This window comes from Rhinoderma darwinii, chromosome 6 (assembly GCF_050947455.1).
Source record: "Rhinoderma darwinii isolate aRhiDar2 chromosome 6, aRhiDar2.hap1, whole genome shotgun sequence".
Lineage (NCBI taxonomy): Eukaryota > Metazoa > Chordata > Amphibia > Anura > Rhinodermatidae > Rhinoderma > Rhinoderma darwinii.
Genome location: NC_134692.1, coordinates 119,092,143 through 119,236,321, shown reverse-complemented (window position 1 = coordinate 119,236,321; position 144,179 = coordinate 119,092,143). Strand labels below are relative to the sequence as shown.

The 144,179-nt window shown below is 43.1% G+C and overlaps 2 protein-coding genes and 1 long non-coding RNA gene across 4 annotated transcripts; 2 read left to right on the top strand and 1 right to left on the bottom strand.

Moving 5' to 3' along the window:
• Positions 1 to 3,575: 3,575 nt before the first annotated feature.
• Positions 3,576 to 5,152, top strand: ITPRIPL2 (ITPRIP like 2). Its single transcript, XM_075831354.1, has one exon. It carries the CDS (start codon positions 3,668 to 3,670, stop codon positions 5,150 to 5,152), a length of 1,485 nt encoding a protein of 494 aa, XP_075687469.1. The 5' UTR covers positions 3,576 to 3,667.
• A 42,650-nt stretch (positions 5,153 to 47,802) lies between these two features.
• Positions 47,803 to 126,271, top strand: SYT17 (synaptotagmin 17). 2 transcript variants are annotated; one of them, XM_075830176.1, is made up of 8 exons: positions 47,803 to 48,164; positions 66,688 to 66,705; positions 70,513 to 70,661; positions 72,527 to 72,675; positions 73,319 to 73,938; positions 103,974 to 104,094; positions 106,782 to 106,937; positions 123,702 to 126,271. In XM_075830176.1, the coding sequence occupies exons 1-8, from the start codon at positions 48,150 to 48,152 to the stop codon at positions 123,896 to 123,898; spliced, it is 1,425 nt and encodes a 474-aa protein (XP_075686291.1). In that variant the 5' UTR covers positions 47,803 to 48,149; the 3' UTR covers positions 123,899 to 126,271. The 2 variants fall into 2 exon arrangements, with proteins under 2 accessions (XP_075686291.1, XP_075686292.1); XM_075830177.1 differs by lacking the exon at positions 66,688 to 66,705.
• Positions 100,941 to 108,740, bottom strand: LOC142655702 (uncharacterized). The gene is made up of 4 exons (XR_012849532.1): positions 108,626 to 108,740; positions 104,016 to 104,110; positions 103,162 to 103,336; positions 100,941 to 101,107 (listed from the first exon to the last, which is right to left on the bottom strand). It is a non-coding gene; the product is annotated as an uncharacterized LOC142655702 (long non-coding RNA).
• Positions 126,272 to 144,179: the final 17,908 nt, after the last annotated feature.

Below are 144,179 nucleotides of genomic sequence, written 5' to 3'. Positions count from 1 at the left end.
GGCACATACTGCCAATAAAATATACTAATACCAATACCATGATTTTTTTTTCTCCTTTTGGGTGCTCAGATGCCCCCTTAAAACAAAACCCCATCTCCTACATTGGGTTGGCCAGCAAGAAGTTGATGGTGTGGGAACCAGAGATAAGTTGTTATATAGGGGGAGCTACAATGTACGTGCTTGGTACAGAGAGAACACAAAAAGTTACAGCGTGCCTCAAGTGGGCGCTCCACAGTCCCTCAGAGCCACATATAGTGTAGTAGGAAAAACATTGGCCGCACACTTCAGTGAACACAAGCAAATTTGCTGACGCTTTTTCCTACAATCTGTTTGTTCTTGGGATGGGGATGGTGGACAACTGAAGGTACATACGCACATGTTCCTCGAAACGTATTCAGCAACCACGATAATACAATAGGGTGAATATAATGCTAGGTCTATTTCAGACGGTTGGAATATGGCCGCATATCAGGTTCTGTGTTGCAGCTGCAACACCCGACTCCCGTGGTTCTATTGAACAGAACCTAAGTCACCATAAGCCCTATAGTGGTCCAAGTTCGGTTCAGTAGAACCATAGAGGGTATGGGTGTTGCTCCCGTAATATGCACGCTATGTTACAGCCATCTGAATTGGGCCTAATAGCTAGAGCCTGTCCCTGACGTCCTAATACTGCATGCTGTAAAGTGTAACATAAATAAATACATCAGTTAATACAAAAATAATATTTCTAAAAAGAATGCAAAATAAAATAAATACTCAGACATCCGAATATTAGGCTGTGTTCACACAGAGCTTTTTGCAGAAGGAAAATTCTGCTTCAAAATTCAGTTTGGGATTTTGAGGCAGATTTTGACCTTCCAGCACGGCGTTTGCCGCGATTTTTGCCGCGTTTTCTGCTTGCACCCTATTGAGTGCTACGGGCAAAAAACTCAGCGAAATACACTTTCTCTGCCTCCCATTGAAATCAATGGGAGGCATTTTCGGACGGTTTATGACGAGTTTTGCGGAGCGGAGCGGAGTTTTGTGTGAACAAGGCATTAGTATACAGATTCTGACAAAGAAAATAATGTAATTTGAGATAATTTTAAATAAAATGCAATTAAATTGGTAATTTATTGTTTAACCACCTTTGTTCACATGGGCACTGGTCCCTGTTCGCTTGATTTGCTTTTTGTAGGCAATAATGTCGTCTGCTGCGCTATTCTAGCTGCAAAAAGAACTCCAGAAATCTGTTGAAAACTTGGCAGTGCCCCTCGGGAATGGAAGCCATGATGCCAATGTGAACTAATATTGACAAGTAAATAAAAATCTGTCATGAAGAAAATATAAAGAAATTATTGCAGATGAAATTGAGGCAATTTAGGACAGATTTTTATAGGCCATGGCCGACCAGATTAGGAGGCACTTTCCTAGCGATCGGTAGGGATCACAGTGGTCGACCCATCCTAGTGATATGCTCTTTTGTAGATGTACAAATCTTTTTACTTACATAATGGTAAGTAAAAGTTACCAAAGCACCAACTTGTACCAATCTAATGATTATATTAGGGAATATAAATTCCATAACTAACAATTCCCAAATACAATATTATCTGAATGGCTTGCTGTATAACTAGGAGATATTAGAAGACATCAATGCATCTTAGTCTGCTGTGATGTAAATTGTGACATGGGCAACCAGTGCAGTACAGGGGCCCAGAAGGAAAGGCGCCCACTGCGACCTTATCCCCTCGGAGACGCAGGCAATTTTAAAATTTTAATTTTTTCCTCTCCGCGTTCCGAAAGCCATTACTTATTTATTTTTCCGTCGACGTAGCCAAATGAGGGCTTGTTTTTTGCGGAACATATTATCGTTTTTCATGCCATTATTTAATGTACCATATAATGTACTGGGACACTGGAAAAAATTATTTGTTGGGTGAAATGGGCAAACAAACAGCAATTCTGCCATTGTTTTTTAGATTTCGTTTTTACGGCGTTCATCATGTGGTAAAAACGACATCTTAACTTTATTCTACGTGTCGATACGATTACGGAGACACCACATTTATTATATTGTTTTTACGTTTTACAACTTTTACAAAGAAAAAAAAATTGTTTTGTGTGGCCACATTCTGAGAGCCATAACTTTTTTATTTTTGTATTAATTGAGCGGTATAAGGGCTTATTTTTTTGCGAGGCGAGCTGTACTTTTTAATGGTATCATTTTGGGGTAAATGCAACATTTTTATCACTTTTTAATCAATTTTTTGGGAGAGCTAAGGTGATAAAAAAACAACAATTCAGGTGTTTTTATTTATTTATTTTTTTATGCTGTTCACCCTGTGGGTTAAATAATGTTATATTAGAATAGTTCAGACTTTTACGGACACGAAGAAACCAGTTATGTTAATTGTTCTTTTTTTTAACATGACTTTAAGGAAAAATATTAAAAAATGTAAATGTTTTTGTTGTTCATTAAAAAAAACTTTATTTAAGTCCCCCTATTAAGCCCTGCCTCTGGGCTTAATAGGAGTGCTCAGATGGCAGACCTGGGGGGCCTTCATTATGACAACTATCACTAACTGGCGATCGCAGATGGGCTGTCGGAGGGGGTCACCCACTTATTCGAACAGCTTATATGCAATGGTACATCATGTACGCGATATGTCACCAAGGGGTTAAAAGCAGCTTCCTACTGTCTATTACACTGCATATTAGCAACTGAGCTAATTAATTTCAAAACGCACAACCACTGGTGGATAATAAGAGAGACATAAGGGTGGGGGGTGCTCTATGATGAGCTATTAGTGAGCAAAAGGGCCCATAGATTATTCTTGCCCGGGGGCCCCTCTGCCGTCTGTGTCCGCCCTTTGTCTACTTGAGTTGTGAATGGCCCCTGGATCTGCCAGCAGTAATTCCAAGCAGCTAGAATATCTCCTGCCTGTAAAGGGAGCATTGCTATTACAATATGAAGTTGTTAGTTGAGCAATTCCCCAAACGTAACATTACAGAACCTTCAAACAGGAAGAGAAAACTGAAATGTTTGCTGAAGTTCTAAGCAAAGAGTTAACTTTCTAGCGAACACCGAAGGTCTCCAGGGCTTAAAATAGAGCAAAGATTGCTTCACAAGAAAAATCTATTTACAATACAAATATAAAAGAGGAGATTTATCTGGATCTGCGAAGAAAGTTCCAAAGGAAAAATCCAAGGACTAAGTATCTGCGTTATTCTACAAGCTGAAACTACAGTAACAGATGTCCTGTCCCTTTAAGAAGACTTGACACTCACCGTACAACCCACACTAGACCATAGCAGAGCAGGAAGTGCTAAACTATGCTAAGTTCATAAAGAGTTAATGTCTTCTCCAGGGAAACAGTTGTATGAGTGCAGCGTGGCACTGCTAGTAGGTTACTCCATAGGGATCTCTCTGAGTGCTCCAGCTGCACCCCTCTGGTACCAGCTCACACACTGGCATTTCCTCTGAGCTCATAGAAAATATGACAGGGCAGCCTCCCACTATTCCCTCCTCGGAAGAGGAAGTTTCTTTCAGAATAACGGTCAAAGCTCCATAAGCCGGGAAAAGACTGCAGGAATCTGGAATTTGTAGAAGATCTGGTACCCTCCTGCCACCCTTGCCCTCCAGCCTGAGCAGATGATGGGATGACACCACCTCCTTCACAGCAGGATGACAGTGTATTCACTAAATCTTAAAGTTTTCTGGCTGCTGGTGATTATCTTGTTCACAGGCATCTGGTGCATGTTCCTTGCTTTTCGGAGAAGTAGTCATGAGGAGGATGGGGGTTGCCAGGACAGCTCACTCAGCAGCTTGCAACTTCTCTTCAAGTTGGGCTTGGTGATCCTGGTGTGCTACGTCGTCTTCAGATGCTGCAACTACCCCCAACATAGGGATCACAACCCCAATTTCCATCATCAGCAACAACAGCTGCTCCGGAAGAATCTGCTGGAATCCTTCTATGAACAGCACATCAAGCTTTCTCCACATGTTCTCGGCCACAGCAAAGCACATGTCAGCCAGATAGTGGGTGAGCTCATCAAAGTGGGCAAAGCCAAGCAGCATGACACCGGTCTGATCTTCAGAGGCGACTTTCTACAGATAGGAAGTGCATATGAGCAACATAAAATCAACAGCCCAGACTGCTTTGATATCCTGGTGCCACTTAAAATGCCGCAGAGTCTGAAACTGGAGCCCGTTCTTGCAGAGGTTGGTAAAGAGTTCATGCCCATGCTTCATGGATCTATAATTTGTGGGGTGGCGGCACCGAAAAAGTCTGAGTGGGTTAAAACATATAAGCACTTTAGTGATTGCTTTTGCATGGAAGTAGACCTCAGGCATCAGCTATCTGCTGCCCTGGTCCTCAAGTGGTTCCATTGGAAGATCCAAAGGTGTCTCAACGTGATCCGGTACCAGTTTGAGGAGAGATGCCATATTACGCTTTCTGTATGGGATGATAAACTCATTCTGAAAATTTGTCCTAGATCGGATTATGTCTGCTGCCACATTTCCATGTCTGTGAGACTTATTCCTGTTTTTCATGTAGGGGACTCGGTGTATCTTACCGCCCAACCTTGGGGCAGCACAACCGGCCTGGAAAATTTGAATCTAGATCCCTTTTGGGGGATTAACTTTTCAAAATATGAGCAGAAGTACTTGGCCTGGTTCAAGGATCAGGCCCCTTCCAACTCATGTCACTTGAAGTGCCTACAGATTATGAAGAGCTTGAGGGACCTGAGTGCCAAGACCCTACAGCCTTCCTTTATGGGTCAGTGGAGAGCAATCTTCTGTTCCTACAACTTGAAAACAGCGCTTTTCCACCTATTGCTTCAGATTCCTTTTGAAAAGTGGGATGACTCATTACTCATGGAAAGGATAGCTGATTTTTTCATGTTCTGGAAGGAAGGATTGCAAAAGGAGTCCCTAATGCATTTCTTCCTAGGTAACAGCACTCTTCCTAACTTCATCACTCTGCCAAAAATGTTCAAAGAAGCGCGGTCCGTAAATCTGCTGGAGGGTTATGGGCCTGAATTGTTGGACCAAGCCTGTTTACAGCTACTTAACTTGTGGGTTCAAATGCCTCGTATTCTGCGGATGAGTTCCCCTCCGAGAAACTTTATCAGGGAATCGTTAAGGTGCAAACACACAACTCTCTGAGTGACAAAGGCTTTATTGCACCCTTATGGCATTGATAATAATAGCAGGGTAAAACATTCATTTGGAAATTTTTATGCAATGCTGAAAATATATTCGTTATGCAGAGACTTTTTAGCCATTTAGCTAAATCCTTCTGCATACTTGTGCTATTAGGTCACTATGCTTCATGCCAAAGAGGCTAATGCCATTATTTGCACACTTTTCTAGTTCTTTGTATATTGTTTTTTTTTTTTTTTTTACATCTGTGTAGTTTTTGTTGCATTAACTTTTCAGTATTATCGCAGCAAATGACCAAACCGCAGAGGACTTTCAGGGTACTTTGGTTATTTGCCTTGAATATTTCATTCATGAGTTGCAGCTACGCTTTATGATGTGCGTATGTAAGTACTTACAGTTGATTAGTCATATTGAAGTTGTAGCAGCAGGAATACAATACCCTTTGTTCTTTATTACCTTGGGTTCCCCCAAATGCTGATCTGATTTTTGGGGACTTTGTGGCTACATAGTGGGATTCTTTACCCTGTAATTCAAGTGACACATAGGTTGAATGGTGATAAAATCTATTGGTGACTGAATTTTTGACCTTGCAGACCATTTGAATGGCATTTAGTAAGTTTGCTAGGATTAAATTGACCTAGAGCAATATTAGCAAAAGTAAAGCGCACACGATTTTTATGACCATATCAAATAGCTGTCACATTTGCTTAAAGGGACTGTCCTCTTTGATCAATGCCATTTTGTTAGAAAGGTCCCTTGAACATAAATTGATCACAGTGTGCCCCATTGTTGTGCCCCTAGTGATCCGCTGTAATTTTCAGGGGAAATCTAGCAGCAAGTGTTTATTTTCCCTGCAGCATTACCGCAGGGGAAATGAAGAATTACGTAGTTCCCATTCAAATGAATGGGCTGTTCTTGTAGTGCATGCACGGGCCGGGTCCTCCAGAGCGAGAGATTCTCTTTGTAGTTGTTCTCGGCTCTGGTTAGTTGATGGAGAGGTAAAATGGGAGACCCCCCTTATTAACTCAGAATTCCCTAATAGGGTATTTTAAAGTGGGTTTTCTATATGAGGCAACCCCTTTAAAGACCAGCGCACAGCATGTTATCTATTTTTGGGGTTTGTCAATATACTATAGTGTTTGTATTGGTGGCCTTACAACATAATACACATATTGAAGGTTCGGTAAGTGTCTTCAGAATATTTCTGATGTGGTCAGTGGTAAATTGTAGTTCCAAAACACAATATTGATTGATGGTCTGGGACACTCCATGGTGCATTTTGATCTATTTGCAACTTCATGTTCAGGGCAATACACAACTATGGTTGATTGTCCCATCTCATGGACTGTAGTACTGTGGGCTACAACTGGCTATGTCTGATATGTAGTCTCCACCTTGGAGCTACTTTTTTAAAATATTCTAAGATCATTTCATAAGTAACTATGCCCTGATATAATCTTGATATCGGAATCATTTGCTTAGTGCAGGCTGCATATTAATATTGGAGAGGCTACACAGCATTTGTTATTACAGTTTCAACAAACAAAACTTATTCTTTGCATAATGAAAACATACAATTTTTTTATTAATATACTTTCTATATCAACTTCTACCGGTTTCAAGATCTCTGCTTGCTGTTATTCAATAGGAAATGTCGTTTTTTTTACTGTCAGGGGATACAAATCTGTATCGATACGTGACGAGACACATCTCTGATAACTGTACGGTAGCTATAATCATTCCTCTGCGTCCATTACATGACCAGGACAGACTTTTCTCCAATGGAAATAAACAATAAAGGTTCCTATTGAATGACAGCAAGCAGAGATATTGAAAACAGTGAGGATTTGATACAGAGACGACATTGGAAAATTGTATAACTTTTCATTAAAAAAAGCATAACCTTTTATTTGCTGAAACTGGAATATCCCTTTAAATATTTTGGTGGGTTCTCCGGTCACCAAATAATCACCTAAATAGAGGGTCATTCTGAAAGTTACACAAGGGATTTAGTATTTATGTCATTCCAGTATATATTCTTTAAAGTATCATTAAATGGTGCTTCAGTTTAAGTTCTTCATTAGGTTCAGGGCCTATGGACATGGTCATGGCTGTATTACTGATCTGTGCTGTATACAGAGCAGCTGTATCGTGCGCTAAGACCTGAATCCGTCAGGTCCGGGGGACTGACGGGTTCAGTGTCAGCGGGTCCTGCGTGTCTCTGAGACGCAGGATCCAAATGTAATCTATCATATCTAATTGATGAACTTTAGATGTAATGAGAAAGGCCACGTTCAGACGTGGCGGAAACGCTGTTGCATTACGGTGTGGACGGTCCGCAGTAGAATTCTGCAGCAGCAGTTTTTTTTCATTTCTTTCTATACATTTTTAGGAAAGTTAATTCAGACGTTGCAGAAAAAATAACTGTGCGGAAATTAGGGTATGTTCACACGGCCTATTTACGGACGTAATTCGGGCGTTTTTGCCCCGAATTACGTCCGAAAATAGCGCCTCAATAGCGCTGACAAACATCTGCCCATTGAAAGCAATGGGCAGACGTTTGTTCACACGAGGCGTAATTTACGCGCCGCTGTCAAATGACGGCGCGTAAATAGACGCCCGCGTCAAAGAAGTGACCTGTCACTTCTTTGGCCGTAATTGGAGCCGTTATTCATTGACTCCAATGAATAGCAGCGCTAATTACGCCCGTAATTGACGCGGCGTTCAAGCGCCTGCACATGCCGGTACGGCTGAAATTACGGGGATGTTTTCAGGCTGAAACATCCCCGTAATTTCAGCCGTTACGGACGCCCTCGTGTGAACATACCCTTAGGCTGCGGTGCAGAATTTCCCCTCCATTGCGGAGAAGAAGTGGAATTTTACTGCGGATTTCAGCCTTTGCAATGCAAAAATTGAAATCTGTGGCAAGTCCGCTGTGATATCTGCAACGTATGAATTACCTGTCAAATATGCAAATGTTGCTGCAGATTTATTGTGTAATTGCCCTGAATCCGCACCAACATTTGCAGTGGAAAAATTCTGCCACGTGTGAACGTGACCTAACAGGTGGATCCTGTGTATCAGAGACACTCAGGACCCGCTGACCTGACGGGTACAGGATTCAGTGAACGTTACCGCTACTCTGTATACAGGATAGCTGTATCTTAAAAAGTAACAATAATTTTTAATAAAAATAAATTTTATAGTTGCACCAAACACACTGAAACTTTTATTGAAAAGAAAAAAAATCACTTTCAATTGTTCACATAGTCTTTAAAGGGTATTCTGACGAAACAAAAAATTCACAGTGCACTTTCTGCACCACAAAACTATACAGTGAGACCGTTTTGGACCATGAAAGAGGCTTGACGGGTTGTTTTTCCGTATTTATATTGCTATATTTATTTTATTATATACATGTAAAGATATATATTGCATGGAATTGTTTTTTTAATGCTTGAACATCATTTTATTACCTGTTAATGATTTTTGCCACATCTCGAGGCTTTTAGAAATGTGTACGCTCCAAGCTCTACAACTGCGCTATGCAGAATGATGTATTGCTGGAAGCAGCGGGATGTGGTGGTTATTTTATTGCACTTTTATACTGCAATACTACAAACTTGTTTCCTCTCACATATGAGGGACTATGCTCCGTGGGGATCTGTCGCCAATAAAAGTTACAGTACGACAAGAGGATTCTTATTGGTTGCCATAGGCATTACCACTCTACTTTTCCCACACATGTTTTTATAAATGACTCCATTGTTTCTAGAGCATAATCACTCCTGTGTGGGAATGTTGGCGTCCCATCTTGGATTCTAGAAATAATAACACTACTTTCTATTCAAAAACCTCTGCCAAATCAACCGCCCATCCAACACCCCTGTTACTGACGTTCATCCTGCTCTGCCACGGGTACTGACCAGCTGCTGACATGCCACCAATAAGTAGAGGGCGATTTCCAGCTAATATAACATTGGGACTTTTTTTTTGTTGCAAGCTGCAGGAGATCCAGACCAATGGATAGCAGATTAATATATAAATAAGGTATACCTATCATTTATATTTATGTTTTTTAATTTAAAAGTATCACCTGCTTTCCTTCACAGAATTAATAAAATTCTGTCTGCCTGCATTCACCACTAGGTGGAGCTTAGCAGCATACTGAAGATGGATTCATTATTGAGTTTAATGGCACATTTATAAATTCATATGCAGTGAGCTCCCCCTAGTGGTAGCTGCATGTAGACAGAACTTACTCAACCCTATGGCTTTGTGAAGGAAAGAAGGGAATTTGGGGCTTTACAACAGAAAAAAGTAGTACAAAGGATGTTGGGAGTGGAGCTGTATATAAATGTGTTCTTTTCTCTCACGCTTGTCTTTACGGCAGTGCGCGCTGATCTGCTTAGTCCATGTATGCAGGTCATCTATGGACATGCATGTGTAAGTATAGACTTTAATACAGCCGAGTATTTAGTAACCCTGGAGTACTGTCATGTTTTCGGACTTGGTTTTGTCAATGGTAATTTGGTACATTGAAGGATAGTAACAGTATAAACATGCAAGTAGATTTTATTTGAGCGAAGGTACGGTACGCATTTTGTGTTATAAAAGTATGCAAAGTTTTTTTTTTTGTGTAAAAAGATCGAAAATCTGAGAATTTGCTTTACCAGCATTTCAACAATGGCCGAATTTCATATTACTGAGACGTTTTCAATCACATAAGACAATGGAGGCTGAAATGGAGACGTATGGGGGAAAACTACAGCTCTGTAATAGGAAATTGAATAAATGCCAATGAAACAAAATTCCACAGATTTACTCAAATATAAGATTATAAATAAAAAATAATTCCATAATTGCAATAAGATTTAAACAAAATAGAAATGAAGTTACTTGATGATAATAGCACTTTCAATTTTCTTTTACCATTGACACCAGTTTTCCGGCCTAAATACATTTTAAAATACAGCCTTCAGGACAATCGCCATATTCTAGAAGCCCCTGCGACACGATCTGATTTATACCAATTTGTCTAAAAAAAATTATCGAATTTTTCACAAATTTCTGACACTTTCCTAACTAGAAGTGTTGAAAACATGCCGGGTCCTATACAACAGATAAAAGTGTGTGCGCCCTGTCGATAAATGTGTCGCACATTGCACTATGGGAAAGACCGCCGCACCATTCCTATAGATAAGTCTCCCCCAATGTGTGTTATAAAAATGGGGCAAGTGTCGTGTGCCATCTTAGTGAAAACGTTACCCAAATTTGGGCGGAGGAGGTCATTTTGTGGTCTTAACTATTATTACTTCCTGTTATTGAGACCGGCCTGTTTACATTACAGCTTGTAAAAATAGCTCCCTCTATAGGTTATAAACTGCAGGTACACTATATAATGTGTGTGCCAATTTATTTATTCTGTCAGTAGAAGTAGAATATAGATGGTAAAATGTAGTTAATCATAAAGCTCAGGCCTGGGCTACATGTCCTATCAGAGATTTATGGCATATTCCTTGTATATTCCATAGGTGTCTTTGGTCAGAATACTCCACTAACAAGGCTGTGGCTATAGTTGCGGTGTAATTTTGGCAACATTTCATCCTGACATACAACTGATGTCACTTCGTGGTTAAGGAGTATGGAATGGAGTCAATCCTACAAATTCATTATCTGGTTGAACATCCGAATACTATGAGGCACAACATTGTTGGGGGTCATGTGTGGTATCTAAGGGCCAGTTCACACAGAGTTTTTTGGCGCTGATTTTGACGTGGAAACCGCATTGGAATCAGCGACAAAAAAACGTCCAAAACGGCCTCCCATTGATTCTTTTATGCCGCGGTTCCGCCACTGACCTGCCATTGAAATCAATTGAAGGCAGTTAATGCATTTTTTTGTGGCATTTTTTGCCCACGGCACTCAATGGCCCCAGGTGAAAATGTGGCAGGAAAGTGAAGGCAGGTCAAAATCTGGAATTTTGAGGCAGATTTTTTCTGCCTGCAAATTCCTCCATGTGAACAGGGACTAAGGGCATGACCACACATGGCGGAATTCCTCCGCAACTGTCCGCATCAATGCCGCACCTAATCCGGGTTGCGGATTACGGCTGCGGATCTGCACAAAATGTGCAGAAAATTGATGCGGACTGGCCGCTGCGGACTGCAGGAAAAGTGCTTCCCTTCTCCCTATCAGTGCAGGATAGAGAGAAGGGACAGCACTTTCCCTAGTGAAAGTAAAAGAAATTCATACTTACCGCCCGTTGTCTTGATGACGCGTCCCTCCTTCGGCATCCAGCCCGACCTCCCTGGATGACGCGCCAGTCCATGTGACCGCTGCAGCCTGTGCTTGGCCTGTGATTGGCTGCAGCCGTCACTTACACTGAATCGTCATCCTGGGAGGCCGGACTGGAGACAGACCCAGGGAGTTCTCGGTAAGTATGAACTTATATATTTTTTTACAGATACATGTATATTGAGATCGGTAGTCACTGTCCCGGGTGCAGAAACAGTTACTGCCGATCGCTTAACTCTTTCAGCACCCTGGACAGTGACTATTTACTGACGTCTCCTAGCAACGCTCCCGTCATTACGGGAGCCCCATTGACTTCCTCAGTCTGGCTGTAGACCTAGAAATACATAGGTCCAGCCAGAATGAAGAAATGTCAAGTTAAAAAAGCAAGACGCATCCGCAGCACACATGACATGTGCATGACAGCTGCGGACTTCATTGCGGAACTTTGAATCTCCATTGAAGTCAATGGAGAAATTCCGCCATGAGTCCGCCACTGCTCCGCAACAGACAGAGCATGCTGCGGACACCAAATTCCGCTCCGCAGCCTCTGCTCCGCAGCGGAATTGTACGCATCGTGTAAACGAACACTGCTAAATTAAAGTGAAAGTCAATGGAGAAACGGCTCCGCTGCGGATTAACGCTGCGGAGTGTCCGCAGCGGAATTTAAGTGAAATTCCGCTATGTGTGAACCCGCCCTAATACTGCTGGGGCTGTGCAGCTAGCGGCAGGTGCACCTACTCATTGGGGGCCCCATATTTGTTTTTTACATCCGTGTGTAAACCAAGTGTTACCATAGTCCGTTTTTGCATAATTTTTAATTAGACTTGACGATTATGTCAATCAGTTGCTGGTAGGAATAGAAGTTCTTTGCTTTCATATGCACCTCTTGGTCTTCAGAATCACAGGCGATTTCAGCCCCATTATAATAAATGAATGCAATTTGATAATACGGCACTTGTAAAAACTTGTACTAATTCATGACTTGTATTACATATCAAGGACCAAAATACTACATATTAAGAATGAGATGTAACTTTTTTTTATACTATAGATTTTCTTCAATGCAAAGGACTGTGCTGTACATACATGAAATCTGATTTTTCTGGCCTGTTGTAATGACTCCCCTCTTCCCAGGACCTGATACGTCTGCCCCTGCTGTTGTCTAATGTCTATTTCTATGGTATTTATGTTTTAAAATACCTCATTATTATAATACATATCATATCTTGAATGTCTAATATATTTTGTATAAAATAAAAATATAATATTTTCCTGACCGATTTCTTTCTATGTATGTTGCTAGATATTTTTCACATGATGTTTTATGCAAGGTTTATAAATTTATCACACGTTGAAATTAAAAGACTGATTCTCATTTTTTTCCATGTTGTAAGGACTTGTTTGGTGTTTCATTACAATTAGATTGAATATAACTTAAGGCGGATGTCTTTGATCAGATATGCTGCTACGTCTGAGGGAAGATGATACATATGTGCCGGTTCAGCCATAACATTAAAACCACCAGCCTAATATTGTGTAGGTCCCCCTCGTGCCACAAAAACAACTCTGACCCATCTACTCCACGAGACCTGTGGTATCTGGCGTTAGAAGCAAATCCTTTAAATCCTTTAAATCCTTTAAGTCCTATAAGTTGTGAGGTGAGGCCTCCAGGGATCTGACTTCTTTTTCCAGCACATCTCACACATGCTCGATAGGATGGAGATCTGGGGAATTTGGAGGCCAAGTCAACACCTTGAACTCTTTGTCATGTTCCTCAAACCATTCATGAACAATTTTTGAATTGGGGCAGGGGCATTATCCTGCTGAAAGAGGGCACTGCCATTAGGGAATACAGTTGCCATGAAAGGGTCTACTTGGTCTGCAACAATGTTTAGGTAAGTGGTACATTGAAAGTAACATCCACATGAATACCAGGACTCAAGTGTTCCCAGCAGAACATTGTCCAGAGCATTACTCTGCCTCCGCTGACTTGCCTTCTTCCCATAGTGCATCCTGGTGACATCTCTTCCCCGGGTAAGTAACACACAACCGGCCGTACCCATAATGTAAAAGAAAACGGGATTCATCAGACTAAGACACCTTCTACCATTGCTCCATGGTCCAGTACTGATGCTCATGTGCCCATAGTAGGCGCTTTTGGTGGTGGCCAGGGGTCAGCATGGGCACTCCAACCTAAATGCAACCAGCAGCGATTTACTGCATAATCTGACAACTATCTATTGTACTACATTAACTTTTTTCAGCAATTTGTGCAACAGTAGCTTTTCTGTGGGTTTGGAGCAGACAGACTAGTCTTCGCTCCCCACGCGCATCAATGATCATTGGGTGGCCATGACTCTGTCCCCGCTTCAACGGTTGTCCTTCCTTGGACTACTTATGGTTGGTACTAATCATTGCATACCTAAACAAAGTACCCCACTTCATGGAAACCGTATTCCCGAACGGGAGTGCCCTCTTTCAGGAGGATTATTCAGGAATGGTTTGAGGAACATGCAATAGAGTTCAAGGTGTTGATGGCCTCCATATTTGCCAGATCTGATACAGATCGAGCATCCGTGGGATGTGTTTGAAAAACAAGTCCAATCCTTGGATCCCCCACCTCTCAAGATACAGGACTTAAATGATCTCCTGCTCATGTCTTTGTGCAACAGGACACTTACAGAGGTCTTGTTGAGTCTGCGACTCGACGGGTCAGAGCTGTTTCGGCGGCAGTAGGGGGACCGACACAATGTTAGGCAAGTGGTTTTAATGTTATGGTATAAATGTTATGGTAAAAATTCCCATATATCACATTACTGCCTAAGCATTGAAGTGGTAACAGGGTCCAGTCAGAACAGGGGTCAAGAGATCCAGCAAAGGAGCTGGAGCTGACAGAGAAGAAGATTCTTCCCCAAAAAAGTGATCAAATCCGCCAGCAAAGGTAGTAGCCACGAACAAAAGTTACTTATTGGAAGATCCAGGTAATTCTGGGTTCTGCTGACAGACTAATGGATGAACCTATATGAAAAATACAGAATAGCAGTTACGTTTTCCATTTTGAATGAACTTTGCCCAGTTTTTCTCATATGGAACCAAAATTAATGATGATTCATTTCCTTCTTTTTTGTATAGTGGTTTACAAACAAAGGAAGTGATCCTGTTATGAGTAAGCCACATGGAAGACAAGGCCAGAAATGCGCAATACATCGTATAGAAAAGTCTTATATAATGTCAGAAACCTTCCACCGTCACTGACTAGGACACATGATGTGGAACCTTTACATATCAGCATTCTCATATCTGAAGGTCGTGCGCTTTAGTTACTAAGGACGGTGTTAAGTGTAGTCTGTAATCTCAGCTTTTTTCTCAATATTTGTGAGTACTTGCTAGTTTTAGAAGTTCTAACCAAATAAAAACAAAGCTATAATTTTTAAAGATATTGCTCAGATGAGACGATCGTACACCATGTTGTGCCTGATAAGGGGGTTTTACATTGGGCGATTATCGGGCAGACAAGCGTTCATAGAATGCTCGTTCCCGATAATTACCCTGTGTAAACCGGGCAGCGATCAGAAGATGAACGAGAAGCTTGATCATCTGCTGATCGTATTGTTTTAAAAAAGTAAAATATTATCATTGTCGGCAGCATATCTCCCTGTGTAAACTGGGAGACGCGCTGCCGACATAATAACGTATGGGGACGAGCAATCAGAGTAACAACCGTTCGTCCCTATCCATAGCTCAGTGTGACAGGCGCAATTGAGCGCTGATCAACAGCCATTGATCGGCGCTCACTGCACCGGCCGATTATTGGCTGGTGTAATAGGGCCTTTAGTGCCACACTAGCAACCTGTGGCATATGCCTGTGAGCGTAATTATAGCCATAGCAGCTGCTATAAGGCCGTGAGGCTGGGGGGGCCGACTCAGGTGCAAAAACATTATACGCTATTGCAGGAAATAACATGTTGGCGGCTTTCTGCTATCTAGGCACAACCACATGCTTCCCAACCACCCCGTATCCAAACCGGTCCAGTCCCGGTTTCCAGGTGATGCCCCGTTGTCCCTGTAGGCCGCCCCGAAGATGCAGATATGGTTGAAACCAATGGTGGAGCAGGGAGATTTCAGTTCTCTGTTTCCCCATTGACCCTGTGACGCCTGCCGTAAGCGGCTTGGCGCAAACATGTGCGATTCAGTGACATTATTACGCCAGTCTGCTCCGAGCCATTCACAGCACAGACCGGAGGAAACCTGCAGAGGAATATTCTCCTTTCATTGTGGGAACAGGGCTAGGTGCAGTGGCTTGGTGCCCCCAATCCCCGGGCGACTGCCACATAATGGCGTAGCTATAGGGGTCGCAGTGGTCGGGCCCCCTGCGCTACGACCGTAAACGGTTACTGTAGTAACTGGGCCCAATGTAATAATATACACGGGCTCCTGTTATTATAGTGATAACAGTATACTTACCCTCTCATTCCCAAGGACAGCGGAGGTCCTGACATCATCACGTCATGACGCTGTGCGCCGCGTTACTGTCTGCTGGGACCCTGTATCTAAGCCTATTTTGTGGTAGGCTTAAATACAGGGTCTAACAGACAGTATCACACATAGGCCCTGTATCTAAGCCTACCATGTGATAAATACAATAAATACAGGGTCTTACAGACAGGCTCACACATCTAAGCCTATCACATGGTAGACATAGATACATGGCCCACGTGTCATTCTGTCTGATGGGCTCTGTATCTAAGCCTACCACATATTAGGCTTAGGTACAGGGCCCCAGCAGTCAGTAATCTTATTCTGTATAAGATTACTATCTACTGGGGCCCTGTATCTAAGCCTAACATGTGGTAGGCTTAGATACAGGGTCCAACAGACAGTATCACACATGGGCCCTGTATCTAAGCCTACAACGAGTGTTACTACTGCTTTTTTTTTGTCTCTGTGCTTTTTTACAGGTTCGGTTGTTGGACTACGTTGGATTCTAGGACTACTTTGATGACCGCTTTTTTTATTTTCAATAAAACGGTTAACGAGTGTTGTGTGTTTTTTTTTTATTTCAATAAAATATTTTTTCTATGTCTTTGTATTTTTTTTAAACTTTATTGCTACTGCCTTATTAATGGCCGCCGGCTGATTGATAGCGTCCATTACTAAGGCGGGGCTTCGTAATGAAAAGGCTAAGGGTATGTTCACACGGCAGCCTCCAATACACCTGAAATTATGGAGCTGTTTTCAGGCGAAAACAGCTCCTGAATTTCAGACATAATTGCTCGTACTCGCGTTTTTCGCGGCGTCAATTATGGACGGAATTGGAGCTGTTTTTCAATGGAGTCAATGAAAAACGGCTCCAATTACGTCTCAAGAAGTGACATGCACTTTTTTGACGCGGGCGTCTTTTTACGCGCCATCTTTTGACAGCGGCGGGTAAAAAAAAAAGCCCGTGTGCAGAGAACATCGTAGCCCCATTGATTTCAATGGGCTGATGTTTGCCGGCGGTTTGGAGCCGTATTTTCGGACGTAATTGGAGGGGTAAAGCGCCCGAATTACGTCCGGAAATAGGGCGTGTGAGCATACACTAACCCCTATTATTAGGGTATGTTCACACGGCGGGGGTCCGTAACGGCTGAAATTACGGGGATGTTTCAGCCTGAAAACATCCCCGTAATTTCAGCCGTACCGGCATGTGCAGGCGCTTGAACGCCGCGTCAATTACGGCCGTAATTAGCGCTGCTATTCATTGGAGTCAATGAATAGCGGCTCCAATTACGGCCAAAGAAGTGACAGGTCACTTCTTTGACGCGGGCGTCTATTTGCGCGCCGTCATTTGACAGCGGCGCGTAAATTTACGCCTCGTGTGAACAGACAAACGTCTGCCCATTGCTTTCAATGGGCAGATGTTTGTCAGCGCTATTGAGGCGCTATTTTCAGACGTAATTCGGGGCAAAAACGCCCGAATTACGTCCGTAAATAGGCCGTGTGAACATACCCTTACCCTGGTAGTCATAGCCACCAGTGGTGCTGGGAAGAGCCGGGTAAAATCCAGTACCCGACCGTCTATAGCGAGGCACTGGGTGGCTGCAGGCTGGTATCATTAGGCTAGGAAAGCCCAAAAACAGTGGGCCTTCCCACCCTGGTAATGCTAGCCTGCTGCTGCTGTGTTGTAACTGGCTGCTTATGAAAAATGGGGGGCACCCCACGTCATTTAAAAAAATAATAAATAGCAAAACGATGTGGGGTGCCCCCCATTTTTTATAACCAGTCGTATACAACGTAGCAGGCTAGCATTACCAGGTTGGGAAGGGCCATGGTTTTTGGCTTTCCCAGCCTAATGATACCAGCCTGCGGCTGCCCCAGTCCCCGGTCATCACAGCGGATGGTCGGGTACCGGATCGTACCCAGCTCTTCCTGACACACCTGGTTGCGGTGGGTACCAAGGTAATAATGAGGGTTAGTGGTATCCTTTTTAATGGCTAATACTAAGCCCGCCTTAGTAATGGATGCTGTCGTTTAGCTAGCGGCCACTACTAAGGCGGTAGTAATAAAGTTAAAAAAAATACAAGGACATAGAAAAAGTATTTTATTGAAATAAAAAAATACCACACAACCCTTATTAACCATTTTATTAAGAATAAAAAAAAGCTGTCATCGAAGTAGTCCTCGAATCCGACGTAGTCCAACAACCGAACCTGTAAAAGAACACAAACACACAAAAAAAATTTGTAACACATAATAAAGCAATTCTTAGGCTGGATTCACACGAGCACACAGTAGCGGATCCCCATATGGGCGTTTCGGGCGGTCGCCCGGGGCCCAAGACTTGCAGGGGGCCCATAGCTTCCCACACTGCACACAAGTGAACCAAAACTCTCCAGGGCTGCTGCTGCGGCGGGGGGAATGTGCAGGGGGAGTCAATTGCGGCCAGGGAACAGGGGCACAGCACATCAGCTGTAGAGAGCAGACTGTCAGAGATTGTGATGGGCAGGTGCTGGAGTCTCCCTGACAGTCTGCTCCTCTGTGCTGCTGTGCACTGTCCCTCCTGTCTAAACCTCCAGCAGCTGCCTGATAACGGCAAAACTGAAACTAGAGGGTGAAGGACCTGTGGTGACATCACAGTCACATGATTAAGGTCCTGGAGGCTGCCAGAGACAAGCACCGCAGAGGAAGAGGCTGGTAAGTAAGTGTGAGTGTGTGTGTGTGTGTGTGTGTGTGTGTGTGTGTGTGTGTGTGTGTGTGTGTGCGTGTGTGTGTGTGTTAATGTAAGTCTATATAGTGTGTGCTGTGTATATAGTGTCTATAATGTAAGTCTATGTAGTGTGTGCTGTGTATATAGTGTCTATAATGTAAGTCTATGTAGTGTGTGCTGTGTATATAGTGTCTATAATGTAAGTCTATGTAGTGTGTGCTGTGTATATAGTGTCTATAATGTAAGTCTATGTAGTGTGTGCTGTGTATATAGTGTCTATAATGTAAGTCTATGTAGTGTGTGTGTGTGTGTGTGTGTGTGTGTGTGTGTGTCATAATGTAAGTCTATATAGTGTGTGTGGTTTGAATATATAGTGTTTGGTGTTAGTGTGAATTGTATATAGGGTGTTTAATGTAACATTTTTTGTGTGCAAAATAATTTCCCACCCATAGAGCCCTCTGCAGTAAGTCAGATGCTCAGAACCCCCCCCCCCCCCCTGCAGTATAATCTCCCCCATGGAGCCCTCAGTAGTTATTATACTTCAGGGGGGGGGGTCAGAGCGTTTGATTGACTGTTCAGGGTTCTATAGGGGAATAACTCCTGCCCCCCCCAAGAGCCATAAGGGCGGATTTACACGAACGTGTAATACGTCCGTGCAACGCGCGTGCTTTTCACGCGCGTCGCACGGACCTATGCAAGTATATGGGGCAGTGCAGACTGTCAGTGATTTTTGCGCAGCGTGAGTCCGCTGTGTAAAACTGACGACATGTCCTATATTTCTGCGTTTTTTGCGCATCACGCACCCATTGAAGTTAATGGGTGCGTGAAAATCACGCATGCCACACGGAGGCACCTCCGTGGGATGTGCGTGATTTGCTCAACAGCAGTATAACTATGATTGCAAACAGAAAAGCACCACGTGCTACAAACATACAAACAGAGTGTCATAATGATGGCGGCTGCGCGAAAGGCACGCAGCCGCGCATCATATGGTGATGACACACGGAGCTGTTAAGTGCCTTTTGCGCGCGCAAAACGCCACATTTTTTGCGTGCGCAAAGCGCACACGCTCATGTAAATCCGCCCTAAGTGTCAGACACTTAGACCCTCCCATAGGGCACTCAGCAGTCAGTCAAATGCACTGGGGAGGGGTGTCTGACTGCTTAAAGGGTAACTAACGAAAAAATTTTAAAAAATTACATGTCATAGTGACATGTCGAATGTTCTAATCGGTGGGGGTCCGGGCACTGAGACCCCACCAATCGCTGAAACAAAGTGGCAGAAGTGCTCAGGTGAGTGAGGAGCCACTTTGTTTCTGATCGTCTTTCCTCTGATAGCCGAGCATGCGGTGTACGGGCACAACAGAAAGTCTATGAGTCCGTACACCGCGCCGAGGAAAGACAATCAGAAATGAAGTGGAACAGCGCTCACCCGGGCACTCCCGCTGCTTTGTTTTAGTGATCGGTGGTGGTCTCAATGCTGGGACCCCCATCAATCAAAACTTCTGACATATCACTCTCACTATGACCCGCCAAATGTTTTTTAAAAGTTTAGTTACCTCTTGGGGACTGAATTTATTGGTTTGAGTTAATGTATGGGCCTGGGTCTTAATTTGCTTAGGGGTCTGGGGTATAAGACAATTTATGGTGTTTATTTCGGAATTTTTATGTTGCTATAGATGCTGAAAATGGCTACAGAATCAAGGGGAAAAGATGTATCATCAGGAAACTCTGCAGTCATCAGGAGAAGTCACCATAACGGTCTGTGTCAGATGGAGAAGAAAAGAGAACGACCCATCAGTGAAGACATCACCTGTGAGTCATTGCATTTATAGATCTGTCACCTCTCCTGACATGTCTGTTATCGGAAATCCTTGTATCCCACATAAAGTCTTTGTGTACCCAGGACTGATAGACAAATGCGTGTTACCATTCCCCTTGTCAGGAGGAAGTGTCCCTACACAGTGTGATACTGTCAGCGATGGTTGGAGACTGTCAGTATGTAGGGACACAGCCCTTTGACAAGGGGAATCGTAGCACTCATTTGTCAATGCTCACACAGAAAGGTGGTGTTTAATATAGACATGACGTGGCAGGGCGGTGGTGGAGAAGGGGGCCCAAGCTTGTGGAACAGCCCAGGGCCCATGGTTTACTTAATCCGCCACTGCGAGCACATTACGTCCGTAATGGACGGAACGTATTTTGGCCGCAAGTCCCGCACAGAACACACTGCAGGGAGCCGGGCTCCTAGCATCATACTTATGTACGATGCTAGGAGTCCCTGCCATGCTGCCGGACAACTGTCCCATACTGTAATCATGTTTTCAGTGCGGTACGGTAGTTCCATGGAGAGGCAGGGACTCCTAGCATTGTACATAACTATGACGCTAGGAGCCCGGCTCCCTGCACTGTGTTCTGTCCGGGACTTGCGGCCGAAATACGTTCCGTCCATTACGGACGTAACATGCTCGTGTGAATCCAGCCTTATACTTACCTTTACTGGGTCCAGCGCTGGAACCGCAATGTCAGTGAGCTGTGCCCTATATCTAATCCGATCATGTGTGATACTGTCTGATAACACACTGTATCTAATCCTATAACGTGTGATACTGTCTGCTGAGCTACTGTATCTAATCCAATCATGTGTGATACTGTCTGCTGGGCCTTATATCTATTCCTATCATGTGTGATACTGTCTGCTGAGCCAATGTATCTAATCCGATCATGTGTGATACTGTCTGCCGAGCCACTGTATCTAATCCTATCATGTGTGATACAGTCTGCTAAGCCACTGTATCTAATCCAATCATGTGTGATGAAGTCTGCTGAGACAATGCATCCAATTCTATATAGTGGTGTTGCTGTAGGGGCCTCTTATAGAAATGATATCTCCGATATGTATGTAAAAATATTTTTTCTTCCAGGGGGAGGGTAAACGTATTTCTCGGGGCTTGTGCCCCTGATCTTTTAAGACCATTGCAATGCCCCTGGCTAGGTGAGTATTCTTTTTTTTTTTTAAGAGTCACTATGGGGTCATCATACCATGTGTGTGTGGGGGGGGGGCACTATAGGCCATTATACTGAGTGGGGATTACTGTAGGGGCATTATACTGATTGGGAGGCACTATGTAGGCATTATACTGTGTGGCGGCCACTATGGGGGCATTATACTCTATCGTTTGTACTCATTTCCATATGAGGCATTTTTCAGCTAAATTCCGGGAAATTACAAATGATTGGTAGGAGAAAAGGATTACCCCCGACCACCACTGCCCTGTACTATTAAATGATGTACTTTTTAAGCATTGTTTTGTTTTCTTTTTACAACAGATTCTCCTTAGTGAGTAGTTGAAGTGCAAGTGTTGTACAACAAAAAAAATATATAAGACACAACCAATGGGTAAATCTTACCATTTATTTTATTCAATCAGGGCACTGCTGTAATTAGTGACTGCAGCTTATTGGCTCAAGCTGTTTTGTCCCCCATGCTTTTCATTGCTGCTCACCTTTAGATTGTTTGTTATCACAAGCTCACCAAAAAGTCAGTGCATGACGGCTGATTTAGATAAACAAGATAATACTGATGATTAATGAAAAGAAGATTATCAGGTAATTGTAAATGATCAAATGAGCCTAAAGTAGAGGGGATCCTGGAGATTTGCGTTGCTGTTTTAAATCAAGCTGCAAAGCAGGAAACATACTCGTAAGGTGGAAGGGCCATTGCCAACAGTTATTGGACTTTGCCCTTTTGTTTTTTAATGCACCTTTTATTACCTCTTTGACATTGTCTGCATTTATGATTTTGGCCTGGTAACTTGCACCTCGACTTTATGTTCACACAGAGTTTTTTGCAGGCAGAAAAATGTGCCTCAAAATTCCTTCAGGAATTTCGTAGCAAATTTTAACCTGCCTGCACTCTCTTTGCCACGTTTTTTTGCTACGTTTTTAGGCCATTGAGCACCACGGGGCAAAAAAACACGGCAAAAACCGTTTCTCTATTTCTTTGATGTCAATGGGAGGTCAGAGACGGAAATGCCTGAAGAATGAGAATGTCGCTGTTTTTCCCCATTGCAATCAATGGGAGGCGGTTTCCGCATCAAAAACCGTGCCAAAAAACTCAGTGTGAACTAGGCCTAAGGCTTTTGCTTACAGGCCCCATGCAGGAGCTAGATATATTTAGTGGTGAGGACATGATCTCATCCAGTCCTTTATATATTTCTTTAGATATAATTTTTTTTTTAAATGTATGTTTTCAATATTTCCCTTTTAGAAAAAATTTGAGATAATGTAAGTTATGAATTCCCATTCACTATCCCTGCACATCTGGTGTCTGTTGCTGTGAAATACTAAACCAGAAACTGCATTAATCCCCTCAGAGATACCAGACCCATTATTAATAGAATTTCACCTCTCGATGGTTCTCTGCCGTGTTAAGTACAGGATGCAGAACTTCCTCGGTCAGTTTCCCCACACAATAATGTTTACTATCTCCCATGGAGAAGAGAAACCTAATGTATTTAAAGCCCTTTTTAAATTTGCAGTGATGAAAATGTTTGCTGTATAGCTACTAATTGTTAAAGGGGTTGTCTCATCTCAAAAAACCCTTTTCCATATACCCTATTAGGCTCAGGACCCCCTCTATGAGTCTGCAACCCCCCCCCCCCCTCTCTATGAGCCAGAGCAGAGACGGTTTATTAAATGGCTGAATGTAGTACTATATTTCTCCTGTAGCGGCCGCTAAAGACATCTTCCCCCAGCAAAATCACCTGGGGATTTTGGGAATTGAATCAAGCTCCCGACGCATACGCGAATGTACATCCATACAGTATGTCCACAATGCACCCGGCATATGCCAAAAGTGTGTCCTATGGCCTACACTGGGCCGGTATTCATTGGCATAACTTTTTTACTGTATAGGAAAGCATCGTTTGCTACGCTTTGCAATAAATAGGCATACAGTTAAAAAATGTTTGCAGCGCAGTATAATTTTTTTTTACAATAGGAGTCAATGGGCTTCTATAGAGTGGCATACATTGCAGTCTTCCATCAGATGTATACGTAGCAAAAATGAAATGTAAACAGCCTAACCTGTGCAGATGCACTGGGGCCCTGCATGCAAGAGGGACCACTGGACATGTAAGTGGCTGCGCTCCTTTCTATCCTTGTCTCACAATTACTGGTGGATTTTCTGGAGAGCCATGAATGAAGTCGTCTATGGCTAGCACCCCGTTGTCATCAAATTAGCAGCTGGAAATCCAGGAGGCCACATACTGTTCCTGCACAGGGGCTCCTCTGTTGTAGGTGACCGCCCTTGGGTGAGGTACTGTGATATCACAAGACAGTTTGTACTCTCAACATCCCATGTGGGTTTTAGGCCAGATTCCCACGAACGTGTGGAAACTCGGACGTGAAAAACTTGAAGTTTTTTTCATGTCCGAGGTGCCCCCGTGCGGGTTTAGCTTTCACGGATTCCCAACGACTTGAGTCCATGGAGGAATCCATGAAAATGGAACAAAATAGGAGATGTTCTATTTTTCCACGGAGCCTTCACATGGTCCGTTGAAACAACGACCGTGTGAACGGCCCCATTAAAATACATGCGTCCGTAGTGTACGCGCTCTTTACACTATTTTCTTTATACATATGTTATATTTAAAGAATTAGGCTGGATTCACACGAGCATGTTCAGAACGTATTTCGGCCACAAGTCCCGGACCGAACACACTGCAGGGAGCCGGGCTCCTAGCATCATAGATATGTACGACGCTAGGAGTCCCTGCCTCTCCGTGGAACTACTGTCCCGTACTGAAAACATGATTACAGTACGGGACAGTTGTCCGGCAGCGAGGCAGGGACTCCTAGCATCGTACATAACTATGATGCTAGGAGCCCGCCTCCCTGTAGTGTGTTCAGTCCGGGACTTGCGGCCGAAATACGTTCCGTCCTTTACGGACCGAACATGCTCGTGTGAATCCAGCCTTACTACATGATCTCTGACTACATATTTTCTGACTACTGCCGCTCTAGTCCTACATCCTCCAGTCAGAAGACAGAAAATATTGAAATGAAAGGAGCTAAAAATTTATGTTCTTTTATCTCTATTATGGGCCTTTTTATTTGTTTTTGTGCAAAAGACCTGGCCCTTCTTCAGTCAAGGCCCTTTTACGTGGACAACGATTGGGTAAACGAGCATTCATACAAACAATGATCAGGGCAGTGATCAGCCGATGAACGGGCAAAAGCTCGTTCATCAGCTGATCGCATCTTTTATGCTGCCAAAAAAATGGTCCCTAGTCGGCAGCCCATCTTCCTGTGTAAACAGGGAGATGTAATGCCAAAATGATGCAAATGCATGGGGACGAGCGATCATAGTAATGATGGTTTGTCCGAATAGTAAACGATCACTGCTCCCTTTTAAGGGAGCAAACAAACACCTATCGACAATCTGTATTGTGAATTCGGGCTCGTTTTGAAGGTGGTAAACACAGGCGATAATTGCCCGTGTGAAAACACTATTACTCAAAGTTGCCTTCCCAGAACCTGACAGAAACAACAGAATATCCATCTAGGGGGATAACCACTTTTATAATAATTTTTTTTTTAAAGTAATATAAAAACCTTTACAGAGTACTTGCCATTTTAATGAAAACACAAAAGAATTTCTGTCAAAATGAATAGTAGAATTACATTTTGAAACTGCCCAAAAATCACAAATACTTTTGCATCAAATTTACACAAGGTTGCACGCTAAATCTGGCCATGCATGTAAGATAGCTGAACGCGTGAAAGCGACAGCCACTGTGCTCGGCTTACTCAACCTGCTCTGTTCTTTAACCGTCACCAGCCGTTCCTGACCACTTCATTCACCAACATCTAGTCATATTCCCCATATTGCCACTGTAATGAAGCAGTAGTGTGAAAGTCACGGTGACCTGCCTACCGCAGGGATTTTAGCTACTAGCACAATTCTACTGAGAAAAAATGTCAGGATTAAATATATTTATTCAGGCCTGACTTTATATCTAAAGTCACATCAGTATCTAGATACTATACAGGCACTGGACCATGAGCATAAGGCTAGATTCACACGAATGTGTCAGTTTTGCGCGCGTAAAAAATGCAGCGTTTTTCTTGCGTTGCAGTTCCGTGGGGCATCCGTGTACGGCGTGCGTCTGTCATCCGTATGTTATGCGGTTTTTACGTCATCAAAATAACCTGAAGGTGTTGTTTTCCCCTCATCATTTCTTTAGCAACTAGTGCGTGAAAAACACGGACAACACACAGATGTCGTCCGTGTGCTGTCTGTTTTTTCACGCACCCATTGACTTCAATGGGCTGCGTGGCACGCAAAAACGCAACAAATTAGGACATGCAGTGAGTTTCACGCAACAGACACATACTGCGTGAAAAAAAACCGCGTCAGAATAGCCCCATTGAATGTCATAAGTCCGTGTGGTGTCCATAAAAAAAAACGGACAGCACACGGACGTGAAATACGCTTGTCTGAAACAGGCCTAAGGCTAGATTCACATGAACGTCACGCGCATAAATCTGTTCGTGTGCATTGCGTTATTGCATCCGTGTGCTATCCGTGGTTTTCACGCACCCATTGACTTCATTGGGCGCGTGGGTGCGTGAAAACGCACCAATATAGGACATGCAGTAAATGTGTCATGCAACTAACACATGCTGCGTGAAACCTCATGCCTGTGTGAACAGCCCCATTGAAACCAATGAGTCAGTGTGCTGTGAGGGATTTCCACGCACAGCACACGGACGAGTCTTACGCTCGTCTAAATAAGGCCTAACTACCAGGATCCCCGGCATAGCAGCTACTATGGTGCCCAGCTGCTGAGAGGGCCCATCTCCGCTGTCGAAGGAGTCTCAGAAGTAAGTTAAGTGCAGTATATATCGTGTAGCAGTACTGTATATAGTGGAATACAGAGAACCGCAAATACAAAGAAGTGAAGAAAAGACCCAAGGGGCCCCACTGCCACCTACCACTGACCATGATAATCCAAGGTTCCCTATTGGGCACCATGATAACGATTCACCCTTTCACTTCTTGTATCTGCTTTATCTTGTCTTTTGTTCACTTCCATAATCTTTGGTGAAACATTTCATTTCCCAACATTTCCTGCGCTGAGCTCGCTGCAGACGTTGCCTAGGCTTGCATAATAACAGTGCGCCACTGCGAGAGGCCATCACTTCATTAGGCAGCGCCATCCTACAGTATTATTAATCCAGCGTGACAGCAAGTCTGCATGGAACTCTTGGCATCTTTTGTTACGTGAGCCTGTTATTTGCCCTGTGTGATGGGATAGAATAAGCAGCATCTCATTGTAAGTGTATCTTGTCACTAGGCTCAGCTTGTGCAACTTCATTATTGCTTCTGCAGACTTCAGGAAACACGTTTCATCATTTCGCAGAGCCGTGTGCTACAATTAACTCATTGTTGTCTTTTGATGTCCCCATAGATAACCAATTCTTCCAAATTGGCAATGATATTTTATCTATTTTGAGATAAGTAGAAAGTAGGATTTTCTCATAACAATTTGCTCTAAAAAAACTAAAACCCCCGAATAAAACAACACCAGCTTGCCATATACTTTTGAAAACATGCTTCGTTCTCCCACCACCGCTACCTAATCCTGCACCAATCCTCTGCAAAACAATGACGTGTTATCAATAGGGAGAATGCATCCACGGAGCGCGGCGGCCAATCACAGGCTTCTGGAGTCATGTGCCCTCCATAATGACATCACTGGTTGCTGTGTTCTTGTGATATGTTGTCCCTATTATCATGTCGGGAAAAAAAATCCAACATAAAAAATGCATGTAAGGCCAGGATCACATTCACGCAGTTTTGATGCAGTTTTCACCAAACACAGAAGTGTAGACAAAAGAAAAAAGGAGATACATGAGTTTTTTCTTTATTCCTCTCAGGTCCGTTCAGGTCCTTAGGCTATGTTCAAACGGGGTATTTTGCAGGAGGAATATCTGCCTCAAAATTCAGTTTGGAAGTTTGAGGCAGATATTCCTCTCCCTGCACGCCGATTTTCGCGCCGTTTTTCGCGCCGTTTTTCGCCCGCAGCCATTGAGTCCCGCGGGCATAAAACAGCGCGAAATACGCTTTCTCTGCCTCCCATTGAAGTCAATGGGAGGTCAGAGGCGGAAGCGCCCGAAGATAGGGCATGTCGCTTCTTTTTCCTGCGAGGCAGTTTTACTGCTCGCGGGAAAAAGACGCCGACGCCTCCCATTGAAATCAATGGGAGGCGTTCTCGGGCCGTTTTTGCCGAGTTTCGCAACGCGGTTTTCGCGTAAAAAAACTTGGCAAAATACCCCGTGTGAACATAGCCTTAGAGTCACGGTCAAGCCAGGACTTGCAGTCGTAATAACATGCACACATAATTTCTCCACCTCGTTCACATAGTGCAGTTTGGTAACTGAAAAGGACAGCTTGAATCTGATTGGTTGCTATTGTCAACTTTTCCTCAGCACTGAATTTCCCTACAATTTTGTTTTATGTTTTTTAAAAAAATGCGCCATAAACCTAAAACGCAACTATCAAAAGCAGTCGTCCACTTAGTAAAAATCACAATTGAAAAAACAAAACTAATAAATATGGTCACTAAAATGCCATGTGTGAACCTGACCTTATTTTTTCTTTCTGTTTAGGATCTTTGTGGTTTAAGCCTGAAAAAGAAAAACCCATCGAAAACTGCACTGAATTGTATTGTGCGAACAAGGCTTTACATGTTTTTACAGGCGATTTTCTATGGAAACCTTTCCAGCAACTATATCTTTTTATTTTAGATGAGCCCCCACAACCACACCACTATAGTCCGTGCTGCCCTATATGCAGTGGCGGATTATCATATGGGCGATTCGGGCGGCCGCCCGGGGCCCGAGGCTCCCAGGGGGCCCATGGCAGCCCGAACCGCACATCATCTTGCAAAGTTACTTATTCAGCGCGCTAGCGCTGCTAACTAACGAAGATGAGGGGAGGAGCAGGGAATTGGCCGGGAAAGGGGTAGGACACGCCTCCCTGACAAGTGCGGGCCGCCGCCATTGAGTAACAGAACAGCGAGGGACGGCTGTTCTGTTACTCCGAATCTGCAAGACGGTCGGTCACCGGCGCTGAGGTCAGTACAGCAGGCTTATCCTCCTTCCCAACTGGTTCCCGACCGCTGGCTGTATTTTTACGGCCAGCGGTCAGGGACGGGTCCTTAAAACCCGAGCCATAGACTTTCTACGGCTCGGGTTTTAACTTGCTGCCCGCGCGATCGGGTCTCCGGCTGTCAGTGACTGCCGGGGACCCTGAGGAAAAGACAGAAGCAGCTTTCGCTGCTTCTGTCTTCTCCGATGTCTTCTTACACAGCGTTCAATGAACGCTGTGTATAGGAATAGAGACAGCAGCAGCGGCGCTGTCTCTATTCCTCCCGGTGATCATGTGACTGTTCACATGATCGCCGGGTGCCGTTAGTGGCAGGCTGCTGCTGGGTCTAACTAGACCCAGCACAGCCCTATTAGTGACAATCGTCACTATGAGAGGGCTGATTTCCCCTGTAACTGGGGCTGCTGTGCAGCTCCAGTTACAGTGGAAAAACATGGTGTAAAAGAAAGAAAAAATATATATAAAGTTCCCCAAAGGTCTTTTTTGACCTTTGAGGAACAGACCACAGTAATAAAAAAATAGGAAAGTAAAGTGCAAAAAAAATGAAATAATAAATACACATAAAATACCCACCCCAATAAAAACCGTCCCCCGCCAATCATTGTTGTAACGCTAGCGCTGACCCAATTACCCTAATATAGACATGTAATATATTAACATTTACGGTAAACAATGACGATTACAAATAAAAGGTCTATTTTAGGGTAAAACTATGTTATTACCAAAAAAAATAGCTGAAACGTAAAAAAGCTTATTTTTTTACTATTATTTTCAAACTTTATGAATAAAAATTCTAAAATAGCAAAAAAGGTGTGTATAAAAACGATAAAAAAATAAACCTGCATTGTCTACGGAAAAAACGTCGCAAAAATCACGTCGTTTTTATTTCTTTTTTATAAAAATGTGTGTTTGGTGCAACTTTGTAATTACGTTTTATTAAAAAATATTTTCACTTTTTGAGATACAGCTGCTTTGTATCCTGTATCCGTCAGGTCAGCAGGACTGACGGGATCAGTGAAACGGGCCCTGCGCTAAATTATAATCTTCGATGTGATAGATTTGAGGTGGATCCTGCGTGTCACTGATCCTGTCAGTCCTGCTGACCTGACGGATACAGGATACAAAGCAGCTGTATCTCAAAAAGTGAAAATATTTTTTAATAAAACGTAATTACAAAGTTGCACCAAACACACATTTTTATAAAAAATAAATAAAAACGACGTGATTTTTGCGACGTTTTTTCCGTAGACAATGCAGGGTTCGTTTTTTATCGTTTTTATACACACCTTTTTTGCTATTTTACAATTTTTATTCATAAAGTTTATCTATATGGGGCTGTGTGTAACGCTCTCTACGAGGGGGATGTGTGATATATAGAGTGGGCTGTGTATGGCGATATCTATGGGGGTGTGTAATATCTACAGGGGCTGTGTGTGGCACTATGTACAGGGGGCTGTGTGTATGTGGTGTTTTACAGTGTGTGGTATTATTATATTCAGGCACGCAGTGTTTGGTGCTATTATATTTAGGGGCACAGTATGTGGCACCATGATAACTTTATTTTCGTTTATAGGTGTGGAAATGTTGGAAAAGTGAGGAGACGTCTGAGTGGCAAATTCTGCAGAAATGAGTCATGGCCAGGAGAAGTCGTCATGAGCGCTGGACCGGATGGAGAAGAAAAGAGGAAAAAAACTACTAGAATCTGAGACGTCGTCACCTGTGAGTCACTAGATTTATAGAGAATCTGTCACCTCTCCTGACATGTTTATTATAGGAATCCTTGTATTTCACAAAAAGTCTTTCTGCAGTCCAGGACTGATAGACAATTCCCCTTGTCAGGAGGTTGTGTCCCTGCACAGTGTGATCCTGTCAGTATGTAGGGACACCGCGCTGTGACAAGGGGAATCGTAACACTGTTAATGCTTGCCCAAAAAAGTAGTGTAAAAAATAGTTACGGCGCGGCAGGGCGGCGGTGAGGAAGGGGGGCCCAAGTTTGGGTAACAGCCCAGGGCCCATGGTCTACTTAATCCGCCACTGCCTATATGTTAATGTAGTATATTAAGTCCCATACAGGGTGCATAATATGTAACCATGGGGCCCTATATGAAAAATTGGAATTGGGCCCCATTCCACTAAGATCACATTCAGCAGCGAGTTTAGTACATGAAAAGTTTGTGGTTTGTCTCACCACATGTCTTCCCCTAATGCACAGACATAATGTACAAAGTGATTTCCCTATACAGGGCTAATGCTCACAGTGATATCATACTACAGAATATCACAAGGATAATGCATATAGTGATGTCACAGCATAGAGAAAATTCACACAATAATGTGATGATAAAGGCATAATTAATTCAATGACGTTACAGAACAGGAAACGTGCACATTTATGTCACAGTACAGGAATCATTTACACAGTGATGTCGCAGCGTAGAGATAATTCATTCATTGTTGTCATAGTACAGAGATAATGCACACGATGATAACATGCACACGATGATAATATGGGTGTTACGACCAGTAGGTTTGTGGACCCACTGGGCTATTCCACCGGTTTGGCTTAGGGCCACCTCTAAAGACGTAATCTCAGTAGCCTCCCCTGTCTTCACAATTTAACTCTATACACGGATCTGGTTTTCACTGCATGAAGGCTACCAGGTCGCTACCTCTTGAGCTGGTCCCGGCAGAGTAGCTGCTGGCCAAACAGATAAGAAACAGGCACTGGCGTAGCTATAGGGGTCGCAGCGGTCGCAATTGCGACTGGGCCCCGAAGCCAGGGGGGCCCACAGCCCCCCGCACCACATCAATAAAAAGTTACTATAGTAACTCGGGCCGCGGGCCCCTGTTACTATAGTAACAGACTGTACTTACCTTCCTGGTTCCGGATCGCAGCAGAGGTCCTGACGTCAAGTGCTATGCGCAGCGCATGACGTCACAGCGCTATGTGCCGCGCACAACATCGAGAGGACAGAACTTCCGCCGCGGCTGAAGAGGAAGGTAAGATTACTAGCCCTGACTGGCGGGGTCCGACTCCCGAGACCCGCCAATCAGCTGTTTTGAAGGGGCCGCAGCACTCGTACGAGAGCTGCATCCCCTTCATTCCGGTCACACTGTGAATCGGTGTCGGCGATTCACAGTGTGAGCGAGTAGTGAAATGAAGGGGAAGTAGCTCTCGTACGAGTGCTGCGGCCCATTCAAAACAGCTCATTGGCGGGTCCCGGGAGTCGGACCCCGACACATTAGCTATTGATGGCCTATCCTTAGGATAGGCCATCAATGTTTAGGGACTGCACAACCCCTTTAAGCCTACGATGTAGCAGGCTTAGAGTGCCCATGAGACAGGATCACAGATTGTGTGATGCTGTCTGCTGGGCCCCGTATCTAAGCCAATCACATGGTAGGCTTAGATACATGGCCCATGTGTGATCCTGTATGATGGGCCCTGTATATAAGCCTACCACACGGTAGGTTTAGATACAGGGCCCCAGCAGACAGTAATCTTATACTGTATAAGATTACTGTCTGCTGGACCCTGTATCTAAGCCTACCTTGTGGTAGGCTTAGATACAGGGTCCCACAGACAGTATCACACATGGGCCCTGTATTTAAGCCTAACACATGTGTTACTAATAGTTTTTTTTGTGTGTTTTCTTACAGGGTCGGACTACGTCGATGACGTTTTTTTTTTGTTTTTTTTTATCAATAAAATGGTTAATGAGGGCTGTGTGTTTTTTTTTATTTCAATAAAATATTTTTTCTATGTCTTTGTGTTTTTTTTTAAACTATATTACTACCGCCTTAGTAATGGCCGCCGGCTGATTGACAGCATCCATTGCTAAGGCGGGGCTTAGTGTTAGCCGCTGCAGAGGCTAACACTAACCCCCTTTATTACCCCGGTACCCACCGCCACCAGGGGTGCTGGGAAGAGCCGGGTACCATCCAGTTCTTGACCATCTGTAGTGATGGTCGGCCACTGGGGTGGCCGCAGGCTGGTATTATCAGGAGGGGAAAGGCCAAAAACAGTGGCCTTTCCCACCCTGGTGATGCTAGGCTGCTGCTGCTTTATTGTATCTGGCTGGTTATGAAAAATGAGGGGGACCCCACGTCATTTAAAAAAATAAAAAATAATTGGAAAGAACGATGTCGGGTCCCCCCAATTTTCATAACCAGCCAGATGCAGCACAGCAGCAGGCAGCATTACCAGTGTGGTAGGTGCCACTGTTTTGGCCTTCCCCAGCCTAATACTACCAGCCTGCGGCCACCCCGGTGCCTGCCCGTCACTGCAGATGGTCGGGTACTGGTTCGTACCCGGCTCTTCCCAGCACCCCTGGTGGCAGTGGGTACGGGGGTAATAATGGGGGTTAGTGTTGGCCTCTGCACCTGCTAACATTAAGCCCCACCTTAGTAATGGAGGTTGTCAATCAGCCAGCGGCCACTACTAAGGCGGTGATAATAAAGTTTAAACAGAAGCACATAGAATTTTTTTTTTTATTGAAACAGAAAAACACAACCCTCGTTAACCATTTTATTGAGAATAAAAAAACTATGTCATTGAAGTCCTCGTATCCGAAGTCCAACAACCGAACCTGTAAAAATACACAAACACATAAAAATAATCCGTAACACATAAAGAAGCAAAATTATTATTCTTACCTTTCCTGGGTCCAGCGCTGGAGCCGCAATGTCAGCGAGCTGAGTCCTGTATCTAATCCGATCATGTGTGATACTGTCTGCTGGGCCCTATATCTAATACAATCATGTGTGATACTGTCTGCTGAGCCACTGTATCTAATCCTATCATGTGTGATACTGCCTTCTGAGCCACTGTATCTAATCCTATCATGTGTGATACTGTCTGCTGGGCCACTGTATCTAATCCTATCATGTGTGATACTGTCTGCTGAGCCACTGTATCTAATCCTATCATGTGTGATACTGTCAGCTGAGTCCTGTATCTAATCTGATCATGTGTGATACTGTCTGCTGGGCCCTATATCTAATCCAATCATGTGTGATACTGTCTTCTGAGCCACTGTATCTAATCCTATCATGTGTGATACTGTCTGCTGAGCCACTGTATCTAATCCTATCATGTGTGATACTGTCTGCTGAGTACTGTATCTAATCCAATCATGTGTGATACTGTCTGCTGGGCCCTATATCTAATCCAATCATGTGTGATACTGTCTGCTGATCCACTGTATCTAATCCTATCATGTGTGATACTGTCTGCTGAGCCAATGTATCTAATCCTATCATGTGTGATACTGTCTGCTGGGCCTTATATCTAATCCTATCATGTGTGATGCTGTCTGCTGAGCCAATGTATCTAATCCTATCCATAGTTTATAGGGTCGTAGTGCTATAAATATGCTGTCTCCTATACACACATACATTTTTTTTGGCGGACACATATGTATTGGGGCTATTTCTCCTGACATTTTAAGTCCTTAGTGACGCCCCCGGCTGCTAGTGCTGCATTGTTGCGTCATTTAGGAGACCCAGCGATGCAGCTGAAAGCTGCGGACCGTCGGCCATGAGAAGTTTGCGGGGGGGGGGGGGGGCCCAATAAGAACTTTTGCATCGGGGCCCATGAACCTTTAGCTACGCCCCTGACTGGCAGATAGTACCTTGAAGGATAGAAGCTGGCAGCCGATTATTGGTCACAGGTGGATAGTGGTTAGCTGAACACAGGCAGATAGCAGGTTGCTGGACACGGACAGGTAGTGGGTAGCTGTACACAGGCAGGTAGTGGGTAGCTGTACACAGGCAGATAGCTGGACACAGACGACAGGTAGCTGGACACAGACGAGTAGCTGGACACAGGCGAGAAGCCAGGGGCGTAACTAGGAAAGACTTGGCCCCATAGCAAACTTTTGACTGGGGCCCCCCCTCCCCTGGGTGTCACACAACCCCCCCTTGTAGATAGTGCCTTTTCTACAGCCCCCCCTTTAGATAACGCCACACAACCCCCTCTGTAGATAGCGCCATACAGTCCCCACTGTAGATAACGCCATACAGTCCCCCCTGTAGATAACGCCATACAGCCCCCTCTGTAGATATCTACAAAGGGGGCTGTATGGCGTTATCTACAGGGGGGCTGTATGGTGCTATCTACAGAGGGGGCTGTATGGTGTTATCTACAGGGGGGGCTGTATGGCGTTATCTACAGGGGGGCTGTATGGTGTTATCTACAGGGGGGCTGTACGGTGTTATCTACAGGGGGGCTGTATGGCGCTATCTACAGAGGGGGCTGTATGGCGTTATCTACAGGGGGGCTGTATGGCATTATCTACAGGGGGGCTGTATGGCGTTATCTACAGGGGGGCTGTATGACGCTATCTACAGAGGGGGCTGTATGGTGTTATCTACAGGGGGGCTGTATGGTGTTATCTAAAGGGGGCTGTATGGCGTTATCTACAGGGGGGCTGTATGGTGTTATCTACAGGGGGGCTGTATGGCCTTATCTACAGGGGGGGCTGTATGGCATTCCCTACAGGGGGGCTGTATGGCGTTATCTACAGGGGGGTCTGTATGGCGTTATCTACAGGGGGTCTGTATGGCGTTATCTACAGGGGGTCTGTATGGCGTTCCCTAAAGGGGGGGTCTGTAGGGAACACCATACAGCCCCCCCTGCAGGGAACGCCATACAGCCCCCCCTGTAGGGAACGCTATACAGCCCCCCCTGTAGGGAACGCCATACAGCCCCCCCTGTAGGGAATGCCATACAGGCCCCCCTGTAGGGAACGCCATACAGCTCCCCCTGTAGGTAATGCTATACAGCCCCCCCCCCCCTGTAGGGAATGCCATACAGTGTCCCCAACCCCCCCAAAAAATGCGACCTACAGTGTGAAAAGACAAAAGACATGTATTCTCTATCCACAGGATAGGGGATACATGTGTGATCGCCGGCAGCGATAGGGAGAATGGGGGACCGAAAGTCCCCCGAAGTTCTCCATGACTAACCTCTGACTTCCGGCGTCTGCGCAGCTCAATAAAAAGGAAAGGAGCGCTGGTCACGCATGCGCACAAGCGCGACCGGCGCTCCATTCATTTCTACGGAGCTGCCGACACAGACCCCGGAAGTCCGAGGTTTGTGATGCAGAACTTCAGGGGACTTTCAGTCCCCCGTTCTCCTTATCGCTGCCAGCGATCACTCATGTATCCCCTATCCTGTGGATAGGGGATACATGTCTTTTGTTTAATGGCAGAGAGGGGAGATACCTCCCTGCTCTGCCGTAGTGTTAAGTGGCGTCGCGCTGTAGCAGCCATAGCGGCTGCTAGCGGAGCCTCCGGCCATGGAGGGGGCCCGTACCGGCGGGTGACACAGGCCCCCTCATGCCGCGGGCCCCGTAGCAGCCGCTACGGCTGCTACGGCGGTAGTTACGCCACTGCGAGAAGTAGGTAGCTGTAAACAGACAGGTAGCTGGACACAGGCGAGAAGCAGGTAGCTGTACACAGACAGGTAGCTGTATACTATCAGGTAGCTGTACACAGGCAGGTAGCTGGACATAGACGAGTAGCTGGACACAGGCAGGTAGCTGGAGCAGGCAGGTAGCTGGACGCAGGAAGGTAGTGGATAGCTGGACACACTCGAGTAGCTGGACACAGGCAGATAGCTGGACACAGGCAGGTAGCGGGTAGCTGGACAGGCAAGTAGCTGTACACAGGCAAGTAGCTGTACACAGGCAAGTAGCTGGACACAGGCAAGTAGCTGGACACAGGCAAGTAGCTGGACACAGGCGAGTAGCTGGACACAGGCGAGTAGCTGGACACAGGCGAGTAGCTGGACACAGGCAAGTAGCTGGACACAAGCGAGTAGCTGGACACAGGCAGGTAGCAGGTAGCTGGACACAGGCAGGTAGCTGTACACAGGCAAGTAGTGGGTAGCTGGACACAGGCAGGCAGCGGGTAGCTGTACACTGGCAGGTAGCAGAAAGCTGGACACAGGCAGGTAGCTGAACGCGGGCAGGTAGCTGGACATAAGCAAGTAGCGGGTAGCTGGACACAGGTAGGTAGCTGGACAATGGAAGGTAACTGATAACAGCAGACTGGATACAGACTGGCCACAGATAGTAATAGCGGACTGGATACAGGCTGATAACTGATAGCAATATCAGATTGGATACAGGTGCATACAGGAACCTTCGCTGGATAACACTAGGTTGTTCCAATATTGCTCAGCACCTGGTGGATAGTGAAGGTGCGTTCAATAGTCCTGGGGGGCAACAGGGATTGGTGAAACACTTTAGAATTTTGGACACACTAAGAACATTGCGGACAACACAAGCAGACGCGGGCGGCCTGAGAAGTTACAAGACCTAACGGGGACCACCGGCAGGTGTGGAAACCTGCCACCGGCGTTGCAATGGGAATAATGCATATAAAATGTCATCATGCACACAGTGACATCGCAGCACAAACAAAATGATGCAAGCATAATGCAAACAATGATCTGACAGTACAGGAATAATACATACCGTGATTTCACAGGAATAATGTAAAAAGTGATGCCATAGGAGAGGCATAATGCAAAAAGCTGGGCGATAAAAAGCAACAATAGGGTTCAACAGCAAAACTGAGATTGAACCCTTTAGTTTTTCACACCCCTTCCATCATTCATAGTCATCACTAGTTGCACTTTACCTCTGAGTGGGGATCGGCCCTCTGAATAGTGGTAAATATCTCTCTAATATGAAAGATAAATACATTTTTCAATAGAAAAAGTGCATATCTTTACTAGGCAATGCTGAATACATGGTTTGCAATTGTCTTTACGATGTTCATATATTGGCTCTGTACAAGGATGTATATACCATAGAGGCAGGGGCGTAACTAGGAAAGACTGGGCCCCATAGCAAACTTTTGACTGGGCCCCCCCCCCCCTCCCCCGGGTGTCACACAAGCCCCCCCTTGTAGATAGTGCCTTTTTTACAAACCCCCCTTTTGATAACGCCATACAGCCCCCTTTGTAGATATCTACAGAGGGGGCTGTATGGCGCTATCTACAGAGGGGGCTGTATGGCGTTATCTACGGGGGGCTGTATGGCGTTATCTACGGGGGGACTGTATGGCGTTCCCTACGGGGGGACTATATGGCGTTCCCTATGGGGGGACTGTATGGCGTTCCCTACAGGGGGGACTGTATGGCGTTCTATACAGGGGCGGACTGTATGGTGTTCCCTACAGGGGGGGCTGTATGGCACTATCTACAGGGGGGCTGTATGGCGCTATCTACAGGGGGGCTGTATGGCGCTATCTACAGGGGGGGCTGTATGGCGCTATCTACAGGGGGGCTGTATGGCGCTATCTACAGGGGGACTGTATGGCGCTATCTACAGGGGGGACTGTATGGTGCTATCTACAGAGGGGGACTGTATGGCGTTATCTAGAGGGGGGACTGTATGGCGTTATTTACGGGGGGGGGGGGGGGGGCTGTATGGCGTTCCCTACAGAGGGGGCTGTCTGGCGTTATCTACAGGGGGAACTGTATGGCGTTACCTACAGGGAGTCTGTATGGCGTTCCCTACAGGGGGGGGTCTGTAGGGAACGCCATACAGCGTCCCCCCCTGTAGGGAACACCATACAGCACCCCCCTGTAGGGAACGCCATACAGCCCCCCCTGTAGGGAACGCCATACAGCGTCCCCCCCTGTAGGGAACGCCATACAGCGTCCCCCCTCCCAAAAAAATGCGACCTACAGTGTGATAAAGACTTTACAGACCTAATAAAAGACATGTATCCCCTATCCACAGGACAGGGGATACATGTGTGATCGCCGGCAGCGATAGGGAGAACGGGGGACTGAAAGTCCCCCAAGTTCTCCATGACTAACCTCTGACTTCCGGCGTCTGTGTCGGCAGCTCACTAAAAATGAAAGGAGCGCTGGTCACGCATGCGCACAAGCGTGACCGGCGCTTCATTCATTTCTCCGGAGCTGCCGACACAGACCCCGGAAGTCCGAGGTTTGTGATGGAGAACTTCAGGGGACTTTCAGTCCCCCGTTCTCCTTATCGCTGCCAGCGATCACACATGTATCCCCTATCCTGTGGATAGGGGATACATGTCTTTTGTTTAATGGCAGAGCGGGGAGATACCTCCCTGCTCTGCCGTAGTGTTCAGTGGCGTCCCGCTGTAGCAGCCATAGTGGCTGCTAGCAGAGCCTCCGGCCATGGTGGGGGCCCGTGCCGGCGGGCGACACGGCCCCCTCATGCCTCAGGCCCCGTAGCAGCCGCTACTGCTGCTACGGCGGTAGTTACGCCACTGCATAGAGGTAGGCCATGCGGCTGGCATGCATTCTGTAGAGAGTGGGGGTGCAGATCAGAATGGTTGTATCCCTTATTTTAATAGGTTTTGAAAACTTGTGCAGGGATCCCCTCTACTCAAATCTTACAAACAAGGTTGTGCAGCATTCAAGGCCCTATTACATGGGCCAATTTTCGGGCAATCGAGCATTCATAGAACGCTCCTTCCCGATCATTGCCCTCTGTAGACATAAATGGGGAAACGCTCATTCATCGGCTGATCCTATCGTTTATGCAGCCTAAAATATTATAGTTATCAGCAGCACATCTCTTCAACGAGACATCTTAACAGTCTCGTTGATCGGCGCTCGTTTACATGGTCCACATTGGGCCGTGTAATAAGACCCTTACTCTAGGACCATAGAATGGAGATTGGGGCAAACAAGCACCATTTCCTCCTGTCTCAGGTGGTTAGGAGCGGGGTGGCGGTGTGGCCAGAAAGGAGCCTTATTTTTATCTCACCTTCATGTACGCCCCTGTGTCAGTGGTAATGATGAGAAGGTAATTGTTTCAGATTGTGCCTCAGGCTGCAGCCCTGCAAAGTATTATAGTGTAACGGAGACAATGAAATAGTATTTATGTTTTAAATAATTAACGTCCTACAGCAGAATGATTCTCATTTTAGTCAGTACAGATTATCTGTCTATCTATCTATCTATCTATCTATCCATCCATCCATCCATCCATCCATCCATCCATCCATCCATCCATCCATCCATCCATCCATCCATCCATCCATCCATCCATCCATCCATCCATCTATCTATCTAAAGCAAAGAATGGCAGCACTGCAGTACAATACAGTGATTGTGGACTTTATTCACCTTGCAACGTTTCAGCTCACTCAATGGAGCCTTTCTCAAGCAATATAAACAGTGATTTAGAACAGGTATATATAGGAGTCACATTAATTAATATGAGGCATATTTAAAGTGTAATATGTATAATATAACAAATATACAAATGATTTAAAGTGGCAATAGTGCATCAAATATATATAATAAAATCAATAAATTTTATTCAGTGTGCAAAAAGTTAATAATATTGTAACGACCACTGATGCATCGAAGTAAGGTAATCATGGCCCCACGCTTCTACAGCGTTCTGGTAAACTCAATGCTCATACCTGCAAATGATGTGTCACTCAAAGGGTCAAAGCCCATACTAGCATTATTGCGCATGACCAGTTCCGGCGCATCCGCCAAATCGGCCGCTCAGCATCTCTAAGTTAATAATGCGTCCCTAACAACATGCGCATGCGCAGGGATGTACGTGCAGATAATGAGAACGAGAGCATACTGTAAAGGATCTGCCAGGCACAACTTCTGTGTATACGCCCATAGGTAATCAGTCTGCACCTGCTTCTATGTCTGTGAGACTGACTTCATCTTCCACCACTCAGGATGGCAGGCTTAGGAGTGGGAGAGCCTATCGCAGCCTGGCCAGACGGAGCTAGCTCCCGCCCTCTGTCTGTTTATACCTGCCTTTCCTGTTCCTCCTTTGCTTGTGATTCTTCTCGTGTGGTTTCCTGGCCCAGCTACAGCTTCTAACTATTTGATCCTGCTCCATACTGACCCTGGCTTACTGACTACTCTCCTGCTCTGCGTTTGGTACCTTGTTCTCTCCTGGTTTTACTCGGCTCGTTCACCACTCTTGTTGCTCACGGTGTTGCCGTGGGCAACTGCCCCTTTTCCCTTAGCTTGTGTACCCTTGTCTGTTTGTCTTGTGCACTTACTGAGCGTAGGGACCGCCACCCAGTTGTACCCCATCGCCTAGGGTGGGTCGTTGCAAGTAGGCAGGGACAGAGTGGCGGGTAGATTAGGGCTCACTTGTCCGTTTCCCTGCCCCCATCATTACACATACATTATATATAAAGCTGGGAACAGATAATCAGCTCTATAGAATTAGTGTAGTGTATCTAATACGGAAAGAAACACTAAGCATTCTATAGGAAAATCTATGAAATGACAAGATACCACGTGCAGCACAACAACAAATAGAGAAAATACGCATGAGTGGAGGTCATTCAGTGATGAGTCTTTACAGAGTCAACTTAAGGAAAAACATTATTTACTAGAGGGCATATAATAATAAAGTATCATATAATAAAAAGAATTTAAAAAAAAAATGCACTCCCCAATATTGCATATCAGGAGGTCTTTCGTACATAATACAAGGAGATAGAACGAACACTTAAAGGGTTGGGAGGCAAGCTAATTCACTATCTCAAGTTTCCCCAATTTGAAATCCGTGCGGTTTCAACGTGCCTAACCGGTGAATCCATTCAAGCTCCTTACGTTTCAGAAGAGCAATCCTATCACCACCCCTGTTAAGAACTGGTACGTGGTCAATAATACAAAATTTTAATTGTCGCTCCGTGTGTCCTGCTTCAGTAAAATGTTTTGATACAGGTAGGTCTAACCACTTTTGTCTAATAGTGTATCTGTGGTTGTTGACACGTGTACGGAGATCAAGAGAGACTGGTCTCACCCACGTACCAATAGCCACAGGGACACTGTAACAAATATATCACGAATGCTGAACTGCAAGTCAACTAGTGGTGAATGTCAAACCGTTTATTTGTTAGAGGGTGAATAAAACTGTCAGCCTTGATCAGCAAACTGCAATAAATGCAATACAAGCAAGGGAAACAACCCTTCTTAATTGGTCTCAGATGGGTCTGGAAGTCTCTCACTGGGACTCTCAAATCCGCTCTGACCAATTTGTCCCTCAAGTTATGTGCACGTCTATAGGAGAGAAGAGGTGGTTTTTGAAACTCTGGTACCTTTTTAAGACAATAGCCCAAAATGGGCCAATGTTTCCATATAATGTTGGAAACAAACTTACTATGTTCAAAAAACTTGGAAATAAAGGGGATCCTCCAAGAACCTCTAAAAGATTTTGTTGTGCCCAGAAGGGATTTTCGATCTAATGAGCGCACCCGTTCTTGGTGTGCGAGTGTAAGTCCCTTAGGATACCCTCTCCTCAAAAAATGTTCACTCAAAGAGTCTAGTCGATTATTGATAATTCTTTCATTGTCCACTATCCGCCTAACTTGCAACATCTGACTGCGTGGTAAAGATCTTATCATCCTACGGGGATGACAGCTGTCAAATTTTAAAAGATTGTTGCGGTCAGTTGTTTTAAAGAAAAGGTCAGTCTCAAAAGAACCATGTCCCACCTTCTCGAGAAATTGCACCTATTCAACAGACCAAGTGAGGGTAAATTTTAAAAACATTGCCAATTGTGTTCAGAAAAAGAAGGAATTGTTATAGCTCAGTCTAAATCAAGAAGACATCATCGATGTATCGCCACCACCACAGACAATATCCGAAGTTGTGCGATACATAGACACATGTCTCCTCCAACATCTCCATATACTGGAGCTACGTTCGAACCCATTGAGGTTCCACACAGCTGAACAAAAAATTCATCCCTAAAAACGGAAATAATTACATGTCAATAGGATTTTAAATATATCATGTTTAAATGTCTGGCAATCTGCCGAGTATATAGATTTTTCCAAGACCCATTTAACTGTAGCGAGGCCTGCCTCATGACCTATAGAGGTGTAAAGACTCACCACGTCGAAAGATGCTACAATTATGCTATCAGTGGGTGCAAATTTTATATCGCGTGTTTTGCAAAGAAAGTCTGTCGTGTCACGGACATACGATCTGCAATTCGTGGCATAGGGTCTCAGTAATTTATCAAGAAAAATTGTGATATTGTTAAAAATGGAACCTGTGCCTGCCGCAAGAGGGCGGCCAGGAGGTTGTGATAAAGATTTGTGAATCTTGGGCAGTGTATATAACACCGGGGTGACAGGATGAGTTACGATAAGGAATTTAGCTAGATCATCATCAATCACAGTGGATGCTTTAGCATGATCTATCACCTGTTGAATATTGCGCATTATCTCAAATTTAGGATCATATTGTACCTTTTTCTATACCTCAGTGTCCCCCAATTGCCTCAGGATTTACTCAACATAACTAGTGTCCAAGACGAGGGTAGCACCCCCCTTGTCAGCAGGTTTTATGGTGATGCTCTCTCTCTCTCTCTCGATAGGAACTTATGTCAGGCTGTGAGGTTTTATTAAAACAATATACAATGGAAAGTACAATACTGCATACAGAAAAAAATAATAGTAAAGAAAAGTAAATTTGTGCTATATTTATTATCCTTTTTGGATGATCATTGTGATTATTAAAGAACAGTAATTACATACGGCAATAGTCTGTTATAAGATTGACTTAAAAATAATCAGTTTCCCCGATGTTGCACCATAACAACAAGCCTGTAACGCTATGATCATAGTTATCTATGTGGTTGTGGTCAGAGTAGGGCTCCATTTCCCCATTACATGCCTTGTGGATATGACGGGAGGCAGATGTTGTGCCAACCTCACAATTACGATCAATAGGAGGGATGCCTGCAGGCAAACAGAACCCTTTTTCCTGACCACCCGTTAATAGTAAAGAATAAATTACAAATTTTTATTAAGCTACGTATAGCAAACAAACAGACCACATATATTGGTTTAAAACTGTCACTGCCTAGAGCTGAAGTAGAGGTAATTCACTGAAGAGATCAGCAAGTGTTGAAACAGACGAGAGTAAGTGCTGGCCGACACACAAGGGGTCAGTTACAGCCAGCAAATACCAAGTAGCTAGTCGCAAGGTAAATTCAGCTAAGGCAGGAATTAAAATAAACAGAGCCCCCCCCGACATGTTTCGCTAACTAGTAGCGTCCTCAGGGGTACACGGGGCTAATGGCGACGCGGCGAGAGAACTGATCCTCTTATGGGAATGTAAGATGACGTGGGTGGGGGGCGGGTATGAAGACAGGCCGCCAATAGAATGGGACAATACGCAGCAGCCATCAGAGGCGGCGATCCAACCAATGGGGATCGCTGTAGCTGGAGACCAATGGGAGGCAGCGGGCCGCGCAGGCGCACTGTCGGTATGGCCAGAATAGCTCAGAGGAGAGGCGCATGCGCAGTGACAGATAGCAGGGACTTAGAAAAATAAATGAAAAAAACAGAATATGACAGGTCGGCGCACGCGCCGTAGCTGTTAATTAGAACTTAGTGCAGACGCACTGTCGATTCGGTCTGGTCAGTCCAGAGTGGGAGGCCATGCGCAATAGCACATAGCAAGAACTTAGAAAAGAAGTAAAAGGAACAGAAATATGACAGGTCGGCGGGGACGCCGTAGCTGTCAGTTAAGACTTAGTGCAGGGAACAGTGATGTCCTCCGTTATAGTGTAGTAGCAGGCGCACGATCATAACTGCCAAGACAGTCCAGGTCGGCGCTTATTTCCTTATTTGTTGCACAATTGCGCCGACCTGGACTGTCTTGGCAGTTATGATCGTGCGCCTGCTACTACACTATAACGGAGGACATCACTGTTCCCTGCACTAAGTCTTAACTGACAGCTACGGCGTCCCCGCCGACCTGTCATATTTCTGTTCCTTTTACTTCTTTTCTAAGTTCTTGCTATGTGCTATTGCGCATGGCCTCCCACTCTGGACTGACCAGACCGAATCGACAGTGCGTCTGCACTAAGTTCTAATTAACAGCTACGGCGCGTGCGCCGACCTGTCATATTCTGTTTTTTTCATTTATTTTTCTAAGTCCCTGCTATCTGTCACTGCGCATGCGCCTCTCCTCTGAGCTATTCTGGCCATACCGACAGTGCGCCTGCGCGGCCCGCTGCCTCCCATTGGTCTCCAGCTACAGCGATCCCCATTGGTTGGATCGCCGCCTCTGATGGCTGCTGCGTATTGTCCCATTCTATTGGCGGCCTGTCTTCATACCCGCCCCCCACCCACGTCATCTTACATTCCCATAAGAGGATCAGTTCTCTCGCCGCGTCGCCATTAGGCCCGTGTACCCCTGAGGACGCTACTAGTTAGCGAAACATGTCGGGGGGGCTCTGTTTATTTTAATTCCTGCCTTAGCTGAATTTACCTTGCGACTAGCTACTTGGTATTTGCTGGCTGTAACTGACCCCTTGTGTGTCGGCCAGCACTTACTCTCGTCTGTTTCAACACTTGCTGATCTCTTCAGTGAATTACCTCTACTTCAGCTCTAGGCAGTGACAGTTTTAAACCAATATATGTGGTCTGTTTGTTTGCTATACGTAGCTTAATAAAAATTTGTAATTTATTCTTTACTATTAACGGGTGGTCAGGAAAAAGGGTTCTGTTTGCCTGCAGGCATCCCTCCTATTGATCATATTTATTGTACCTGCTGACTACCCAGGGTCACAATTGTTGTTTTTTGTTAACCTCACAATTACCTCCCCCTAGTGTCGTGAGCAGTACAGGATCCTGTGTGCCAGGAAACAATGTATATTATAGTCTGGGAAAGGATGATTATTAATTAGATTACTTTTAGGTTCAAAATTCTGTGCTGATTCATTTCATATTATATCTATACTATATCTCTATACCAGTAAGAACTGTGATTTTTATTTTTTTTTAAATAAAATACTTCAAATCTCGTGCATAGACATTGACTTTTAGATATACTCAGGCGAATCCCCCGTCTCTTTGTAAACTTAATCAGGTGAAGAGTAGGGATAGTAACTTATTTTAGTAACTTTTATTTTAATTTAGCCTCTCCATTTTGTCTCATGACCCGCACTCTGACCACCCAAATCCTAAGGCGTCTTATTAAATTAGGCGCATATCTAGCCATCCATGAGCCTGAAATGGAAATCTACACCAGCTACGAGCTGGTGTAGATTTCTGCTATAATTTCCGCCAGTTTCTGGTATAGAGTGCTTAATAAATTCCCGCCATAGTATGCAGAGTACGCAGTAAGCTCTTATGCTCGCTCTTTGTATCTTCATGTCTACGCCTTTAAGAAATTCATCAGCGTAGAGTTTTAAACCTATTTAGAATAAAAAGACCACAAAATTATATTCAAGGGCGGACATTCACTTTAGGCTTGAGCAAAACAACACTTTAAATAATACTTAAAGGGGTTTTCTGAGTTAATTAAAAAAAATTGGCCAATGTAGAAGAGGTGAAAAAAAAAAAAAAGAGCCATTACTTACCTCATGGATCCCCGTCGTTCCAGCGCCGCCGCTTCCGTTCCTCTCCACCACTGTGTATTGACATGGCTGCAGCGATGACGTGTCCGTATACCCACATGATCACTGCAGCCAATCAATGGTCTGAGTTAATATACGGCACAGGATTGCTTTTTTTTTTTTTTTTGTATCCCTCCTACATTGGCCAATTTTTTAAATAACTCGGAGAACCCCTTTAATTTTGTGAGACAATGCCTTGGGAATCATGGGTTTACCATATACCATGAAAAATAGTTATTGGAAAGTAGCATTTCTTTTGTCAAATTTTAACAAAGGGCGAAAAAAAAAGGATATTTTTTTTTGTTTAGCTTCATTTTAGAGCAAAACATATTGCTCAGAATAAAACTATTTGCACTTTGTCCACAAGGTGGCACTCATAAGCCAATCTTCACACCCTGTGGTCCAAAACACTGGTCTAAATCTCAGTATTTCATCCTCCAGCATTTTCACCTATCCACTGGTGTGATGAAAAATGCCGGATCGGTGGAGGTTTAACCGCTTGGACCCCCTGTTCTCTTCAGCCACAGTCGGCGGCTAGGAGGAGTTGCATGGAGTGACGGCCAGGCATGTGTGGTGCTGCTTTATTCAAATTCTTTTTGAGACACTTTGTAATATATCATATTTAAAAATACTATTGAAGTGTTGTGGCACCTGCATTCACTTAGATGGGACTAAGCTGCAGTACCCGGCACAGCTGTAGGTATTGGCACTGTGTCTGGATAAACATAGAAGTGGTCATGGCACTACAGCTAGTAGCGGACTTGTCACCTTTTCTGACATGTCTATTTTAATAAATACTTTTATTCCCCATGAAATAACAATTCTGTTAACATATTTCTTATAACGCTGTGTTGTGCAATTCATCTGTTACTCCTCCTAGAAATGTATGAATAAATTGACCACTGGGTGTTACCATTCCCCTTGTCAAAGGGGCGTGTCCCTACACAGTAAGAGACTGTGAGCACTGATTGGACATTGTCAGTTTGTGTAGGGACACACCCCCAACTTGTAACACCCAGTTGTCAGTTTATTCATACATTTCTAGTAGGCGTAACAGAGGAACGGCACATTATAGAGTTCTAAGAAAGGATGCTACAGAATTATTTCATGGGTAATACAATTATATACTAAAACTGACATGTCAAGAGACGTGACAGGTCCCCTTCTGCGGGGTTTCCACCAATCAAGCATTAATGGTCTATCCTAAAAATAGGCTATTAATGCTTTAGTCCCGGAAAACCCTTTTATTACTGTAACAAATATAACAGCATAATAATAAAAATGCTTTATGTCTTTTTCTAGCCCTGTAATAATTTACTTGTAACAATATTCTGCTCACAATTTAATATAAGCTGAATTATTTAATAACATAGAAATGAAACCTTTAAGAGAAGGCAAATTGTATTACCAAAGAGACACACTCATACATCTGATGGTGGAAACACAACAGAACAATTACATCTATGTTCATTTTTGCATTGCCTTAGGGCTTTTACAATGTAAAATACGAAAATAATATTGGTGGCCACTAGGTGGCCATAGTGAGTCTATGCTAGAAAGATAGGCACTAGTCAAAACAAAACAGGGAGAGCAGGCAGAGGACACTTCTAATCAAAGCAACACAGTCTGCAAGTGACAGGGAGGAGGGAGCCTTTCCCAGAAGCAGGATCAGCCACTGAAACTGTCCCCCCAAATAAAGCAGGGGACATCTGATGTGACATCCAAGTCACCAGTAGGAGTCACCTCCGATCTACTGATGGGGAAGTGTCACCATGAAGAAGAAGAGCCATCCAGCTCTCCAGTGATCAACTAAACAAGTCACGTCTGTCTCTTTTCTTGTGTATTTTTTTTTATTTTATTAAGGAAAAAGAGGGGAAAGAGGAAGGAAATGTACAGGCGGACCTGGCACCTGATGGCACTGTGAGGGAAGATGGCATATATACAGGTAGGTGGCATTCACACTTTTACTGATTGCTGGTTAGAACTTGTAAAGCTTTAGCCAATGAACACGTAAATGGGCACCGGCTGCAAAGGATGGGCTGTGACTGCAAGAGTAAAATCAACTGGCATATGGGAAATGGAAAAAACAGCAGGGTGGGGGTTAAGGGTGTATGGACCACTCATGGAATCAGAACTTTACATGACCTATATATATATATATATATATATATATATATATATATATATATATATATATATACACACACACACACACACACACACACACACACACACACACACGTATGTTTTCATATATATGGAAATATTAACATTTGTAGAAGTTTTACAGAGCAAGGAAAACATAAAAGTTTATTGTTTAAGTAATATATTAATTATGTATCCAGATGTAGCAGAGCTGAATATTTTATTTAGGCTTATTTTGTGCACCTAACGAAATACACAGATAATATTTGGTGATATGTCTGTAACCTGTTGCACATGACAAGCTTATTAAGCCTGCTACATTGACAAATTCAAATCAGCTACATCTGTGAATATATATGTCGTATATATGTCCCTTCATCAATCCCATAACCCTTCTTTATATATATATATATGTGTGTGTATGTATATGTGTGTATGTATATGTGTGTGTGTGTAGAAAATTTAGGATAGCAACGCAACATTGCCTGGGAGATGTATTCTTATGGAGAAAAAAATAAAATTGCAGGCAACCTTGCAACCATTGCATAAAATACAAACCTTACGTCAATTTTGCGATAGTCGTAAGGTGGCTTGTAACTTTGACAGGCGCTGCAGAATGGTAATTTTACCATGACAGGCGGTTAATTTGTGTCACTGTCATCAGCCTCCATATACTTTTCCGTGGCGCTGTGTTTATCAACGTGCGACACCTGCCCTGAGTGTCACTGTTAGGCTACATGCACATGTTACGTATTTTGCTGCGGAAGATACGCATCAAAACCGCAGCAATACCCACGAAATTCACAGGTAAAAACCGCACCTAATCGTGCGTTTCTTCAATACGTTTTTCGGTGCATTTTTTATGTTTTGATGCGTTTTTCGGCACGTTTTCACGTTGCGGGTTTTGGTTCAATTCTCCATAGTGCTAGGCAGAGACAATTCGCAAGCGGAAACGCAAGATAAATTGACATGCTGTGGATTTTAAAATCCGCACCGCAGGTCAATTTACGCGCGGAAAAATACTGCAACGTGTGCATGACATTTCCTAGAATCTGATTGACTATGCTGGGACTATATTACGCTGCGGTTTTACAGCACGTAATGCACATGGTGTGCATTGACCCTTAGTCTCCTCTAACTCCTCAGGTGCGTGGACACCCGGCATTGTTAGAAATGGTCATTATGTCTATTGCCAAGCAACAGCTAAATATATTTTAGTAATAATTACAATGATTTTTCTTTAAACTGGAGTTCCCCTTTAAGTAGTTCACCTCTAAGCAAACATACATAGGGTACAATACCAGTAATGAGAAGGTTGCGTTGCCCCTTCCTGCATCAGAGACGAGTGTGTTCCTCATCATGGGGTAAATAGGATATGACATGTACGCAGCTCAGCAGCATATTGTGGGCAGGTTGTTGTCTGGGTGAGCTTTGATGGGTGCTGGGTGCTGGGTGCAGCTGACACTTTCATTGGTTAATGCTTTAATGCAAACACTGTAGACAGTATCTGCAAAAGCAACAGTTTATGGTGTTGGCAGCAGATGTTGCTCGCTTGTTACTTGTCGGCTGCTGTGTCAGTGTCAGGTTACACTACACTCCCCATAACTGTATCCTTCTATTCTACGCTGGACGCCATAATGACACAATGCCGATTCTGTATCTGTGTGACCCTTCCATCATAAATGGGGATTATCCTGAAATAATGTGGATCACAGCGACATATTGCCAATAACTGCATGTTTTCATCATACACATACATATATTTGTTGCATTTATTTGTATCATAACTTGTGTATATATATATATATATAATATTGAACATGATACATCTATCACACTACAAAACATATAAACAGAATATACGAAGGGTCTCCACAAAGGTTTTTCTGTGGGTATGACACCTTATTCTGGATTTGTAACTGCTGTGTTGCCCCCATTGTTTACAATGCTGAGCAACTAAAAGTGGGACTATAGCTTAAGCACTGTGATTGACAGTTCATGCTGTGGTGGGAGAGCATTGCACACATCTATCCGCATTGTAAGCAAGTTGGGTTCAACCACTTCAGCCACACACATTACATAGCTCAACATGGGCTCCGTGCCAAAATGTAAATGAATGCCTCCTGCTGCTGGTTCATGCCGCCTCGAATGCCAGGACAGAAGCTTGCCCCCTACCTTTTTATGATCCGTTGAATAGTCCTGTGTTGAAGTGCCTATGGAGAGGGGGGGGGGGGGGGGGGAGCGTCTAGAAAGGTGGACAGGACCAAATTTCCTCTACTTTAAAGCCCCCATAGCAGTTTTAGGGACTGACTCTATGGTATGTACACATTTCCCATTGCTTAGAGGTGCATGAAATCAAGCATACAGCCGTGCCATCCCCATGTCGGTCCAACATTAGCAGAAGGGATAATACTATGGCATTCAGTGATCTAAAAAGTGACCTTTCCAGCATGTCTATTCTCCATAATTTTGCCCTGCTAGAGCTGGCCTGTCAACTTTATGTGTTGATCTTGGACGGCCTGCAAATATCCTTGACTTCAAATCTTTTGACCGTCCTTGGTTGGATTGGAATACCTACTGCGAGGTAGCGATTTAACTTTTTTTATTGCCCATAGTTTTGCAATAAGATGTTAGACAAGTGCAGGATTGATGTGATGCCCCTGTGTACTCTTACTTGTGGCTTAGTGTGATAGAGAGAGAAGTAGATACTAGATAGATAGATAGAGAGAGAGAGAGAGAGAGAGAGAGAGATATGAGATAGATAGATAGATAGATAAATAGATAGATAGATATGAGATAGATAGATAGATAGATAGATAGATAGATAGATAGATAGATAGATAGATAGATAGATAGATAGATAGATAGATAGATAGATAGATAGATAGATAGATAGATAGATGATAGAGAGAGAGAGAGAGAGAGAGATATGAGATAGATAGATAGATAAATAGATAGATAGATATGAGATAGATAGATAGATAGATAGATAGATAGATAGATAGATAGATAGATAGATAGATAGATAGATAGATAGATAGATAGATAGATAGATAGATAGATAGATAGATAGATAGATAGATAGATATTACAGAAATAGACAGAGAAGTAGATATTAGATAGATAGATAGATAGATAGATAGATAGATAGATAGATAGATAGATAGATAGAGAGAGAGAGAGAGAGAGAGATAGATAGATAGATAGATAGATAGATAGATAGATAGATAGACAGATAGATATTACAGAAATAGACAGACAAATAAACAGCAGAATGAGGAGTAGAGAGAAGAGGGACATATAAGAGAAAACAATCTGCTGCCTGCCCTCTCTGTCCAGGACATTCTTGGACGTCTCCCCTGGACGCCATACACCGTTGTTTGCTTCCATCTTCAGTAGAACCTGAGTGACATATTACACGGGAATACTACAGATCAGGAAAACAATATGAAGCAGGACCTGTGTGTATCTTACAGTACGCCCGTCCTCCTATACAGACCTATATATATTTTACCATCCCTTCTTCACCCATTTCTGCTTTCATATACCAGTATTTTTACAATCCCTGATGAATGGGAGATAACCAATGGGATTCTCACCGATCAGCCCATGTCTCTAGAATGATTTGAAGTGCAGTACCGGGCACATCCACACTTGTATGGACGTTGCTGTGTCTGCATGGGGCAACGGCAATCCAATAAGCACTTCAGCCCATTCATTCTGCTGATTGAAGGGGGTCCCGGGGTTTTAGGATAAGCCCCTTTTTCATCATTTTGGAGCCATTTTGGCTTCCATACCCTGTGCCTCAGGTTATTATCATACTTTTGTATGTATCCTCTTCAGTTCTTCACAAAGCCTTATTTATTTATTTTTTTAAAATGTTTTATTCAGGTTTTTCATCACTTTCCAAGCAATACAGAAATTACATGACGAGATCCAGAAAGGTGTAAAGCAAGTTATCATTGTTAGGAAAAACTACAAGTTCATAGCAAGACATCTCTGGGATCAGATACAATAGTCGTGCTTAGCCACCGCTAAGTTATTACAGCAAAACAAAACATTATATAACATAAAGAAAAAACAAAAATGAAACAACAGCTGTCTGTACAAAGCCTCGTAAATTAAATCCTATTAAAAGTAATCGGACAAAGCATACTACCAATGGTAAAAGAAATACAGTTGCTATTGATAAAGTACATGGTAGCAAGAGTATAAGAGACACCAGCGGCGTAACTTGGAAAGACTGGGCCCCATAGTAAACATTTGACTGGGCCCCCTCTACCTTAGGTGCCACACACAGCCCCCCTTGTAGATAGTGCCCCCTATAGATAGTGCCACCCTGTAGATTGTGCCATACAGCCCCCCTGAAGATTGTGCCATGCAGCCTCCCTCTAGACAGTGCTGTAGAGCCCACCCTGTAGACAGTGTCACACCCCACTTATAGATAGCGCCCCCACCTCCCCTTGTAGATAGTGTCATACAGCCCCCTGTAGATATCGCCATTAAGCTTCCCCTGTAGATAGCGCTATACATCTCTCCCTGTAGATAGCGCCATACAGCCCCTCTTGTAGATAGTGCCATACAGCTCCCCTGTAGATTGCACCATACAGCCCCCCTTGTAGATATTGCCATACAGCCCCCCTTGTAGATATTGCCAGACAGCCCCCTTGTAGATATTGCCATACAGCCCCCCTTGTAGATAGCCATACAGCTCCCCTGTAGATAGCGCCATACAGCCCCCTTGTAGATATTGCCATACAGCCCCCCTTGTAGATAGTGCAATACAGCCCCCCTGTAGATAGTGTCATGCAGCCCTCCCTGTAGATTGCGCCATACAGCTCCCCTGTAGATAACGCCATACAGCTCCCCCTGTACATAGCGCCATACAGCTCCCCTCCTGTAGATAGCGCCATACAGCCCCCTTCCTGTAGATGGTGCCATACAGCCCCCCTGTAGATAGTGCCATTCAGCTCCCTGTAGATAGTGCCATTCAGCCCCCCTATAGGTATCGCTATACAGCCCCCTGTAGATAGCGTTATACAACCCCCCTGTAGATAGCGCCATACGCCCCCTGTAGATAACTCCATATGCCCCTCTGTAGATAGCACCTTACAGCTCCCCCTGTAGAAAGCGCCATACAGTCCTCCCTGCAGATAGTGCCATATAGCAACCCCCCCTATAGATAGCCCCACATAGCGACCCGAAAACAAATAAAACAAAAAATTCATACTCACCGGGATGAACGGAACGAATAACCGCTGACGGGAGCCACCAGGCATGGGGGCCCCCCGTAGCAGCCGCTATAGCTGCTACAGCGGTAGTTACGCCACTGGGAGACACGTGAGTCTTGGTACACAATCAAGTAAAAATAAAAAGTTGGGGGTTGAGAAAACTAAATCAATGAGAGATTGGGGGAGCCCCCAGAAGAATTCTTTATTGATGCCCCATGGTATTAGTGAAACATGTATGCATGTTAGGGTCCTTTTACACAGCCCGACGTGGGCCATGCAAATGAGCACAGATTAACGAGATTTCAGCGATTTCACAAGGAGCTATGTATGGGGACGAGCGATCGTTACTACTCATTTCGCTCATCCTCATACATTTCTTTCATGTCGGCAGCACGTCTCCCTGTTCACACAAGGAAATGAGCTGCCGACAACGATAATATTTTCTGCTGCATAAACGATACGATCAGCCCATGGACGAGTGTTTGCTTGTTCATCAGCTGATCGTTTCCCTGTTTACACAGGGCAATGATCGGGAACAAGCATTTGTGAACGCTCGTTTGCGCGATAATTGGCCCATGCAAACGGACCTTTAGTTCTAGCAGTTGGAGGTAGAGCAATAAATCGTCCCCATATTGTAAAGAAAAGTTTCACCCTGTGTTCCTTGTGTCGGGCGACTTCTACCCAGTCAATCTTCATAATGAACGAAAATGTATCTAGGAACAACTACGAGGAGGGTGGTAGCGACGGTTTCAAAACTTGAAGTATAGCTTTGGGAACCGCAGCAAAATTGAGTATTCTAATATTTTTCCTGGAGATTATATGTTTCCACCTGTATATATATAACAAAAAATAGCCCATGTATATATGATAGAACGGCTACAGTCTCCCTATCGAACAACATTAAAGAAACCTCGTGTGAAATTTTAACACGGTGGTACCTTACTCCTGATAGAATAGCCAAATTGTTCCCAGGTAGTTCTGATACTTGTTTTAGAAACTGTGGAGAGAGGGGCACTATGGCCCATCTTTGGTGGTCCTGTCCAGTAGTACAGGCTCATTGGAAAATAATAGAACGTCTAATTAATTCTAAATTACATTTACAAATCAAATTATCCCCTTGGTCGTCGTTGCTGAACGCAGACATTCCTGATATACCTAAACAAAGTAGAAAATTAATCTCACATATTCTATCAGCAGCCAAATGGACAGTAGCTATTAGATGGAAATCCCTAACTATTCCATTTTTGAGGACGCTGAACAAAATTAAAGAGATACATCAATTTGAGAAAATAATTAATATTCTCGAAAACAGACTTCCAAAATGTGAAGCCCAGTGGATAGGTTGGTCCTCGTAAAAATAGCTTAAAAAGGCTCTGTCACCAGATTTTGCAACCCCTATCTGCTATTGCAGCAGATCGGAGCTGCAATGTAGATAAGAGTAACGTTTTTATTTTTAAAAAACGAGCATTTTTGGCCAAGTTATGACCATTTTTGTATTTATGCAAATGAGGCTTGCTAAAGTCCAACTGGGCGTGTTTAAAGTAAAAGTCCAAGTGGGCGTGTATTATGTGCGTACATCGGGGCGTTTTTACTACTTTTACTAGCTGGGCGTTCTGACAAGAAGTATCATCCACTTCTCTTCAGAACGCCCAGCTTCTGGCAGTGCACAGACACAGCGTGTTCTCGAGAGATCACGCTGTGTCGTCACTCACAGGTCCTGCATCGTGTCGGACGAGCGAGGACACATCGGCACCAGAGGCTACAGTTGATTCTGCAGCAGCATCGGTGTTTGCAGGTAAGTCGATGTAGCTACTTACCTGCAAACGCTGATGCTGCTGCAGAATCAACTGTAGCCTCTGGTGCCGATGTGGCCGACACGATGCAGGACCTGGGGCAGGAAGTGAGTGACGTCACAGCGTGATCTCTCGAGAACACGCTGTGTGTCTGCACTGCCAGAAGCTGGGTGGTAACGAACAGAAGTGGATGATGCTGATTCGTCAGCATCATACACTCCCATTCCTAACGCCCAGCTAGTAAAAGAAGTAAAAACGCCCCGATGTACGCACATAATACACGCCCAGTTGTACTTTTACTGTAAACACGCCCACTTGGACTTTTGCAAGCCTCATTTGCATAAATACAAAAATGGTCATAACTTGGCCAAAAATGCTCGTTTTTTAAAAATAAAAACGTTACTGTAATCTACATTGCAGCGCCGATCTGCTGCATTAGGAGATAGGGGCTGCAAAATCTGGTGACAGAGCCTCTTTAAAGACTTTTTTGTTAGATTATGTGAATCATTTATACATGAAAGAACTAGAATCTTTACTAAAGATAGCTGCACCAAGTTTTGATTGTTCTCGTTTTAGGTTTTGTTCTTCCTTACTAGATTCTAATACCTCGAACATGATATTCCAACTTCACCTAGAGACAAACATTTACCGAGTTTTACTACATAATAATGTAGGAAGAGATTACATGTTTTTCACTAGCACCATACTCATATACACATATATATTTTAATATATCGTTATATAATTACCATCATAAGGAAAATTTTCTTTTGGTATTCCTGCAACATATGTTTAAGTATCAATCTGTCTCTCAATGTTTCCTACTGAGAATACTATCATAGCTCTGTGAAGCTATATCTGCTCCCGACTTGTGGAAATGTCTACTGATTTATCATGTCTTTTTTGTCAAATAAAGAGTTAAAAAAAAACAACTAAAAATAGCCCATGTAGAATTGAAAGGAGTGTTGGCCTCCAGGTGTCGAGGGACAAAAGCATGGGACTCGACCCGGAAGTTTTTAATTTGCGGACATTCCCACATGCAGTAGTAGAGAGATCCTCTTTTAAAACATCGGGAGGTCATGTACAGTCTCCTTCAATAACCTCGTGAAGGGGAAAGGTATGCTCTATGTACAAGTTTGAGAAGCATATCTAACGGAAGGGACAAAACGGAGAGATTCGTCAATGGACTCGAGGATGACCGAGGGCGTGAGATCGGAATCTTCCAGACTCCATCAGTTTAAAGGGAACCTGTCACCAGCATTTCACCTACTAAACCAGCAATACCTGGTGGAAGTGGGTGAAAAATCATTTTTATGTAACCTATTATTCTCCTCTAGGTCGGCTCTGTACCTTTAGTATTCTATTTTTTTAGTGTTCCCATGCTCTATGCTAATGAGCATAAAAGAATCATATCTTCTTTGGAAAAGAGTCATATCTTTATTCCTCAAGCCTTTCCGAGTTAAGCCCGCGCCTCCTTACTTTTGATTGACAACTCCTCACCTCCCCCCAGCACACACGAAATCCCGTGCTTACGCATCAATGTCTTGTTCCGGTGCATGTGCACAACGGGACACCACAGCGGCGCATGCGCAGTAACTAGATGTGAAGTCCGGACAAAGTAGGGAAGGGTGTTGTACCATACATGGTGGGCGCATGCGTGCTATCTCAGACAAGATTTCAGCATTCAGCGCAGGCCAGTTTTCGGGCCTACGAAGAGGAATGAACGAGACTGACGGATTATTGAGATAAAAGGTGCAAAATGTTTGCAGACCGTTATTTACTGTCAGAGGAGAAGTTTAGGAGAAGGGATTTCACCAATGAACTATTGACAGAAGCGGCCAGCGAGGGCTGAGCAGAGTTCAATAGGTGAAATGCTGGTGACAGGTTCCCTTTAATGAAAACTGGGTTTTAGAATAATCTATTGAAGTGTGAAGGAACTTGTCGTGGAATAAGTACTTTACGTGATAGGGTAGTTATAAAGAGGGAACAGAAAGGGGAAGACCAGTCCAAGTCGTAAGATTACAAAGCACTTTTCCTATATAACTTTGTGTTTAAAGAAAATTAAAAAAAAAGTTAAGTGAGTGTTAGGGAACTTGTCCTGTAGTTCAGGATCTTTTTTCGTGAGTGGTTTGTCAGTTGGTGTATGAGAACAATACCTTGTCGTTTCCATAAGTGGAATATTTGATGGGTGTCACCATGTTGGAATTGTGGATTATTTGTCAAGAAGAAGAGCATGGGATAGTGAGGGTGAAGGTGTTTGAGCGTTCTCATTTTGCTCCATGCTCGCCACGTGATCAGTAGGGGTATAAACGCACCGTCTCAGGTAGTAAAGCATAAAAATAGGTAATAGGTCAAGAGTTGTATCAGTATGGATAGAGCTGAATTGTGTCCAATCTGTAACATTTCTGGCCAATGCTGCTAAATTAGACCATCTAATATTGGGATATTTAAGACTTCCATTAAGTCTGGGTTGTTGAAGGATATCCTGGCTCTTCTGCCACCCCCAAATGTATGTCTGCTATAGGTGGTTGATTCATTTTTCATCTTGTGGTCGCAAATAGATTGGTAGGGACTGTAATAAGTAGAGTAAACCAGGGAATTCATACCAAGGAAGGTTATCAAACTTGGGGTTATTCAGTTTAGAAAAACGACTAAGGGGCGATCTAATTACAATGTACAAATATATAATTGGACAGTACGGAGAACTTTCTAATGATCTTTTTACACCTAGTCCTGTAACAAGCCAAGGGGGCATCCTCTACGTGTACAGGGTAGGAGATTTCACCATCATCACATACGGTGATTACTTTATTGTAAGAGCAGTCAGACTATGGAGCTCCCTCCCACAGGATGTTGTGGTGGTTGATTCTTTGAAGTTCAAGAAGGGCCTTGATGCCTTATTTTGAAAACCCATAATATTAAAAGTTATGGGTACTAGATTCTGTAGATGGGACGTTGAGCCAGGGATTTTTTCTGGTTGCTGTATTTGGAGTCGGGAAGGAATTTTTCTACTAATGAGGAAATTGCCGTCAACCTCATGGGGGTTTTGCCTTCCTCTGGATCAACACGGTGGGATTATAGATTGGACTTTATGGACCTGTGTCTTTTTTTAACCTTATCAACTATGTAACTATGGATTATTGTCCTTCCCAATGAACGATAAAGCGAAATACTTCCAAGTTTATAGAGTACTCTCGAGGTTCTGAATGTAGTAAGCAATATTGTGATGGTATAAGCATTTCGGTGAATATCAACTCCTAAGTAACATAATGATTTGTTACACCATATAAAGGGGACAATGGAAGACCATTCAGGTTTAGTGGGCCCTTTTAATAGTAAGGCTTCGCATTTATCCAAGTTCAACGTATAACCTGGGAGGGCGCCTAAGGATTGTATTTCAGATAAAAGAGGAGCCAGATGTTGTTTTGCGTTTGAAAGCATGACAAGAAGGTCATCTGCGAAAGGGCGCAATACTTAATTATTTGATACCCACCTGTATGCCTTTAAATGTATGGGATGTTGTAGAGGATATAAAAGGGGATTAATGGAGAGTCGACTAAAGAGCATGGGTAATAGGGATAATAGGGTACAATCCATGAATGAGGTTTGTTTCTCATTTATCAGTAGAGATGTGCTAGTTCGTTAATGTACAGTACAGTATATGTAAGAGATAGCGGAGAATAGTAGAGCCAAAGCCCCTCGTGTACAAAGCAGTTGACAAAAATGACCATGAGACACTATCGAAAGCGTTTTCAGCATCCATACTAAGCAACATGGAGGTCAGTTGGTGTACTTCTCTTGCTGATATTGTGACCGCTATAACCACTCGAATATTTCTTTCTGAGTCTCTGTTAGTAATAAAGAATAATTGTGATGGGGGAGGCTCTCGGCACACACATACTTGCCACCCTCCCTTCTACCTCCATGTTCCTTCTCCGCAAACTTCGTATGGGAACCAAGGTCAAAGATAAAACATACGAAATCAACATTACTTGTATTAGAGGAACAATGACTTTCCTATTCACTACAAAAGAACCAAGATGGGAACTCCAGACAAGATGGCTGCTGCACGAAACTAAATCATTTAAACATTATTATCATAATCACTTTCACATAATACATATCTTAGTAATTCGGCATGCTGCTTGACAATTCATAATGTAATTTCATACAGAGAATATAAGCAAATAAACCATCCTTCACAAGCCTTATTCAGATTTTTGTCAGATATTTCCCATCCCTATCTCTCTTGCTATGTGATATATTTAAGTACTGCTCTATGTAACTCATTTGATATATGGGTCACCTTTTCAAGCTTTTGTAATATATTCGACTTTATCTCAGGACCTCAGTCCCCTTCTTCTGTCATCCTTCATGTAGCTGTACCTCATCCAAGTATTTTCCGTGCTCAATATTTCAGTTGATGGAACATCTCTTCCAAAATATCTGCAGGTCCGGGAGCAGCTCTGCTCTATGTAGTTTTGCCAGCACAGAATGCCAGACGGCACAAATGCGTAGCGCACGCGGCTATCAGACTAATCAGAGAAGAGATTGGTCCATGTAGAGACTAATTTGACCTGCTGTGGTTGCCAGTTATAGTGGTTAATACCCTGTACCTTGCTCTTATTATGTTTAGAGTTGCTCATCGCTTACCTTCTGAATTGTTTAACTATGCTATTATTTTGTGACCTGCCAGAAATGCTGATCTCTGTTTCTGACTTTTGAAATTGGCTATTAGTTTTCATGTACTGTGTTCAGCTTCTGAACTTCTCTGTTCTGGCTATTTATTTTTCCTACATTTTTGCTGTACTTTTTAATTCTACACTTGACTGATCCTGACTCATCTAATTGTCGCTATCAGAAACAACTTTCTCCACTACATTCTCTGTCTCACCCCACATGGAGAACTAGTTACCGGAGAATCTGCTTTTCTTTTCAGAAACAGCACCACTCCTGTACATCGGTTGTGTCTAGTATTGCATCACATCCTGATCAAGTTTTTTCTAATATTCAACAGACCCTTAAATGGGTATTCCCATCTTAGACATTTATGGCATATCCATAAGATTTGGCATAAATGTCTGATAAAGGCAGGTCCCAGCTCTTGGACGCACACCTGACCCGACCCCGTTTTGCCTGGTGTGGCGGACACGGACCACAGATTCCAGCAGCTCTCTCCACTTTGTTCAATGGTGGTTACGGAAGCAGCAGAGCAAGCGCTGCTCAGCTGTTTTTGTAACTCCCAAAGATTAGAACGAAGAGAGCTGTGCACATGTGCTGCAGTATCTCCACTAATCCCCGTCTGGAATCTGTGGCTAGCGACCACCACTGACAAATCACTGGTCCGGTGACTCTTGTTCTTGGTGTAGGTGCCGGTCCCAGAGCTATCAGACATTTATGGCATATTCTGTGGGTATGCCATAAATGTCTAAGATGAGAATACCCCTTTAAAGTTCTTCGGCTAGTACAAAATCCCAAAGCAAAGTTGTGGGAAAATTGGTTCCTACATGTGAAATGTAAGATTTGGTTTAACCCCTTCGGGAACCAGACACTGTACATTTTCTTACTTCATGTATCCCTCCTCCTCAATTCTCCTTCATGCTTTTTCTTTCACATTTCACGAGTTCTTTTCCGCATTTGCTGTTTCCCCACCTCCCATCATTAACCATAATTTCTATACCACACTTGTTCTGACCTTCAGTATGTTTTTACTCTCCATTTTCCTCTTACACGTCTATCCTATAAACCATTTTTGCACCGTTTTTGTTAGGACCATCTCTATTATTCTTAGCCTTTATTTTACCTATACTGTATATGAAGGATTCTATGGTATAATCTAGTAGCGAGCACATACTTAGCCATTGCTACGCAACTATCTCACTGTAATCAAATGTAATCTAATCTATCTGTGGGTCTGGAATATCAGTGCAGCACACGCACAGTCTGCCTAGCATTGATAACCAAAGACAATGATTGTAAGTATTCCTATAGCATCTAGAAATTGGTTGAATGTCATTGATTATATCATTATATCCTATGGGGAATCGATTTGTTGACAGCTGATTACCTAATAATAATGAGATTAAAAGTAATATTAAGAACATATATTCCTATATGCTAGAACTATTACGACATTGACTACCTAGTGGTTTACGTTATTATATATCTGACCAGGTCATCTTATTAATGTTGATTCTCTTTAAGAAACAATGTCTCTTTGTGGGCAGATAAAGAGGGTGCGTATGATTGTAGGATTGGCAATAAGCTTGGCTTCCCATCTTTATAATGGATTCTACACATACTTTAGCCACATAGGGTTCAGGATCATGTACATGTTGGGTTTGTACTTTCTACCTTGTTAAATTGGGGATGTTTCTAATGTAAATGGGTCCTGGGATATAAAGTACACAGATCTTAACCTGGTAATCTCTATAGTTTATATCAAGATATTCAGAGCCAAAGTTAATTCAGAAATAGAATTTGAGAAATGTATCATTGTGAAGGAACAGTAGATACAAAATAATCATAAATCATCCTTCTACGTTATCTATAATGTAATAATGTATAAATTTATGATCTTCATAATTATAGGGTATTATTACTTTGTATCGGTTCTTTCTTTCTGTTTATTATCATGTTGATATCTACAATGATATTACATAGAGCCGTATATTTAACAACTTCCTTCAATGTAATTATAGCGTTATTGTTACATTGTACATTTTGGGATCAGATATTTACTTGTATCGATATTATTTATATTATATATTATTATATATAAAATTATATAACTGCTATCTGGCATAAATAGCTGGAGCAAATTTGTGGTCTTAAGTATATTATAAGGAGTATTCTCTATGTAGAGTTTAAAAGGGTTGTCCACAACCGGACAACTGATTACCTATCCACAGGATAGGTCATATGTATATGATCGGTGGGGGTCCGACACCCAGACCCCGCATGATCAGCTGCTCTGGCTGCCTCCCTGCACTGGATGTTGTGAATGGTATTTAGTAGTCTGGGCCGGAAGCAGATGGCTCCAACCACTGCATAGCGGCCGTGCTGCAGAACTGCTCCTATTCACTTGAACCAGAGCCATCTCCTCCCGGCATGGACGTCCGGTGCCAGAGGCAGCTGGAGCAGCTGATCGTTGCGGGGTCGGACCCCCAACCGATCATATACATATGACCTATCCTGTGGATAGGTCAACAGTTGTCCGGTCGTGGACAACCCCTTTAACACCTTCAGGACTGAGTCATATTTTGATTTTTAATTTTTGTTTTTCACCCCCTGTCTTCCAAGAGCCATAACTTTTTATTTTTCTGTCCGTAGAGTGGTGTTATGGCTTATTTTTTTGTGGGATGAGTTGTGGTTTCTATTGGTAGCATAAAGTACCATATAATTTACTGGGAAACGGAAAAAAAAAATATTTACGGGCTGAAATTGGTAAAAACTGATTACATCCATTGTTTCTTGGGTTTCGTTTTTACGCCTTTATCTGTGCAGTAAAAACAACAACTTGACTTTATTCTGTGGCTCAATATGATTATGGTGATACCAAATTTATATAGGTTTTTTTATATTGTACTACTTTTAAAAAAACTTTTTATAAATTTGTTTTATGTTTTTTGTTTCACCACATTCTGAGAGCCATAACTTTTTTTTTTATATATTTTGGTCGATTGGTGTGAGGGCCTATTTTTTGCAGAATGAGCTATAGCTTTTATTCGTACCATTTTTTTGTACATACAACTGTTTGATCACTTTTTATTAAACTTTTATTTAGAAGAAAGTTGACCAAAAAACTGCGATTTTAATTTATTTATTTTTTACGGCGTTCAGGTGCACGTTAAATAATGCTATATTGTAATAGTTCAGACTTTACGGACGCAGCAATATAAATTTTGTTTACTTTTACTTTTTTATTTTTTACATTACTTTAGAGGAAACATTATTTTTTAAGTTTTAATATTTTTTTTACTACAAAAAACTGTATTTCACTTTTTTTTTACACATTCTTTTAGTCCCCCCAGGGTACAATACACTGCAATACTAATGTTTTGCAGTATATTGTAATTTTTACAGGATTCTGTTAACAGAGGCGGAGTGAAGGCAGTCCTTTCATTAGGCCCCTGGGCTGGCATGACAACTATTGGCACCCCAAGATTGCATTGTGGGGGCTCTGATGAGTTGTCAGAATTGGCCGTCCCCCTCTTTTTAACGTCTCAAAAGCTGCAGTTGCAATTGACCACAGCATTTGAGGTGTTAAACGGCCAGGAAAAGCGCGATCGCTGGTTTTGGCTGTTAGTCCTGGGTGTCAGCTGTAAAACACAGCTGACACCCGCAGCGAATAGAGCGTATTCAGTGCGTGAGCGCACTCCATACATCACCCCCTGCCAATTATTGCTAATGGATAACTGGTGAGACTTCTAGTTCTTCATAGCTTGAATCAAAAGTTGCCGACCCTCAGATGCAGTCCATGCATTGTGATAAATGTACACATATTTCACGTACCCTCTCTAGAAATCCTTGTTCAGATGTATATAGGCTGACAGATTTGTATTAGAGATGTAAACTGAATTGGACTTTTTCCACTATAGAAACTCGACCCATGACCATGACCATGACCCGGAGAATGTAATTTATAGACAAGTTCTTACGCACATCCACATATTATTGAGTTTCTTAATAACGGCACATCTTTTCCTCTTTACGGTGCATGAGCCTTGTATGTCATCCCTCTTGTTTCAAATCTCTTATATCGAAGGACTTTTAAATAACCTTGCCAATAAGACAAGACGGGCTCGGTGAGAGGCTTGTATCTACTATGATTAGATTTATGCCCACGAGCCCTGCTGGGGATTTGATAAAGCAATGTACATCCAGAGGAGTGTCTGAATTTTTTTCTTTTTTACTTGTTGCAAATGCCGAGGGCTCACAAGAGGATTCATATGTGGCGTCTGATTCTCTGTCTCCCAGGAGAGGTGAGAGGGTCTGCAGCCGTGCCATCCTTTTCAGATGTTACTATGGTTACAGCCTCAGTTAATTTCTAAGCTAAAATCTGTCCTCTGATGGAAAAACAATACAGCAATCACCCATCCCTTACTACTAGACCGTGTACGGGGAAGTCAAGTCCATCACACGAAGGTCACAGGCTACAGTGACAACTTCCTAAGACTGAACTACAAAATCCATCCTGAACCTCCCATCTGTTTTCAGCTGGTTAGTATCCCTGCCACCCTCCGCGTACCCATGGGCACATAAGTAAATTAAATGCCACAACATATTCCTGCGCAGATCACATTTGCCTAAATAGTTGTTGCAAAAAGGTAGTAATTTTGCAACAAAATGGGGGAAAAAATAACACATTAGTCATATTGTTTTTCAGTTTGTTATTTTTGTTCTTTTATTCTTAACTTTACATTTCTAAATTGAATTAAAAAATAAAGTGATTGTATCGCGGTGGTCTGCAATACGTGGCTCTCCAGATGTATAACTCCCAGCATGCCCTGACTACCTCAGACTACAGACCACTTGATGAGTATGTATATTCTGAGGTTTCTTATTAGTGGGTTCAGCCATAGCTGCCACATCCATTGCCAACAGGTGCAAAATATCAGGGTCGGACTGGTTCACCAGAGTATCAGAGGATCCACCATGGGCCAAGACTGTGACACAATAATTGACCCCATTTGCAACTGACGTGGGTGCCATTCACTTGCCACTAAAGTCTATTACTTATGAATTGATTCACAAATAATGTATATGTCAGTATTATTTTGGCATTATGACACTATGTGGTCTGTATATGCAATAGTATGTGGACACTGTATAATTTAATCAATAAATGGCAGTATTGTGTGGGCAATATACCCGCAGTGTTATGTGGTCCTAAATGAAGGTATTATTTGGATACTGCATGGAGGTATTATTTAGGCATTGTATGGTGGTATTATTTGCCCGGAGGCAGCAAGATCAGCTGATCGGTGTGTGGTCCGGGTGTCGGACCCCCACCGATCATATACTGATGACCCATCCTGTGGATAGGTCATCAGTTGTCCGTGTCTGGACAACCCTTTTAATGGCTGGCCATTATTAGCTAGGTAACATATGAGCATATAGCGACACTAAACTTTAACATTCATTCATTTGCCTGTTATCTACTGTGCCTAGTGTTTTAATAATAAGAGTCTAATGATCAATGCGTTTGGATAAAGGAAAACTATTTTCGCTATTGAGTTTCTTACTAAGGAGTATCACAGACTTATGTGCTAGGAACACCACGTTCTATATTGTCCAAACTCCTAAACCGGTGGAGGAGAATTTCTTCTACCATTTAAGGTGGATGTACCTTGTGTATAGAATATATAAAGATTATCTATGGTTACAAAAATAATCAGACACTAGTAAGTCCCCATGCACACGAATGTAATTTTGATCAGCAATTAGGGATCCATAATTGCGTGTCCAAATACGGATCCATTAATTTCTATGGCACACGGACACCTTCCGGTATATTTGCGGGAAGGTGTCTGGGCCGTAGGAAGGATCCGCAAAAAATAGGACATGTCCCATTTTTTTAATTTACGGACCGTTCTCTTTATACTTTATAATGGGAGCACGGCCCGCAAATGCGGGTGACTGTCCACAGCCGTCTGTGCCCGTAATCATGGGCCGTGCACACGGCTACAGCCGTGTGCATGAGGCCTAAGTCAGCTGTAGATATATTAAATTTAGTGTCTAATCTGTATTTTTGTTTCATTTTCCTTCACTCTGCTGCCTTTCGAATGCATATTTTATCTTTCCATTCCTACTCAGTGTGTGGGCTCTTCGTCATTTAAAAAACTGAAGCAGCATCCCCCTCTTCCTACTCCTCTTCCCTGTCTACTATTTACTGTATTACCCTAAATAGATTTTTTTGTGGTGTAGACTAAGAAGTTATCTGAGTATTTACAGAGAACCTATACATTTTTGCTACTTTTATTAGTTTTTCTTTTAATTCCGAATATATAGTATACGTACACCATATGAGGGGGAGCCTACAGACTGTGCCGCACAGGGCACTATCCAATGTAAGGCCAGCTCTGGCCATGATGATATACTTTATATTTACAATATACATAAGGATTCAGTATAAATATACTAATAAAGCTATCTATCAATTTTATAGCTGTGACTGATGTATACAAAATGTATTATTACAACATATTGTAAAAAAAAAATCAAAACACTAAATTGGTTTTGTTCTTCCCTTTTAATGCTTTCCCGTTTACTTCATTGCGGATATCAAAAAGGACAGTTGGAGCCAATAAATGAGGTGGGTGCATTTGCATTACTACTATGTGATATTAAGTTTTATCATTGTAGATGGCCGGATAGGTCAATTAAAAAACAAAAATAACAAAAATGTAATTACTGTGATGCATACAGCGCAGCTGACAGTAGGCACATTCATGAGCAGGAAAGCATCACATTGACATTTATTTTTGCAGATGACACCAAGCTGTGTAGTATTGTTCAGTCTATGGAGGATGTTCATAAATTACAAGCTGCTTTGGACACACTAAGTGTTTGGGCATCCACTTGGCAAATGAGGTTTAATGTAGATAAATGTAAAGTTATGCACCTGGGTACGAACAATCTGCATTTATCATATGTCCTAGGGGGAGCTACACTGGGAGAGTCACTTGTTGAGAAGGATCTGGGTGTACTTGTGGATCATAAACTAAATAACAGCATGCAGTGTCAATCAGCTGCTTCAAAGGCCAGCAAGATATTGTCGTGTATTAAAAGAGGCATGGACTCACGGGACAGGGCATGGACTCGCAGCACAGGGATATAATATTACCACTTTACAAAGCATTAGTGAGGCCTCATCTAGAATATGCAGTTCAGTTCTGGGTTCCAGTTCATAGAAAGGATGCCCTGGATTTGGAAAAAATACAAAGTAGAGCAGCGAAGCTAATAAGGGCCATGTAGAATCTAAGTTATGAGGAAAGATTGAAAGAATTAAACCTATTTAGCCTTGAAAAAAGACGACTAAGGGGGGACATGATTAACTTATATAAATATATGAATGGCACATACAAAAAATATGGTGAAATCCTGTTCCATGTAAAACTCCCAAAAAACAAGGGGGCACTCCTTCCGTCTGGATAAAAAATGGTTCAATCTGCAGAGGCGACAAGCCTTATTTACTGTGAGAACTGAGAATCTATGGAATAGTCACCGCAGGAGCCGGCACAGCAGGGACAGTAGAGGCTTAGATAATTTCCTAGAACGAAAAAATATCAACTCCTATGTCAATGTGTAGAAATTTTTCCCTTCCCTTTCCCATTCCTTGGTTGAACTTGATGGACATGTGTCTTTTTTCAACCGTACTAACTATGTAACATTTAAGAATCTGATGTTGTGTGTAAACACAATGGGGGAGATCTTTCCCCCATGCAGTGTGCGCCTGATTCATCAACAGGACGGACATCCTGACGCAGGACCGGCTCCAGGTTTATGTGGGCCCTTGGGCGACACAGACTTAGTGGGCCCCTTTGCGGGGGAACTCACGGCGGCAGTAAAATGCCAAAAATCTTCAATTTGTGCCCTCATATAGACGTTAGGCTCTGTTTATGCCCCCATATAGAAGTTAGGCCCCCAGTTTGTACCCCCATAAATGTAGCGCCCTCTGTAGATAGTGCCACACAGCCCCTGACATCACTGTCTATATATGGACAGTGTTGTCAGAGGCAACCCCAGAGCCATAGTCCTGGGCAGAGCACTACTAGGACTCTGCTTGGGAGTGGCGTAGCTAAAGGCTCATGGGCCCTCCTGGTGCAAGAATTCAGCTTAGGCCCTCCTACCCCTCCCCAACACCACCAGAACCCTGCGCACGCCTATGCCCAGCTGCCTTGCCCAACAGACCCCATGAATGCCCCACACAGTATAATGCCCCCATAGCTGCCCCACACAGTATAATGCCCCCATAGCTTCCCCATACAGTATAATTCCCCCATATAGTATAATGCCCCCATAGCTGCCCCATACAGTATAATGCACCCATACAGTATAATGCTCCCCATAGCTGCCACATACAGTATAATGCCCCATGCAGTATAATGTCCCCATAGCTGCCCCATACAGTATAATTCCCCCATAACAGTATAATGCCCCCCATAGCTGCACGATACAGTATAATGCCCCCCATAGCTGCCCTTATACCGTATAATGCCCCCATAGATGCACCATAAAGTATAATGCCTCCCATAGCTTCACCATACAGTATAATGCCCTCCCCAGCAGCTACAATTGGACCCCCCTCCCATACCTAGTATAATGTCCCCATATGTACCTAATAGAAAAATAATAACATAATTACTTACCTACCCCCGTTCCCACGACGTGTGGAGGATCCTTTTCACTTTCCTGTGAGTGACTCGTCGCAGACAGGCGCGATGACGTCACTACATCGCGCCTGCCTGTGCCGAACTTCTCACGGCACAGTGAACGCTGGAGCAAGGCTCCAGCATTCAACCGAACTGAATCTGTGTCCTGTGGACACAGGCTCAGTAGGAGGCGGGCCAGCGCGGTCAGGCTGGGACACTGCTCTGGTCCTGGCATCACTATCCATATATGGACAGCGATGTCAGCATCAGCACTTGGCGGCCGAGTGTGCCCCTCCAAGTGGAGCGGGCCCCGGCACTTGCCCGGCTTTGCCAGGTGCTGACGTCGGCCATGCCGTCACGTCTGACCAAACTTTACCATTTCTAAGTAGAAAAGTGGTGCAACTCTGAAGACCAACGTATTTTCCCCAACACAAAGTGGTGCAGGGGCTTTATAAATATGGCTGTCCAGCCGAATGCCTTATTTTTAAATGTATTTACCCAAAAAAACTGGTGTAAATACGTTAAGAAATCTGACCCAATGAGTTTTATTTCTCATGCATATGCCCATATAGACTTCTTTGGTTCCCTACTGTACCTCCGTATTTCTCCTACAGCTCTGCTGTGTGCATGAGGCCGTGTAACATGAATTTTACCAGAATTTAAAGCTTACTTCTGGAATGATTAATAGGATTAGTAATATGGATCAGTTTTATTTTCAGAAACAGCGCCACTCTTGTGTATAGGCTATATCTGGTATTGCAGCTCATCCTCATTACAGTGAATGGGGCTGAACTGCAATAACAGAAACAACCTATGGACAGATGTGACTCTATTTTTGGAGAAAAAAAATAATCCTGGACAACTTCTTTAAAATTCTGTTGCGAAGGAGAGGGCTAAGGACGCCTTAAGCAAATTTGGACTATTGGTCGTGGTCTGGAGGCTTGCACACACGAAACCCCTGATAGAGGTGATTTTTCAAGATTTTTGGTGCGGTTCTTCTTTGTATTTCCTAGATAGATAGATAGATAGATAGACCATTGATCAACGCTAGAGATAGATAAATATGACATTCATAAATAAATACATAGATTGATCATTGACTGATGATAGAGATGATAGATAGATAGATAGATAGATAGATAGATAGATAGATAGATAGATAGATAGATAGATAGATAGATAGATAGATAGATAGATAGATGGATAGATGGATAGATAGAATTGATTAATGTTAGAGATAGAGAGAGAGAGAGAGAGAGAGAGAGAGATAATTGATTAATGTTAGAGATAGATAGATAGATAGATAGATAGATAGATAGATAGATAGATAGATAGATAGATAGATAGATAGATAGATAGATAGACCATTGATCAACGCTAAAGATAGATAAATATGACATTCATAAATAGATAGATAGATAGATGCTACAGAGATGAATAGATAGATAGATAGATAGATAGATAGATAGATAGATAGATAGATAGATAGATAGATAGATAGATAGATCCAGGTTCCAGGAACACCTAATAGGTATCTATTACCTAATTGTATTATCTTATATTCCTCATTTGTGTCAATTCCAAGGTGGGAGAGAAATCAGGTGAACACTATATTGCTGCATGTTGAATATTTTGGCACTTGTTGACTTCTGGCACTCGTGAATTGTGCCAAACATAATTGCCGCTAAAAGCTTCGTTCTCATCAGTCTACGTAGCAATTTGCTAATTGTTGCCATGTTTTTGCGCAGGGGTTCCTGTCCAAGATTTCAGATCTGTTGTTGTGTCGCTGGACATGCAGAAACTGCTGTCAGAAGTGTTATGAATGCAGCTGCTGCCAGTCAAGTGAAGATGAAGTGGAGATCCTGGGGCCCTTTCCTGCTCAGACACCACCCTGGCTGTTAGTATAGTAAAGACATCAAGCTGCTATACTAGTTGTTTGTCTGTTATTTGTGTTGGTGGGGCATTTTTTTCTTTAATCTTGAAAAGTATTTTAGTTAAACAATAATATTTAAAAATTTTACGTCAGAGAAACCTCTTATCCCGGTTGCTTATCCCTTTAGATGCCGCAGTCAATAGTGACCACGACATCTAAGGAGTGTGAAAGAGGGAGCAGCACCCATCGGAGCCTCGTGGCGCAATTGCGGGGTGCCAATGGGTTAGACTAAGTTCACACATGTGCTGTATAATCCGTTACTTTGACCCGTTTTTAGATAAGAATAAGGATAAAAACGCATCTGTTAAACATCCGATTTAAATCAATATAACGGATGCAAACAGGTAACGATCTGCTTGTATCCGTTTTACATTGACACCAATGATAAAAATAACCCATCTGTTAGGCATCCGTTTTTTTGAACGGAGAAAAAGTCCTTAAGGGCCTGTTCACATCATCGTTCGCTTTCCGTTCCGGGGTTCCGTCTGAGATTTCCGTCGGGTGAACCCCGCAACGGAAAGTGAAAGTGACAGCACAGCTTCCATTTCAGTCACCATTGATCTCAATGGTGACGGAAACATCAATAATGGTTTCCGTTCGTCACCATTCCGGCTGGTTTACGGTTTTCCGACGGAATCAATAGCGGAATCGACTACGCTTTCCGTTGCGGGGTTCACCTGACGGAAACCTCCGACGGAACCCCGGAACGTAAAGCGAACGGTGATGTGAACAGGCCCTAACAAATCCCATTGATTTCAGTGGAATTTTTAACGGATCAGTTTTTATCCTTATTCTGATTTAAAAACGGATCAGAGTAACGGATTGTACAATGCAAGTGTGAACTTAGCCTTACTGTGGCAGCTGGGGGTCTAAAAAGGTGCTTAAGTCTGCTATAGGTATCTGCCTATTAAGAAAACAAATGTACTACATGATCAATATATCTTTGTTTCTAAGGCCTCGTTCCCATCTACAACGGGCTTCAGTTCATGGGTTCCGTTAGACCTTTCCATCAGGGGAACCCATGAATGGAAACCAAACGGAAACCATAGCTTACGTTTGCATTACCATTTTAATGGTAATGCTTCCGTTGCAAATGGTTTCCGTTTGTCTCCGTTCCGTAAGGTTTCCGTTTTTTGGGCGGAATCAGTAGCATAGTTGACTGCTATTAATTCCGCTAAAAAACCTGAAACTTTACAGAACGGAGACAAACAGAAACCATTTGCAACGGAAGCATTAAACTTTGAAATCAACGGTAGTGCAAACGGAAGCTATGGGTTCCGTTTGGTTTCCGTTCATGGGTTCCCCTGACGGAGAGGTCTAACGGAACCCAAGAACGGAAACCAACACCGATGTTAATGAAGCCTAAGCAAGCTAGGTGACAACTTGCCTGGCTGTCGAGTCTGACCAAGATAACTGACAAATGTCAGTACAAGGATTTAGTCTATGTTCACACTATAATATAATAGTATAATGGTATTATTTGTTTGACCTTTTCGTATTCAGTTTTGGTATCATTTGCAACACACGTTTAAAATGCTGTGCAACATTTTAAAGGAATACTCCAGGTAAAATATACACACTTAGTTATACTAGAGTAGGGCCTTCTGGGCGGTGCATGACGGAGGGATTCTCTCTTTGCGCTTCATTAAATCACTGTGTCGCACTGCCCCTAGGCCCTTTACTAGACAAAAAACAGCATAGGATTTTTGACTAGAGTGCTCCTTTAAGGGACAGTGCATATAAATATATTTATACTGTGTTTATAACAATGGCAACTTTTCTGTTGGGAATAAGGAAAAATGTTATATTTAAAATAATTACTTTACCAGGATAAATAATCGTAGTGATGAGAAGGAAGGAGATTCAGACAATGCAACAAGTGAGCCTCCCCCTACTCCGCAGGAGACATCACCGGACAGAAGACGATCTTCTACAGATACATCCAGATCTACATATAGTCTTACAAGGCGCATTTCAAGTAAGACTTCTCAATACCATATTAACCCTTCATCAGCATTAAAGTGTAAAGGATTGGACTCAAGGATTCTCCTACTTTAAAGTCTGTCGAGATTTGTTTACATTGATACAAAGTGCGGGATTTAGCTGCAAAACCAATGTCTGTTTGCCATTCATAGAGGGCACATTGCAAATCTTTGTGCGATATGAATCTGTATTGAGAGGGTCTTAAAGGATGGTAGGAGCTGTGTGCAGAGACAAATGTTGATCCTGTCAAGTGCGGAGTGTTTCGAAGCAATAACCTATTCTTCATTGCACCAATGAGTGAACCTTCCATTTTGTAAGATTGGGAGATTGTCCAATAAAAATATACATAGTAATGAGAAATATCTTTAAAAAGTAGTTTGGCAGCTAAGACCCCCACTGGTCTAAAGTACAAGCCATTCCTGGGCCCAAACCTCTTTGTGTCCCGTATTTACCATTGATATGAATGGGAGTTTCGGAAACCTCAGTGAGAATTTGTAGACTTTTCTTTGTATATTATAAAGTTCTAAAGACTTGCCTTAATATTACAGGTTTTCATTTGTATTGTTGAATATCTTACTATGAGCTCATTGCCAATTTTTTTTATTAATGCTACAAAGTCATATATTGTTATCTCATAGGTTTAGAATCCAGAAGACCAAGTTCTCCATTAATTGACATTAAACCAATTGAGTTTGGTGCATTAGGAGCAAAAAAAGAAATTGTTCAACCAAGTGTACTGAGGAAAACATATACCCCAGAGGACTATTTTAGGAAATTTGAACCTCATCTCTATCCTGTTGACTCCTGTAATGATGATGTAGACTCATTAACCGATGATGAAATACTCACCAAGTATCAATTGGGTATGCTGCATTTTAGTACTCAGTATGATCTACTTCACAACTATCTGATTGTCAGAGTAATAGAGGCCAGAGACCTACCACCACCCATATCTTACGATGGTTCTAGACAAGACATGGCTCATTCCAACCCATACGTGAAGATATGTCTATTGCCAGACCAGAAGAACTCTAAGCAAACGGGAGTCAAACGTAAGACTCAGAATCCAGTATTTGAGGAGAGATATACTTTTGAAATCCAATTTTTAGAAGCCCAAAGGAGAACATTGCTATTGACAGTGGTGGATTTTGACAAGTTTTCTCGACATTGCGTCATTGGGAAAGTCTCCATGTCATTGAATGAGGTTGACCTTGTGAAAGGAGGACATTGGTGGAAATCATTAATACCAAGCTCTCAGGTAAGGTGAACATCATATAAGCATTACACATAGAGGATTTGACTTGTTTTTAAATAAAAAGAAATATTAATAGAGCAAATGAAAATGGCAAGGTCTACTTGCTGAGTTATATAAAATTACAGATCTATTGGATGAATACTTTTTGGGAAGAATGGCTTTTATGTGAAGTGTAAATAATTGAACTCGCTGATATTCTTGTATATATTTTTGTTTTCAATAGTTTTTTATTAAACAGTTTTGTAAAATAATAATATAGTAATAACACAGACTCGCAGAGTCTCATCTTTTGCATTTCAGTAATGCAATTAAACAAAGTATTAGACCAACATGGCCTCCAATAAATCTCACATTATATATCTGTCATGATGTCAACACTCCTGCCAAATATATAGTATATAAATGTATTCATTGCTAACATAGGTAACTATCCTTGACATCACATTACTTTATAGAGTACCTTAACGTGGCCTCTATGGGAGAAAGAAAAGAGAGAGAGAAAAAAAACACACAATAACCAAAAGAAGGGGAGGGAGGGGGGAAAGGAAAGGTGTAGGGTAGAAGGGTTTCGTAACCATCTCTATGTATTCACGAAAGTGTGCGATTCCTCCATGGGTCCCAAATGGCATCAAATTTGTCTAATGTACCCGCCAGCAGATGTGTTAGGCGGTCATTAACCATTATCCATGAGATCTTAGCAATCAACATCTCCATAGACAACGTGGGTGTTCGCCAGGCCCTAGCAATAGTTATTTTAGCTGCCAGGAACACATATCGGAGAAATTTACGTGCGGGGGCCCGAACCTCCGGAATAGGACCGCATAGCAGTGCCGTAATCACATCCTTGGTGGGTTTGACTTGGATCACTGTGTCAATAAGCTGGTATACCTGGTTCCAAAAGGTGGCAACCATTGGGCACTCCCATAGAATATGCATTAGCGTGCCCTCCGCGCCACATTGCCTAAAGCAGTGAATATCCACCGATGGATTAAATCGAGCTATACGAGTGGGGACCATATACCATCTCATTAATACCTTATAACCCGCTTCCACCAAGTATGTATTGATAGATAGTTTCGAGGTCATACATGCCATCTCCCGTCACTGCTCCAATTCCACCCCCGTACCTAAATCGTGTTCCCATCGAGTCATGTAAGGGAGTTTACCTTCCGGAGTAACCAGATCGGAATATATCGTGGATATTTTACGTCGTAGGCCAGAAAGCCAGCACAGCCGTTCAAAAGTGGTCAATGTACTGATGTCCCCCTGCCTGGATTTCCAATCCTACAATAAATGGTGTATCTGGATGTATCTAAAATGCTCCGATGGGGGCATCGAGTGTGAGTCCTTAAAGTAATCCAAAGTTCTAATGTCCCCCCCTATAAAGAAGTCCTTAATCCTGTAAAACCCCTTATTGAGCCACCACCGGAATTCCATTCTACGCAGACCCGGAGGAAAGGCAGAATTACCCGTGATAGTCATAAGCGGATTATGGGGTGATTTAATATTAAATCTCTTTCTAAGCGAGTCCCACAGCTGTAACATCTGAGAAAGCACAGGGGAGAGAACCGGAGGTCTGTCCGAGGACTCCATCCACAGTAACGTTTCCAGCGGGAAACGGGTACATGCGGCCGTTTCAATTTGCGTCCACTAGGGGCAGTATGGTCTCGCATACATATCTGTAAACTGCGCCAGACGTGCTGCATGGTAGTAATGTTGGATATTGGGAACCCCCAAACCCCCCGCAGTTTTAGGGGTAAATAATGTTTGTCTCTGTATTCTCGGTCTTTTAGAACCCCAAATAAACGACATAATGAGCCCTTGGATTTGTCTAAACGCCTTCTGAGGGACCACGATAGGGAGCGTGCGAAAATAATAGAGCAATCTGGGCAAAATCGTCATTTTGATGGAGGCAATGCGACCAAACCATGAGAGATTAAGAGGGGACCATCTAGTGAGATCTGTAGCTATTTGTTGAAAAAGTGGAGGGAAGTTGTCCTTGTAGAGGGACTCTATGGTAGGCGTCAATTTGATACCTAAATACGTCAATCTACGTGCATCCCAATGAAAATCAAAGTTAAGTTTTAAGAGCTTCACTACCCCAATTGGCAATGTAAGATTCATTGCCACCGACTTGGAGTGGTTGACCTTAAAGAGGCTCTGTCACCAGATTTTGCAGCCCCTATCTGCTATTGCAGCAGATAGGCGCTGCAATGTAGATAACAGTAACGTTTTTATTTTTTAAAAAACGAGCATTTTTGGCCAAGTTATAACCATTTTCGTATTTATGCAAATGAGGCTTGCAAAAGTACAACTGGGCGTGTTGAAAAGTAAAAGTACAACTGGGCGTGTATTATGTGCGTACATCGGGGCGTGTTTACTACTTTTACTAGCTGGGCGTTGTGTATAGAAGTGTCATCCACTTCTCTTCACAACGCCCAGCTTCTGGCAGTGCAGACACAGCCGTGTTCTCCAGAGATCACGCTGTGTCGTCACTCACAGGTCCTGCATCATGTCGGCACCAGAGGCTACAGATGATTCTGCAGCAGCATCGGCGTTTGCAGGTAAGTCGATGTAGCTACTTACCTGCAAATGCTGATGCTGCTGCAGAATCAACTGTAGCCTCTGGTGCCGACACGATGCAGGACCTGTGAGTGACGTCACAGATCTGCACTGCCAGAAGCTGGGCGTTGTGAAGAGAAGTGGATGATACTTCTCGTCAGAAAGCCCAGCTAGTAAAAGTAGTAAACACGCCCCGATGTACGCACATAATACACGCCCAGTTGTACTTTTACTTTTCAACACGCCCAGTTGTACTTTTGCAAGCCTCATTTGCATAAATACGAAAATGGTCATAACTTGGCCAAAAATGCTTGTTTTTTAAAAATAAAAACGTTACTGTAATCTACATTGCAGCGCCGATCTGCTGCAATAGCAGATAGGGGCTGCAAAATCTGGTGACAGAGCCTCTTTAAGCCCAGACAGCTTGCCAAACTGATCAAGAATATGAAAGAGATTCGGCAAGGATGTGAGAGGTGTCGATATGAAAAGCAGAATGTCATCCGCAAACAATGCACATTTATGTTCTACTCCTCCCACCTTCACCCCTCTAATGTCGGGAGAATTTCGTATGAGATTGGCCAGCGGCTCAATAGCCAGCGCAAACAGGGAAGGCGATAGCGGGCACCCCTGTCGCGTTCCTCTGCATATTGGAAAGGCTCCCGACATAAATCCCCTAGAATTTATTTTTGCTGTAGGGAGACAATATAAGATCTTAAGAATAGACAAAAAGCCGGAACCAAAGCCCATTCTTTCAAGGACATAAAACAAATATTCCCAGGACAGCGAGTCAAAGGCTTTCTGAAGGTCAAGGCTTAATAACATACTTTGACGTCCGAAAGTACCATCCCACCCCGAACGGACTGCTGAGATAATGTCCACAGCCCGTCTCGTCTGGTCCTCCGCCTGGCGGAGGGGTATAAATCCCGCCTGGTCCTTATGTATATATGTGGCGAGGAAGGAATTCAATCTAACCGCCAGAATTTTTGTCATAATCTTAAGATCCACATCGAGAAGGGATATTGGGCGGTAATTGGCCTGATCTGTATGATCCTTATGAGGTTTGGGAATGAGATGTATGTAAGCTAAATTCGAAAAAGGAGGCAAATTATTACCCTCCCGATAAGCATTGAACAGTTCAACCATGTGCGGGGCCAAGACCTCCCTAAAGTGTTTGTAATAACCTGAGGAAAACCAATCTGGCCCCGGGGCTTTGTGAGCCTTCAGATTTTTAATAACATCCAATACCTCTTCCAAGCTAAATTCAGCATCCAGCGTTTCTCTATCCCCTTGGGAAAGTTTAGTATGGAATGTTGTTTCCAGCAAGACCTTAGCCTTATTTTTATCAAACTGAAGTGGTGCTGAGTACAAAGCTGAATAAAAATCCTGAAAGGCCTTTAAAACTTTTGTGGGGTTCTGTGATAAAGATCCATCCACCAATCGCAATTTTGGTGGTGTTGAGGTGTTAAATCGGGGAGTAATGTTCCCGGTTTATCCCCTTGTGAAAAAAACTTATGTTGTGACCATCGCAGGCTTTTTTCCGCCCAGCTTGTCAGACATAAATTTAATTCAGTTCTAGCTTCCGCTAATTTTGCTTTAATATCTGCTGAAGGGTCTGTTTTAAATTGCTTGGACAGATCCGCAAACTTCCTCTCCTTTAACGCCAGTACCTCTTTCGACCGTTTCTTATTACGCGAGGCTATCTGAATGAATTTTCCCCTAATCACTGCTTTGTGAGCCGCCCAATTGGACATAATTGAGGTGTCTGGTGCCTTATTAAGTAGGAAATATGTGTCCAATTCCCTTTGGATTTCTTTAACTATCTCCTGATCCGATAGTAGTGACTCATTCAATCTCCAAGAGGAGATAGGCGGTCTCCCACATAAATCTGACAGCCGAACCACAATCGGGTCATGATCAGACCAGGGTGTAGCCAAAATCCTAGCATCCGTGACCTTAGGGAGTAAGCTAGTTGACAGCATGACATGATCAATACGGGTTTGAATATTATGGGCTGAGGAGAAATAAGTATAATCCCTTGCTGTGGGATTAAAATCCCGGCAGACATCTATGACATCCACCGAATGTATGCTGGTTGACGTAGGAGGAATAAGTCTCACCTTGGATGCGTGGGATTTATCCATGGACGCGTCCAAGGCGATATTAGAATCCCCACCCATAATTATCGGGCCCTCTATCGATGAGTGGAGCTTGCGCCACATGCCTTGGAAGAACGCCGGTTGATTGGAGTTCGGGGCATAGTAGTTAATAAAGGTTATTGGAGATTCGTGTAACAGACCCGAGACCAGGATGTACCTGCCATCCGGGTCAGAGATCGTTTTGTGAGATGTAAACGGGACCGACCGAGACAGCCATATGCCCACTCCCCTGTGCTTAGTAGAGGCACTAGCCAAAAATTTTTGTGAGTAGTGTCTATGAAAGTACGATGGAGCAGAGGAGGTAGAGAAATGTGTTTCCTGTAGAAATAGTATATCAACATGAGATGATTTATAGTACAAGAAAGCTTTTCGACGCTTGATCGGGGAATTAAGGCCCTGCACATTATGTGTGAGTAAACTATAGGTCTTAGCAGATTCCAGGACCGCCATCATAGAGCAGGAGGTAGAACCATGTGCTGATTGGGATCCAGCCATAGAGACAAAGGTCAAAAATAGGAAAGAAGGGAAAGGGAAGGGAGTAAGAGACAGAACAAAAATAGGACAGACACAAAATATCAATAGTACCGAACATAGTCTACCGACTAGGCAGTCAAGAAAAGACTGCGAAAAGGGGGCAGCAGACCGTCGTGAAGGCACAGCATTTCCGTAAATATATACCCAGACATTCAACCCCTTAACCTATATCATCCCTGAGCGTAATAGGCATTCACATGTTAAATATAAGGTAAAGCAAACTTCACATTTTTAAACGATCATATCTGTAACCGGGATACCAACTCACTGCGACCTTAACACATCAAGAACCTTCCTCGCCTTGTTCGGGCCAGCTTATAAACAAACTTTCATTACTATAAGTGGGAATCAAAAAAAAATCCCCTCAACTACCCCAACGTATGGAGCCCCGGCTCCCAGTCCGCTGAGAACTGCAACTGGCGGTATCAGGCTGAAACTCAACATCAGTGTTGTTTGAAGACATCTCCGGCCGATATAAAGAATAAAGAAAAAGAAAAAGAAAATAACTGCTTCTATATTCGACCTCCTATCCGTCATGGAGGATTCAATTGTTGCCGACGAGAGTCCACCCTCTGTTCCCGAGGTGCCTCTGGACGGCCTCCTTGGGTGCGCCATATTGGTGACAACGGGGGATCCTGTATAGGGAGTCGGGGGGAGCTGGACTTATCCTGGGATGGTAGAATATGTAAGTCCCTCAGCAGATCCTCTCCTTCCTGTAGCGTAGAGAAGCCATATTGCCTGTTATTGCGCATGAAAAGGAGACGAAATGGGAATGCCCACCGGTATGGGATAGCATGGTGTTTGAGGGTCTGCAGGATAGGATGAAGCATCCGCCTTTTTTGAATGGTTTGGGGAGCCAGATCAGCAAATATCTGCACCACTGTATTACAAATGGTGATCACCGGAAGCTTCCTAGCTCTTTCCATCACTTTCTCCTTAATCGAATAATAGTGGAGTTTCACTATAATATCTCTGGGAAGTCCATCCCTCCTCATGGCCGTCAGTGCTCTATGGGCCCGGTCAATTTCCATATGTGATTCCGATATATCAGATATCAAGGTAGTGAGTAGCATACGAACCACCGCCGGTACCTCCGTCTGAGATTCCGGGACCCCTCTGATCCTGAAATTATAGCGTCGGGATCTGTTTTCCAGGTCCTCAATTCTGGTGTTCGCCTCCTCCAATTGCTCCTGCAGGTCCTCCATAAATCTGGTATTCTGGTTAACTCTTGCAGTTATGGAGGTCATTTTGGTTTCAATAGCCTGCATATGAGCCCCCACTTTATGTAAATCTTGGTGTAGAGCGGCGATCTTGGAGCTTATTTCCCCCATCTGAGCTTGCATAGCTCTCGATATGCAGGAAAAGATGGCGTCCTCTGTCAATCCGGAAGTAATGGCCGGCGGCATGGGCGAGTGCTGTGGCACGTGAACGGGCGCTGGCTGCGGCAGTCCCAGGTCTGGGATCGGGCCCTCTGCTTGTAAATCCTCCTGTGCCTGCGATGGTGATGCACTGCCATGCTCCCGCAGGAGCACAGGATAGTCCTGTGATAACACCGATGTGCTGGGCTGTATCTGTGTCTCCTGCTGCTGCTGCAGCAGGCCTTGCTCCGCCATGTTCAGCGCCGCCATCAGCATGTCTGCCACGGACCTCTGAGCCTGGGTTTGCTTACCCCGTCTGCCGCTCCCTCTGGCCATAGGTGGATGCCCGGGCCTCTAAGGTACTTCTCCTATGTTTTATGGGTCTCGATGTCTGCTGTTAGCGATATATATGCTGGGATGCCTTCACGAGGTGCGGAGCCTGGTTAGAACGCGTCCACCATGTTCAGCTGCACGCATGCGCCCCTTGTATATATTTTTGATCAATCATGTACATAGAGGACAAAAGTCTTATAGAAAATATAAAATATAGGTGCTGCGTGACACTACTACATTATTACCATACCCAACAGGAGTGGTTGGTGCCTATTTTAATGACTAAAGTACATTGCGGCACCTGCGGTGATCATGTTCTCAATACCTATTAAAATGTGGACGAGAACAACCTACAATGGGTCTACTCTTGCCAGAGGCTCCATATCAGCCGTATGGTACGCACACCCTTGGTAGTGATATTGATGTAATATTTCCCTTACTTATAGGCATTATTGTGAATAATTTTGTCTGCAAATGTATTTAGTTATTCAAGTTTTTCAAGCTCTCAATAATAGCACGGTTTTGACGATATAATTGTAACAATAATAAACGTAACATTATCTCCTCACAGAATTTGGCTTATCCAGATGTGGACATTAATGAGATAGATTGACAACTTTGTACTTAAAGAGGACCTGTCACCTCTGCCAACATGTCTGTTTTAAAAAATAAAAAAAATAAATTGTATTTCCCATAAGATAACAATTTTGGAACTCGTTTTCTTAGGACTCTGCCTTGTGCCGTTGCTCTGTTATTCCTCCTAGAAATTTTTTAATACGTTGACCACTGGGTGCTGCCAGTTGGGATCATGTCCCTACCCAGTCTGACACTGTCCAATCAGTGCTGGCAGAGTGAGACTGTAGGGACACGCCCCTTTACAAGGGGAATTGTAACACCCCGTTGTCAATTTATTCATACATTTCTAAGAGGAATAACAGAAAAACGGCACGATACACAGAAAATATGTTCTAAAATGAATATTTCAAGTGGAATGCAAGTATTTACTAAAATAGACGTGCCAGGAGAAGTGACAGGTTCTCTTTAAAAGACACCTGTCTTTAAGACAGAGTGAAGTGTAGCTGCAAAGACTACCTCATGCCCTGGAGCACCCACCACGTCCTTGCATTACCCAGACAGCCAGTTTAATTCAATGGAAACTGGGTAATGCCACACTGCCCCTGTGTTGGCATTGTAGGGGAATCAAACACTTGCTGCCATGTTCCTGCACAGGTTCCAGCTGATTGCTCTGGATCCCGGAAGCAAGAAAACATCTAATCAGATTTTCATGGTGAGATGCCCCATGAAGACAACCTCTTTTCAAAAAGAAGCCGGCACACATAGAGCGGGTTCCCTTCCGTGACATCCATATGCCCTACTAGGGCATATGGACACCGGCAGTCTTTATGGAACAAATCCTTTTATAGGGCTTTACGTATGTAACCTTACATAAATATGTCTGAAATAATAGAGCGCATGGTACTTTGGGTTTGTAATATTAATTGCACTTATTTTTGGACCCTGAGAAGTAACCCTGTGATCATGACTGTGGAGGAGAGGGTCGCTCATTAACCATCTCATTAAGCATCCTCATGGACTTCCGCACGCATTGCCTAGATTTTCGAGTATTGAAAACGAATCTATGTTGCGTATTACTATACCATCTATACAAATGTACATAAAGGTTTTACCTGGCTTTGTGCTGGGGTCTTTGAGAAGTATGTCAAAATGAATTTGCTTATCCTATCAGGTAGAGTTGAAGAATTTTCCATGAAAGTATGAGGAGAACTAAATGGAATTCCAACTTCTTGATACATTTATAGCAAATGACCTTGAACATCATGTTCTGCATGGATTCTGTTGAGCTTTTCCACTGCATCATAAACAGGCTCGGCAGCATATGTTCTGGCCATAGTGACAATGATGAAGCAGTTGTGCCTAATATGAGGACTTTTACAGGTCCGACCAATGCAGTATCCAGGACAACTCATGTACAATTAAAGTTTCCTATGCAAACAGCTGTTGCTTTACAATTATGTTCAGTCAGTAATTCTGCAGAGCTGCAGTGTTTCCTACTTGTTCTTATATATGGGAAAATCATTTAATCCCTAATTATAAGACTTATGTGAAAGTACGAAATACAAGGCCAGATACTTTTACTCCAAGGAAACTTCTAATATTCTTCATAGGATGCAATAAGGGTTCATAATGCCTTGTAATGTACATCCCAGCTGCTACAGAACTTCTTTCAGAACTGTGAGCTTTGTGTCAATCATTGATTGAACAAGTTGAAGCCACCATCCTTCTAAAAGATGTTCTGCAGCAGCTGTGATGTGTCTGTGATGAGGCTCTGCAGCAGATAAGGAAACTGATATAAGTAAATATTGTATAACACACAGCTCAGTTATTACAGACCCTCTTTGTGGAGACAAAAGGGAGGATCCTTCTTTGTTAAGATGTTCTGCAGCAGCAGAGGCGTCACATACACAGTACAAGTCTCCAGCCTATCTCTAAAGTACGTATCTCCAGCTTATTTTGTAGTTTAACCTCTTCCTGCATTTGGATGTACTATTATGTCCTAATCATGGGGTTCAGATCGCAATTGGACATAATAGTACATCCAGTGGATGGCGCCACCACACAAGCTTTGTCTGCACCATCAGCAACGGGTGCTGGAGGTAATATACATCCTGCTACAAGTGCCGGGATTAGAAATAACTGTGATCCTGGCCGCGGCCACTGACGCCCTGTCGGTGCCTCGTGACATGTGACATGATCACGAGGTGCCGATGAGTTGCCATGTTAGCTGGCAACCCACAACAAAGATCTCCTGGCCTGCCATGGCTATAAGCCTATAAAATGTTTGTATGCAAAATTAAACATGACCTAATAAGGCTGTGGCGTAGAACCTGCCCAAACCTGCAGGTTTTTTCTGCCTCCCATTGGGAGGTCAGAGGCGGAAACCGCGGCAATAAGGGGCATGCCGCTTTTTTCCCAGTAGCCGTCCGGGAAAAAAAACACCTCTGCCTCTCATTTTAATCAATGGGGTCGATTTTGGCTGTTCCTTGGCGCTGATTAAGACTCAGTTTCCGTGTAAAAATCAGCACCAAAAAAATCTGTGTGAACTGATCCTAATAGTGGCATCCTTTACCCATAGACTTTAATGGTATCTATTTAATGCATAAATTAATAGTACAGGCGATTATAAAAAATTTTTGTAATATATGTTATCGGAGTATCCAGCCTCTTTCTGCTCTTCTCTGGCTGTCTTCCTGCTCCACCTCCCTCTGTTAAACTGACTTTCATTCTAAAAATTCAGCTATATCCAACTCCAGTCGGACTGCAGCTCATATGTATCAGATTACACATGCCTATGGAAGTCTATGGGGAGGGGAGGGGGAGGAGTGAGCAGGAAGTGCAGGAGAAGAGCAGAACAACAGGCATAGAAACCACAACTAAAACACTTTATTCACATCAGTACAGGTCAGTACTTCTCTATATATGTCATGCATTATCCTGGGGCGGTTTCTGAGTGAGAGAGAAGGTTATGGAGCAGATTCTCCTCTTCTTACTTTGTGTAGTGCATGGCTGCTAGTCTCCACCTCTAGCTCAGAGAGAAATGCAAACTACAGATATAACATACAAAGGGGAAAACTGCTAAAAATTGCAAAATCAAAGTCATATAATGGCCAGAAATAGTGCTGCTCCTCAAGTACACACACATGGTAGCCTAACCTGAAAAGTCAAATGAAACGACAGGTACCTTTTAAATGTTGGCCAAGAACTTGATGTGAACAAGGCCTTAATGGAATATCTCCTATAAGATTTCCATATGATATCTTGTAAAAACAAACACAATAGACATTTTGTATTCTTCTTTGTTCCATTTGAATTCCTTATTTTTGTGCTTTGGTAGAGAAGTAAAGCATTATTTATTTTAGGTAACACTGGGAATTAGTATTAAAAGCTTGAACAGAGAACAGGAATATGGACCCTCATGACCCCCCGGTTCTATGTACAAGAAGCAATTTTAAATCCATATTATGCTTAGGTAAAAAAAAATTCCAGTGAAATATCTATTAATCTTTCTTTGGAGTCGGGAAATTGAATCTGGCAGCAAATAGACAGTGTTCTGTGACAGGAATACAGTGGAATCTAATTAAAAGAAGAATGACCAGTGGAAAATTCCCAGTCATATACAATACTAAGCCTGCATGTATGTGCGGAGACCAATATATTGATGGCTAAAACTGCCCATCATTAAGTACTCTCTATGGGACTGCCGTAGATAGATGAACACAGACAATATAAGGAGTGGCAGCACACATGTGTGGCCTGCTGCTTCGTTCATATAGGGGACTCAAGAGCCCCATTCCCTGGATCGGTGGGGTTCCCAGTAGTGGTACCCCAGCGATCAAACACTTATCACGTATCCTGTGGATAGGTGATAAGTTATTTTGATGGGATAACCCTATTAAAAGTGGATGTGCACATTTTCTGCATAGACGGGTGGTGTGCCCAAGGAACTTCAGTCCAACACACAGTGCTCGTGATTCCCATACACTGCAATGGAGAAAGCAACTAGCGGCCACCTCAAATTAAACCTATGCAGCTAGTGGATGCTTTGCGTTGCCAAACAGGGGTAGGAGACCTGTTCTCCCCATAGGTGGGGTCCGAAAGGTGGGACTACAGCATATCAGGTATTTATGGCCGGGTGCTAATGGGTTGCCAGTGGGTTGGCATGGCAGCCGGGAACCTAACAAAGACACTCAGGTCTATCATTATATGAGCCTATTAGGCTCTGTCTGTGGCAAGGTCTAACAGGCTGACTGTCAGTAAAGCACAGACAGGCAATAATACATTGCAATACAGGATCCCTATCATGTGTTCAAGTCATATAGTGGGACTAAAATAAATACGTTTTACAGAAAGAAATCCAAAAGCAAAAAAACAAAACAAAGAAAAAATATATACATAATTGGTATAGTCATACCAAAAAATAAACACATTATTTATTTGCAATAAAAAAGAATGCCAGAATAGCATTTTTTTGGTTCATTCCGCCTCTCCAAAAAGTAATAAAAAGTCATCAAAAAGTCATATGTCCCCAAAAATTGAAAACTACAATGAAAAATACAGCTAGTCCTGCACAAAAACAAGCCCCGATTTAGCTACATCGACAGAAAAATAAAAAAGTTATGGCTCTAAGGCTCTATTCACATCAGCGTCAGGGCTTTACGTTATTCGGCTGCTTCAGAGGACCAGAACAAGAGAAAATTAGAAGCGACAATTCTGTTGCACCACGGACCCCACCAGCAGCTGACGGAACGCATTGACTTTAATGGGTTCTGTCAGCTTTTCGTCGGGGTGTCCATGGTTTTACCAGACGCAATAGCGCAGCATGCTGTCGGATCTACGATGAAGGCCCCTAACGGAGTCTCCAACCCAGATGTGAACAGAGCCTTAGAATGCGGGAAAAAAAAAAAAAAGATTAAAGAAAAAAAGTGTTTTTATTGTGAAAAAGTAGTCAAACGTAAAAAAAATTTAATAAAGCTTTTTAATACAATATATGTGTCCCAATATGGTGGCATTAAAAAAAAATAAAACTGTCCCACAAAGTATAATCTCTCTTAGGGCTATGTCAACGGAAAATTAAAAAAGTTATGTGTTTTAGAATGTCGAGATGAAAAATCGAAAAAATACTGCGTCCTTAAGGCCCAAACTAGGCCGCGTCCTTAAGGGGTTAAGCTTATTTGAAAAGGTATTGGATAATATTGATAATTGACAGAACCTGTAGATGACTGGTATTGTAAATTATACATTGATGGTGCACAGGGGTTGCAGAGGTAACAGTCACACCTGAGCACTGGATCGCTGGATCCCTCTGCCAAATAACAAGACACCAATAATATGAATAGCATATGGTAGGTAGAGGACACCTTTTCCAACCCAAAATATCGGCCAGGCTTAAAGTGTATTTACACGTACAGTACCATGTATTTTTTGCACCAATTTTAGCAAATAACAGCAGTGTGACTTCACACTGAGAGTGAATTGCCATTTAGATTTGAGAGCCTCAGACAGACAATGGCTCCCTGTATGTCATCCTTTTCTTCCGACCTTACCACTTGACTCTCGGGGCTGGGCAGGCTGGTAGTGTGTTATTTCCGGGTGCTGTATGCCAGCGTCTCAGACTCTATGATACCTTGACAGCTGCAATCTCCCACTGCCACTAATCCCACACTTGACCTAGTCCTAGTGTTGCTGACGTTCCAATGGTTGGGTGGGTCTTGCAAAGGAGGAGACTCCAATAAAAATAGAAAAGAATCTGACTGCACACGCACTGTCTCGTTCAACAAAACTACTGGCACTTGTTATTACCGGTAAAAAAAAATTGCGTACACTGGCCTTCCAATGTAAATACCGGCTGGGCTGTGGCCTGCTGCCAGCCTGTTGGCAATCCTAACCCCCACCTATAGATTTAGCAATGGGGTCCAGACGTTATGCCGCTGATTGTAGGTGTTATAATGGCAATAGAGAGTGACTGGTGTACAGTCCATTCCTCCTAGAAAAGCTGTGGTGGATTTATAGACTGTGTTCTGTCATGTCCTAATGTATAATTGTAAATGTGCTTTGTGTCTATATCTGCGACTGTGCACAATAGGACATTTCAGTAATATGTGAACATACAGAACATTGTAAATTGATGCTTTTACATTTCATCAGATCATTAACCAAGATCAGTCACACAATCTTCTAGAAAACTGGAGTTTCCCATTAGGGAGTCGTACCCAAAGAATGATAATTTAGCCCTGATATTTGCTAAGCAGTGGCCTATTTCTTCAAACCAGGTCCAGAGGTGTAACTTAAAGTTCCTGGTCCCCAAGGGCCTGTTCACATCACGTTTTTCACTTCCTTTGAAGGTTTATGTCGGGCGGAGTTCCGACGTATACCTTCGATGGAAGGTACCGATGTATCCCAATGTATAGGCATACAGTGGGTAAGTAGCCGAAATTCCCAGGCACATCGCTACTTTAAGCTCTGAGCCAATCGCTACTTTAAGCGCTGAGCCCAGGGAAGCCCCTGATGTCACTGGCCATATATGGACAGTGATGTCAGGGGCATTCAACTTTGAAGTCCCCGGCCAGAGCATCACAAGTTTTCTAGGCGTGGACTCCTGTCTTGGGAAAGCCCTTAACGTCACTGTCCATATATGGACAGTGATGTCAGGGGTTTCTCCAGTCCTGGAATCCTTGGCCAGAGTGCTACCGATGCTCTGGTCAGGTACTCCGTATTTGAAAGTCACTGACATCACTGTCCATTCATGGACAGTGACATCAGGAGCTTCCTCGGGCCGAACACTACCCCATTCTCTTCCCGGGGATTCTGGCCCTTGGAAAGCTCCCCAAAATATAAATTTAACGTATAACTTTGACAGAAGCCATACAGTCGCATTCGACACACATAGGCACATAGGATCCTGTGCGGTATACGTTTTTTTTGCGGGATCCCTCAGGATGGAATAGCATAGTTTACTACGTTATTCCATCCCTAATAAAAAAGATATATCGACATATACCAGCCCGACCGATGCCAAAAGGACTCCGTCAGGCTAATAGAGCCCTATGGACACGTTTAGCATGTATGTAGGGAGCTTTCCCAATGTGCACGCTAAACGTAGGGCCAAAACGTGTTGTGAACAGGACCTAATTCAGAATGTGCTATAGGGTCCCAAACTTTACACGCAATTTATATGATATCTTCGTATGTGGTTGTGCAACATCTGCACCTCATATACTTATGCCCATGAAAATTATTACATTCTAGGGTTCTAAGTTCCCTACTTGACTGACAAAGATATGTATGCAGGGTGCCGGCGGTGTATCGCCCCATGGAAAATTAATACTACTTTAGTAATCAGATAAAATAATTACTATATTCTAAATACACCATATCTTGATGTGGAATATAAATTAATATTAGGGCATGCAACAGATAAAAAACACAGTGATATCACAATACAGGGATAATTAACACAATGATATCACAGGACACAGATAAGGATCTCTTCACATCACGCTAGTGTTCCCCCATGAAAACACCTCCAACGTATGTCCCTGTAAAGCCATAGCGTGGCAAACATTGGCCACAATGAAAGAAAAAAAACATGCCTTGCGGTATTTTATTTTTTTTGCGGTAGTCCACTGTATAGAAAAGCGCAGTCTGATGCCCAACAGAGGACAAAATAACACATTTTTGGACTCCGGCACAGAAATTTTTGTCTATTATCAGAGATAATAAATACAGTGATGTCACAATATAGGGATAATAAACACAGTGATGTCACAGTACAGGGATAATAAATAAAGTTATGTCACAGTAAAAATATAATAAACACAGTGAAGTCACAGTACAGGGATAATAACACAGTGATGTCACAGTACAGGGATAATAACACAGTGATGTCACAGTACAGGGATAATAAACACAGTGATGTGACAATATAGGGATAATAAACATAGTGATATTGCAGTACACAGATAACAAATACAGGGATGTAACATTAAGGAGATAATAAACACAGTGATGTCACAGTACATGGTTAATTCATACAGTGATGTCACAGTACATGGTTAATTCATACAGTGATGTCACAGTACATGGTTAATTCATACAGTGATGTCACAGTACATGGTTAATTCATACAGTGATGTCACAGTAGAGAAGTTAGAAACACTGGTACCTCCTTATGTTGCAAAGTGACCATTGGGCCCCCTCAGGCCCTAGGACTCATGTGCAACTGCAACCCCATAAACACACCCCTGCCTAGACCTTAGCATGTGGGAGACATCCTCTTCATGCATATAAAGGGTAATATGAATAGTTGCATTATGAATAAGGGCTGTGAGGACAGTCTCACACAGATTTTGATCTCTGTAGTTTGTGCTCCCAAAGTAAACTCTTGCATTATGATACCTAGAGTACTCTACGTCAAGTGACCGACATAACTGCTGTACTCTGTGTCAGTTATGCCACTTCCCATTAAACTGAATAGTTACAATACTGGCACTGGTGACTGGTGCACGGTCCTGACATTTTAACTGATAAGAGAACTATAAAATGCTATAATAGCAGCTACACCATCTATTTCTGATAAATTTATGGAACCTAGCAGCGACCATCAGTTCTGGCATTTTTGCCATTCTTGCTTGTTACTTGTGTTAAAACACCATATGATTCCCGAATGTGTGACTTGAGCCTAACTCAGATCTCAACGTTTAGTCTCAGAAGTTTGTGTAATTTTTCATGCTTGTTGGGTCATCTATAATCACTTAGTATCATCAGTATTATCAATATAATACCTTATATTGTTGTTGATCATGACAGAGGAGCAGCTGAGTCAAGGAGGCTGGCCTGACATGTGCTCGAGGTCCTAGATGCTAGGGTGTGGCGCCAAGAAGCCATTCTGCCTTGGCCACGTTATTTAAGTTCAGGGCCAATGAAGCCTTGCTATGACACTTGATCATGAAGTTTTATTTCAGGCCTAGTATTGTAATGGCCGCGGTTATGGACAGCTAGGATCTCTTGCCCTCCAGTGGACGCGATTGCAGACCGATGAACTCCAGCCGGCGTCTCCCTCCTCGGAGATGCCAGCACATGCGGCTGCCCTGCTCCACGTTTCTGGACTTAAAGGGCCAGCGCACCCACCTGTAAAAAGCTCCCTATCCTATCCCAATGCACCCTGGATTATAAAAAAGACTGCCCTCTTCCTCATTGCCTGAGCATTGTTGTGTTTGCCCATGTTCGTTATTGCAAATGGTTCCTTATTTGTATCCTGTGTTCCTGTAACCAGTAATTGTGTTTGTTTCAGTGCGAAGTATAGTGTTGGAGTGGAGTTCATCATCTGTGCCAAAAGTCTGCCACACCAAGTGTTTGCCATGCCAAGTGTCTGCCAAATCTTTTACCCAGGTTCTCTTGTCCTAAAGACTATCATTGACTGTTGTTTGGCCAGCTGCTACTCTGCTATGGCGGTGAGGCCTAGTGGGTCCACATACCCCATAGCCGTGACAGTACACTCAGGCCATGGATCCCAAAAGCGCGATCCAGATGATGCAAGCGGACATGCTTGAAATCTGGCCACATCGGGATCAGCTCCTACAAGCTGTAAACTCCATAATTAACCGTTTGGATCTTCCTTCTGTACCTCCTCTGGCTACTTCCACTGCTCCTCCACCTGCTTTCCCTCCTGCCTGTCCTGGGTCTGCAATTTCGTTGCCTCTACCTCCTCGCTACGACGGGGATCCTAAGACCGGTAGAGGTTTCATCAACCAGTGTCTGATCCACTTCAAGTTACGTGTCCATCCCTTCCCCTCAGATTAGGCCAAGGTCGCTTTTGTTATTTATCTCCTCTCTGGCAAAGCCCTGGTATGGGCGAACCCCATCTTGGAACGAGCGGGCCCGGACTTTTCAGATCTGCCACTGTTTCTAGAGACTTTTCGTATTGTGTTTGAATAACCGGGTCAAACATCCTCTGCAGCTGCCTCACTGCTGACCCACAATCAAGGGGAATCAACTGTAGGGGAGTACGCCATCTCCTTACGTACGCTGGCAGCGGAGCTGGCTTGGAATGATAAAGCCTTAGTGGCAACTTTCTGGCAGGGCCTTGCCTCTCATATAAAGGATAAACTGGCAGCTTGAGAGCTTCCTGCTACCTTGGATGCCCTAATACTTCTGACCCGGATCGATATGAGGATCCAAGAGCACACTCTGGAAGTTCGTCGGGAGAAAAGGTCTTGCCGACTGGCTCCAAAATTTCAAAGGCCTTTACTGCCCTTTTCTGCTGCACCTCCGGAGGAACCTATGCAGATAGACAGACTCCGACTGTCCGACCAGGAACGGCAACGCAGACGATCAACTGGACTTTGTCTGTACGGTGGCAACAAGGGACATTTTGTGTGCCAATGTCCTCAAAAGCCGGGAAACTCCAGCACCTAGACTTGATTGGAGAGACAATCCTAGGTGAATCACCCTTGACCACTAAATTCTCTCCCAGACTTTCTGTTCCTGTGTTTATCGTTACCGGTGAAAGATCACACTCTGTACCTGCTTACTTGGATTCTGGTGCAGCTGCAAATTTCATCCAGCAGGACTTAGTAAACCGTCTCCACTTGGCTACTGTTCCTCTAGAAAAACCTCTGGTGGTCACTTCTGTTGATGGACAACTTTTGCCGGACCCTATCCTGTCTATCACCAAACCTCTGAGTTCACAGATAGGAGTCCTTCACTCTGAACTAATAACTGCCTATGTCCTATCCAAAGCAATAAACCCCTTCCTGCTCGGACTGCCATGGCTTCGCCAGCACGCTCCAGTTCTTGATTGGAATTCCAGAGAGGTCCTCCAATGGGGACCCCGATGTCTTCACTGATGTCTGCATCAGGTTCGTTCTGTTTTTTCTCCACTACCTCTGTCTCTCACTGGACTACCTCTACAATTTGCTAATTACGCGGATGTTTTTGGCAAGAAGGAGGCAGAGGTCTTTCCTCCTCATCGCACCTACGACTCGCCTATTGAGTTGCTTTCTGAAGCTTCACATCCTCGTGGATGGGTTTATCCTCTCTCCTTGCCTAAAACCAAGGGCATGTCGGAGTATGTCAAGGAGAACCTGGGGAGGGGGTTCATTAGAAAGTCTTCTTCACCAGCCGGGGCCGGGTTCTTCTTCGCGAAGAAAAAGGATAAGTCACTCCGACCGTGCATCGATTACCATAGGTTAAGCATAATCACAGTAAAAAACAAGTACCCTTTGCCGCTTATCTCTGAGCTCTTTGACAGGATTCATGGTGCCAAAATTTTCACGAAGCTGGATCTTTTTCGGGGCCTATAACCTGATCCATATTCGCAAGGGTGACGAATGGAAAACTGCATTAAACACCCGAGAATATCTCATAAAACGCTCCAGCAGTGTTTCAGGACTTTGTAAACTACAACTTCCGTGATCTTCTGTATGTCTGTGTGGTGGTTTATCTGGACGACATCTTGATCTACTCACCTGATCTGACGATGCATCGGAAGCATGTTCGCCAAGTCCTGTTGCGGTTAAGGGGTAAAAGCTTATACGCTAAACTTGAGAAGTGCGTATTTGGAAGAAAATCTTTGCCCTTCCTGGACTATATTATCTCTGATTGTGGCCTACAAATGGATCCAGAGAAAGTGAAGTCTGTCTTGGAGTGGCCACGTCCTCAAGGTCTCCGAGCCATACTGAGATTTCTAGGATTCGCACATTTTTATTGTCAGTTCATCCCAAATTTCTCATCACTTACTGCTCCCATCTCAGCTCTTACCAGAAAGGGAGTGAACGCTAAAGAGTAGACCCTTGAAGCAGAGTCGGCATTCTCCACCCTCAAGAGCGCTTTCACTTCTACTTCTGTTCTTCATCATCCTGATGTGACTCGCAATTTTCACTGGAGGTTGACGCCTCTTCCATTGGTGCTGGAGCATTCCTGTTTCAAAAGAATTCCAAGGGTAAGGCAGTGTCATGTGGATTTTTCTCCAAACTTTTCTCTCCTGAAGAACGCAACTGTTCCATTGGGGATCGATAATTACTCGCCGTCAACTTGGCCTTAGAAGAGTGGAGACAACTGCTGGAGGGGGCTGCTCATCCTATCAGCATCTTCACAGATCACAAAAAGCTTACATATCTACAGTCTGCACAACTACTGAACCCTCGTCAAGCCAGATGGTCACTGTTCTTTGCCAGATTTTGATTTCTGCTTCATTTCCACCCTGTGGACAAAACCATTAAGGCCGAAGCCCTGTCCCGGTCGTTTGTGTCTAACGACTCTGAAGAAAGTCCTCAACATGTTATTCATCCTTCTAGGATTATTGCTGTTAACCCTCTGCAAATCAAGGACAGTCCCCCTGGAAAGATTTTTGTCCATCTAGCTGACAGGAGAAGAATTCTCAGCTGGGGACGTAATTCCAAACTGGCTGGTCACTCTGGTGTTCGTAAAACGCTGAACTTTATTTCTCATCACTACTGGTGACCCACTACCTAAAGATGTCTTGGACTATGTTTCTTCCTGTATGAACTGTGCCCAAAACAAGGCTACTCATTCTAAACCTGCTGGTCTTCTCCTACCTCTGCCAGTGCCTGATGCTCCCTGGCAACACATCGCCATGGATTTTATTACTGGCCTGCCTCCTTCTTCTGGATGTACTACGTTCTGGGTCGTGGTGGACCGCTTCTCCAAGATGGCACATTTCGTTCCTTTTAACGGTCTTCCCTCTGCTCCTCTGCTGGCAAGTTTGTTTATCCAGCACATCTTTCGTTTGCACGGTCTTCCCCTCCATAGTGTCTCAGATTGGGGTGTACAATTCACGTCTAAATTCTGGAGAGCCCTAGGGAAGACTTTTAGATGTGAAATTGGACTTTTCCTCAACTTATCACCCGCAGTCTAATGGCCAAGTTGAAAGGATGAACCAGGTACTTGAGAATTATCTTCGTCATTTTTTCTCAGTTCAACAAGACAATTGGGTACAACTTCTGCCATGGGCCAAATTCTCCTAAAACAATCATACTAGTGAATCTACTGCTTCTTCTCCATTCTTCATTGTGTACAGTCAACATCCACGTGTTCTTCTTCCTCTGCCAGCTACGTCTCAAGTGCCTGCAGAAAATTCTTCCTTCGGAGGTTTCCTTCACATCTGGCAACAAACTAAGTCTGCAATCCTTCAGGCAGTTGATCACATGAAGAGATATGCAGATAGGAAAAGGAAAATCCCTCCTCAGTTTTCTCCTGGAGTCAAGGTCTGGTTGTCTTCCAAAAACATTAGTCTGGGGATCCCTTCCTGCAAATTTGCTCCCACATTTCTCGGTCCTTTCGAAATTTTGCAACAAATAAACCCTGTGTCCTATAAGCTTCGGCTCTCTCCTATCCCCAAAATCCCCAACTCATTCCATGTGTCCCTTCTAAAGCCTGTGGTCCTTAACCGATTCAGCAAGTCCCCTGGTTCTGCTCCACTGTCCTTCCTAGGGTGCGCGCGCTCGTTCCCGGCCTTACAGGGCCATCGCGCACACCTGTAAAATGCTCGCTATCCCAACACACTCTGGATTATAAAAAGGACTCCGCCCTCTTCCTCCTTGCTGGGGGTTGTTGTGTCTGCCCATGATCGTTATTGCAAATGGTCTCTTTGTTGATACCTGTATCCTGTGTCCCCGTATCCTGTATCCAGTAATTGTTTGTTCCAGTGCGAAGTATAGTGTCGGAGTCGAGTTCATCATCTGTGCCAAGTGTCATCTGCCAAGTATCATCTGGCCAAGTGTCTGCCACGCCAAGTGTCTGCCAAGTGTCTACCCAGGTACTCTTGTCCTAAAGACTATCATTGACTGTTGTTTGGCCAGCTGCTACTCTGCTACGGTGGAGTGGCCTAGTGGGTCCACATACACTACCGTTCAAAAGTTTGGGGTCACCCAGACAATTTTGTGTTTTCCATGAAAACTCACACTTATTTTTATCAAATGAGTTGCAAAATGACTAGAAAATATAGTCAAGACATTGACAAGGTTAGAAATAATGATTTTTATTTGAAATAATAATTTTCTCCTTCAAACTTTGCTTTCGTCAAAGAATGCTCCATTTGCATCAATTACAGCATTGCAGACCTTTGGCATTCTAGCTGTTAATTTGCTGAGGTAATCGGGAGAAATTTCACCCCATGCTTCCAGAAGGTCCTGCCACAAGTTGGATTGGCTTGATGGGCACTTCTTGCGTACCATACGGTCAAGCTTCTCCCACAACAGCTCTATGGGGTTGAGATCTGGTGACTGCGCTGGCCAATCCATTACAGATAGATTACCAGCTGCCTGCTTCTTCCCTAAATAGTTCTTGCATAATTTGGAGGTGTGCTTTGGGTCATTGTCCTGTTGTAGGATGAAATTGGCTTCAATCAAGTGCTGTCCACAGGGTATGGCATGGCGTTGCAAAATGGAGTGATAGCCTTCCTTATTCAAAATCCCTTTTACCTTGTACAAATCTCCCACTTTACCAGCACCAAAGCAACCCCAGACCATCACATTACCTCCACCATGCTTGACAGATGGCGTCAGGCACTCTTCCAGCATCTTTTCAGTTGTTCTGCGCCTCACAAATGTTCTTCTGTGTGATCCAAACACCTCAAACTTCGATTCGTCTGTCCATAACACTTTTTTCCAATCTACCTCTGTCCAATGTCTATGTGCTTTTGCCCATATTAATCTTTTCCTTTTATTAGCCAGTCTCAGATATGGCTTTTTCTTTGCCCTGAAGGCCAGCATCCCGGAGTCGCCTTTTCACTGTAGACGTTGACACTGGCGTTTTGCGGGTACTATTTAATGAAGCTGCCAGTTGAGGACCTGTGAGGCGTCTATTTCTCAAACTAGAGACTCTAATGTACTTGTCTTGTTGCTCAGTTGTGCAGCGGGGACTCCCACTTCTCTTTCTACTCTGGTTAGAGCCTGTTTGTGCTGTCCTCTGAAGGGAGTAGTACACACCGTTGTAGGAAATCTTCAGTTTCTTGGCAATTTCTCGCATGGAATAGCCTTCATTTCTAAGAACAACAATAGACAGTCAAGTTTCACATGAAAGCTCTCTTTATGTAGCCATTTTGAGAGTTTAATCGAACCCACAAATGTAATGCTCCAGATTCTCAACAAGCTCAAAGGAAGGTCAGTTTTATAGCTCCTCTAAACAGCAAAACTGTTTACAGCGGTGCTAACATAATTGCACAAGGGTTTTCAAGTGTTTTCTAATCATCCATTAGCCTTCTAACACAGTTAGCAAACACAATGTACCATTAGAACACTGGAGTGATGGTTGCTGGAAATGGGCCTCTATACACCTATGTAGATATTGCATTAAAAACCAGACGTTTGCAGCTAGAATAGTCATTTACCACATTAACAATGTATAGAGTGTATTTCTGATTAATTTAACGTTATCTTCATTGAAAAAAACGGTGCTTTTCTTTCAAAAATAAGGAAATTTCTAAGTAACCCTAAACTTTTGAACGGTAGTGTACGCCATAGCCGTGACAAGTATTTGGGTATCTTCATCAACAAGTCACATATTATTGAGCACCTGAAGCACAGGACATGGGCTGTTTACATAATTTTTTATATAATTTGGCAGAAAATTGATTTTTTGGCTTGGTGTTCTGTTCAGATGAATATATTTTGAGCATAAAGGTTGTGTGTATAATTTATTCCTGATTTATTTTATACTTGCACAGTCATGTTAATAGCATTTGAATATTTTCAGAAATTACTCTCATACCACATCTTATTCTATATTCCTTTTAACCACACATTGCATTTAGAACAATTTTCTGGCTTTCCATTTTTTACTACAATTTATTCGTTTATTGAAAACGATTTGCATGAGTTAAAAAGCTATTCCAAAAGGCCTACATAAATTACATTTACAGATGCAGCTTTTAAATAATAAAATATTCATTATACCTTGAAACTTCCAGTGCCGAAGACAGCATAATCCTAATACAACCTGCAGCAGTACCCCCATAACAATGGCAGTCCGTCCCTCTTGAGAGAGGGAGATCGTGAGATCAGCTTTACTGCACTTTCTTGAAAAGCAATCATGCATCCAGTCAGCGGAGGGTGACATTTTGTATAACATACAGTGCACACTTTTTTATGTCCCAATTGAAAGTTTGGGGCACTATTCAGGGGGTGCAATAGCAGCCTCTACCTTATTGTTACAATGGCCCAGGGCATTTTTACGTTCTCAAAAAACCACTGCATTAGGGCCCAGAGCTATGTAGATGTGAATAAATGATCCCCTTCACAACTTCTCACCCATACCACCATCTTCCTGATAATTAAGTGTGGTGTAGGTGTTAATATATAATATCCCTGGTGGTATATAGATTCTATTTAATATCCCTAGGGAGTTTTAGGGTTAATAAATGTATAATATATATTGGGGTTAAGGGTTTTATTTTAATATCCCTGGTAGTCTAGGGTGGTTTAGGGATTAAGATATTAATATCCTGGCTGTTTTAATACTTATGTCCCTGGTGGCCTAGAGTGGTTACAAGATTAATTTTGAGATCCCTGGCAGTCAAGGGGATTTAGGGTTTTTATCTTAATATATCTGCTGGTTTAGAGGCTAATTTTTATTGTATCCTTAGGTGGTCTAGCGTAATTTAGGGGTTCATTATAATATCTGTGGTTGTTGTGGGTACTCAGTGGTTACTTACCTCTCCAGTCCTGCAGCCTGCAACAAAGATGATTGCTTTCATTTAATCGGGTGACTCCTGGCCACTTAAATGGGGTCATGCTGCACTCCCTGCACATCGGGTAGCTCGGGTGCTGTTCTGCAGGATAAAAAAATTAGGGGATGCAGCGCTAAATGAGCGGTGCAGACCCTTCATTTTTTGATAGGTGGGGGTCTCAAAGATCACACCCCCAGCTATCATAGTGATGTCATACTCTAGCGATAGGCCATCACTTTATAAGATGGGAATAATTCTTCAAAGTCAGGGAAATTAATTGGGTTGTGAAGTGGTATGAAACATGTGGTAAGCATCACATTACAGATTAGCCTCAATTCCGTAGGAAGAGGTGCAGCATGAGAGAAGTCTTGGAGACACTACTGGGGGATCTTGATAAGGGCTTATGTACACGGCCATATTATGGCTATAATAGACCCATAGGCACTCTGTATGTCACCATAGGGGGCCTTGCCTTATTTTCCGCTTGAGGCAATGCTTCTAAGAAAAAATACCTCTGTAATATTGCATGCGATGGAGCACGCCAAGATTACTTTACTCATATTGAAAATTAATCTGGGAGAAAAAAAACCCTCTGTATTCCTCGATACAAAAACAATGGGAATTAGATTATATATTGGTACATACAAAGGCAAACTCCAAAATTGAGTATTCTGCTAGTCTATTCGTATTGTGTTTGTACATTTCTACAGTGATATCCAGTATACAGTATCTTCAACTTTTCATATATTATTGGCAGTGTTTTATAATGACAAAAGCCACAACTGATCAAATAAAAATAATGTATATTTTATATGTGTGTCCTTATGTGTATTTCGCTTTTTACAGTTATTATTTTTAGCTCTTTTTCCAAGGCATTGAATGAATAATGGTATAAAGGTCACAGACTGTTCTTGTGAACCAAACTTGTGAGGCATTGTATAGCATTTTTGTTTAAACCCTATCTATGTACATAGCTCCAGTGAAAACCTGTATATGCAAAAGGTCAACCTTTACGCAGCATATCCGCCCTGTGTGAGCTTACCCTTAAAACTGTGTGTGTGATCCTGGCTTTAATGTCCTCCTACAAATAGAAGTATGTTCTGAAATTCTCAGATATTCTAACTCCATAATCTTTGGTTATTTACATAGCTTTATTATTTATTTGTTCTAATTTGCTTTGATTTTATGTCAGTGGATTACAGTGCTGAATAGTGAAGAAGACATCTATCTGCAGAGGAATGGATTTATCTACTGATTGTATTATTATATTTTGTATAACTTGCGGTTCACTGAATACATATTTTACATTTGGATATCTAAAAATAAGATTCATTATCTAATGTAATTGATGTGGCTTTACATAACTGAGTTGTCGAGATCAGACAATCTCTTTCCATATGACCTATTAGGGTGTATGGACGTCACAGAGGGGGTCTACCGCTCACGACACCCCCCCCCATCCATAAGCCAGGGGAGAGTTGTTATAAGGCAGCAGCTCTTGCGGACCCAGTCAATCGTACATTTTCCCTGTAGTCGGCAGCCAATGGCAAGTTCTTCTGATAAAATTAATTGTTTACCGTGATGCGTCCGTATCTACAAATTCAAAAAACGTTTAATATGTCATAGCGATATATCAGACGTTTTGATCGGCGGGGGTCCAGGTGCTGAGACCCACACTGTCACTAAAACGAAGGTGCGGAATCGCTCAGTTGTGATCGGTGCTCTTTTCTAGGCTGAAGACAGGCTTACATAGAACATCTATGAGCCCGTCTTCAGCCTAATGAGGCGCGCTAACAACGAGCGCTAATGAGTGCTTATGCGCCTTCGTTTTAGCAGCGGTGTGGGTCCGAGCACCCAGACCCGCACCGATCAAATCTTCTTATATGTCTTCATGACATATCAACATTTTTTTGAAAGTGCAAATACTCTCTAAAGAGGTTGCCAGTGATACGATACCACGTTTTAGCTTGAAGGCTCACATTGATTTATCCTCTGATATGTCAGATCAGTAGGCATCAATGAAGATTACAGTTCCATCGATTTAAATGGCAGAACTGTCAACAAGAATAACTGTAAAAAATAATCATTAGTGATTACTGTTCCGTTTATGAACGGTTTCTACCGGTGAATCACCATAACTGGTTTAGGTATTGTTTTGTGTCTTGGTCATTATGGATTAAACATTAAAATGCTTAAAGGTGTTCTCTACCCAATAAAAATCTAATTAATATGGCAGTAAGTGATAGACAACAGAATGTCCAAATATTGCCCGGCTTAGTTTTCCTTTCTCTGTCCTTTATTCGGTGACTGTTTTGCCTGATGATTAAGGTAATCTGAGACAGACTGGCTACTGGACATGTCTGTCAACATCATATAAAAGACTGTGGTTGCTAGGCGTTATAACCATAGCAACTAGACTGTCAGACATGACTCGTTTGTGCGGGTCAGAACTGCATTGGCATTGTCCTGGCAGCAGAGAAGGGGCAAGCAGCTTGGTAACAGTCCTTCTATAGCATTTCCCATTTCATCCCGAGTTGTTAATCAGATTTTTCTAAATGGAACCAGAGACCCTCTTTAAAGTGTAGCTGTATTTCTATGGCCTCACGTTGTCTGGACACTTATCTTCCGCTTTTGTGATAAGCTTTACCAAACCGAACAATGCCCCAAAATGTACCAATGGTCCTAGTGACTAATATAGCAAACTAGAAAAAGAGACAAGTCACGACCAAATAAGTAGAAAAATGATAAACAATCTTTATTAAAGTCAATTAGACACAAGAACGCACATAAAAACCACTATACACAATAAAATAACATAAGCCCTCGTAAAAAGATGGAGTCAGAACATAAAAGCAGCGTGGCCCCCCAGATGGAAAACTGGTCACACGATCACCCAAAGGGCTAAAGTGCATGGATCAGTCGTTTTAAGCAGGTGCTAGGTATGGTACGTTTGCACAGATAGATACCTATACATGGAGAGAATGCAAGTTCAGTCTTACACAAATGTCACATATAAATGGCAATATACCTACACCTACACAGTACAAGGATGGCCAGGAGATCAGGACCGGGAGGGGGGGACCGCTGCTGGACCCGACGCGCGTTTCGCTGATGCTTCGTCAGGGGTTTTGTGATAAGCTGCTTGGCTGCACTTTTTCCTGGACATTTTTAAGCATGGACTTTAAGGGAGGGTTCACACGGGTCGAATACACTGTGTAAAAATCACGCAGCCTGTCCGAACTGGAACCCGCAGTATATTCAGTCCGAAAAACGCACCACATTGTTTTTCAAACTGAATTTCCGCTGCGGAAGAAAGCCGTTCATACTTACCCCCTCGGTCTTCTTTGCACGTAGTCCGGCCTCCTACGATGACGTTGCAGGCCATGTGATGCTGCAGCCTGTGATTGGCTGCAGCGGTCACATGGGATGAAACTTCATCCTAGGAGGCCGGACGGCAGGAAGAAGGAGGGCGTTCTGGGTAATTATGTTTTTTTTGGTTTTCCGTAGTTGCGACTTTTGTGGAGTAATCGCTGTGAATACGCCGCAAAAGTCGCAACACTTGGCTGGCTTAATGTTGCGGGATTTGCATCCCCATTGTATTCAATGGCGAAAACCCGCAACACAAAATCAAATAAAACGCAGCATAAATTAATTCCACACTGCAGGTCAATTTATTAGCGTTTAGGCTGGGTTTTTTTTTCCCAGCGTGGGGATGAGATTTTCTAAATCTCATCCAGTTTGCTGATACTGTAAATGCTGCAGAATTTCCGCACAGAATTCCGTTGCAGAAATTCCACAGCATTTACGCTACATGGGAACCCAGCCTAAAGATTCCAGTTTTTACAGGGATCTTAGATCGTGAATATTTTTCTTGCTTATACATTTGACAATGCTTCTGATTTGCAGTGTTTATCTTTTCTAAGGGCTTATTCAGACGAACGTGATATACGTCCGTGCAACGCGCGTGATTTTCACGCGCGTCACACGGACCTATATTAGTCTATGGGGCCGTGCAGACAGTTGCGTGACATGTCCGTTCTTTGAGCATTTTTCGCGCATCACGCACCCATTGAAGTCAATGGGTGCGTGAAAACCACGCATGTCACACGGAAGCACTTCCGTGGGACAAGCGTGATTCGCGCAACAGCAGTGAAATGGATGAATGAAAACAGAAAAGCAAAAAGTGCTTTTCTGTTTAAAAACATCCAAATGGAGTGTCATAATGATGGCGGCTGCGAGAAAAGCACGCAGCCGCGCATCATACAGGGCTGACACATGGAGCTGCTAAGTGCCTTTTGCGCAGGCAAAACGCCGTGTTTTTTGCGTGCGCAAAAAACACACGCTCGTGTGAATCCAGCCTAAAGGTTACAAAAGTCTCATCCACATCCGAGGTAGTTTATATAATGGATAAATAGGATGTCATATATGTAAGTCTTTTAGGGTATGTTCACATAAAGCAGGTTTGTTTAAAAAATATCAGTGACTGCTCCATTTGTATAATTATGGTTTGTAAAAATACATAACCTCATTTAGATATATGGAACAGTTTTCAGTGGCAGAGATTTCTGCTGCAAATTTTCCAATCCCGGTTCTAAAAACTGTAGGCCGAAATATAGTTCTACCAAGGATACTATTTTCACTTATTTCCTTGAGACAGTTTATATGTTCTTTTGATGGTCAGGAAAGACATTTTAGGACATTGTTAACCTGTCATTTTAATGAACTCTGTCATTAAATGGACCTGTCATTTACGCGTCGTCGTTTGACAGCTGTCAAACGACGACGCGTAAATTGACTCCCTCGGCAAAGAAGTGCAGGGCACTTCTTTGCAACGTAATTTGAGCCGTTCTTCATTGAGGAGGAGGAGCTTTTACATGTGAAACGAGGCAGCTGTTTTCTCTTGAAAACAGTCTGTCTTTTCACATGTAAATGCCTGCTACCGTGTGCACATACCCTGAGAGAGAGTCAGAGAGAAACACAGAGATGCTGCTGCAGCTTCTAGTAAGTGTTTTTTTCTCACCCCAATTCTGGATTCACAGCTACAATGCTCATTACTGCTGTTTGATCTCCTCCATGTTGCTTTTGCTTCTGAGGGTGTGATACAGAAAAATTGGGGAGCAGGATGTTCTCTTGTTCACATGTGCAGTGTTGAGAAGACATAAGCAGTTAGGCTCCATCCACTAGTTCAGGGAAATCTATGAATGACAGAGCATGAAGAGGTGAAAACTGCTAAATAATGCAGAATACTAGTCATATAATGGTCAGAAATAGTGTTATTCCTTATGTGCACACATATGACAGTTTATTCTGAAAAGTCACCTAAAACAGGTATGTTTTTAAGAAGTAATTCTTGTTGCACTTCATATAAAACTCCACCAGGGGTGCTGTCTGTAGATACCTGTGTATAACTCCTGTTGATTCTAATAAGAGCCCCATACCGATTGGGCTCCTAGTGGTCTAGCAACATAATTGACTCCTTTTGTGCTAAGTTTAATGTTTTACTTATTTCCGAAAACAAATGAAAGATAAATTGAGAGAAATTTTTAATTATGGCACGGACTACTACCAATGGTGAGGCCCAGCCACAATCATGTTTTGGCTGAGGTTGAAAAGCCCTACAATATTGCTATTTTATTTTTAGAAGTGTCTCAGATATTGGAGTGATTCATCTACCGAGCACTGATTATATTTCTATACTATACAGTTAATATATAGCTATACAGCATTTATCTGATATGTATGTAAATGACAGACACACAGTGTGGGGCGGTGGTAACAGACTTGAAAAATCTATGCGACTAGATGTTTTTCTCATATATCTTCTTGTTTTAGAATGAAGTTGAGCTGGGAGAGCTGCTCCTGTCTCTTAATTACCTGCCAAGTGCTGGAAGATTGAACGTGGATATTATCAGAGCAAAACAGCTTCTTCAGACTGATATGAGCCAGGGATCTGGTAAGGCTTGTGCTTGCTGTGATGTATTATGTAAAAAATGCAGAATTAATTTAATTAGAGGACAATATGGCATAAAAAGCACACAACACAGTTACATTATTCAATCCGTTTCAAGGACGTACATGCCATAGAGAATACCATGCAGTTGCCATGGGGCCCTTCGAGAAAAGAGTCTCAACTCGAGTTCGGTCCCATGCCCTTTGCTATTAGGTGGCGGGTTCCCCTCTCCTGAGGAACTGCATTGAAAGCAAATAAAGGCTTGGGTATTGGCCCAAGGCTCAAGGGAAGTGGGTAGAGAGGGAAACAAACACCAGTCTCTTCTGTCCTGGGTGGAAAAACCTGGCACCATATTAGGGGTCCAGCTTGATCTATGCAATGGATCCCCCTCTTCAGATGGAGCCTCTTGGAATAGTAATTACAGCTTTGATTGGGGCAGTATGCATGGAAGTAAAAAAGTAATTTCCCCCACCTGTAGATGACAATTATAGCATCATTATCACATCTGGTCCTTAAAGAGAACCTGTCACCTCTCCTGACATGTCTATTTTAGTAAATACCTGTATTCCCCATGAAACAACAATTCTGGAACAATTATTTTTAGAACTCTGTGTTGTGTCGTTCTTTTGTTATTCCTTTTAGAAATCTATGAACAAATTGACAACTGGGTGTTACCTGTCAATTCACAGTCTCACTCTGTCAGCACTGATTGGACATTGTCAGTCTGTGTAGGGACACACCCCCAACTGGTAACACCCAGTTGTCAATTTATCCATACATTTCTAGGGGGAATAACAGACAGACAGAACAAAGTAGAGTTTTAAGAAAAGATGCTCCAGAATTGTTATTTCAAAGGGAATATAATTATTTACTAAAACAGACATGTCGCGAGAAGTGACAGGTGCCCTTTCAAAGCTATTGCATATTGAAATATTGTATTTTGTTTTTAGAAAGTTGGTTAGCAAGTAAGGGGTAGATGGAAGGGAGCGACACATACAGTCGAGTCACATTATTATGACCACCTCCTACTTTAGATGTCGGAAGTGCGTAGCCCATGAAGTCATGTGCCGTGTTCTGGCTTCGTGGGTATATAAAGTTTGCAATAGGCTGTTTGAACACATATTACTCGTTGTTGCCATGGGTAAAAGGGGCGATTTATTGGAGTTGCAAAAAGGGTTGATTATTGGCTTTCGGGCCAAGGGTGGCAGTATTCCCACAACAGCGCAGTTTGTGAAGTGTTCGCGTGCTGCTGTGGTCAAAGTGTATCATGAGTGGACAAATGACACCATTGAGAATAACCAACGTGGAAACTGTGGATCACCACGTGCCTTTGATGTGAGAGGTGAACGTCGGCTACGAAGGTGCGCGAGGGCCGAACGATACAATACAGTGGAGCAGCTCACCATAACAAAATCAACCAGGGGGCTACCAGACGTGTGTCTAAAACAACAGTTCAGTGAACCCTACTGTGTATGTGGCTCCGAAGCAGACGGATGGTCACTGCTCCTATGCTAACAAAGGTGCATCGGAAAAAAAGGCTTCAATTTGCACGGCAGTAATGGAACTGGGCCACCGATGATTGGCAAAGGGTTGTCTTCTCCGATGAGTCACGTTTTCATGCTTCATCGAATGGATGGACGTTGGTGTGTCAGGCAAGAAACATCAGAGAACAAACACACTGCAACTATTGCTGGAAGAACAAGCTGGTGGCGGCAGCGTTATGGTCTGGGGAATTTTTTCATGACATTCTCTGGGCTCGTTCATACATGTGGAAGCCACTCTGAACTGATTTGGGTATGAATTTTTCATTGCGGATCATGTCTATCCATACATGCAGTTTGTCTTCCCTGGGGCAGATGGAATCTTCTAGCAAAACAATGCGACATGTCACACGGCTAGAAATGTCCGACAGTGGTTGGAAGAGCACGACCTAGACTTCCAAGTAATTCCAAGTTTCCCTAATTCGCCAGACTTGAACCCAATTGAGCATCTGTGGGACCACCATCGTCTTGTTCGCTCTATGGCTCCTCCCCTATGCACCCTCCACAGCAAACGTGGGATGCTCTGCAGTCTGCATGGCACCGGATACCTGAGACAACCTACCAGCACCTTATTGAGTCACTCCCAGCCCGTGTAGCTGCTGTCTGTGCTGCACACGGCAGTTACTCTGTATATTAGCTGGTGGTCATAATAATGTTACTCGACTGTGTAACTGCAGTATTCATGGAGACACATAGGTCTGCATAGGTGCTGTATACAAGTGGTACTTTTTTGTTCAAGACTTTTTGCACAGTTGCTTCATTTTTTCTTTTAGATGCATTGGAGCAATAAAGGATTGGTTGCACAGGTGTACATATTATTCAATAATGGAGTATTAGGAAATAAGTCTGAGCAGACAAATAGCACTCCATAGTCTCCATTATAATTTATGTGACAAAGCTATACTACCCATGTGAAAACAAATTTCAGGCCATAGAATAGAGCATAGATTCTAGGGGAGAATACTGTGGCATACCAAAGCACCATATGGCGCACACACTGTATAGGCTCTGTTGACACATCTTCACCGTATACATGAAGTCTAAATCTGCAGGTTTAAAATATATGTAAATTCTCTCTTTACGCAGCTGTAATCTGTATATTTATAATGTAATTATACCTAATCTAATCTACACTTAATTTTTTTCCAGATCCATTTGTGAAAATCCAATTGGTCCATGGGTTAAAGTTAGCAAAAACCAAAAAGACATCTTGCATGAGGGCAACCATTGACCCTTTTTATAATGAGTCTTTCAGCTTCAAGGTTCCTCAAGAAGAGCTTGAGAGTGCCAGCTTGGTCTTTACAGGTAGGTAAAAGAAGTCTGATCACAGCTGCATCACTAGATAGTTGATAAAGTTGAAAAAAGACACAAGTCTATAAAATACAACCTGTAATCCTACAGGTGGGACCTCAGCTGAGCAAAACTCATTATGAGATTCTTAATAAACATATTGATTTATTTATTTTTTACAGAAAAGCGCCACTGCTGTCCATGGGATGTGTCTGGTATTGCATCTAAGTCATATCAACTTTAACCTGACTGAGCTGCAATACCAGACACAGCCTATGGACAAGAGTGGCGCTGTTTCTGTATAAAAGGCACCCCTTTTTTGTAATCTGATATAACCTCTTTACGGACAAGAGCACATGGTGACCAACACCGCTGTAACACAGCACTTGTATGGGGAGAAACCCAGCACCTAGGCTAAGTACCCATGGCTCGAGGCTGCATCCCTTAACAGGCACGGCACAGGAACAGAAGCTGCCGCATTGCACCATAACCATATAAACAAATCAGAAATAATAATACACGATCTATACTGGAAGCGAAATCCAAAAACTGAGAGTAATGTCAGGACTGGATAATATTCCTAATACTCCATACATACTAGTGACAGGGATAAACAGTGCAAGACAACAGAGGGCAATTGCTTCTGGCCTTGAACGAGTGCAGGTTTTTTTCTGCCTGTGTTTGTCAATCATGGAGGAAAGTTTGGGAAAGCCTTTGGCTATTTTTGAGTTATCCGTGTCGATCACTGTCATGTCATTGTGGAGTCGCATAGAAAGCGGCACATAAATTGTTGTGTCTTCTACTTATCCCATCAGTAAGTAAAATCAAGCCCCTGGGCTTTACTGTACCGCAGTATCCATCTAATTTCATGTAACGTAAGGCCTTATTCACACAAACGTGTCCGTCTTGCGCGCGCAAAAAGCGCAGCGTTTTTCCTGCGTTGCAGTTCCGTGTGACATCAGTGTATGGTGCGTGTCTGTGTTTTTTACGTGCGTATGTCATCAGTATGTCACGCGTTTCACGTCAGCAAAATAAACTGAAGGAGTTGTGTTTTTCTTTTTCAAAATCATTCCTTTAGCAAATGTTTCGTGAATCACGCACAGCACAACGATGTGCGTCCATGTGATGTCCGTGATTTTCACGCACCCATTGACTTCAATGGGTGCGTGATGCGCAAAAAACGCACAAGTATAGGACATGCAGTAAGATTCACGCAGCGGACACACGCTGCGTGAATAACACTGAATATCTGAAAGGCCCCATTGACTTGCATAGGTCCGTGTGACGTACGTGATTTTTCACACGCGTAACAGGGACGTGAAATACGCTCGTGTGAATTAGGCCTTATACAGTTTTTTTTGTCCATGGCGAAAGAGTGATTGTCCTGTCTACCAGAGACGCAAAATGTCCAGAAATACCCCAAAATCTTGGGATCGTATCATAGAACTTGGCCCACTCTTCCTTTCCTCTAGATCTATTTGCTACTTTTCATGGGAACTAAAGGATGCAGTACTCAGCCACCTGGATAACAACATGTTATACGCTCTTAATGTATTGGACTTCATTGTGGAAAATCCACAGCGTAGTTTAGTAGCAGCGGAGTGGATGAGATTTAAAACAAATCTCATCCACAAAATCGCAATTCGGAAAAGAGAGAAGAGAGAAGCTATTTTTGCTTAAAAAAATAATAAAAAGGTTCATACTTGCCCTGAGGCATTGTCATTGCGACACGATCCTCTGTTCTGTGTGCAGCACGGCCTCTCGAAATGTTGTTTCATCCCATGTGACTATTGCAGCCAATCAAAGGCTGCAGCAGTTACATGGACTACAATGTTATCCCAGGAGGCCGTGCTGTAATCAGAGCAGAGGGACGCGTCGCCATGACAATGCCCGGGTAATAAAGTATAAACTTTTTTCTTTTCTGCAGCAGACATTCCGCATGAAAATCTTCACCACAATTTGGTGCGGTTTTTCGGGCGTATTTCCCTGCGGTTTCCAGGACAGATACGCTGTGTACTTTTACGCAGCATACCCACCCTGTGTGCACTTACTCTTAAAATGTCACAGTCCAGGGGATTCCTGCCCCAGTCATATACTTATAAATGAAATATATTCTCTTTATCGTGAAAGACAAACCATGTCTACGTTTTTGATAAGTTGTTTCCACTGATCAGATGTAAATAATTGTATTACCCCAATAACCCCCTAATTTATACAAAATTCAACCCGTCACTGAATTAATTAATATGGTAATAATAAAGATTAACCCAAACTAGGTTGAAATTATAAATATACCCTATTGGCCAAATGATATGCATATTGAAATACTTTCATATTGATCCCTAAAAACGGGCTGAAAATACTTGTATGTTATGTCTCAACTTTACTGGTTACATACCCCAAAGAGCCTTAGAACGTTATGGCTATAGAAACATAACACTGATTGTAGAGAACGAAACGCCAGGACCCCCATCAATCCACAGAATCCTTAGGATTCTTTCTCTGCACAGTTCTATCCCTAAGCGGGCAAAGTTGTAGTCCTCTATACAGCACTTGGTCCGGAGTGGCGCTGTGAGAGAAAAAGTTTGAAAGTGCCACGGCCTCTTTGTTCTATTGATCGGTCGGGGGCTCCAGTGGTTAGACCCAAGCTGATTAGCAAGTTATAGTATATCCTATACGTTTATTATAAAAGTCATGAAAATGCTTGAGAAAAGATTTGATTGCCCATGTTACGTTGCGACTTGATGAAGCACTGGAGGCAAAGCCACTGCTGCCACAAAAGTAGGCAGAGGAACCTAGCACGCAAAGGGAAAATCTACCTGTCACATTGAGTCACATTGAGCTTCCAACATTGACTGGTTCAGTGTTATTGAATGGGCTACGATGGTTACACAGTGGCTTTTGTTGACGTGCCAGGAGTCGTTAGATCCGGGCTAGTGGCATCGTCTCTGCATCTAGTATGTTATTTATATGTAACAGCATGACTTGTTATACTTGTCATCTTCACACTCAGCTCTTTTTGTGATATGGCTTTAAAGATAGCTGGTAGGAAATGTTATGACTGGCAGGCAGAGATGTGTCACCGTGTTCAGTCGTAGGTTAATCAAGGTGATTCACATCTAACTGATGACCGGCCCTGTAATGCAGAAGACAATATGAAAGCTTTTCCTCTCTGTCCTGTAGAAGATGATGGGTTGTGGTAAGGCCTCTGTGCGTATTAATGACTTTGCCAAAAATGACATTGCTCAAGTGCAGCTGATCAATCATTTCAAGGATGCCCTTTAATATCGGAGATATGTGTGAGACAATAGCAGTAATAAAGAACTTGTTCATATTCTCAGCATAAGCAGTGGCAGTAACATAAAACAAAGCTGCTTTTTACCCACAGTTACAACATACTACAATATATAACTTTGTGAGCTATTTGCTTCACTTATTTTGTACTGTGTTATATGTTTTCTTCTCAGTTCACACGCAAAGCTACATTTAAAGGGGAAATATATCACAGATACATGTGAGAAGTTCATATTGGTAAAGTCTATCATTTTGGACCATCACTGACTACCAGAATAAAGGGGATTTATAGTCTATAGATGTATAGGGTGCTTAAAGAGGACAAGTCAACTTTCCTGATTTCCCATTAATTAATACTTATTTTCCCCTGTGGTGGCGCTGCAGGGAAATTGAACACTTACTGCCGGGTTTTCCCCACAGATTACAGTTTATCACTGGGGGTCCCAACAAGGGTGCACTTTGCAATCTGCTTCTTGTCAAGGGACCCTACTTACAAATAGAGATTGTCCAAAGTGGACAATCTCTTCAAATCCTTTCGGAACTGTTCATAGATTTTGTGATGCAACATTCTAAGAAGACTTTCATTAATTTCACTGTTTTTAGAGGCCTTGACAAAGTGTGGGAACATGCGAAACGTCCATAGGCTAAATTTTGCTTGTGACCATGATTTCATAAAAAAGAAGGTTTGCTAAACTGGTAAATGTTGCAGCAATTACTCTCTTTTGAATTTTCACTTGTTTTTTAGACTGGTCAGATTTCCAGTAATAGAAATCTTTGAGCATTGACAAAAGGGTTTTGAGCATTCTATAGAGCCCCTTATTCTGGAAATAAGTGGTGGTCCAAGATCACAGACTTCACAAATGTGATCTTCTCTCATGTATCTATGACATATAAGAAGATCATATTAACTAGATTTCCCCTTTAAAATGATGCTGTTTCCTTTAACTAGTAAGCTTTGCATTGTAGGAGCTCAGATGAAGGGCACATCTAAGCTGACAGCAGATTTAAGCTAAACCGTTGTCTGCCTCCAAGGGCAACTAGCAGTTGTTTGAAAATCGATGTGTATATTAACGGAGAAATCTATATGAAATTGTAATGATGGGGGTAGGGAAACAGACAAGTGAGCCCTAATCTACCCGCCACTCAGTCCCTGCCTACTTGCAACGACCCGCCCTAGGCGACGGGGTACAACTGGGCGACGGTCCCTACGCTCAATAAGTGCACGACAGACAAACAGACAAGGGTACACCGAAGCAAGGGAAAAGGGGCAGTTGCCCACGGCAACACCGTGAGCAACAAGAGTGGTGAACGAGCCGAGTAAAACCAGGAGTGTACGAGGTACCAAACGCAGAGCAGGAGAGTAGTGAACAAGCCGAGTCAAACCAGGAGTGTACGAGGTACCAAACGCAGAGCAGGAGAGTGGTCAGTAAGCCAGGGTCAGTATGGAGCAGGGTCAAATAGTTCAAGAAGCTGCAGCAGGGCCAGGAAACCAAACGAGAAGAATCACAAGCAAGGAGGAACTGGAAAGGCAGGTATAAATAGACAGAGGGCGGGAGCTAGCTCCGTCTGGCCAGGCTGTGATAGGCTCTCCCACTCCTAAGCCTGCCATCCTGAGTGGTGGAAGATGGAGTCAGTCTCACAGACATAGAAGCAGGTGCAGACTGATTACCTATGGGCGTAGACACAGAAGCTGAGCCTGGCAGATCCTTAACAGAAATAACTCAAAATCAAAACCAAACTGTAAAACCAAAGCAATTAACTGAACTAATAAGTTTCTATGTAAATTGTGAAATTTTAAATGCGCATTTACAACCATTTTCAGTGAAGACCACCACGTTTTACACTTGATTCTTTTTCTCCTTGGCCTTTTCTTCCTCCTACTTTTTTTTCCATTTTGATCTCTTTTTGGTATTGTTACTCACATGGATAAAAGTTGGTTGTGCATATGCAACCGTGCTTACAACTTTTCCCGGAAAAGGGAGAAGAAGGTGGGGGGAGGGGACACAGGACTGGATAGTTGAGTACTTGGCAATTAAGTCTATCTCTAGGGACGACGAAAGTGAGTGGAGCGGTGGCTGAGTATGCACACTACTGCTCCATTCACTTAGGGCACTCAGAAACACCTGTTCTTAGGATCAGTGGAGGTCCCAGTGGTTGTACCCCCACCAATAAGATATTTGTCACCTATCCTATGGATAGGTGATAAATAATTTTTGTGGATACCCTTTTAAATGCTTTACTGGAGGGTGTGGGGTGGACCCTGACTAAATTTATATTCAAGGAGTTGTCCCATCTGGACAACCCCTTCCAATTTACCCAATTAGTGCACATGAATATCATAAATGGGACACCCTTTATGAGGCATAGCTGAAAGGTGCAGGAAAAAGCAGCTTTCGATCTGACGCACCCAACGAAACCATGTATTACATGGTCGCCCAGTCATTTAAAGTGGTGCCATGTAATACTACAGTACCCCTGCAGTGGCCCCATTCACATCATGTTTATTTGCCTACGTTTGGCATATACATTGGGAAAAGCTCCCAACATATACATTAAATGTAGGCTGTGATGGAAGCCTAACAGTCATGAACTTTCATAACTCTGCTGACAAAGGCCAAAAGGGCTAAGTTTTGTGGCGTCTATTGGGCTAATGTAGCCCTATGGACACCTTTAGCATGTACAGCGGGAGCTTTCCCGGCATACATGCTAAACTTACGGGAAAAAGGGGATGTGAATAGGGCCCTAGAGAAGTTGGACCAGCGACAATGAGTTGATCATCAGGGCATCTTCACTCTAATTTCCACTAGTGGATTTTCCACTATGGGTGTCATGGATTTGGTTTCACTTGCACCATGACACAAAAGGATCTATTATGATGTATTTAGTGACTTATCCTGATAGATTTAATTAACTGGTTCTCCATCAGGTTTCCATTTTTGTTCCTGGAAAGCATAGCACAGCATGCTACACTATTCTGCTTGTAAAAGAGCAATGGAAACCTGAAGTAAAGAATCTATCGGAAGTGTGAACAGGTCCTTACCATACTGTTACCATACCTCACCTCAATTATTACATTTCGAGCATGTCAACTGCAATGCACTTTTCATATTTTTTCCTGCAAAAAATAAGGACCAATTTGTATTTATTTTCTGGCTTTCTGCCTCTGGTCGTGATCATTATTTTCTTTCATCGGCTAAACTGAAATTTTTTCTAAATCAGAAATTTCAAAGAAAAGGACTGATCATTGCTAGCGAAGGGCTGTGTGTTGGCCAGCGTTACAATATCTGCCATTTGAAAGGTGCTCACCAACCGCGATCTAACAAAGGAATGAAAGAGACTTTCCTGCGACTGAAGTACTTAGAGCATAGGAGACCAGCGTGAAGCACTAGAAGTAAAAATTCACTTCTTCATATTAAGGGCTTTATTATGTATAACCAAGGATGATTAAAGTCCTGTGTTCTGTTCCCCTTAATGCCGTTCTCTTTTTAAAATAGGAAATGCATCATGTAGTTCTTGCTGTTAGCTTTTATAAATTCTGATTAAATATTTAACAGCAACCTGGGGCTTAGCTGAATTCATTATTTCAGTTTTGCTAGATGTAGTCGACCTGCATCACTAGATTTCTGCCTGAACCGAGATGTATATTCAGTTAAAACGAATATCATTAGGGTTGTATGTAAAAAAAATAAAAACAACATATATTCTTTTTCCTATGTCTTGGCTGATCTCTTATGATTTTCCTATGATGTTAAGCAAAGAGGCAAATAGGCTGTGAAGGTAGTTTCTAAAATACTGCCACAAATACACCTTCAGAAACTTCTAAAGCCACGACATAATTTTCTGGAATTTTCCAAGCTTTTTAACTCCTTAACGACGAGTGACGGATATATCCGTCACAAGCAGGTGCTAGTTCCCGCATAGTGATATATCCGTCGCTCTGATCGGGTGGGTACTGCCAGTGTACCCACATAATCAGCGGCAGGAGCACAGCCGGGCTCCTGCTCCAACTTCCGGAATCGAAGCCCACTCTGATTCCGTCAGTTTAACCCATTAGATGCCGCTGTCAATAGTGACAGCGGCATCTATTGTGTTGGACAGAGGGAGGGAGCTCACCCCATCGGCGCCCCCGCAAAGAAATCACGTGGCGCCGTTGGGTTTCCATGGCAGCCAGAGGCATGGGCTAATAGGCAGAAAAAAACAAAACAAAAAAACTATATATAAAAAAACAGTGCTAAATCGGAGGACAAGAAGCTTAATATATGTTTTTATATTAGTTTAACATACAACCCTAATGATATTCATTTTAACTGCTGCCCTAAACAATCTACCGTAAGTAGACCATAAATAGGACATTTTCACGACATCCGAGTGGCACACGATAGTTTTCACGGACCCATTCACTTTGGCAGGTGAATCGGTTCTGTGAAAACGAACCAGACTCTCCGACCCGTGGAAAGATAGGACATGTCTTCATCTTTCCATGAATCACGGACTGAACGCGGGCGGCACATACGGTCGTGTGCATTAGGCCTTATACCCCCATTATCACATGTCATAAGATAACATTGATATGGACCCATGAGCAGGTGTTTGGTAATACACCTAGAACCCTTTGCGGGTAGGGGCATTTAATACAATTTTCACAAATATTACAATACTTCTGAAGCACTGCCTTTCATTGAATAAAAAGGGTATAAAAAATACTTCTTTTTGAAAAGTGAAATATCTATAAAATAAGTGTTAGCTGTGGCATGCAGTGTAATTTAAATACAGAATACTATTGAATTGGGTGATACAAGATGATAAAGGTCTGAAGTCCCATTTTATAGATATGTAATTAACTCAAGCCATGGACTTATATGTCCCAGTTTCCTCACATTGTATCTATTAGTGTCAAATGCGAATATATCCACCTCCAGGGAATGCGTCCCAGCATGATATTTATCACGGCTTCGTTATCCAGGGTTCCCACCAATGGTCACATTGTTAATGTGAGGGGAGACATAAGTAGAGCTGAGTGATGAAACTGGTAACACCGCACACCACTATTTATAGTAGTGCGTACGTGTATATACCTTATCACTAAGCGAGCAGCACAATGACAGGTCACCTACTTTCTGGGGACTTGCTGATCATCTGGTTAATAGTATGTTGGCTACAGGAAGATCTGTCTTCTTCATATTCACAGCACTTTACTGTCATGATAACTATTAGTGATTTGTTTATAAGGAGATTAGTGCCCTACAACGAGTTTGACTTCTTTACAGGCCAGTTTATTTTAGTCATGTTTCTGAGACACGTTATTATAAGAAGTTTCATGTCCCCAGCATTCACATGGGCCCCCAAGATTTCCTTTGCGCTGCTGCCATTACCGCCCTCTTCAGCGATCCAAAGCTGCAGCTTATTGCCAGTACAATTTCATCCAAAGTAGGCACGTGCCAAACATACATTATACGGACAAAAGTATTCGGACACCTACACATTACACCTAGAGGAGCTTTTATGACATCCCATTCTAAATCCATAGACATTATTATGGAGTTGCCCCCCCCCCCCCCCCCTTTGCAGCTTAAGCAGATTTCACTCTTATGGGAAACCTTTCTATAAGATTTTGGAGTGTCTGTGGGAATTTTTCCCATTCATCCAGAAGAACATTTGTGAGGTTCTGGCTCATAATTCTGTGTTCTAGTTCATCCAAAAGGTGCTCAATGCGGTTGAGGTCAGGGCTCTGTGCAGACCAGTCATGTTCTTCCACATCAAACTCACCCAACCACGTCTTTATGGACCCTGCTATGTGCACTGGGGCGCAGTCATGCTGGAAAAGAAAAGGGCCAAACTCTTAGCACAAAGTTGGAAGCTACAATTGTCCAAAATGTCTTGGTATTCTAAAGCATTAAGATTTGTCTTTACTGGATCTAAGGGACCCGGACCAACACCTGAAAAACCACCCCATAGCATTAGCTCTCCTCCATTAAATGTTACAGTTGGTACACTGCAGTCAGGCAGGTAACGTGCTCCTGGCATTCACCAAACCCAGACTCGTCCATCAGACTCCCAGATAGAGAATGGGATCCGTCACTCCACAGAACACGTTTCCACTGCTCCAGAGTCCAGTGGCGGCGGCTTTACAACACTCCATCCAACGCTTGGCATTGTGCTATGTGATGTAAGGCTTGCATGCAGCTGCTCGGCCACGGAGACCCATGCCATGAAGCTCTAGGTGCACAGTTTTTGTGCGAATGTTAATGCCAGAGGAGGTTAGGAACTTTGCAGTTATTGAGTCAGAGCGTTTTATGCACTATGCGCATGGGCACTCGGTGACCCCGCTCTGTAGCTTTACGTGGTCTGCACTTTGTGGCTGAGTTGCTGTAGTTCCTAAATGCTTACACTTTACAATAATACCAGTCCCAGTTGATCGTTGAATATCTAGGAGGGAAGAAATTTCAGGAACTGACTTGTTACAATGGTGGCATCCTATTACAGGACCACGCTGGCATTCAGTGATCTCTTTAGAATGACCCATTCTATCACAAATATATGTAAAGGCGTCTGCATAGCGAGGTGATGGATTTTATACCCCTGTGGCAATGGGACTGAATGAAACACCTGAATTCAATAATTAAGAGATGTGTCTTAATACTTTTGTCCAAATAGTGTATGTGCCCACCACCACAAAGAGATTTTTATCCCTATGTGACTATCCATTTTATAATATCTTGCTTCTGTGCTGAGATATAACCACTTGAAGTTGCAGGCCTAAAGCCTGAGGATGCACTACTAGAAGGTTATGTAGACAATATTTCCTGTTCTGATTTCTGTCAGTCACATTGTTATTATAGAGATATAATATGGATCCAAATCACTAAATATATTGATGCCTACACATATAACACACATAACCGCCACTCAGGTCAAGTTGGAAGAAGATGTTGTTGGATTTAAAGATTTGGATCCACAAAAGGTCTCCTCCATGACTACCCTGCACCTGACAGAAACCAGAAAGAGCACGTTGTTATCAGAATCTCCCATTATACTAAAGGACCTTTACGTTATAAATTCATCTTCAAGTAAAAGCTTGGTTTTGAATGTAAAAGTGTAACTCCAGTTCATCCCCTGCCGAAGATCATTTTCCTCAGTATATGTGTCTCAATTATCTGATAATCTTCTTTTCCTTGCTGGTGATTCAGTTGCTTTTAGTTTAGAATAATGTTCTCCTACTCTTGATTGAAATGATCTCAACACTCCATGACTTCCAGATGAGCTTGAGCTGGGCGTGTGCTTATACACATCAACCAATCAAAATAATGGGAGCTGCAAGGGGAGGGACAGAACAGTGGACTCTGAGGTGGAATTCAGACTACCATAGACTCCCTTTAGTCCATGCACCTTAGTTGGAGTCAATAACTATAGCTGAGCCCTAATAGTATTCAAGGGTGGACAAACACTTTTAATGGCAATTTACTAGTAGATACAATAAAACCCCATCAACAGCAAACTGATCCAATTTACATCAGTATGGAGTTGGAGAGGATGCACAATCATAAGTCCTATACAATGATATCATTCCGCAGATAACATATAGAATTCTAATCCAACAATCGTCCATCTGCGATCATTCCTGTCTACTTGGTATAAGTGGATATTCCAGTGATTCCCTTCCCAAACAAAACTGAATTATGAACTCCAATGTGCTTGTCCTGTAAATGGTCCCGCTGTGGACTGTAAATGGTCCCGCATACGTTTCTAAAGAAAATAGCATATAGTAGTTATGTCTGGCACAGGAAAGTAAACATACTGCGAGTAGAGAACTGCCAGTCACACATTAAACCAAGAATAAGTAATCGTCAATGCTCAAGCTGCTACTGAATTACATCTTCTCTGATGCAGATGGTTGAGCAACAGGCTAAGGTTATCCGTGCCTGTCCTTCATTTATATATTGTTGAATGTTACAAGCAACAATTTGAGATAAGAGCCATTTGAATGTTGGCGACAATTGTTCTTCCAAATTCCGGGCTGCCAGCTGCCCATGAGGGTTGTCATTGGACGCGCTCCACAAAATAAAGAAAATATATTCCATTCTGTTTTCTATTGTGTTTCTTAGAAATATTCCTTGTTTTAACAAACCAAGGACAAATGTCTGGCATGGAAATTCTAAGGATTTACAAAAATAATTGCTTCATGTTTTAATTTACAGATGAGGTAAAATATCCGCTTGTGTATCCCCCCCCCAGATTAATCATCTGCTGAGACACTTTATAATCCAATTACAAAGGCTTTTAAGTGCTTGTAATATAAAGTGATAGATTGGCCTGCCATGTAGATACTGCCGTCTGATGTGAATACGTGTGAATGTACCTGGGATCCTACGTGTGGCAGTTCTATGTTTTTAAAGGGTAACTAAACTTTTCAAAAATAGTGACATGTCAGAAGTTCTGATCGGTGGACGGCCGATCACTGAGACACCCACTGACTGCTAAAACGGCATAAGTGCTCAGGTGAGCGCTGTGCTGCTTAGTTTCTGATCAGCTTTCCCCGGAAAGCCGAGGCAGCGGTGTACGGGCTCAGTAGAAACTCTATGAGCCCGTACAACGCTGGCTCGGCTTTTCAAGGAAAGCTAATCAGAAACAAAATGGCACCGCGCTCACCCGAGCGTTTTTGCCACTTTGTTTTAGGGGTCTCAGTGCTCGGACCCTCACTGATCAAAACTTCTAACATGTCACTATGACATGCAAACGTTTTTTAAATGTTTCGTTACTCTTTAATGTGTAGCTACAATGACTTTGATAATAAGGCCCTGTTCACATCACGTTTTTGGCCCAATTATAGCGTATACGCTGGGAAAAGCTACCGACGTATACGTTAAACATAGGCTGTGACTCCTACCTAACAGTTGCATCTGTCACCCATAGACTATTATGGGATAAGGTTAATCGATATGTCATGAACTCTTATCATCTTTTCATGACGTATTCGTTAAACGGATGCGATAATAGCCTATGGGTGATGGATGACACTGTTAGTCATCCGTCACAGACATCCGTCACCCAGAGGCTATTATGGCATCCGTTTAGTGGATTCAACATGAAAAGCTATTGAAAAGCTCATGATGTATACATTTAACGGATGCCTGTGACGTATGCCATACTGTATGTCACTTATTGGCTCTCATGTTAAAAAAACATATACGTGCGATATACATTTTTTTGCGGGATCCCGTTGGATGGAATAGCATAGTCTTCTACACGATTCCATACCTCAAAATAAAGGTACACCAACATATACTAGCCCGACAGAGGACAGAAGGACACTCTATTGGTCTTCGTCAGGCTTTGGAGCCCTATGAACACTTGTGAGCAAATTAGCCTTGTGAACAGTGAGCATGGGTGAGGTGAATACTGTAACGTTACAGCTTATCACAATTTTGCCTATAGACAGGATTTCCATCATTGTATAAGAATCCGTTAAAAGGTGATGAATCCCAAAAACAGATTACCAATCCCTGCTTAGGCTTCAAAAATTTTATAGCTTTTTGGTTTGAGAGCTGAGTTTGTCATTCGGCACAATTTTGTAATATCACCATGAGTTATTTGTAGTTTTACATTGGACTATAGGTAAACTTGCAGCGTTATTTACGCCTAGATGGTGATACATAAATGATGCAGTCCTAAGAATTAAAAGACAATTCAGCTCTGTTCTATCTCTAAATCATTTATTTCAATTTCAAGAAGCTGATATTAGGACTTTGAAAGAGCTATCAGACAAATATGTATAAGTAATTTCCAGAAAAATTGGCAAAAAAAAAATATTCAAATGTGCTTCTATTATATTTGATTTTGTAGCAATAAGACCTGTAGAACAGCACTGGGTTTTGTTTCTTGATATTGAATGTTAATCATTAATCCTGTTGAGGGCAGCAAAGTTCTTGTTTATTTCTAATTTGTATTACGGTACTCAATTTTGTTTGCAAAGATCATAAAATGTATTTAGATTAGGATTCCCAGAGGCAGAAGCTACGAGGAGTCCGACAGTGCATCACATTCTATGAAAATACTTGACAAGAAATACTACAAAGTATTTTACAATTCTAATAAACTTAAGACTTAAACTACACACCAGAACAACTGCAGTCAAGGATCGGAAAATATTTTAAGATGAAGCACTACTAATATTAGATAGTTATTCACTGTAATTTAAAGGGGTTCTCTCTCCACGACAACCCATGTTAATTTCCCCTATTAGATCATATAGATGTCATAGAGGGGGGCCTCCGCTTGGGGCGCCCCTTTATGAGCCAGACAGGAGAGCTGCTAACAAGAAACAGCTCTTGCTCTGTAGGATGGTATGCCTGGCCCCAACTTCTCTAGGTGATAACAGCTGATCGCCGGGCTGTCTTCATTGCAAAAAGAGGTAGTCGAGATGAGACAATGCACTTTGTTGGGCCACCTTGTTTCCACCTCCATATATTGTCATTTCTGGCATCGCCCCTGGTCCTTGTTTCGGATTCTCTGTTATGTGGAGCACTGTTACACGTCTGTTTGCCTGTACAAGTCCACAATTCTCGACTCAGCACAAGCATCCAATAGCCATTTAATAGTTTATGTCTTGCATTCAGCATATCTTCCAACATTTGAATCCCAATTTGCAGACATTTTAAGCCCCACCCAGCACCGCCAAGGAACGCCCCCAAAATAACACTAAAACACAGCAAATTTGCATAAGGTCTGTCCCTTCATAGAAGAGTCCAGCGAAAAACATTGATGCAAGGTGTTGGACTTCAATCTCTGTTTTTGGTCTTATTCTCCACTCTCTGCTGATTTTTTTTCAAGTGTAGTGGTTTTATTAGCGGTTTACCCACAATATTCTCATGTTTACCCATTTTATCTTGTACTTTACACTCTGGTAGTTGCTAAATGCTCTCGCGTTCACCACCCCCCCTTCCCTCCCAGTGATCTGACATCAGCAATATCTGTGTAATAACCACTTTACAAATGGTGTCCAACTGGTCATAATAAACTGACCACTAAGTGCATAGTCAACAAATGTCAAATCTAGCATCTATGTCCTATATAAATACTACCTTTTCATCTGTTTTCATTTCTTTTCCAGTATATGTTTATATTGTACATTGTAGAAAAACTCTTGCTACTTGGAACCATCAACAAGCTGCTGTTGACTGATGCTATACTTATTTGTCTCTTGTCTGTTTTGGTGTGAAAAAAGCAGAATAAATTTTTGCTAAAAATGCTTCATCAAATTCATAACCATGAGTTTTTATATATATGAAAGGTGAGCAACCAGGGATAAAAACTTTACTAACTATGCTGATATAGTGAATGTTTAGCAGACAGACAGGTTACAATCCAAAGAGTGAGAATTTTAACAGAGTTAATGTATACAGGATTTTAACGAGTTCTCTGCGTTATCATGTGGCGACGTTCCAGGTTATTAATGCTTTACATGTTCTCAAAACAAATGGCTGGAATTAGCTCTTGTCCTAAATGGTACACTTACTCATCTAACATATTTGGATGGGTTGTATTCTGTGATGTAGATACACCCACCGGTGCTCAAACAATGTCAGTTTTTTGGCTTATGTGAAATATTCCCACTCAACATCTGAGAAATGAGGTCTAGTCATGAAATGTATAATAATTTGGTAAAATTAGAAGTGATTGCTAAGGAATTTTTTTGAAGTATTATGATGTCCTCCTTAAATAACTGATAATGTGTATTAGATGAAGAGCAACCCAAAAAGTTGTGTATACCCCCTTCTGGGTCTTTTCCTCCCCTCTGATGTATATGTACATTTCTCTCTATATCTGTGCTAAGTGGGTGTGATGTCAGAGCTGTGATGAGCCAATCAGAGGTCCCCCTGGCTACTCCCCTCCCCTTTCTTACTCACAGGCTGTGGCATAGTGACTATAATGGGAAACACCTCCTCCCCCCTCCCTCTCAAATCCTGTGTCTCTTTAGTTACAAACTTTTTACTGACTAAGGAGGTTTTTGAAAGTTTGCAGAGAGTCTATAGGCAGGGTAAGGGGAAGCACAGGCTCCTGATAATGAGGGAAATGCCTTTCTCTTCATAACTCATATCACAAAGTTTCATGTATTTACAGTGATCCCTCCATGATAACCATTGTATGTTGAAAATATTGCATGTTGAAACCATAACTCTATGGAAAATTAATATTGACACCTTAATTCCAGTAGGGTTGGTTTTTAGAGGTTTATAGGTAAAGGTGTTATCTCATGAAGGCAATATCTTTTTAAAAGAAGACGGTACAGCGATCAGCTGTTATCATTTAGGGAAGCCGCATCTAGGCATTCATTTTACAGCATTAGATGGTGTCATGTATGAAAAGTAATGCATGGACACGCAAAGACTGCCACAGCCGTAGGCCCAGTTACAAAGCAGCTTTCTGTTCTCGCACATACAGGGTTGGTCCAAAGTCAGGACCCCCCTCCCCTCTATGATGTCCATGTGCCCTAATAGGGCAAATTAATAGAGGACAACCCTTTTAACAAATAATATAAGTTGCATGTAAAGTACCAACGCAAATCTATTGTATCTCCTATGCTAATCCTGGAACATGCAACAACCTGGAAAGCTAGTTTTCTAGTTTTCCTGTCTGCCTTGCCAGGAGCGTCTGTGCCGGTATTTCAGCCTGGGAGCCTCCCCATTTCTTCTGTAGCCCAGTCCCATAGTAAACTACCCAGGTCTGTGAATATTTTGCAATGTACAGATCATGGCTGTAAGGGCCATATAGTTATAATACCCAGCTACGACATCCCTGCTCAATAATTCTGGGCCCCTTGGCTTACCGAACTCTCTGAATCCCACACTAAACCTTAGTGGCTTAGTTGCTTGCAGGTTATTGTCATTTTATCCTATAATCCCCATGCATTAACTTATGTCTATACATAGCAGCTGGAGTGTAAAGCATGGGGGATAGACAGAGCAGCAGCCCGAACCCTTGTTTTAATAGAAGGGGGATTCCCACGCCTCTGTTTAGACAGTGCAGTCACTGATCATACCTATGTCCTAATGGAGCAGAACAATAAACAACCAACCAAAAAGCCAATACTATAGAAAAGCAGGGGCGGAGCTATAGGGTGTGCAGAAGTAGCCGTTATACCCGGGCCCTGGTGCCTGAGGGGGTCCAAAGGACTCTCCACCACATAAGAAGACATACGGTAAGAATTAGAATTGCCACATAGTAGATGGGTCCTGCTATAGACTTTACATTGGGGCCTAAGAGCTTCAAGTAATGTCTCTGTAAAGGTAAGCAACTCTATTTGTAGTGACATATATAGACTTTTTTAAGTCCAGAACTGGACAACCACGACTGACACGGACTACAATTCGCCAGTCAGTCAACCGACTTTAAAAAACAAAACAAAAAAAAATAGGTAAAATGTTTAGGAATATTTTTGTACATTTCCACAAGACCTTCATACATGTGTGATTTTATATTATTTTGCAGCGTATGGACACAACATGAAAAGCAGCAACGACTTTATTGGAAGGATAGTGATTGGTCAATATTCATCGGGCTCCCCAGAATCCAACCACTGGCGACGCATGTTGAATTCGCACAGGACAGCAGTGGAGCAGTGGCATAGCCTGAGGTCCCGTGCAGAATGCGACCGAGTATCCCCAGCTTCATTGGAGGTGACGTGAGATCCAAAGGAAGTGATGTCACACAATGCTTACCTGCAAGGAACCATGGGATTTGGAGAAATTATTCCGCTGCTTCTGATTAAACGGCAGCATTTAGCCTATGTGCCTCAGTAAATATTCATGATACAAAATGATGTTAAATGTTGGTCTAATCAGCTTGTTCTGACCATGTCTCGCGATATGCTGATTATTCATATAACAATCAAGGCATTGCACACCCATTATTCCTATTCCATCCATCACGAGATAGTAAAGACATAGAGAGCTGTATATTAGAGTTACAAAATCAGATCTAAGAACTATTAGTGTTATGATGGGCTTGCAGCAAGCCAATGGGACACTGCCATTCACTCAACCTATTGTATTACATTTAAAGGGAGATATTGGTATCTGTGGTCTAATTTGTGAATGTGGTAAAAACTCCTAAAAACAACAACAAAATCTAAAATGTGTGGCACCTATATATAATGCAGTTTCGTCCTTCTACGTTGAATTCTATACCTGTTGACGTATGTGCGTGAGTATGTTTGTGTATTAACACATATCTATATTTATAAACTTGTTTATACAGTAAAAATTACAAATCCATATTTATAGATATTGATTGAAATATATATATATTAATATACCCAAATACATATATAATAGTAAAATAAATCTATATATTCTAATAGAGCATATCTAATTTAAAAAAATAATAATAATAATCTCCCCGGATACTGTAAGAAAATATATTTTATTTTAAAGTGAAACTCAACCTTTGACACATTGGCTGGATAGTTAGAAAATGTAATCTATCATCTGTGTAATATATCTTCATCACCTTTTATGCTGTTTTCAGTTGTTTTTTAATTTGTCAACAAGCAGGGTAGGTGCTGTTAAAGGGAAAATGTCATCACAAAATGACTTATTGTTTAAATTACATTTTTATTTCAAACATTTTTGAATAATTTTTGGTGATATTTTTTATTTGCTATGTCATTAGCTATATGAAAAAATATCCCTAAAATCTTGCAGTTTTCACTCTGGCCACTGAGCCTCACCAAAGTCTGACCCTTCCTGTCCTGCAGGGATCACTTCTCAGCAGACATCGCATGATAATCACAGGCAGGATTACAATGTCTGGTAACACCTATATATAGATAACACAGTTTCCCCCATTGACAATGGGTGATGGACACAGCTCCCCTTCTCCCCCTTCCTGCACAATGACCTCTGCAAAGGTCGCAGAGCATGCCTAGAAAATTCTCCCATAGAAACCAATGGGTCCCCTCCTGTTCAGAGGTTCCTATGGGCCATATGGCTGCTGTAAAGCAAATCTTTAAATGTTGTTAACAGCGGCTCATGCAAGATGACTGCCCTATAATCATGTACAGAAAAGAGAATAAAAAATAATGTACAATCAAAAAATAAAAACAGATTGGAAAAAAATAATATGTTTCACTATCTGGTATTAATTGGTAAAAAAAAATATATGTGATACATTCCCTTAAACGAGGACCTGTCACCTCTCCTGACATGTCTGTTTTAGTAAATACTTGTATTCTCCATAAAATAACAATGCTGGAGCATCTGCTCTTAGAAGTCTGCATTGTGCTGTTCCTCTGTTATTCCTCCTGGGAATGTATGGAAAAAAAATGACAACTCCGTGTTCCCACTACCCATATTAATGGGAAATATCCTGTCCAATCAGTGGCAGACTAAGTAAGGACTCTCCCTATTGACAAATGGAATGGTAACACTCAACTTATTAATACATATCTAGGAGGAATAACAGAGGAATGACAAAATGCAGAGTCCTAAAAAAAAGTTGCTCCAGAATTGTTTTTTGTTTTTTTTTAATTGTTTATTTGTATTGTTATTATGACCCTTGTTCTAATTAGAACATAATACAAAATATAATGAGGAAATCCTACAAAGATGTTAGATTTTACATTTGATATCCAGTTAGCCAATGGTAAATGTTGTGAAGATAAATACATACCGTAACTCATATACATGTGTTTAACATTTGCAGCATTTTTTCACTTTGTTGGGGCTGCTCCAGAAGAGTTTTATCATTGTCATTGTTGTTATACATGTGAATCTTCATACCTGTCCGTGGTTGGAGGGGGCTTTACCTTCTTGATTTTCTAACTCCTGCGTCTTTATGTGTGTTGCGCTGGGAGCAAAAGCACTGCACTCAGCATTGTAAACATTGGGGGAGACTTATTTAAAGGGGTTCTCTGGGATTTTAACATGGGTGACCTGTGCGTTAGCCCATCACTATTTGATCGGTGTGCAAAATAAAGTAACTGGTGACCCTGAAAGCGCTGTGTCCCCTTCAGGGTATGTGCACACACACTAATTACGTCCGTAATTGACGGACGTATTTCGGCCGCAAGTAGTGGACCGAACTCAGTGCAGGGAGCCGGGCTCCTAGCATCATACATATGTACGATGCTAGGAGTCCCTGCCTCTCCGTGGAACTACTGTCCCGTACTGAAAACATGATTACAGTACGGGACAGTTGTCCTGCAGAGAGGCAGGGACTCCTAGCATCGTATATAACTATGATGCTAGGAGCCCGGCTCCCTGCACTGTGTTCGGTCCGGTACTTGCGGCCGAAATACGTCCGTAAATTACGGACGTAATTAGTGTGTGTGCACATACCCTCACTGTTTATGCTGGCACAGTATCTCGTCCATACGTTCGAGTATGACTAGTACTGCAGCTTGTCCCATTCACTTCAATGGGACGAGCTGCAGAAGAATTCACAGCTTCCCATAAAGATGAACCACTGTACATAAACATAGATATAGCACATTTATTGCAAAATTTACCCAAAGAGTAGTGTACATAGTGTGCATTCAATTACTGATTTGTTTTTTTTGGGCTACTTTTTGCCCCGACAGTCGAGAGAGTGGAATGTAGCCAAGAGGAGTCGAGAAGCACTAACAATTTATCAAAGACGATCGCCAATATGGTAAATGTGGAGCAATTGGCAACATTGTCGTTGACTAGATTCATGCATCCTACAACACTATTGATAAATCTCTTCCAATATCTTCAAAGATAGTCAGATATCTACTGTGTTACTACGCACCGGCCCTATCATCATCACAAACACACATTCCTACACACAGACTCGCACATACACACACATCGCCAGTACAGAATATTTTCCCATTTCAGATGCACAGTACCCTTGTTTTATCATTCTGTGCTATGATACAACAGTATTTATATATGTTATACTCCTGGACAACCCCTTGAAGGTGGAGCTTCACTTTAAAAATGGTGCATTGAGGCTGATACTTTAAAAATAAGATAACGTTTTTTTTGCAACAGGAATTGCAACAGACATGACTATTTCTTTTACGATATGCATTTCCATAGCAGTCTCTTACTGTATTGTATATTTCATAAAAAGTGTAGTTTAAGAATGTATATTTATTAAAAATAAATATATATTTATTTGTGCCATCAATATCTTGTACGTGGAGTTTCTGATTGATTTGTGTAATGTTTCTGTATAAAATAATAATAATGAAATAGATTGCAACTACTGTTTTTTAATTGTCTTTGTTACGTTATTATTCTGCATAGGGTTTATGTTTTTCTTAAAACAGAGACTCCACCTGCTGTATAGCCTCACTCCAACCTCGCCATCCCCTCCCCTCAAAGTGGAGGATGAGGTTCCCTAAACCTCTCACTCAGTCCTTTAGAAAATGACAGCTCTGCAATAACTAGACCGTTCTGGTACGATAAAATGGAGGAGAACCACTGATTGACATTGCTCTCCTCCAGAAGCGCAAATCATATATCCTTCATACAGTCGAGTCACAGTATTATGACCACCAGCTAATATCCAGAGTAACCGCCGTGTGCAGCACGGACAGCAGCTAGACGGACTGGGAGGGACTCAATAAGGTGCTGGTCGGTTGTCTCAGGTATCTGGAGCCGTGCTGACTGCAAACAAGACGATCGAGTTGGTCCCACAGATGCTCAATTGGGTGCAAGTCTGAGGAATTATGGGGCCAGGGAAGTACTTGAAAGTCTTGGTCGTGCTCTTCCAACCACTGTCAGACATTTCTAGCCGTGTGACATGTCCCATTGTCTTGCTATTAAATTCCATCTGCCCCAGGGAAGACAAAGAGCATGTGTGGGTGGACGTGATCTGCAACGATGGAATCATACACAAATCGGTTCAGAGCCTTCCACATAGATGAGTGGCCCAGAGAATGCCATGAAAAAATTCCCCCGACCATAACGCTGCTGCCACCAGCTTGTTCTTCCAGCAATGGTTACAGGGTGTTGGTTCTCTTATTTTCTCGCCTGACACGCCAACTTCCATCCGTTCGATGTAGCATAAAAGTGACTCATCGAAGAAAGCAACCCTTTGTCAATCATCGGTGGCCCAGTTCCGTTACTGCCGTGCAAATTGAAGCCTTTTTTTCCTATGCACCTTCGTTGGCATAGAAGCAGTGACCATCCGTCTGCTTTGGAGCCCCATACACAGTAGAGTTCGCTGAACTGTTGTTTTAGACCCACGTCTGGTAGCCCCCTGGTTGATATTTTCACGGTGAGCTGCTCCACTGTAGCGTGTCGTTCGGCCCTTCCACACCTTCGTACCCGACGTTCACCTCTCACATCAATGTCACGTGGTGCCCTGCACTTTCCACGTTGCTTTTTCCCAATGCTGCCATTTGTCCACTCACGATACACTTTCACCACAGCAGCACCCGAACAGTTCACAAACTGCGCTGTTTGAGAAATACCGCCACCCTTGGCCCGATAGCCAATAATCAACCCTTTTTGCAACTTTAATCACCCCTTTTACCCATGGCAACAACGAGTGATCTGTGATCAGACAACCTATCGCACCCCTTATATACCCACCAAGCCAGCCCACGACACATTGATTCCTTCATGGGCTACGCACTGCCGATATCTAAAGTAGGAGGTGGTCCTAATAACGTGACAGATTGAAACATTGCTACTGGGGTGAATTAAACACTCCACTATTCTCACATCATTGGAGTGCTGCCTCTATTTTTTTTACATATATATGTGTGTGTGTGTGTGTGTGTGTGTGTGTGTTAGCTTTTTTTTAAGCTGGAGGAGCTTGTGCAGGTTATTGTAATCGTACTTTTCATCATTTTACAGTTCTCACAGTAATTGACCCTTATGTGTTCACATGTGTAGGTGTGGTCTGAGCTATAGTTATAAAATACTTTATTGCATCTTTAGAATTCTTTTTTGTTTTACCAGTATGTTTGTTAAACTGTTGGCTATCTGTGAATTTTGACTAAGATGTCCAGAAAAAAAACAAAAAAGGAAAGTTTGCAGCACTTGGTCGCTCAAACATACGAGCAGTACAATCCCTATTGATATGGCTCGGCATGAACAAATGAGTTCTTAAGGGAGTGCATCACATATAGTCCACAGTATTAGTGAGCAGACATGTAGCCTGAATGCCAGCCCTACTCTTCTCCATTATCCCATTGGTAAAGTTGCAGCACTTGAAGGACTGAGATACCAGAGGGAGGTTAGTATTACAATGACTTCACTCTTCTAGATGGCTTGACATTGAGATGCTGCCTAGGCACAAATGATGTGGAGCAAGCATGGAAATAGCAAGGCCTAGCACTAGTATACCTGTCGACCCTTCTGATGATAGGAAATGCAAAAGGAGCAATTGCCTAGGGGCCTCCACCTCCCAGTTCCTTCCAGACCTTTCTAACAGCAGACATCGGTGTAACGCCAGGCTGCCCTCATACACATTTAAATGTTGTTGGGTCCTGCCAAAACCTGCTGACAATGTTTCTATGTTTATGTCCACTTTAAGATACCCATGAAACTGGGAAGGTGGCCCTTACCAATTTTTTGGCTAAGAGCATTCACCAGCCTTACTTTTGTTGCTTTTTAACTAAGTATATTGGGATGATATTTGGGAAGGCTGGCAAAGAAGCTGCAGTTGTGCCCACCTTTTTATTTACTTAAAGGGAACCTGTCATGTAGAACAAGCTGTCCAATCTGCGGGCAGCATGTTATAGAGAAGGAGCAAATTGATATATAGTTTTATGGGGAAAGATTCAATATAAGTTTCTATTTTAGTGATTTAAATGCCTGCTCATTCTGGGCTTAAGAGTCCAGTGGGCGGTCCTATTTAGTGATTGACAGCCTTACCTGCATGAGTGTGCACATAGAAATAGCTGTCAATGACCGAGCAGGACCACTTATTGGACAGCATGTTCAATGTGACAGGTTCCCTTTAAATAATTACATATTTGTGATTTGTCCTTTAGGGGTACATGTCACCACAATGTGGAATTGCATTTTACGCTACTGAAATAAAGATGTTAGTTGGTTAATATTTTCTTTTTTACTTACACATTTGCAAGCTTGTTTATTGACCACGAGGTTTAGTGGATGCAACTTTCAAAAGCTGTAAGGACCAGAAAGATGAATGATCACATTTCTAGCCATGTTAAAAATGCTTCTTAAATAAATATATGAATAAATGGGCTCTTAAATTCTTCAATTGCTCTTCAAAGTAAGGGTATGTTCACACGGCAGCGTCCGTAACGGCTGAAATTACGGGGATGTTTCCGCCTGAAAACATCCCCGTAATTTTAGCCGTAACGGCATGTGCAGGTGCTTGAACGCCGCGTCCATTACGGACGTAATTGGCGCTGCTATTCATTGGAGTCAATGAATAACGGCTCCAATTACGGCCAAAGAAGTGACAGGTCACTTCTTTGACGCGGGTGTCTATTTACGCGCCGTCATCTGACAGCGGCGCGTAAATATACGCCTCGTGTGAACAGACAAACGTCTGCCCATTGCTTTCAATGGGCAGATGTTTGTCAACGCTATTGAGGCGCTATTTTCGGACGTAATTCGGGGCAAAAACTTAATTAGTGCGCAATTAGTGCGTGTGAACATACCCTAAAGGAAGCGTACAGAGGTTGGCTGAAACCAAGAGGTAGCCCATGCTCCTGAAGAGAATGGGCCCATTTAAGGTTGGACTTGGTGAGAACCTGCTTGCTCAGTGATGTGGTCTCTACTAGGGCTACAATGTTAGCTCACAAGTTAGTGAAAAATTTGATGGGGTCATGAAATTTTGATGGGGGCACCAGGACCTTCTGTTGTGGGTGGTTAGGAGTTTGGTTGTGTCAAAAAGTACCTGAATGAGGCCTAATTTTTATGTTTGCTATGCAGCCCCCTGTTTTCAATGCATATCACTGGAAACCAGTGGCAGCATGAAAAAAAACTAAAGTCTGAGCTACAACAGTAAGGCCACGATCACACACTCAGTTTTGATGCAGTTTTTGGCTCAGTTTTTGTAGAGAAACACAGAAGTGGACACAAAAGAAAGGAGATGTATCAGTCTTTTCTTTATACCGTTCCTGCCTTTTAGATCCAGTTCTGGCTTTGGCTCAAAAAACGAAGCCAGACACTCTTTGTCACCACACTTTGCTCTTTTCTGAATGAGAGGACCCGTCTATTAACCACAAATGACCTATTAGAATATTTGAAAGTGGATTTTCTAAAGCTGACAACCCCTTTAAAATGGCTCTAAATGGACATTTTACTTTAAAAGACAGATTTTATTTAATTCAGGTTAGCTCACTTACGGTACTTTGCTATTTAGTTTTAGTATGAATTTCAGCTCAGAGAAAGGAGGGGAACAAGTACACAGAGAACATTCCCCTTTAAAAAAATATTAGCAAAAAGATCTGTACTACCCTATGAGATCTGATTACAAGTTACCCTCAGAGGACTCACACCCTCCTCCAGCTAAGACGGACGATTTAAGCAACATTCTTTTTATAAGAGTGGGCGACATTTCACATAAAATTAGGTCACTTTAAGTGCTCCACTGGGTAGGAACCTAATTTAATGATATTGATACTTTCACTGTTGCCGCAATTGGTAGAATTAACTGAAAAACATGTTGCTGCTTAGAGTTGTGTAAGCTGGAGAGTCTGAGAGACATTTATATTGCAGCCGATAGACAAGACATTAATTTACAACTCTGTATACATAAGGCAGAGAGAGGGCCCTATGGCAAGATCAAAATGGGATCCCCTAGCTGGTTCATGTCACAACTCCCTATCATCCTAGGATAGGAATGTTCGGCACTGGTAGCAATCTCTCACTCTCGTCCCATTCCTTGTAAGAAATATGTAGGGCATGACCAGTGACGTAACAATCGCGATCACAGGAGGTGCAACTGCTCCTAGACCCCCTCAGGCTGCCACATCAGGCCCCGTCAATGGTCTGTTCCGCAGTGAATACAAGGTCCTGACGCCAGACAGATGCAGCACACAAAGAGGACATGTGCTGTGTTGCATATAATGTCCTGACGCTGCCCGGCATCAGGACCTTGTATATATCGTGGCGCAGACCTTTGCCTGATGGGGATCTGCGGACAAGACAAGGCATTGAGTAAATTTTTTTTTTTTTTTTTGCACGGGACCAAGCTCTAACTTGTATTGCCCCTGGGGATGACCCTATGACAATTTCTCAATTTTCTCCACACGGCTCATTAGACAGAGGAATAGGACTAGCCTAAGCTGGGCGCCGTACTTCTAATGGTTCCCATAGCAACGCCATGTTCTGCCTCTATATGTATGCGCTTGTACGTAGTGTTTCTATATTAAGTAGGCTGATAAGTACAGATTTTTAATTAAGAGATACACAATCAGGACTGAATTTTCAACTTGAAGATTCTTGGACCCAATGTAAAATTGGTAAAAGGGCACATCAACCATGCTCCATTTATGGCGCTGCTGTCTTTTTATGTTGCAGTCCTGTATTGAGCCCCACAGGCATTAAGGCCCAAGTGCAACTGCAACCGCTTCAACCCCTATAGTTATACCCCTGTTTATCATACAATATATAACATAAGGCCACATACGCACAATGCGTATTACGTCAGTATTTGACGTGTGGGTTTTTCCTATGGCAAATCCGCAACATAATAGAGTACCAGCAAACTAAATGAGATTTCAAGTAATAACATCTACACGTTGCAGAATTTTTTTGCACGTAACTTGACCTGCAGTGCAAATTTAAAAATTCGCAATTTTAAGGTTTCAGAATTGTATCTGAGAAGTTTATAAAACAATGCACCAAAATCTGCACCTGTTTCCACATAAAAATTTTACCTGTGGAATTACCTGCGAATTCCGCAAGGTTTGCATGTTGCCTGAAAGCAACTTTAGGGATTTGTAGTGAGCTGTATGTATAAAAATAAAGCAATAAAAAACAAACAAACAATAGAACATGGTGGACTTCCAGTCTCAAAGGACTAAACAGGATGTTATTGAAACCTAAAGATGATTTCCAATTTTATGCAAATAATGCTTATACGTTGCACCATGAAAAGTTCTGCAGATTTCCTCTTGTATATAGTGCCACACTATGTGGTTATGGTGTGGCAGTATTATTCAGTAACAGTATGGGGGTATTATTCAGTCACTATGTGGTTATGGTGTAGAGGTACTATTCAGTAACAGTATAAGGGTATTATTCAGTCACTATGTGGCTATGGTATGGCAGTATTATTCAGTAACAGTATGGGGGTATTATTCAGTCACTATGTGGTTATGGTGTGGCGGGATTGTTTAGTAACAGTATGGGGACATTATTCAGTCACTATGTGGTTATGGTGTGGAGGTATTATTCAGTAACAGTATGGGGGTATTATTCAGTCACTATGTGGTGATGGTGTGGAGTTATTATTCAGTAACAGTATGGGGGTATTATTCAGTCACTATGTGGTTATGGTGTGGCAGTATTATTCAGTAACAGTATGGGGGTATTATTCAGTCACTATGTGGTTATGGTGTGGTGGTATTATTCAGTAACAGTATGGGGGTATTATTCAGTCACTATGTGGTTATGGTGTGGAGTTATTATTCAGTAACAGTATGGGGGTATTATTCAGTCACTATGTGATTATAGTGTGGAGTTATTATTCAGTAACAGTATGGGGGTATTATTCAGTCACTATGTGGTTATGGTGTGCCGGTATTATTCAGTAACAGTATGAGGACATTATTCAGTCACTATGTGATTATGGTGTGGAGTTATTATTCAGTAACAGTATGGGGTATTATTCAGTCACTATGTGGTTGTGGTGTGGAGTTATTATTCAGTAAGAGTGTGGGGGTATTATTCAGTCACTATGCAGTTATGGTGTGCCGGTATTATTTAGTAACTTTATGGGGACATTATTCAGTCACTATGTGGTTATGGTGTGGAGTTATTATTCAGTCACAGTGTGGGGGTATTATTGAGTCGTTATGTGGTTATGGTGTGGCAGTATTATTCAGTAACTATATGGTGGTATTATTCAGTCACTATGTGGTTATGGTGTGGCGGTATTATTCATTAACAGTATGGGGGTATTATTCAGTCACTATGTGGTTATGGTGTGGCAGTATTATTCAGTAACAGTATGGGGTATTATTCAGTCAATATGTGGTTATGGTGTGGAGGTATTATTCAGTAAGTGTGTGGGGTTATTATTCAGTCACTATGTGGTTATGGTGTGGAGTTATTATTTAGTAACAGTGTGGGGGTATTCTTCAGTTGCTATGTGGTTATGGCATGGCGTTATTATTCAGTAACAGTATGGGGGTATTATTCAGTCACTATGTGATTATGGTGTGGCGGTATTATTCAGTAACAGTATGGGGGTATTATTCAGTTGCTATGTGGTTATGGTGTGGGAGTATGATGCAGTAACAATATGGTGGTATTATTTAGTAACAGTATGGGGGTATTATTCAGTCTGTAGCGTCCATGGCCGTGGGCCGTCGGGTTCACTGACGCCCGCAGCCATGGATCTGTGAGCCTAGGAGACGCAAGCGCTCACTTCTGCTCCGTTCGGCTGTGTCCCGTAGGGTGCGCGCGCACGCTCGCGCCCGGCCTTAAAAAGCCAGTGCGCGCAATAAGGAAATCGTCATCATCATCAACTGCCACGATTTCCTGGTCTATAAGAAGGCCCCCGGCCTTCTAATCCTTGCCTGAGCGTTGTTAGTTTTCCCAGTCTGTCTTGCAAATGGTCCCTTAGTGTTTCCCGTTCCTGTTGTTACCCGTGCCTTGTTCCCTGTTCCTGTTTCCCGTGCTTTGCCTTAGTATCATGTCGTGCCACGTCCTGTGTCATCTGCCACTTCCAGAGGAATCTGCCACGTCCTGTGTCATCGGCCACATCTGGAGGAATCCGCCACGTCCTGTGTCATCTGCCACGTCCGGAGGAATCCGCCACGTCTGGCGCAACTTGCGGCTCCTGTGTCATCCGCCACGTTTGGCGCCATCTGCTGCACCCATCTCATCTGTGCCAGAGCTGCGGCCACCATCTGGACTATTCAGGTACCCTCGTGCGGGACATTGTATTTCTGGGGTTTCCTGTGGTTTGGCCAGCTGCCTTCCCGCTACGGCGGTATGGCCTAGTGGGTCCACTAACCCGCTCTGTGACAGTACGCTCAAGTCATGGACCCCTCTGGTCAACCTGAGACTTTGACGACACAAGCCATGCTGGCTGAGCTGGAGGATCTCCAGTCACGACAAGACCAGCTCCTCCTGTCGGTGAACGCCATAGCCCATCGGTTGCTCGCTCCAACCACAGTCGTCACCGCACCCATTCTTGCGGTTCCGCCTGCTACACTTCCTGTCTGTACCGGTATCAACCCCCTGTGTTTCTTGCCGCTATCTCCACGCTATGATGGAGATCCGAGGTCCTGCAGGGGATTTTTGAATCAGTGCCTGATCCATTTCAGACTACATGCCAGGTCCTTCTGTTCAGATGACGTCAGGATCGCCTTCATCATCTCTCTCCTTACTGGCAAAGCCCTGGCATGGGCCAATCCTCTGTGGGAACATCAGGGACCAGAGACCCGGGACTTGCTGTGCTTCTTACGGATCTTCCGCTCGATCTTTGAGGAACCTGGAAGAGTTTCTTCGGCTGCTGTATCCTTGCTAACCCTACACCAGGGAGACCTCTCCGTGGGCGAGTATGCCATACAGTTCCGTATCCTGGCTGCTGAATTGACCTGGAACAACGAGGCTTTGGTGGCTACATTCTGACAGGGACTGTCTTCAGGGATCAAGGACAAGCTGGCTGCTCGTGATTTGCCATCCACCCTGGACGATCTTATCCTACTCGCCTCCCGTGTCGACATGAGGATCCGGGAACGTTCCCAAGAGGTTCTCCGGGGGAGAGATCTTCCCAGGCTGGATTCTGCTGTCCCTCAATCCTTCTCAGTCGTCCCACCAGTGGATCCGATGCAGGGCAATTATGTCAAATTGTCCACCCAGGAGAAACAACGCAGACGCACTTCTGGACTTTGTCTGTATTGCGGCCATGGAGGCCATATTGTGCGTCTGTGTCCCCAGAGGTCGGAGAGACCCCATTGCCTAGGATTGGTTGGAGAGACGACCCTAGGTGGAACGGAGCCTAACAGAGCATTCGCTTCCAAATTGACTATTCCTGTGACCATGGTATCCGGCGAGAGGACGCATCAAGTTTTTGCCTATCTTGACTCTGGCTCTGCTGCAAACTTCATCCAGAAAGAGCTGGTGGATCATCTTCAGTTGCCCACAGTTCCCCTGGAGACATCTTTGGCTGTTGCCTCAGTTAATGGACTGCCTCTGCCTGATCCCATTATCTCTAAAACCAAGCCGTTGAAGCTCCAGGTTGGAGTACTTCATTCTGAATATATTTCTTTCCTTGTTTTGCCCAAGGCCATCAATCCTGTTCTGCTGGGCCTGCCTTGGCTTCGACTACATGCCCCAGTCCTGGACTGGAATTATGGAGAGGTTCTCCAATGGAGCTCCAAGTGCCATGGTCGTTGTCTGTTGCAGATCCATCCTGTCAAGCCTCCTCTGCCTCAGTTGTTGGCGGGATTGCCTTCCCAATTTGCTCAGTATTCAGATGTTTTCAGCAAAAGGGAGGCTAAGACGCTGCCTCCACATCGGACTTATGACTGCCCCATTGAACTGGTTCCTAATGCCTCTCTACCCCGTGGACGGGTATATCCTCTCTCCTTGCCAGAGTCTCTATCCATGTCGGCCTATATCAAGGAGAATCTGGAGAGGGGTTTTATACGAAAATCTTCCTCCCCGGCCGGGGCTGGATTCTTCTTCGTTAAAAAGAAGGATGGATCCCTTCGTCCTTGCATTGACTACCGGGGCCTCAACCTGATCACAGTCAAAAACAAATACCCGCTGCCTCTCATCTCTGAGCTGTTTGATCGCATACGAGGGGCCAAAAATTTTTCTAAGCTAGACCTGCGTGGGGCTTACAATCTAGTCCGGATTCGCCGGGGTGATAAATGGAAGACAGCATTTAACACCCGGGACGGGCACTACGAATACCTGGTGATGCCCTTCGGACTGTGTAACGCTCCCGCAGTGTTTCAGGAGTTCGTTAATGATATCTTCCGGGATCTACTCTATGTCTGTGTTGTTGTTTATCTCGATGATATTTTGATTTTCTCCCCAGATCCGACGACTCATCGAAGGCATGTCCGTCAGGTTCTACTACGATTGAGAGAGAATCATTTATACGCCAAGTTGGAGAAGTGCGTCTTTGAGAAGAACTCTCTGCCCTTCCTGGGCTACATCATCTCGGATCAAGGCCTCAAAATAAATCCTGAGAAAGTGAAGGCTGTCCTGGAGTGGCCACGTCCCCAAGGCTTAAGGGCCATACAGCGGTTCCTGGGATTTGCCAATTTCTACCGGAAGTTTATTCCTAACTTCTCTTCTCTGACGGCTCCCATCTCGACCCTTACCAAGAAGGGTGTGAACGCCAAAGTGTGGACTCCAGAGGCAGAGTCCGCATTTATTAGCCTCAAGAAATCCTTCACTTCAGCCTCGATGCTCCATCATCCTGATGTATCTTGGCAGTTCTCACTGGAAGTGGACGCTTCCTCTGTTGGTGCTGGTGCACTTCTGTTCCAGAGGAGCTCCAAAGAAAGGCAGTAGTATGTGGCTACTACTCAAGACTGTTTTCCTCTGCTGAGCGCAATTACTCCATTGGAGATCGGGAGCTGCTGGCCGTCAAGTTGGCTCTGGCGGAGTGGAGACATATTCTGGAGGGCACTGCTCACCCCATCCTGATCTTCACCGACCACAAGAATCTTACTTACCTTCAGTCCGCGCAAAGACTGAATCCTCGTCAAGCCAGGTGGTCGCTGTTCTTCACCCGTTTCCAGTTTCTGCTCCACTACCGTCCCGCGGACAAGAATGTGAGGGCCGATGCCCTGTCCAGATCGTTTGAGACGGAAGACTCGGTGGAGTCCCTTCAGACATCATAGACCCGTCCTGCATTGTCACTGCTAATCCTCTGCAGGTTAGAGACATCCCTCCTGGGAGGACTTTTGTTCGGTTGGCAGACAGAAAAAGAATTCTCCGCTGGGGACACAGTTCTAAACTGGCTGGGCACGCCAGTGTCCGTAAAACCCAAGACCTGATTGCTCGTCACTTCTGGTGGCCCACGCTACCTAAAGATGTTCTGGACTTTGTCTCTGCTTGCACGGTGTGTGCCTCTAACAAAGTGACTCACAGCAAGCGTGCCGGCCTGCTTCAACCTCTGCCTGTACCCAACGCCCCCTGGCAGCACATTGCGATGGACTTCGTCACAGACCTTCCCCCCTCAGCAGGATGTAACACTGTCTGGGTGGTGGTGGACCGGTTCTCTAAGATGGCACATTTTATCCCGCTGACCGGCCTACCCTCTGCTCCTCGTCTGGCGAGTCTCTTCATTCAGCACATCTTCCGCTTGCATGGCTTACCTCTTCACATCGTGTCAGATCGGGGTGTTCAGTTTACCTCTAAGTTCTGCAGAGCCCTCTGTAAACTCTTGGATGTGAGTTTGGACTTTTCCTCAGCCTATCACCCCCAGTCCAATGGGCAAGTTGAGAGGATCAACCAGATCATGGAGAATTATCTCCGCCACTTCATCTCTTCACAGCACGATAACTGGGTACAGCTTCTTCCATGGGCCGAGTTTTCTTACAACAACCACAGAAGCGAGTCCACCACTTCCTCTCCGTTTCACATCATGTACAGTCAACATCCCAGAGTCCCTCTTCCTGTATCCACTTCATCTCAGGTACCCGCTGCTGACTATGAGGACTTCCTGCAAATCTGGCAACAGACCCGGTCCTTTATTTTGCTGGCTGTAGATCGCATGAAGCGAACGGTGGATACTAGCAGAAGAGAGCCGCCTCAGTATCTTCCTCTGTATGTCTTCTCGGAACATTCGCTTGAGGGTGCCTTCATACAGGTTCGCTCCCAGGTTCCTTGGTCCTTTCGAGATCCTGCAACAAATCAACCCTGTCTCCTATAAGCTGCGGCTGCCTCCTACCCTCAGAATCCCTAACTCCTTCCATGTGTCCCTCCTGAAACCAGTGGTCCTGAACCGCTACAGCAAGACTTCTAGGTCCACAGTTGCTTCCTGCGGTCCCTCTGATGTATTCGAGGTAAAAGAGATCCTGGACTGCAAAAGGGTAGGAGAAAGGACTTTCTATTTGGTGGACTGGAAAGGGTTTGGTCCTGAGGAGAGGTCCTGGGAGCCAGAAGAGAATCTCAGCGCCCCTGCTCTTATCAAAAAGTTCCTTTCTCACTCTGGCCCCACGAAGAGGGGGCGTAAGAGGGGGGATACTGTAGCGTCCATGGCCGCGGGCCGTCGGGTTCACTCACCTCCTGACGCCCGCAGTCATGGATCTGTGAGCGCTGGTCCCCGTCTCCCTCCTAGGAGACGCCAGCGCTCACTTCCGCTCCGTTCGGCTGTGTCCCGTAGGGTGCGCGCGCGCGCTCTCGCCCGGCCTTAAAGGGCCTGCGCGCAATAAGGAAATTGTCATCATCATCAACTGCCACGATTTCCTGGACTATAAGAAGGCCCCTGGCCTTCTAATCCTTGCCTGAGCGTTGTTAGTTTTCCCAGTCTGTCTTGCAAATGGTCCCTTAGTGTTTCCCGTTCCTGTTGTTACCTGTGCCTTGTTCCCCGTTCCTGTTTCCCGTGCTTTGCCTTAGTATCAAGTCGTGCCACGTCCTGTGTCATCTGCCACGTCCAGAGGAATCTGCCACGTCCTGTGTCATCGGCCACGTCCGGAGGAATCCGCCACGTCCTGTGTCATCTGCCACGTCCGGAGGAATCCGCCACGTCTGGCGCAACTTGTGGCTCCTGTGTCATCCGCCACGTTTGGCGCCATCTGCTGCACCCATCTCATCTGTGCCAGAGCTGCGACCACCATCTGGACTATTCAGGTACCCTCGTGCGGGACATTGTATTTCTGGGGTTTCCTGTGGTTTGGCCAGCTGCCTTCCCGCTACGGCGGTACGGCCTAGTGGGTCCACTAACCCGCTCCGTGACACAGTCACTATGTGGTTATGGTATGAAGGTACTATTCAGTAACAGTATGGGGGTATTATTCAGTCACTATGTGGTTATGGTGTGGCGGTATTATTCAGTAACAGTATGAGGACATTATTCAGTCACTATGTGATTATAGTGTGGAGTTATTATTCAGTAACAGTATGGGGTATTATTCAGTCACTATGTGGTTATGGTGTGGCGGTATTATTCAGTAACAGTATGAGGACATTATTCAGTCACTATGTGGTTATGGTGTGGAGTTATTATTCAGTAACAGTATGGGGTATTATTCAGTCACTATGTGGTTGTGGTGTGGAGTTATTATTCAGTAAGAGTGTGGGGGTATTATTCAGTCACTATGCAGTTATGGTGTGCCGGTATTATTTAGTAACTTTATGGGGACATTATTCAGTCACTATGTGGTTATGGTGTGGAGTTATTGTTCAGTCACAGTGTGGGGGTATTATTGAGTCGCTATGTGGTTATGGTGTGGCAGTATTATTCAGTAACAATATGTTGGTATTATTCAGTCACTATGTGGTTATGGTGTGGCGGTATTATTCATTAACTGTATGGGGGTATTATTCAGTCACTATGTGGTTATGGTGTGGCGGTATTATTCAGTAACAGTAGGGGGTATTATTCAGTCAATATGTGGTTATGGTGTGGAGGTATTATTCAGTAAGTGTGTGGGGGTATTATTCAGTCACTATGTGGTTATGGTGTGGCGCGATATTATTTAGTAACAATATGGGGACATTATTCAGTCACTATGTGGTTAAGGTGTGGAGTTATTATTCAGTAACAGTGTGGGGGTATTGTTCAGTTGCTATGTGGTTATGGCACGGCGTTATTATTCAGTAACAGTATGGGGGTATTATTCAGTCACTATGTGGTTATGGTGTGGCGGTATTATTCAGTAACAGTATGGGGGTATTATTCAGTTGCTATGTGGTTATGGTGTGGCAGTATGATGCAGTAACAATATGGTGGTATTATTCAGTAACAGTATGGGGGTATTATTCAGTCACTGTGGTTTTGGTGTGGCGGTATTATTCAGTAAGCGTGTGGTGGTATTATTCAGTCACTGTGGTTATGGTGTATCGATATTATTTGGACCTTATATTGAAGTATTATTATTGGTAATATTGGTCTTATAATAGTGAGTTGTGTTCAGTAACAGTATGGGGTATTATTTCATCTGGTATAGTGGTATGATATAATAACTGTATATGTATATAATTTTTATGTGTGAGGGGGGACGACATATGCTTTGGAGCTTGTAACACTCCTGGACGCACTAGAAATGAGTGATGCTGTTCTCTGCACACCACCTTCTGAATTGACTGCATTATTGATGCAGTAATTGAGCCCACTTTTAACTTTGCCCAGGACCACACTTTGTCTAAAACTGGCCCTGTACTGAACAACAAGGTGATGACAATCTAACTCCAGAGGGACCTCATTGCTTAGATGGGTTTTGTGGAATAAAAGTCTAAAAAAAGTCTGGTTTTTTTTTCTCAGATACAGCGCCACTATTGTCGATTGGCTGCATCTGGTATTTCAGCTTTAGTTTACAGTAAAGTACAGTCATGTAAATTTATATTGTAACATTATTACACATATTCCAATGTTTGTTATCATTAGTAATGCTTGTGATCTTCTAGATGCTCATGTAATCATTGAACAGTGTGAAACAGAAGATTTAGCAGCATCTAAACTCTTTAAGAACAGCAGTTGAAAGCAAAGAAAAGTAAGATATTGTTCTAAGCAGATGGATAGAAAGCTTTGAAGAGCACTTACATCTGAGCTGGGTAAAAGAATATTAAATCCAGATGGAAAACAAATGGGAAATTACTATGAAATGGATAACATCAACGACTGAATATTTATCAACATTGTAACACCTCAGAGTCTTGTAGGCACGGTTTGGCTGTGTCAGCTTCACCCTGAAGTTGGGTAAAACCAATATTTGAAAATAAACAACGATAATCTTTTAGCAATGACAAACCACGACCTGCAGTCGCCACTAGTGGGAGCTCACTGCATACAAATTTATACAATAAGATTGGCGTTTCATACTCCAGGCTTAATATAAAGAAAGTTAGGGTAAAATTGTAAAGGATCTGTCAGACACAGCTTCTGTGTCGACGCCCGTGGGTAATCAGTCTGCACCTGCTCCTAAGTCTGAGAGAGTGACACGATCTTCTACCAGTCAGGCTGGGAGGCTGAGGAGTGGGAGAGCCTATCACAGCCTGGCCAGATGGAGCTAGCTCCTGCCCTCTGTCTATTTATACCTGCATTTCCTGCTCCTCCAGTGCCTATGATTCTTTCCTGTTTTCTGTCCTTGGTCTATTTATACCTTCATTTGCTGCCTGTCCTTTGCCTGTGATTCTTGTGTTTCCTGGCTTTGCTGTTCCTGCATATACCATTGACCTCTGCTTCATATTGACCCTGCTTGACTGACTATTCTCCTGTTCTGCTTTTGTTACCGCGTACTCTCCAGGTGTGACTCGGCTCGTTCACTACTCTGTTGCTCACGGTGTTTCCGTGTTTCCCCTTATAGATAGCCACACACAGCCCCCATTGTAGATAGCGCCCCCCTTCCCTTGTAAGTAGTGCACCACAGCATTCTCCCCCTTCCCTTGTACTTAGTGAACTCCACTCTGCCTGACATGACTCACCATCAGGAGGAGAAGGTTGCCATGAAGCGAAGCGGCGCCGCGGAGGATCAATTTTGACCGTGGTCGGTGACGGCACAGGACTGTACCAGTCCAATCATCTGACCTCATGTCAGGTGACTGGATTAGTCCACTCCTGGCCCCGACCTCACTTGGCAACAGCCGGCCTGCATATTTTCAGATTCCGCAGAATCTGAAAATATGTCTGGCCACAGCCTACTATTCCTTTGCACTGCACATGTACATTTTGGCGCATGCGCAGTGCAAAGTATCGGGAGACTGCAGAAAAATCCTGGACGGTGCTTTTTTCTGCCGGACACTAGGGACGGCAGACTAAAACACCCATTTTTGCGGACTGTCCGTAAATTTACGGACGGTTGGCAACCCTGGATTTATAGAGCATTGAACATGATCCATCCCCCTGACTTATGTGCTAGTATGAGTTGGTAAGTCCCTGGACTGGCAGATGTGTTATAAACCATGGGCGAAGCATCTTCCTGTCTCTAATTTTAAAGGGGTTATGACATCCCGAGTTCGGGCCGTGAAAAACGGTCCTAGTGTCGACCGCATTTCCCGGCCCGAGCACGGTACAGGTGAATGGGACTCCTGGCAACATATACATTTTATGATACTAGGAGTCCCTCCCTCTCCACAGAACTACTGTACCTTACTGTATCATTTTGTTCAGTACGGAACAACAGTTCCGTGTGGAGGCAGGGACTCCTAGAATCATAAAATCTCTATGATTCTAGAAGTCCCGTTCACCAGTACCGTGGTCGGGAATGCAGCACCACTCTTGTCCATGAGCTTTGTCTGGAATTGCCCCACAGTTTCTGGAAAAAAAGAAAGACTTTTAGAAAAAAATGTTTATTATGAAAAAAAAAACATGGTTTTGCATGGCTAGTAGCTGCTCAAGACCTTCAAGTGTAGATGGTCATTTTTATAGTCCTATATTCTGCTTTTGTGGAGGTTCACAGTGTAGGTCATCCTCAAAATAACTGTTGTTTCAAAGTTCTGCAAGTTGCAGGAACCAAAGTACCATTAGTTCCCATTATCCTTGTTCAGGCAAACTACAAATAGTAGATAGTTACTCTATTGAACAATTATATGAGCTCACAGGATAAGACTGGCCATAGAGTTCCGGGAAAAAAAAACCTATTTAAAAACATTTTCTGCCAACTGTTGGCACCTTTTTGTGATATGAAAGAGAGTGACAGATGCC

Bases quoted from the DNA above. Each gene is read 5' to 3' on its own strand.
- ITPRIPL2 (XM_075831354.1), top strand. From the start codon at position 3,668: ATGACAGTGTATTCACTAAATCTTAAAGTTTTCTGGCTGCTGGTGATT.
- SYT17 (XM_075830176.1), top strand. The intron at 70,662-72,526 runs GTTAGTATAGTA...TTACTTTACCAG, and splicing joins GCTCAGACACCACCCTGGCT to GATAAATAATCGTAGTGATG. The intron at 104,095-106,781 runs GTAAGGCTTGTG...ATTTTTTTCCAG, and splicing joins TGATATGAGCCAGGGATCTG to ATCCATTTGTGAAAATCCAA.